Below are 144179 nucleotides of genomic sequence, written 5' to 3'. Positions count from 1 at the left end.
CCGGTGCTGCAGGTGGCAGCGGTGGAGTCAAGGTTTGGGTGCTCTTTCCCAGCAGCCAATAGGAGGGTTTGACCTCGCTGTGCATGCTGGGGAGGGGTATGGGGCAGACGCCATTGGCTTTGGGTCTTCTTCTTCGAGTGTGGCACCCACCTTTAGGTGACCACATCACAGTGCCCCGGCGATATGGCCTATCTGGCCGGGGTGTGCGTGCCACGTGGTGTTCCTGGTCCAGGGACCATGTTGGCCTGGAGCATCTGAACAGCGATGGCGACCCAGTGTGCGACTGGGTTGCTACCTTTGGGGATCCCAAGCTGTACTGCTGTTCAGTGGGGAGTCCATCTGAGGAGCGCCATTGAGAGGCTGGCGGTCCAAAAGGGCCTCGACAAACCACCGGGGATCAAGGTAGCCGGACACTGAAGGATTGATCACCTGTCAGTCGGTACCTGGGCGACAAGTTGAAGGAGATTCTTAGTACGCCGTCGGATCTAAGATGCAATTTTTCGGCGGCCGCTAGGTGGCGTTTCCGTCGAATTCCGCGTCGAGTATGCAAATTAGCTAGTTACGGCGATCCACGAAGGTATGTCCGGCCGGCGCATTTTTTTACGTTGTTTGCTTTCGGCTTTTTCCGGCGTATAGTTAAAGCTACTGTTTTGAGGCGTACTCAATGTTAAGTATGGCCGTCGTTCCCGCGTAGAAATTTGAAATTTTTACGTCATTTGCGTAAGTCGTTCGCGAATTGGGATTTGCGTAGAATGACGTCACCGTCGGAAGCATTGGCTTGTTCCGGGTTAATTTCGAGCATGCGCACTGGGATACCCCCACGGACGGCGCATGCACAGTTAAAAAAAAAACGTTGTTTACGTCGGGTCACGACGTATTTACATAAAACATGCCCCCATCACAGAGATTTGAATGCCGCGCCATTACGCCGCCAAAGATACACTACGCCACCGTAACTTACGGCGTGAATTCTTTGAGGATTTGAAAAAAAAAAAGTAAGTTACGGGGGCGTAGTGTATCTTAGATACGCTACGCCCGACGCAAACTTACGACAATGTATGTGGATCTGCCCCACTGTCTTCAAGAGATCAGACAGAACAGAGTTCTGCAATGAAAAGAATGGACACCAGACCCATTTTCTACCCCCTAATAATAAATGCATTTCAGTGCTTGGCTTAGTTGCTGCCTCTGGAAGCCAAGTCCTCTCGTTACGTCCACCCCTAACTACAGTGCATGGACAAAGCACAAAAATCCATCACGTTTTCAACCAGAAGTCTAACCAGCCCCTGAGAATATCGGGAGTAAAACCCTCAAACATTAGAAGGGTTCGCGATGTTCCAGCAAACGTGACATAAAATAACAGAAATAGCTGAAGACTATAATTACACCGTCATTTTAGTTTTGATTAATGGGAACTCACTTGATGAGTTCTAGGAAGTAAACAAAGCAGATTATAATTAGAAATTCCCAGATTAAAAAAAGAAACAAACATCTGCCAGACAGGATGCAAAATTGTGAAATCCTATATTTTAAACCAGATCAATAGTTCTCAGGAAATCCTTTGTGATTAAATGAGAAGTGCAGGTTTACAAAAAACAGACATGCTCACCTAGATGACTGCAGCATCGATGTGATGATGATGATGCAGCTGTCCCTCCTTGGCTCTACTCTGAGAATTTAGCTATCAAAGACCCCTGATCACTCAGTTCTCAGTCTTCACTGAGTAGAGAGCGGTGACTGTCAGTCACTGTTCTCTGCTCTGCCCCTCCAGCGCTAACTGGAGCACTGGGCTGTGGAGGGAGCGGGAGGTTGGGCCAGCTGCCAGTCAGAAATCTGGATGGGTTCTGACATTATTGTCGGGATACCTGTAGAGCCTGGACCGGCACAGGAGTGCACACCTATTTTATAGTCTTATGTAGAGACCATTTTCTTTTAAAAGTGTAAAGTCTTATGTATAGAGTATACTGTGATGTTCTCACACGGTCATGTCATGTTGTCTTAAAATTATATACTTGAGTATAAGCCAAGTTTTTCAGTCCATTTTTTTTGTGCTGAAAAAGCCCCCCTCAGCTTATATTCAAGCTTCTCCGATCTGCATACTTGATCTCCCGCTGTTTCACATGGTCAGTCGTTGGCCGTCCAGTGTAACAAAGCCCCGCCTCGTCCTCGTCCGTGATAGGCGGAACACTGAACACTGACTCACTGCTGAGAAACTGAGTGTTCCGCCTATCACGGATGAGGAGGAGGCGGGACTTTGTTACACTGGACGGCCACCGACTGACCATGTGAAACAGCGGGTGATCAGGTATGCAGATCGGCACAGTGAAACGTGCAATGGGCCCAGTTAGGCATGCAATGGGCCCGGTGAGACATGCAATGGGCACAGTGAGACATGCAATGGGCACAGTGAGACATGCAATGGGCACAGTGAGACATGCAATGGGCACAGTGAGACATGCAATGGGCACAGTGTGACATGCAATGGGCACAGTGAGGCCTTGTACACAGGACCGAGTTTCTCGGCAAAAACCAGCAAGAAACTTGCTGGGAGATATTTTTTTGCAGAGGAAACCGGTCGTGTGTACGTTTTTGTTGAGGAAACTGTCGAGAAACTCGACGAGCCAAAAAGAGAAATGTTCTCTATTTCCTTGACGGGAATGGAGAAAATTGGCTTGTCGAGTTTCTCGACGGCTTCACAAGGAACTCGATAAGCAAAACGATGTGTTTCGCCCGTCGAGTTTCTCGGTCATGTGTACGAGGCCTGAGGCATACAATAGGCACAGTGAGGCTGCAAATGAGCACAGTGAGGCTGCAAATAGGCACAGTGAGGCTGCAAATGAGCACAGTGAGGCTGCAAATGAGCACAGTGAGGCTGCAAATGAGCACAGTGAGGCTGCAAATGGGCATTGTTGACCCTCTTTTCCATTTACAGTAGCTGCTGCCTTTCCCACCCTAGGCTTATACTCAAGTTAATACCTTTTCCCAATTGTTTGTGGTAAAATCGGCTTATATTTGGGTCGGCTTATACTCGAGTATATACGGTATAAATAAAGGGGGGGAAAATGGTTTTAAGTAGAATGGAGAGGGAAAGAAACACCCACTAGTTTTTTTTTTTCGTTGCCTGTGACCCCCGTTAGGGGTATTCTCTCCCCCTATTTGTTCGGTTTACTATTATCCCCAAGAGTGAAAGTGAAATAAAACTCCAAATTTGGGGTTTTCACCAAAGCAAAAATAAAGGGAAAATCTTCCAATGGGGACAACCAGGAATCACCTCACTTTAGTGGGACTTCCTCTCGCTTCCCATTTTGACTGTGAGACTGGAAGTGAAGGCAAATCTCCCCAATGGCAATAGTCATGTAGGGGGTGTATTATTCTATGGATAGTGTGTAAAAGAGTTGTATTATGAGTATCTGCAGTGATCAGTCATGTAGGGGCTGTAATGTTCTATGAGTAGAGTGTAATATAATTGTATTAGGAGAATTCCCAATGATCAGATCAGGTTGGTGGTGTGCAGAATGTAATAGAGTTGAATTATGATCATGTCCAGTGGTCAGGTAATGTAGGGAGTATATTATTTTATGCAGAGTGTGTGATAGAACTTTATTGTGATCATGCTCAGTGGCCGGCCATGTAGGAGATAAATTATTGTATGTACAGAGTGTATTATGGTAATGCCCAGTGGTTGGTCATATGGGAGGTGTATTATTCTAGAGCAGTGGTCTCCAAACGGCAGCCCAAATCTGTGTTCTGTCAAAAATGCCAACTTGTCAAAATCTCCAATTATGTCACAGATTTTGACGACTTGGCTGTTTTCAAAGAACCTCAGCAGCGTATACACTACGTTACACGATGACTTGGCTGTTTTCACGGATCCTCGGCAGCGTATACACTACATTACACGACGACTTGGCTGTTTTCACAGAACACCAGCTAAGGAGTAACAAAGTTGTCACTGCCTTGGAGGCGGCCATGTTGTTGGTTACTAGCGGGTGGGCTAACAATGTACACTCATTATATCGTGTAACGTAGTGAATACTCTGCCGGTGTTCTGTGAAAACAGCCAAGTCATTGAAATCTGCAATTACTGTTGCTGGAGAGTTACCGGAAGTGACGTGGTTAGATATTTTGACAAGTTGGCTCTTTTGACAGTACACCAAATGTGGCCCCTTGCTTGCCTTTGTCTGGCCCTTGAGGCACTATTCCTTCTACTGACACCAACGATGAGGCACTAATGCTTTCACTGACACCAATAGTGGGGCACTATTCCTCCCATTGATACCAATGATGGGGCATCATGCCTCCCACTGACACCAAAGATAGTACACTGTTCCTGTCACTAATACCAATGATGGGACATTATTTCCCCTCCTACTGACCACATATTTTAAATCCCAACGACCACCAAGCTTGAGACATTGTGGACTCCCATCCATGCTGGGGCATTGACCACCTAAAGTCTGAAAGGCCAGAAACTGCCCCTTTATTTAGGAAGTTTGGAGACCCTGTTCTAAAGTGTATTAGAGTTAAATCATGATAATACAGAGTGGATAGTCATGTAGGAGGTATATTATTCTATTTACAGAGTGTTATAGAGTCGTGTTATGATAATGTACAATGGCTGGGTCTTGTAGGATATGTATTGCTCGAGATCTGCCTTTCTCAACATTTTCAGCACAGAGGAACCCTTAAAGTAACTTTCCAGGCTCAGGGAACAATGACAATAGTTAATATATCTCCAGGTTATGGTAAATGGAAAAATGCTCCTTATGCCGCGTACACACGATCGGATTTTTCGTCGGAAAAACCTTGGATGTTTTTTTCCGACGGAATTCCGCTCAAGCTTGGCGGTCACACGAAAGTTCTCTGAACTTTCGACCGTCAAGAATGCGGTGACGTACAACACTACGGTGAGCAGAGAAAATTAAGTTCAATGCTTTTGAGAATGCGTCGAATTGTGTCCAAGCATGCGTCGAAATTTTGCGTTTCAGAATTGCTACAGACGATCGGAATTTCCGATTGGAATTTTTTTCTGTCGGAAAATTTGAGAACCAGCTCTCAGATTTTTGTTGGCGGAAAATTCCAACAGGAAAAGTCCGATGGAGCCTACACACAGTCGGAATTTCCGACCAAAAGCTCACATCGGACTTTTCTTGTGGGAAATTCCGACCGTGTGTACGGGGCATAACAGTTTTGGTTATTGGTAAGAATCCTAAACTTATAGAGAGCAAAAAGATCATTGGTGTCAAGGTGTTTACTCACCTGAGAGGCAGAGGTTGCTCATTGCTCAAGGAAACCATGGCAATGTCTGTAGAAACCAAAGGGTTCCATGGAACCCAGGTTGATAAAGGCTGCTCTAGAGGGCAATACAGTTATATCATGATAATACCGAGTGGTTGGTTTATAGGAGGTGTATTATTCTATATACAGAGTGTAATAGAGTTGTGTTATGGTAATGCACAGTTGGGTCATACAGGAGTTGTAATATTCTATGTATAGAGTGTAATGGAGTTGTATCATGATAATATCCAGTGGTTGGCCATGTAGTAGGTGGATTATTCTATGTACAGAGTGTAATAGAGTTGTGTTCTGATAATGCACATTGGTCAGGTCATATAGGAAGATGTATTTTTTTTTTTTTGTAAAAGACAATGTAATAGAGTTTTATGATGCTAATACCAAGTAGTTGGCCATGTACGAGGTGTATTATTCAATATACAGAGTGTGGTAGAGTTGTATTGTCATTATATTCAGAAGTCGGTCATGTAGGAGGTGTATTATTCTATGTATAAAGTGGAATAGAGGTATATCATGATAATAACAAGTACCGTATTTATCGGCGTATATCGCGCACTATTTTCCCCTTAAAATAAGGGGAAAATCGTGGGTGTGCGATATACGCCGATAGCCGCTTCCCGCGCTTAGTTTGAAATCCTGCGCCGACATATACCGAGTGCAGTACACTCGGGTACATTCGGCCAGGCTCGGCTTCGCTCGTGCTCACGCATAAACGTCACAGAGCGTGAGCGCGAGCGACGCAGAGCATTGCCGAATGTACCCGAGTGTACTGCACTCGGTATATGTCGGCGGAGGCATTCGAACTGAGCGCGGGAAGCGGGGACTCGACGTGAGGCGCGCGCTGGAGAAGCTGGGAGAACACCATCGAGGCCGCAGACGGACGCCGGACCGGACGATGGACGCTAGGAAGACACCAAAACTGTAAGTAATAAAATCATATAACTTTTTTTTTTACAGGAATTTCGGGGCAACATTAGGGGTGCGCGGTATACGCGGGAGCGCGTTATACCGCGATAAATACGGTAATTGGTCAACTAGGAGGTGTATTATTCTATATATAGAGTGTGAAAGAGTTATATTATAACATACCTCCCAACTGTCCCTGATTTCGAGGGACTGTCCCTGATTTCGAGGGACTGTCCCTGATTTCGAGCAATGTCCCGCTGTCCCTCATTCTCCTCATTTGTCCCTCGTTTTGGTCTGATCTATATAGATGAATATAAAATGCACTTTTTATCTATCAAAAAACGCTAAACCTTTCATCTGATTTCTAAATTGCTGCATTTGTAAATTCCAAAACCAATATTAAGGAATAGCATGTTTTTGTACAATTCTCCTTTAAGGAGGCGTGGCAAGGGGTGTGTGCTTTGCCTGTATACTTTTGCTGATAGGTGTCCCTCATTCCCATCTCAGAAAGTTGGGAGGTATTAGAGCTGCACGATTAATCGTGGAGAGAATCGCAATCTCGATTCTCCCCGCCCGCGATCTCCCCGCGGGATGACCCGCGATTCTTTTGTGTCACCGCCGGTTCAGCGTGGATCGCAAATGGCGCCGATATCAAAAAAACGACGTCAGCAGCCTGCGCCGCTGGATGGATGCCTGGGCTTCTCTCACAGTTCTGTACAACTGTAGTGTGTATCCATGCGCCACCCAGTGGTTGCCGGCGGTACTGCTTCTGATGTATTAATCTTTCTCACAGTTCTGTACAACTGTGTGTATCCATGCGCCACCCAATGGTTGCTGGCGGTACTGCTTCTGATGTATAAAAAAGAGACCAGTGATATGTCTATAATGTTAAAGACCATATAACTCTATGAAAAAAGCAGAATCTGATTTGATTCTGCTTTTTTCATAGGAGTTATATGGTCTTTAACATTTTAGACATATCACTGGTCTCTTTTTTATATATTCATATTTTCAGATAAATCACAGGTTTATTTATTTATTTGGGGGGGGGGGGGTTCTGGCATTCAGTTTTTGAGAATCGTGATCTTTAGTCTAAGCAAAAGAATCGTGATTCTCATTTGGTCATGTAGGAGGTATTGTTATGTACAGAGTGTAATAGAGTTATATAATAATACTCTGTGATCTGGCATGTAGAATTTGTATCATTCTATGTACAGAGTGTAATAGAGTTATATCATGTTCATACTCAGAGGTCGGTCATGTAGAATTTGTGTTATTCTTTGTACAGAGTGCAGTAAAATCGAATTATGATTATGTCCAGTGGTTGGGTCACGAAAGTGTTGTGGTATTCAATGTAGAGAGTAATAAAGTGATATTATGATAATGCCGGGAGATCAGATCATGGTAAGTGTACTGTACTATGTACAGAGTGTAATAGAGTAAGTTGCATTATGACAAGGCCCAGTGTTTGGTAATGTAGATGGTATACATAGAACAATTTCTGTTAAGGTGACAAATGTCATCAGGCAAGATGTTGGTGTGATTTTCTCCATTGGGATCCCAAACACTGGTTCTAACCCTTCCCCACTCTATTAAAAGTGAAAAAAAAAAATAGTCTGGAGTTCCACTTCGAGGAGAAGGGTGCTAAGGTAGATGCTTGCACCAGACCATTTTTGCTCTTGACGTCACTCATATTTAATATTTTAAAGCAGTTAGAAGGAAATCATAAAATACATTTTTTACTAGGGTGGAGACTAAAATTGTGTGCGGGTCATCACAGAACTGAAGGCAGGCCCCGAACCGCGCAAATCATATTGTCCCCAATAGGAGCACTTTGGGTCACATTTGGTGCTGAAAATGACATCAGGGCAGCTGTACAGCAGTAGTTAAGTGTAATTTATTTTGGGTGGGTAGATGCTTCTAAGTAGTCTATGTACCCTTCACAATGATTCATCACCAATAAAAGCTGCTTTCCATAACGTTAGCATATAATTACCTGTTGTTAATGAAAATACAGTATTTATGCCTACACCCATGTATACCATATTCAGCAAAAAATATATATTTTTCTTCTCTAGGAAACGTTAGTGTGTGTGTACTATATATATATATATATACACAGTGCCTTGTAGTATTCATTACCCTTGAAATTTTCCACATTTTCTCATGTTACAAACAAAAACATAAATGTATATTAATAGGATTTTATTTGATAGACCAACGCAAAGTGGCACATAATTGTGAAGTGGAAGGAAAATGATAAATGGTTTTCAAATCTTTTTACAAATAAATGTGAAAAGTGTGGCGTACATTCAGGGGCAGACTGACAACTCATGGGGCCCCCGGGCAATAGGAGATTATGGGGCCCTGAGCAATAGAAGATCATGGGGCCCTCCGGGCAATAGGAGATTATGGGCCCTGAGCAATAGAAGATCATGGGGCCCCCCGGGTAATAGGAGATTATGGGGCCCTGAGCAATAGAAGATCATGGGGCCCTCCGGGCAATAGGAGAAGATTATGGGGCCCCCGGGCAATAGAAGATCATGGGGCCCTCCGGGCAATAGGAGAAGATTATGGGGCCCCCGGGCAATAGATTATGGGGCCACACAGTATACACACACAGTATACATACACACAGAATACATATACACACACTGAAAAGGTACTGGAGAGGCGGGGTAGCTATAATCTTGTGATTTTTTTTAAAAAGCACAGATTTTTACATACTGTCCCTGGTTTTACTAAGGCTGGCTATCCTGATGGGGCCCCCTAGTGGCATGGAGCCCTCGAGCAGTGCCCAAGTCCCCGAAGGGTCAGTCCGCCCCTGCGTGCATTTGTATTCAGCCCCCCTGAGTCAATACTTTGTAGAACCACCTTTCACTGCAATTACAGCTGAATTTTTAAGGATGTCTCTAGCAGATTTGCACATCTAGAAAGTAAAACATTTTGCCCATTCAAAATAGCCCAAGCCCTGTCAGATTGGATGGAGAGCGTTTGTGAACAGCAATTTTCAAGTCTTGCCACAGATTCTCAATTGGATTTAGGTCTGGACTTTGACTGGGCCATTCTAACACATGAATATGCTTTTATATAAACCATTCCATTGTAGCTCTGGCTGTATGTTTAGGGTCATTATCCTGCTGGAAGTCTTTTGCAGAGTCTAACAGGTTTTCTTCTAAGATTGCCCTGTATTTGGCTCCATCCATCTTCCCATCAACTCTGACCAGCTTCCCTGTCTCCGCTGAAGAAAAGCATCCCCACAACATGATGCTGCCACCACCATGTTTCACAGTGGGGATGGTGTGTTCAGGGTGATGTGCAGAGTTAGTTTTCTGCCACACATAGCGTTTTGCATTGTTGCCAAAAAGTTCAATTTTGGTCTCATCTGACTAGAGCACCTTCTTTCACATGTTTGCTGCGTCCCCCACATGTCTTCTCGCAAACCGCAAACAGGACTTCTTATGGCTTTCTTTCAACAATGACTTTCTTCTTGCCACTTCCATAAAGGCCAGATTTGTGGAGAGGACCACTAATAGTTGTCCTGTGGACAGATTCTCCCACCTGAGCTGTGGTTCTCTTGCAGGATTACCATGGGCCTCTTGGCTGCTTATCTAGGTAATGCTCTCCTTTCCTGGTCTGTCAGTTTAGGTGGACGGCCATGTCTTGGTACGTTTGCAGTTGTGCCGTAGTCTTTCCATTTTCAGATGATGGATCTGTGAGACGTTCAAAGCTTGGGATATTTTGTAATAACCTTACCCTGCTTTAAAATTCTCCACAACTTTATTCCTGATCTGTCTGGTGTGTTCCTTGGCCTTCGTGATGCTGTTTGTTCACTAAGGTTCTCTAACAAAGCTCTGAGGGCTTCACAGAACAGCTGTATGTATACTGAGATTAAATTACACACAGGTTGATTCTATTTACTAATTAGGTGACCTCTGAAGGCAATTGGTTCCACTAGATTTTAGTTAGGGGTATCAGAGGGGGCTGAATACAAATGCACGCCACACTTTTCAGATATTTATTTGTAAAAAGTTTTGAAAATCATTTATCATTTTCCTTCCACTTCACAATTATGTATCACTTTGTGTTGGTCTATCACATAAAATCCCAATAAAATATATTTACATTTTTGGTTGTAACATAACAAAATGTGGAACATTTCAAGGGGTATGAATACTTTTTCAAGGCACTGTTAGCCGGATTCAGGTATACTTACGACGGCGTATCAGTAGATACGCCGTCGTAAGTCCGAATCCACGCCGTCGTATCTTTAAGCGTATTCTCAAACTGAGATACGCTTAACTGTTGCTAAGATACGACTGGCGTAAGTCTCCTACGCCGTCATATCTTAGCTGCATATTTACGCTGGCCGCTAGGGGCGTGTACGTGGATTTACGCAGAGAATATGTAAATGAGCTAGATACGCCTATTCACGAACGTACGTACGTACGTACGTACGTACGCCCATCGCAGTAAGATACGACGTTTACGTAAGGCGTTTTTCAGGCGTAAAGATAAACCACCTAAAAGATGGCGCAGCCAATGTTAAGTATGGACGTCGGATCAGCCGTCGAATTTCACGTCGTTTACGTCATTTGCGTAAGTCGTACGTGAATGGGGCTGGGCGTAGGTTCCGTTCACGACGAAAGCATTGACTATTTGCGCCGTGATTTTGAGCATGCGCACTGGGACACGTCCATGGACGGCGCATGCGCCGTTCGTTAGGTGCGTCATTTACGTGGGGTCACGATTCATTACCATACAACACGCCCACTACCAGCCTACTTTGAATTATGCGGGCTTACGCCGGCCCATTTACGCTACGCCGACGTAACTTAGGGAGCAAGTGCTTTGTGAATACAGTACTTGCCTAACTATGTTATGTCGGCGTAGTGCAAATGGGATGCGCTACGCCGAACTAAAGAAGCGCCGCTCTACCTGAATCCGGCTATGTATGTATATGTTGTATGTGTCTATATCTATCTATAGATATATAGATCTATATATCTTATCTTATACACACACACACACACACATAAACAGGTAAAACATAACTGTCATTTTTCAGCTTTGTAATAGCGCCACCTACTGGATGGTACTTGTGCTAACAGGCTATGAAAGCGGCTAGTACTGTCCTCTCCCACAAAAATGCTAGGTGCCAGATTGTAATGCTAATCCACCGGCTTCAGTACTTGATGAGCCACTGATCCTTGGCATGCCTGTTTATAATCAGAGAGAACTGAAACCTGTGACAGCCAGGCAAAATGTATTTCCACTAATAGCGAACCATCTTGCTTTGAACAGCCAGCTAGAAACAAATAGCAGATTTGGTGGTTCCATGAAGACTACTTTCTGAAGTACTACATAATTGTGCATCTAATTTGACTCCCACTTGCTCTCTAAACAGAAAATATTACTGCAGTTTCCAGGAAATTGATGATTTAATGTAAGGGTTGTTGGGCTCACCCACTAATTGCTTCTGCCTCCTGAGGACGTTAGGCTCCCTCTCCCTTCTGGATGTTTAATATATTTGGCTGGAGGAGGATAGACTGTGTGGGAGATCTCTCTCTCCTCTGAGGCCTCGTACACACGACAGAGGAACTTGACGTGCCAAACACATCGAGTTCCTCGTCGAGTTCAGGGATGAAGCCGCCGAGGAGCTCGGCGGGCCGCCTTCTCCCATAGAACAACGAGAAAATAGAGAACATGTTCTCTATTTTCTCGACGAGTTCCTCGGCGGCTCCATCGGGCCAAAAGTGTACAGACGACAGAGTTTCTCGGCAGAATCCGGCTCTGACCGAGTTTCTCGCTGAATTCTGCCGAGAAACTCTGTCGTGTGTACCAGGCCTGAGCCTGCGCTAGGAAAGCCAGAGAACCGTCCAGCCCACCACAAGCCACCTGTAGATGAAATAGCAGTACAAACAAACCGTATCAGACCAATTCTTAGATGTGGCGGCTGCCTTTGTTTTCTTTTTTATATATTTTTTTCCTTTATTTTCACCTAGTGATCCTGCCAGTAAATCTATTGGCCCAGATTCAAGAAGCTATTGCGCCCGCGCAACCATAGGTTGCGCGGCGCAATAGCTGTTTTGCTCCCGCGTAGCGAATGCCCCTGATTCAGGAACATCGCTACGCGGACTGCAGCCTAGGATATGACAGACATAAGCCTCCTTATGCCTTCATATCTCAGGCTGCATTCTTGCGTTGGCCGTTAGGGGGCGCGGCCATTGTGATCGGCGTATAGTATGCAAATTGCATACTACCACCGATTCACAAAAGTTGCGCAGGCCCTGCGCACGCAAGGTACGGAGTTTCCGTACGGCGACTTTAGCGTAAGGCTGCTCCTTCTCATAGTAGGAGCAGCCAATGCTAAAGTATAGCCGCCCTTCCCGCTCGTGAAATTTAAGTTTCACGTCGTTTACGTAAGTGATTCGTGAATGGCGCTGGACGCCATTCACGTTCACTTAGAAGCAAATGACGTCCTTGCGACGTCATTTGCCGCAATGCACGTCGGGAAAGTTTCCCGACGGAGCATGCGCTGTTCGCTCGGCGCGGGAGCGCGCCTAATTTAAATGATTCCCGCCCCCGGCGGGATCATTTACATTAGGCGCCCTTACGCAGGGCTAATTAGCATAGCGCCCGCGCAATTTACGGAGCTACTGCTCCGTGAATCGCGGGCAAATCGAAATATTTGCGTGGGCGCAGAGCAAAAATCGTTGCCCTTTGCCCACGCAAATATTTCAGGTTCTACCTGAATCTGGGCAATTATTTTTTTACTTCCACTACCAGACCAAGCTGTCCAGCAAAATTGTCAGGTAGAAGGGTTGAGATAAACTAGTTACCACTGACAGGGGTGCTTACAATCATCAGCTTTTACTTATTGGTAAAACCTATATCTTAGTAGGAAGGAAAAACTAGTGCTGTAACTGCTTAACTGAATATTCTGAATTTTCAAATTTTTGAATTTCTGAATTTTGAATTTTCGAAATTCCGATTTTTTAATTTACGATTTCCAAATTTACGAAATTTTGAATCTCCGAAATTCCGATTTTTGCAATTCCGAAATTTTTAATTTCCTAACTTCGAATTTCCGAAATTCCGATATTTCAGGAATTCAAAAACAAATCGCACACGTCTACTAAACCCACATCATAAAAAAACGGTCAATAAATGGTGTATTACTGTAGATCAGGGGTGGGGAACCTTTTTTCTGCCAAGGGCCATTTGGATTTTTGTAACATCATTCGGGGGCCGTACAAAATGTCAGTTAAAGCAACGCAGTGCCGAATCGCAAAAAGGGGCAAGGTCCTTAACCTGCATAATGGTCCGGGGCTTAAGTGGTTAATTCGCATACAGTTCATACTCCAATTTTATGCACTTTCACAGTGGGGGTGCCACTTTGGGAACACATGAACAGAGGGCAGCAACAATGCAAGTCAGATGGCAAGCATGGCTCATTTAAAATAACTCTAAACCATATTTTACCTGCTGTTTTTTTTTTTTATAATACACAGTAGTGGTCTTGCCTCAGCCAGCTTCTTCTGCCACCACCAGCTCTTGCCACCTTCTGCCACCATCACCTCCTGCCCCCACCAGCTCCTGCCACCTCCTGCCCCACCAGCTCCTGCCAACATCACCATCTCCAGCTCCTTCTGCCACTACCGTCACCTACTGACACCATCACCAGCTCCGGCCAGAAGCTCCTCCTGCCACCACCAGCTCCTGCCACCATCACCTCCTGCCCTCACCAGCTCCTGTCCTCCAAAGCTCCTCCTGCCATCATCACCAGCTCCTTCTGTCACCACCAGCTCATGTCCCTACCAGCTCCTTCTGCCACCACCAGCTCTTGCCACCTTCACCTCCTGCCCCACCAGCTCCTGCCACCATCACCATCTCCTGCCACCATCACCAGCTCATTCTGCCACCACCGTCCCCTACTGCTACCATCACCAGCTCCGGCCAGAAGCTCCTCCTGCCACCACCAGCTCCTGCCACCATCACCTCCTGCCCTCACCAGCTCCTGTCCTCCATAGCTCCTCTTGCCACCATCACCAGCTCCTGCCACCACCAGCTCATGTCCCTACCAGATCCTCCTGCCACCACCAGCTCTTGCCACCTCCTGCCACCATCACCTCCTGCCCCCACCAGCTCCTGCCACCTCCTGTCCCACCAGCTCCTGCCACCTCCTGCCCCAAGCTCCTCCTGCCACCATCACCAGCTCCTTCTGCCACCATCACCAGCTCCTGCCAAAAGCTCCTCCTGCCACCACCACCTCCTGCCACCAGCAGCTCCCTCCACCTTCTGCCACCACCAGCTCTTCCTGCCACCATCACCTCCTGCCCTCACCAGCTCCTGTCCTCCATAGCTCCTCCTGCCACCATCACCAGCTCCTGCCACCACCAGCTCATGTCCCTACCAGATCCTCCTGCCACCACCAGCTCTTGCCACCTCCTGCCACCATCACCCCCTGCTCCCAACAGCTCCTGCCACCTCCTGCCCCACCAGATTCTGCCACCTCCTGCCACCTCCTGCCCCACCAGCTCCTGCCACCTCCTGCCCCACCAGCTTCTGCCACCTCCTGTCCCACCAGCTCCTGCCACCTCCTGCCCCACCAGCTCCTGCCCCACCAGCTCCACCAGCTCCTGCCCCACCAGCTCCTGCCACCCCCTGCCCCACCAGCTCCTGACACCAGCTCCGGCCAGAAGCTCCTCCTGCCACCACCAGCTCCTGCCACCATCACCTCCTGCCCTCACCAGCTCCTGTCCTCCAAAGCTCCTCCTGCCATCATCACCAGCTCCTTCTGTCACCACCAGCTCATGTCCCTACCAGCTCCTTCTGCCACCACCAGCTCTTGCCACCTTCACCTCCTGCCCCACCAGCTCCTGCCACCATCACCATCTCCTGCCACCATCACCAGCTCATTCTGCCACCACCGTCCCCTACTGCTACCATCACCAGCTCCGGCCAGAAGCTCCTCCTGCCACCACCAGCTCCTGCCACCATCACCTCCTGCCCTCACCAGCTCCTGTCCTCCATAGCTCCTCTTGCCACCATCACCAGCTCCTGCCACCACCAGCTCATGTCCCTACCAGATCCTCCTGCCACCACCAGCTCTTGCCACCTCCTGCCACCATCACCTCCTGCCCCCACCAGCTCCTGCCACCTCCTGTCCCACCAGCTCCTGCCACCTCCTGCCCCAAGCTCCTCCTGCCACCATCACCAGCTCCTTCTGCCACCATCACCAGCTCCTGCCAAAAGCTCCTCCTGCCACCACCACCTCCTGCCACCAGCAGCTCCCTCCACCTTCTGCCACCACCAGCTCTTCCTGCCACCATCACCTCCTGCCCTCACCAGCTCCTGTCCTCCATAGCTCCTCCTGCCACCATCACCAGCTCCTGCCACCACCAGCTCATGTCCCTACCAGATCCTCCTGCCACCACCAGCTCTTGCCACCTCCTGCCACCATCACCCCCTGCCCCCAACAGCTCCTGCCACCTCCTGCCCCACCAGATTCTGCCACCTCCTGCCACCTCCTGCCCCACCAGCTCCTGCCACCTCCTGCCCCACCAGCTTCTGCCACCTCCTGTCCCACCAGCTCCTGCCCCACCAGCTCCTGCCCCACCAGCTCCACCAGCTCCTGCCCCACCAGCTCCTGCCACCCCCTGCCCCACCAGCTCCTGCCACCATCACCTGCCACAAGCTCCTCCTGCCACCATCACCAGCTCCTTCTGCCACCATCACCAGCTCCTGCCATCATCACCAGCTCCTTCTGCCACCACTGTCACCTACTGCCACCATCACCAGCTCCTGCCAAAAGCTCCTCCTGCCACCACCACCTCCTGCCACCAGCAGCTCCCTCCACCTCCTGCCACCACCAGCTCTTCCTGCCACCATCACCTCCTGCCCTCACCAGCTCCTGTCCTCCATAGCTCATGCCCTCACCAGCTCCTCCTGCCACTATAACCATATCCTTCTGCCACCACCGCCGTCACCTCCTGAGTCCTGCCACCACCACCAGCTCCTTTAGTACCTTGAGGCAAGGAAGTCTGAGAATGCAGGCTTGGCTTGCCATGAGCTGGCCTGGTCCGTTTCTGCTGTGGATGCCTGGGTAGCTGCTGGGCTGTCACGGGGCTGTCTGGAGTCTGGATAGACCACCGCCTGGAGCCGGCACCAAGAAGGCAAGACTGCTCCATTCATTCCCTCTCGTGACTATTTTTAAAGTTTGGCGCGCCTGGCGGGATGCGCGATGACATCACTCGCATCGCCACCTCTGTCGAATCCGCGGCCGCCCCCTGGGCCTGGGGGGGGGGGAACAGGATCGGAGGCTCAGCTCGGGACTCGGGCAGCGCCGGGAAACTGCGCATTCGCAGTTTAAAGCCCACGCGGTCACGGCTTTTTTTTCAGGGAATCTTGTCCTATAATGGACATTAACGGACACGGAACTTGCAGCTGCGGGAGGGGGCCGGATGGAATGCGGGCCGCAGGTTCCCCACCCCTGCTGTAGATGATGTTTATACTCACTCAGTCACTATGAGATTTGTTTTTCTGTATTCTGCAAAAATCCTGGTTGATCCTGCTGCTCTCTATCTCCCCCTTCTGTCCATGTCTTCAATTCAGCTAGGCGATTTTGCAGCTCTGATGGCAAAGCTGCACATGCTCAGTTTTCAGTGAGTTTCTATGCTGAGAATTTCCTCCCTATCACATCTGAGCAGACCATATGACTATAAAGTCACACGTGTGGGGATATACACAGTGGTAAATGACAGCCCACGCTCTCCCTCCTCCTCCATGCCCACTAACCAGCTAAACACAATGGTGGCAGAATATTACATGTAGATTAACCACTTGCCGACCAGCCGCTATCATTATACTGCGGCAGGTCAACTGATTCCCGCGGATCGCCGTAACTGTACGTCGGTTCCTTTAAGAGCCATAGCAGCTGTGCAATGGAACCCAATGGGCGTGGCCGGTGGCAGCGATGCCACCCCCGATCACGGTCACAAGAACCAAAACGGGGACTTGTGTGTGTAAATAGAAATAAAATCCTCGTTCTGACAGGAGAGGAGAGACAGATCGTCTGTTCCTAATTAATAGGAACAGCGATATGTCTCCTCCTCCAGTCAGTCCCATCCCCCCACAGAAACACACGAGGGAGCACATTTAACCCCTTGATCTTCTCTTAGTGTTAACCCCTTCCCTGTCAGTGACATTTGCACAGTAATCAGTGAATTTTTAATAGAACTGATTGCTTTATAATTCTCAATGGTCCCAAAAATGTGTCAAAAGTGTCTGATTTATCCACCGCAAAATCGCAGTCCCGATAAAAATCGCAGATCGACGCCTTACTAGTAAAAATAATAATAATAAAAATGTCATAAATCTATCCCCTATTTTGTAGACACTATAACATTTGCGCAAACCAATCAATATACTGTACGCTTATTGCGATTTTTTACCAGAAATATGTAGAAGAAATCATATTGGCCTAAACTGATGAAGAAATGTGTTTAAAAAAAAGAAAAAGAAATTGAGATATTTAATTATAGCATAAAGTAAAAAATATATATTTTTTCCAAAATTGTCATTCTTTATTTGTTTATAGCGCAAAAAAAAACAACAACGCAGAGTTGATCATAAAATACCACCAAAAGAAAGCTCTATTTGTGGAAAAAAAGGACGTCAATTTTGTTTGGGTACAGAATTTCATGACCTTACAATTTAAAGCGACGCAGTGCCATATCCCAAAAAATGGCCTGGTCATTGGGGGGGGGGAAACCTTCCGGTCCTTAAGTGCTTAATGAGAGGAATCACCTTAGGCCTTGTACACACGACCGGATCTATCCGCTGGGATTTATCCGCAGATCAGTTCCAGCGGATAGATCCGGTCGTGTGTACGACCTAGCGGACATTTATCGGCGGATAAAAATCCAGCCGATGGATTTCAAGCGGATACAAATTTCTTAGCATGCTAAGAAATCTATCCGCTTGAATCCTGTCCAGCGGATTGATCCGGTCGTCTGTACAGACTCACAGGATCAATCTGTCCGCTCCCCTCCCTCGCATGCGTCGTAATGATTCGACGCATGCGTGGAAGTCTTTACGTTCCAGCGTCGCGCACGTCGCTGCATCATCGTCGCGGCGACGGCTCGACACGTCACCGCGGATGGATTCCGCGCGGATTTCGATCTGATGGTTAGTACAGCCATCAGATCCAAATCCGCCAGAGGATTTATCCGCTGGAAACGGTCCGGCGGACCGTTCCAGCGGATATCCTCTCGTGTGTACGGGGCCTAATGCCGCGTACACACCATCACTTTATGTGATGAAAAAAAATGACGTTTTTAAAAACGTCACTTTAATTGACTGTGTGTGGGGGAAAACGTTGTTTTATGTCTTGTAAAAAACGACCAAAAAAAATTGAAGCATGCTTCAATTTTATGTGTCGTTTTTCAAAAGTGCACTTTTTACTTCACAGAAATTGACCGTGTGTAGCAAAAAACGTCGTTTTCTAAGACGTTTTTTCATCCACGCATGCCCAGAAGCTACTTATGAAGCAAGCTTCAATGGTAAAACGTGGTGGAACGTAACCTCACTTTGCAAGAACATTGTGAGAAAAACGATGGTGTGTAGGCAACTTCATCTTTGAAAAAACGTCATTTTTTACTTCACAGAAAGTGTCGTTTTTTTTCATCACATAAAGTGATGGTGTGTATGCGGCATAAGACACAGGCTGGAGGGGCGTGACACAGCCTGTGACTGTCAGAAATCCACCCACACTATGTTATTAAAATATAAATATTTAATTTTAAATATATATTATTTTGCATGACAATTTAAAAGTTTATTGATATTCATTTTTTTTTTTTTTACTCTAAATTCCAAAAGCTGTTTTATTTAGATGACAGTAGAGGCAAACACTAACTGGATGACACATAAAGTGTTACTAAACCCAGTAAAATCAGTCTGTATATGCAGTAAAGCATGCTTGATATACAGTGGAACCTAAGGGGTTAATCCTCTGCATTTTGTATAAAAACGGTTTGATCCTGTCTCCCTGATCCTCCCCTTCTTCCTCTGTCTCCAAAAAATAAACTGATATTTACAGAGCCAGGGGACAGGCTCACATACTCGCTTTGCGGAGGCGGTTAATGATGGGATGTGGGGTTCCAGCACCTTGCACCTCTGGACCCCTTTACATTACACAGCACCCTGCACCTCTGGACCCCTTTACATTACACAGCACCCTGCACCTCTGGACCCCTTTACATTACACAGCACCCTGCACCTCTGGACCCTTTTACATTACATGGCATCCTGCACCCCTTTACATTACACAGCACCCTGCACCTCTGGGCCCCTTTACATTACACAGCACCCTGCACCTCTGGACCCCTTTACATTACACAGCACCCTGCATCTCTGGACCCTTTTACATTACACAGCACCCTGCACCTATGGACCCCTTTACGTTACACAGCACCCTGCACCCCTTTACATTACAGAGCCCCCCACAGTTTGTTACACAGACACCCCCCTAACAGTTCTGGACCCCTGCATGTTACACTGGGGGGAGACGTGACTTGAGGCCCACTGGGCATTTGCCCCGTATGCCCTATGGCCAGTCCAGGCCTGGTTACAACCAAAAAACTTAAATGTATTTTATTGGGATTTTATGAGATAGACCAACACAAATTGGTACATAATTGTGAAGTGGAAAGAAAATGATAAATGGTTATCAGATTTTTTTTTTTACAGTATGTCAAAAGTGTGGTGTGCATTTGTATTCAGCCCCCCTGAGTCAATACTTTATAGAATCACCTTTCGCTGCAATCACAGCTGCAAATTGTTTTTGGGGATGTCTCTACCAGCTTTGTACATCTAGAGAGTAAAATTCTTTTCCATTCTTCTTCGCAAAATAGCTCAAACTCTCTCAGACGGAGAGCGTCTGTGAACAGCAATTTTCAAGTCTTGCCACAGATTCTCAATTGGATTTAGGTCTGGACTTTGACTGGGCCATTCTAACACATGGATTTGCTTTGCTTTAAACCATTCCATTGTAGCTCTGGCTGTATGTTTAGGGCCTGTAGCATTACCCCCATTGGAGCTGCTGGAAATTGGGTGGCGTGTTACCTTGTGGCTCTTCCGAATTCTCTAGGGGCGAGTGATGCGTATGTGATGCGTATGTGCATAAACAGAAGTAAAGGAATGTCCACGACAGGTGCTCTTTTGCTGTGCTCTCTATTACCCATCCGGGAAAAAAAATAAAACTTGTGGTGAGGAAAGTAAAGTTGAAAGGAGGAAGTATAGCAGATTCAGGCATAGTGATGGGAAACAGTTCTGCTCCCAAACGTAACACTTCTTAGTACCACTCCCGACGGAGTGGGTTCAGTGCACCCGGACAGGCCTCTCTCACTGACCTGGCAGCCGGAGTATCACTCGGATAATTATAGGGATAAGTCCAGGAACCAGGAACACTGCGCGGCACGCACGCCCTGGCCAGGTAGACCATAGCGCCGGTGCGCTGTGATGTGGCCACCCTAAAGGTGGGTGCCACAAAGGACGAAGAAGACCCAGAACCAATGGCGTCTGTCCCATAAATACCTCTCCCCAGCATGCACAGCGAGGACAGACCCTCGTGATTGGCTGCTGGGAAGAGCACCCAAACCTCGACTCCACTGCTGCCACCTGCAGTACTGGGGTTAGAAGAACACCCCAGCACAACAGAATAGGCCCACAGCACTACCAAGCTGAGACAGAGACCGCAATTTGCTACTAACAATCTGGATCAGAGTTTAACTATACTCTGATCTGCCCTTAAATTTCACTAGCACCAGTACATAAGGTACATAGGCGCTACAGGTCGTTGTCCTGTTGGAAGGTGAACTTCTGCGCCAGTCTCAAGTCTTTTGCAGACTCTAACATGGTGTACTCAGGGTGATGTACAGTGTTAGTTTTCCGCCACACATAGCATTTTGCTTTTAGGCCCAAAAGTACAATTTTGGTCTCATCTGACCAGAGCACCTTCTTCCACATGTTTGCTGTGTCCCCCACATGGCTTCTCACAAACTGAAAAATGGGAGTTCGTATGGCTCTCCTTCAACAATGGCTTTCTTCTTGCCACTCTTCCATACAGGTCAGATTTGTGGAGTGCACGACTAATAGTTGTCCTGTGGACAGATTCTCCCTCCTGAGTTGTGGATCTCTGTGGGTCTCTGCAGCTCCTCCAGGGTGATCAGTGCTAAAAATCTGCACTGTCACTGTACTAATGACACAAATGTGTGCCTAGCATGTGTTTGTGTGTGTACTATGTGATGCTTTCACTAAGGGATGTGCTGGATTTTATTCTTTGCTTTGCAGGAAAGCAAAATTTAACACATCCCCGCTGAAGGGGACAGAGCTCTCCCTTGCTTACATAGGAAGAGCTCTGTCCAATGTGTCTCCTCGCCAATTAGCAGGTGCCGGTGGTCATCCATTGGCTGGCACCCACTGATCGGCTTCTGCTGCAGATAATCATAGCAGAAGCGGCACATGCCTGCCCCCTACCCAGAAGAGCAGAATCACTTATATATACAGGATTCTGCACAGAGCAGCCATTTTGTATCAGTAAAGCCAGGGGAGAGCTGGCAGCATTAGGCCCGGGGGGCAAGTCCAGTCAAATGGCCCATAGAGCGTGGAAAAGTGATGGATTGAGGAAAACAGTGTAAGATTTTTCATGATCACAAGAGTCCGCGCAGAGGCCTCCCCTTACATCAGAGTCTGCACAGACCCCATATACATCAGATCTGATGTAAGGGGTGTTCTGGGAAACTTAATTTAAGGGTGCATGCTGTGGACTATTGTGTAATAAAAAGTCCACAGAGCACCCCTTTTTATACACTGGGAGGCAGGAGAGACTAGAGAGGGAGAGCTTTCCAGGATGGAGGCTGAGGCGCAGGCAGGCTGTCTGATGCTTTTTTGGGTTCAAACTTCCTGTCCAGTGCCCACACATGCCCGGGAAGTGTGGGCAGGGCAGACTCAGAAAGAGAAGGAGCAGATTAGCTCTATCTTTCCTCGTGTCTGTGCAGAGAGAGAAGGGGATGTCAGTGCTGGTGTGCGCTGAGGCTGAGCTATGTGTGAGACGAGACATAGCTCAGCTCTGCAGCCATCTACCTCGGAGCTGACACAGGAACGGCTGCACAGTGGGAGGTGAGCAGCAGCCGTGACCTGTGTTAACAGAAATCCAGCAGGCATATTCCTGCCCTACAAAAACAGGATTTGGTAGTGGTGGCCGGTGGCTGTGCATAGTGTCACCAGCCCGGGGGGGGAGATTTCCACCCTGCCCCCCCTGCCAGCCCTCCCCTGAGTAAAGCTACAATGGACTGGTTGCCAAGTAGAAGTGATGGCAGGATCACCCGAAGATTATTTTAAAGCCCAAACTCCATGCAAAAAAAAGACATTAACATGGTAAAGCTGATATAAAAACGTAATGAATGGCATTGCAGACACTTTACATTTGGTTAATCTATATTTAAATCAGTTTAGCATATGTACAGTGTCTTTCCCTGATTTCTTTTTAATGTAAAAATTTCCCTTGCAGTACTCTCTTTCTGCCACTAGATGTCCTCAGTCTGATAGCCAGCCTCAGTCAACCCATTCCTCTGAGCAGCATAGTGATGGGATCATTTCTATGTCACTCTGTTCTTTCCTCCTATCAGGATGCTTCTTATAAGCACATGAACTTATTGGGACCTTATGGGTCTGCTTCCTTTACCTCTCCAGCTTTGCACTTCAGGAACTGCAAGAGACAGATACAGGTACAATGCTTGCATTTCGAAAACACATTTAATGAACTATGATAAATACAGTGCTGCATTATTGTGTGTATTCTATATCTGCCTAGAGCTCAGCTCAGCTTCATCATTCTAAGTTGTAACCAGAACAAGAATAGAGGGTAAACTTGTTTTGGTGTAAGTTTTCTAATGCCTCGTACACACGGTCAGACTTTTAACCGTGCAAAAGTCCGCCGTGAGTTCGTCGGTAGTCCGACGGAAAGAAAGAGAACAGGTTCTCTATCCAAGGTCCGTCGGACTTCCGACAAAAAAAGTCAGAAGGAGGCTACACATTGCCGTAGAAAAAAAGTCAGACGGGCTTTTTTTTTTGGAAAGTCTGACCGTGTGTACGAGGCATTAGAGTAAGTTTCCTTCACTTTAGAATCACTGAGTAAAATATTCTAAAGGGCCACAATACTTACCTATATATATGGTCACATGACATGGCTGGTGCCCAGTCTCCTATATTGTTCCCTGCAGTTGCAGCCACTGTTCAATTCCAACATCCTATATTGATCGAACGTGATTGAAAAATCAGAGGAGCCAGGCAGAAAATTGTTAGACGAACAATGGCTGCATCCAACCAGTTGCTGAAGCTGTTGGAGGTATTTTGTAAAACTAAAGAGTGCACAATCTGATGCAGCTTCCAGGTTTTATTCTCAGTAATACCTTGGATTACGAGTATAATTCGTTCCCGAAGCATGCTTGTAATCCAAAGCACTCGTATATCAAAGCCAGTTTCCCCATAGGAATCAATGGAAACTGAGATGCATTTCAGTGCCAGTGTTGCTGTATGCAGTACCACATGTGGCCAGAGGTGCAGGGGCGCCAGAGACACTTGGGAAAGGAGTGTCTCCGAATGACTCAAAGTGGTCTCAGAGCGTCATGGGTGGCTCTGGCCACATGCGGTAACTGCACACCCCAGAGACAACGCTCGCAAATCGAGTCAGGATTTAAAAAAAAAAAAAAAAAAAAAAGCTTGTATTGCGAAACGCTTGTAAACCGCATTGCTCGCAGTCCAAAGTATTACTGTATAGGCAATACTGTTTTTGCCTATACAGTAATGGCGTTAGTACAGAGCTTTCAAGAGCCGATCACGACAATTCATTCGATATTATTCGATCGGACAAGCACAAAAATGTTCTTCGTACGATAGCAGATCGTACGATTTTCGTTTAGTCAGTACAGTTGTCGCCCGAAAATACATTACAAATACATTACAACTAGGGTTGTCCCGATACCGATACTAGTATCGGTATCGGGACCGATTCCGAGTATTTGCGGGAGTACTTGTACTTCCGCAAATACCCCCGATGCCAGATCCGATACCGGTGCCGCCGTCGTTACGCCGCATCCCGCCGCATCTCCGCTGCCGACTGCTTAATACGCGCAGGGAACATCACAGCTTTCATTTGAATAGCTGTAATAATTCGCGCCGCGCTGCATATAGACACTCCCCCTTGCTCGGGTGAACTGTCCAATCCCGAGCAAGGGGGAGTGTCTATACGCAGCGCGGCGCGAATCATTACAGCTATTCAAATGAAAGCTGTGATGTTCCCCGCTCGTATTAACCAGTCGGCGGCAGCGGGGATGCGGCGGGATGCAGGTAAGGGGGACATGGCTGCATATGGGGGACATGGCTGGATATGGGAGACATGGCTGGATATGGGGGGGAGACATGGCTGCATATGGGGGACATGGCTGGATATGGGAGACATGGCTGGATATGGGGGGGAGACATGGCTGCAAATGGGGGACATGGCTGGATATGGGGGGAGACATGGCTGGATATGGGGGGGAGACATGGCTGCAAATGGGGGACATGGCTGGATATGGGGGGAGACATGGCTGCATGGGGGGGGGCATGGCTGGATATGGGGGGAGACATGGCTGCATATGGGGGACATGGCTGGATATGGGGGGAGACATGGCTGGATATGGGGGGAAACATGGCTGAATATGGGGGGGGGGACATGGCTGCATATGGGGGGGGGACATGGCTGCATATGGGGGGACATGGCTGCATATGGGGGGACATGGCTGGATATGGGGGGGGACATGGCTGGATATGGGGGGGGACATGGCTGCATATGGGGGGGACATGGCTGCATTTGTGGGGGGACACATTTAAAAAAAAGTATCGGTATTCGGTATCGGCGAGTACTTGAAAAAAAGTATTGGTACTTGTACTCAGTCCTAAAAAAGTGGTATCGGATCTCATTTCTGTCGGATGAGAATTTTCGTGGCTTTAGTAACCTATTTAATTTCTACTTGTGACTATTAAGTGAAAAAGTCGTACGGTCTGTCGCATGATATTCGGATCATGTGTACGGGCCGTTAGAAACTGGCTACCATGTACAGCTGCACCAGATTCTGAATGTGTCAGTTTTAATAAATCTCCCTCTGTGTCACAATACAATAGCCGGCACTGCAGACTTGTTCATCCGTGCTGTATAGCGTGGATGGAGGAATCGGACTCATTCTTTTAATATGCAGCCTGAATGAAAAGAATCTATCAGTGTATGGCCAGCTTTAGTTGTGCAGGTTGGCTCCGGAAACACTGAGGGCCAGATCCACAAAGAACTTACGCCGGCGTATCGTTTGATACGCCGCGTAAGTTCTAAGATGCCCCGTCGTATCTTTGTTTTGTATCCACAAAACAAGATACGACTGAATGTGGGCTCGATCCGACTGACGTATGCCTTAGTACGCCGTCGGATCTTAGGTGCATATTTTCGCTGGCTGCTAGGTGGCGCTTCCGTCGATTTCCACGTAGAGTATGCAAATTAGCTAGATATGCCGATCCTCAAACGTACGTCCGCCCGGCGCATTTTTTTACGTTGTTTACGTAAGGCTTTTTTCGACGTAACGTTACCCCTGGGTCTATGAGGCGTACGCAATGTTAAGTATGGACGTCGGGACAGCGTCAAATTTTCCATCGTTTGTGTAAAACAGTCACGAATAGGGCTTTGCGTAAATTACGTTCACGTCGAAAGCATTGACTATTTGCGACGTGATTTCGAGCATGCGCACTGGGATACCCCCACGGACGGCGCAAAAAAACGTCATTTACGCGGGGTCAAGATGAATTACCATAAAACACGCCCACATCTTATCCATTTGAATTGCGCGCCCTTACGCCGACACAGTTGCACTACGCCGCCGTAACTTACGGCGCAAATTCTTTCAGGATACGGAAACTACACTCTAAGGGCCAGATTCACAGCAGAGATACGACGGAGTATCTCAGATACTCTGTCGTATCTCAGATACTCCATCGTATCTCTCAGAGTATCTATGCGACGGATTCATAGAATCAGTTACGCATAGATAGCCCTAAGATCCGACAGGTGTAATTGTTTTACACTGTCGGATCTTAGGATGCAGTACCGCGGCCGCCGCTGGGGGGAGTTCGCGTCGTAAACCAGCGTCGGGTATGCAAATTAGGAGTTACGGCGATCCACGACAGATTTTTGCGTTCGCTACGTCGCCGCTAGTCTAGTTTCCCGTCGCAAAGTTAGTTGTCGTTTTGGGTGCCTTAACTTTACACAGCAAACGTATTGCTGTATAAAGTATGGCCGTCGTTCCCGCGTCGAAATTTAAAAATTAACGTTGTTTGTGTAAGCCTTCCGGGAATACGGAATTACGCTACGCGCGTCGGCGTTCGAAAAAATGACGTCACTGCGCGCAAAGCACGGCGGGAATTCCGAAACGGAGCATGCGCAGTAGGTCCGGCGCGGGAGTGTGCCTAATTCAAATGGCACACGCCCATTTAAATTACGCGGGCTTATGCCGGAGGCCGCCGGCGTAGTTTTCATCGCAAGTGCTTTGTGAATCAGGCACTTGCGATGAAAACTTGCGGCGGTGTAATGTATCTACGATACGTTACGCCGCTAGTCTACGTGAATCTGGCCCTAAGTTACGGCGGCGTAGTGTATCTTAGATACGCTACGCCTGCCTAAAGTTAGGCAGATCTTTGTGGATCTGGCCCTGAGACTATTAGCTAGATTCACAAAGCGTTAGGTTGGCTTATCAGTAGATAAGCCGACCTAACTCTGAATCTACGCCGGCGCTTGTTTAAGTGTATTCTCAAACAGAGATACACTTAAACAAAGCTAAGATAGGCCGGCTTGCGCCGTTCTATCTTAGCTTGCAATGTTTCTGATGGCCGCTAGATGGCGCTTCCATTGCGGCCGGCATAGATTATGTAAATGAGGGGATACGCCGATTCACGAACGTACGCCAGGCCTACACCGTCGCATTACGTTGTTTCCATAAGGCCTTAGGCGGCCTAAAGTTATTCCACCTATGAGGTGGAATAACAATGTTAAAGTATGGCCGCCGTTCCCGCCGCGAGGTTCGAAATTTTTGCGTAAGTCGTCCACGATTCGGGAGTTACGTCGTTTACGTCCACGTCGAAATCAATAGGCCCGTACGGCGTACTTAGCCGCAATGCGCACTGGGAAATTTAGTCGCCCGGCGCATGCGCAGTGTCAAAAAACTTCAAAAAACGTCAAGCCTCATTTCCATACAACACGCCCCCCTCCAAGCAATTTGAATTAGGCGCCCTTACGCCCGCTCGTTTTAGGCTACACCGCCGTAGATTAGCAGGTAAGTAGATTGTGAATCACTACTAGCCTAACTAATTTACGGCGGTGTAGCCTAAACAGGCTAGGCTAGGCCGCCCTAAAGTTAGGCAAATGTGTGTGAATCTACCTATATATAATCAGTGTAAGAGGGGGCAGTCAGGGTATGCTGGTCCTCCAGTACATATTACCTGCTTTCCCTTTGCAAAGAGAATAATCTACACAGCTGCTCATTCTGGCACAATACTCTGCTTTCAGGATTTTTTTTTTTCTGTATTAGAAGCCCACATGATAAGCATTACAAGACATATGCAACTCTTACTAGTTTGCATCCTCTTTGATCTGCTGCCCCCTATTGGTGACTCTCCATTCACATTTTTGTATGAATGCCAAGCCCTATCATTCAGCACTTTCTAATCAAATGTCTGCAGCACGCCCTCTCATTCAACATTTCACAAGTCTTCTGTTTTCAAAGCCGCAGCTGAGCCACAGACACCAACATGGCAGACAAGACTTGTGCACCGTCCTCCGGTGCTTCCTGTCTATGGGAGTGAGGTCCTTGGAATAGCCGGCCTTGGCATTTCTCAGGTCCTGCTCTGGAGACTTTCCTGTCTTTTATGTGCAAATAGAATTGGCTGGAATAGCGGCCATGGTGACAAAAATGCATTTTATAATCTGTTTAGAGCAAGGATAGGCAACCTTGAAGAGGTGGAGATCTACCTGAATAACATGGGAGAAGTCAAAGGTCACCGGGCACAGTGGCAATCTCTAATTGCCATACAACCGGGTCACTAGGGTCACCACTTCATCCCTTTAGCCTAGGTTCACACTGCTGCGAATTCAAAATCGCGGTAAAATGCGCGATTTTACCGCGATTTTGCTGCGATTTGCCGCGATTTCGGCCGCAATTTAATGTAAATCGCGGCCCGAAATCGCAAAAAGTAGTACAGGAACTACTTTTTGAAATCGCAGATGCGGCGTCGCACTGATTAGGACAGTGCCATTGCCGACAATTGCCGCCGATTTGAGATGCGATTTGACATGTCAAATCGCATCTCAAATCGTTCCAAATCGTACCCAGTGTGAACCAGGGCTCAAACCTGAATACATATTAATTACACAGGTTCTGTGGCTGATTAAGGTGGTAATTAAACTCAGTTGGTGCCTTATCTGCATTAAATTAGCATTAGAACCTGTGTAATTCAGGTGCGTTCGGGTTTAAAGCGATGAGGTGCCAACCCTCATGTCGCGTACACACGATAATTTTTCAGATTGTAAAAAACAAAGTTTTTTAAAAATGTAATTTAAAACGATCGTGTGTGGGCTTCAGAGCATTTTTCGGGTTCTGAAAAACGTCCCAATTTTTTTTCGAACATGCTCTTTTTTTTCACGACGTTTTAAACGTTGTCGTTTTTCGGGTTGTAAAAAATGGTCGTGTGTGGGCTTTAACGACGTGAAAAACCCGCGCATGCTCAGAAGCAAGTTTTAAACGGGAGCGCTCATTCTGGTAAAACTACCGTTCGTAATGGAGTACGCTCATTCATAACGCTGTAACAGACAGAAAAGCGCGAATCGTCTTTTACTAACACGGAATCAGATAAAGCAGCCCCAAGGGTGGCGCCATCCGAATGGAACTTCCCCTTTATAGTGCCGTTGTACGTGTTGTACGTCACCGCGCTTTGCTAGAGCATTTTTTTTTCACGATCATGTGTAGGCAAGGCCGTTTTAATGATGAAGTTGGGAAAAAAAAAAACGTTGTTTTTTCTAGAGCCTGAAAAACGTTGTTTTTTACAACCGAAAAACGACGAGAAAAATTAGAGCATGTTCTTAATTTTTAATGGCCATTTTTCTCGTCGAGAAAAATGCTCTGGAGCCTACACACGATCGTTTTTAATGACCATTTTAAAAAATTGCATTTTTCACATCATGAAAAACGGTCGTGTGTACGTGGCATTGGGGCTTGTTCACACAAAGTTGGGGGGTGGAAAAACCCTGCAGTTGAGTTTACAGCCCCCAATCCCCACCACCTTTAGCTGTTGAGGCAGCAGCCCTAGGTGTACAGATGCCACAGCAGAAATGATCCCCCTCTTGCTTTTGGTTGGTGCTTCCGCCTGCCAATCACTACCTATTTAAGTACCGTATTTATCGGCGTATACCGCGCACTTTTTTGCCCGCTTCCCGCGCCGAGTTTGAACCACTGTGCCGGCATATACCGAGCGCAGTACACTCGAGTATAGTCGGGCAGACTCGGCTCCTCTCGCGGTCACGTCCTGGACGTACAGGACGCACAGGACATGATCGCGAGAGGAGCCGAGCCTGCCCGACTATACCCGAGTGTACTGCGCTCGGTATATGCCGGCGCAGTGGTTCAAACTCAGCGCGGGAAGCGGGGATCGAGCGGGAGGACACCGCAGAAGGACGCCGGACCCGACGAGGAGGACACCACCGAAGCTGCAGACGGACGCCGGACCCGACAAGGACGCCGCGCAAGACACCAAAACTGTAAGTACTAAAATTATTTTTTTTACAGGAATGCGGGTCCACATTAGGGGTGCGCGCTATACGCCGGAGCGCGCAATACCCCAATAAATACGGTAAATGGGGCCACTCTACAAGCGCTCCACAACTGCATGCTTCTGCGGGGTCCAAGGGGTTAAATCAGGTGGTGATAAAGCTACACAGCGCTGCCTGCTTTAACCCCTTGCTTGCTGTACTGCACAAGGTTGCAGAGCACTTGTAGAGCAGCGTCATTTACTTGAATGGGTCATACTTGGCAGGTGCTACACCCACCAACCATGACAGGGAGTATAACTCCTGCTGCGACTGCGACATGTGCACGCAGCACTACAGAGGAGGCATCGCTTATGCGGCTCTTGCTCCCTACTACAGCTCCAACTTTACAAGTAGTCCCTCTGCATTGCACTCTGTTTGACACTTTGGGATGGTGGGTCAGCAACCTTAATCTACCAGTCACCTATCCGCCATCTACAGGTTGCTGACCCCCAGTTTAGAGCTTATGTCACCCAATATTAAACTTATTGTTAAAATACCATATAAAATGTCAAGGTTTAGTTCCACCTGTTTCATAAATTTGATGCTGTAAAATGGGAGTTGTCACATTTTATAATTGCATTTTTTTCCCTTTGGATGGCTGTCTACCTGCTTTCATGCTTTGTGGGTAGCACAGTGACTAAGTGGTTAGCACTTCCACCGTGCAGCACTAGGGTTGTCGGTTTGAGTCCCAACCATGTCATTAGCTGCATGGAGTTTGCATATTCTCCCTGTGCTTACATGGGCTTCCTTTAGGTACTCCAGTTTCCTCCTTCACTCCAAAGACATGCTGGTAGTTTAATTGGCTCCTGTCTAAATTGGTCTTAGTATGTGTATGAATGTGAGATAAAATTGAAGTAAACCCTCCATTACAACTTTCACCTACAGGTAAGCCTAGATTAAGGCTTACCTGTAGGTGTTTGCAATATCTCCTAAGCCTACACAGTTTAGGACATATTTGCCAAAAAGTATGCACCGCTGTCTACGGCGCATGCGCATCGTAGACAATGGTGCAGGCGCACTGAGAATGCCGGTTTTCTGAATGAATAATGCCGGCTTTGCGCGGAGTGACGTCATCGCCGCTCCGGCCAATTACAGCGTCGGACCGGCGATACCCGTAAGGGGAACATTCTTCCCACTGACCACCACTGTAAGGTAGACATTTTTCCTGCTGATCACCACTGTAAGGTAGACATTCTTCCTGCTGATCACCACTGTAAGGATGGCTTTCTTCCCAAGGACCACCACTGTAAATGGAACATTCTTCCCACTGGCCACCACTATGAGGGTGGCATTCTTGCTTCTGACCACCACTGTAAGGGGGACATTATTCCCACCATCAATTAAAGGGTCATTATTTTCACTAGCCACCAATAATTTGAGCTTCCCCAAGACCTGAAAATTATCTCAGGGGTTCCTTTGGGTGACCTCACTGACCAATATTGAAGTGATGAATGGGGCGGGGCAGAGCTGTTTTATTCGGTCAGGGTATACAGAATAGAGCACCCCTAAGCTCCTATGCAAGGTGTATGAAACAAGTTACCTTTGTGTGTCAGTTATCCATTCAGTTGGTTCTTTGACCAGAATGTCTGATATACCTGAGTGGGCTTTGCAAAGAATATTCATGGTGAGTTTTTTTTTTATCAGGTCTTTCCTCATCCTCCCCCAGTTTACGCAGGCTTGGGATCAGCATGCAGAAAGTGTATAGCCAATTTATACACACATACTGGCGACAATTTAGACAACAGCCAATTGGCCTACCTTTGGAGTGTGGAGGAAACCCATGCCAGCACAGGCAGAATATGCAATCTCCATGCATGTCATAGGCGTGCGCACAGGGTGTGCCAGGTGTGCCCAGGCACACCGCAATCACCGCATGCACATTAGTATTATCGCTCTGTGTAGCAGCAGGAACATGGGAAAGATCTCCCTCTTACCGGCTCTGCCATAAGAGAAGTGTTTATGCTCTTCTCTTTCACTGTATCGGCAGGGAGATCAATGTGCCGGGGTCATATATATGTAGAAACTAGGGCTGTTACTGATCAAAATTTTTCTGTTCGATCAATCGTTTTTTTTTTTAATCGATTAACCGACTAATTTCGATTAATTATAACGCACATACAGATCCAACTACTTTTAGCTGATCTCCTTGCAGGCCGATTCCCAATGCAGCTACCAACCACTGGAAAAATGGATAGCAGGATACAAAAAACACACAAAGGCAGCGCTCGATGGGAATAGCATTAAAACTTTTATAGTCTTCAAGTAGGAAATCAAATAAATATTGCACCGGAGATAAAATTGATGTAGCTACATAAACTGTAAAAATGGTGCGAGTAATACCAAACGGTACCAAAAGCAGTCATAAAAACATGTACCTAAGTATGATACTGGTATAAAAATGTGTACAACGATACCACTGCTGAATCCAGATGAGGAGAGGTTAAAGGGTCACTAAAGGAATTTTTTTAGCTGAAATTACTGTTTACAGGGTATAGAGACATAAAAGTTAACTGATAAAATAATAAAAAATAGATAAAAAAACAATCATATAGCCCTGGTTCACACTGGGTACGATTTGGAACGATTTGAGATGCGATTTGACATGTCAAATCGCATCTCAAATCGGCGGCAATTGTCGGCAATGGCACTGTCCTAATCAGTGCGACGCCGCATCTGCGATTTCAAAAAGTAGTTCCTGTACTACTTTTTGCGATTTCGGGCCGCGATTTACATTAAATTGCGGCCGAAATCGCGGCAAAATCGCGGCCGCGAAATCGCGGTAAAATCGCGCATTTTACCGCGATTTTGAATTCGCAGCAGTGTGAACCTAGGCATAATGTACCTACAGTTTAGTTTCGGTTTTGCTGTTGTTTGCTGGTTCTCTGATGTACAGAGAGCCACTAGAGGGCAGTCAGCCAATAGAGGGCAGTGACACTTTGTCTAAAACTCCTCAGCACCAATCCAGTTTCGTTTTACACACAGTAATCACACCTCCTTGATTAGTGACCACAGTGAGAAATCTCCCAGTACTGTGGTGATCAGGAAACAGACAACCAGGAAGTGTCCAAATCAGAGAGGATTTACAGCAACATCAAAGCAAAAACGAACAATGAGGACATGAAACCAGGACTGTAGTAAGGTAAAGGAAGCTATTTAGCTAAAAAAAAAAATTCCTTTAACATCAGCCCGTTGGCATGTAGATGTCCCATGAAGGGAACTATCACAACTCCCAGTGGATGGCTGTAGAATCCCAGGTTGATAGAGGGAAGTTATGGAGGGAAGTGCAACAGCCCTTGCGTGTGGCAGATAGTAAGGTCCCGCCGGCATGCAGATATGAACGCACAACAAAGGTGCCCTTCAGATGGACACGGCAAGCCCCGCCGGTGTCTGTGACATCACCGGATCTCCAACGGAACTCCCTGAAGGCCCAGAAGCCACAGTAAATATGTGTCTGTTGATGCGACTATCTCTATCTATTTATCTAACTAACTATCTATCTATCTATCTATCTATCTATCTATCTATCTATTAATTCTATCTATAATCTATTGATCAATTTCTTATCTATCTGTCTGTCTATCTATCTATAATCCATCTATCTTATCTAGCTATCTATTTATTTATTCTATCTCTAATCTATCAATCAATTTCTTATCATCTATAATCCATCTATCAATCAATTTCTTATCTATCCATCTATCTATCTAATTATTTATTCTGGGCCAGATCCTCAAAAGGGAGCGCGCCTAATTTAAATGGGACTCGCCCATTTGAATAGGAACGCCTTGCGCCGGACGGATTTAAGTTACAGCGCCGCAAAGTTCCAGGTAAGTGCTTTGCGGATCGGCACCTAACTTGGGAATTTTGCGGCGGAGTAACTTAAATCCGAAAAGTTACGTTGCGCCGCGGCTTTGTGGATAACCCCCTCTATCTCTAATCTATCGGTCTGTCTGCCTATCTATCTATCTATCTATTTATTGAGTGAGTGAGAAACTTATATAGCGCAGCACATGCAAACTGAATCGCCTCTATGCGCTGTATCCATTTCATGGGCAAGGAACCCCTTGACCTCAGAAGAGATGGGTTTTAATCCTTCTCCTGAAGGCCAAGTGGTCCGACTCCAGTCAGATGTTAGTTGGTAGCGCATTCCACAGCCGAGGTCCCTGGACTGCAAATCTTCGATCTCCTTTGGACTTGTATCTGGCTTTGGGTATTTGGAGTAGGTTTTGATTGGTGGATCGCAAAATGCGATTGGGGTTATGGGCTTTTATTTTTTCGCATAGATATTGGGGGGCGTTTCCTTGAATGCACTTATGTATTAGGCAGAGCGCCTATTTATTCTATCTCTAATCTATTTATCAGTTCTTATCTATCTATCTATCTATCTATCTATCTATCTATCTATCTATCTATCTGTTAATTTATTCTATCTCTAACCTATCGATCAATTTCTTATTTTTCTATCTTAATCCATCTATGTTATCTAGCTATCTTTTCATTCTATCTATCGATCAATTTCTTTTCTAACTTATCTATCGATCGATTTCTTATCTATCTTATCTGTCGATCAATTTCTTATCTATTTATTTATTCTATCTCTAATCTATTGATCAATTTCTTATCTATGTATCTATCTGTTTATTTATGTATTCTATCTCTAATCTATTAATCAACTTCTTATCTATCTATCTATAATCCATCAATTTTATCTATCTATCTGGTTGGGTTCACATGTCGGGCTGTAGTTTGCAGTCCGGAGTCTGATGCGGTTTTGTTCACCTCTTCAGGTTGAGTTTCAGGTGCAATTTTTTTACTTGAATTTGCACCTAAACTGGATCCAAAAATGCACAGGACCTGTTTTAGAAATGTATTGCTGATTCCACAGACATGTGTGAACCGGATCCATCAAGAGCCGGTCCGATTTACATGTTATGCGAATCGGATGCATCTAAAAATGCATCCAAATCACATATCTATCATATATCAGATCAATATATCTGTCATCCTGCACAATTCATACAGGCCCGGATTCAGATACAATTGTGTATCTATCCGCGGGCGTAACGTATCTCAGATACGTTACGCCGCCGTAACTTCGGGCGCAAGTTCCGTATTCATAAAGAACTTGCGCCCTAAGTTACGGCAGCGTAACGTATGTGGTCCAGCGTAAGCCCGCCTAATTCAAATGTGGATGATGTGGGCGTGTTTTATTTAAATTTATTATGACCCCACGTATTTGACTTTTTTTACGAACGACGCATGCCGTTCCAAGTGCGCATGCTCCAAATTACGCCGCAAACTGTCAATGCTTTCGACGTGAACGTAACTTACGTACAGCCGTATTCGCGAACGACTTGCGTAAACGATGTAAAATACGACGCTGTTCGGACGTTTCCGACGTCCATACTTAACATGACTTACCCCTGCTTTATGAGGGGTAAATTAACGCTGGGAAAAGCGTTACGCAAACGATGTAAAAAAATGCGCCGGGCGGACGTACGTTTCTGAATCGGCATATCTACCTAATTTACATATTCCTCGCGTAATATCGACGGAAGCGCCACCTAGCGGCCAGCGTAAATATGCAACTAAGATATGACGGCGGAAGAGACTTACGCCAGTCGGATCTTAGCCAAATTCCAGCGTATATTGTTTTCTGAATACAGAAAAAAGATACGCCGGCGCAGATTAGAATTTACGCTGCGTATCAATAGATACGCCAACGTAAATTCTTTCTGAATCTACCCCACATTGTTTGTTAATTGAGTTACCTATCTGTATCTATCTATCTATAATATCTATCTATCTATCTATAATATCTATCTATCTATCTATCTATCTATCTATCTATCTATCATTATCTATCTATCTATCTATCTATCTATCATTATCTATCTATAATATCTATCTATCTATCTATCTATCTATCTATCTATCTATCTATCTATCTATAATATCTATCTATCTATCTATCTATCTATCTATCTATCTATCTATCTATCTATCATTATCTATCTATAATATCTATCTATCTATCTATCTATCTATCATTATCTATCTATCTATCTATCTATCTATCTATCTATCTATCTATCTATCTATCTATCTATCTATCATTATCTATCTATAATATCTATCTATCTATCTATCTATCTATCTATCTATCTATCTATCTATCTATCTATCTTATCTATCTATAATATCTATCTATCTATCTATCTATCATTATCTATCTATAATATCTATCTATCTATCTATCTATCTATCTATCTATCTTATCTATCTATAATATCTATCTATCATTATCTATCTATATTATCTATCTATCTATCTATCTATCTATCTATCTTATATATCTATATATAATATCTATCTATCTATTCTATCTATCATTATCTATCATTATCTATCTATCTATCTATCTATCTATCTATCTATCTATCTATCTATCTATCTATCTATCTATCTTATCTATCTATAATATCTATCTATCATTATCTATCTATATTATCTATCTATCTATCTATCTATCTATCTATCTATCTATCTATCTATCTATCTATCTATCTATCTTATATATCTATATATAATATCTATCTATCTATTCTATCTATCATTATCTATCATTATCTATCTTTCTATCTATCTATCTATCTATCTATCTATCTATCTATCTATCTATCTATCTATCTATCATTATCTATCTATCTATCTATCTATCTATCTATCTATCTATCTATCTATCTATCTATCTATCTATCTATCTATCTATCTATCTATCATTATCTATCATTATCTATCTATCTATCTATCTATCTATCTATCTATCTATCTATCTATCTATTTTCTTGCTCTTTTCTTCCTCTAGTACCCCTTAGTTATCTAAGTAGATCTATAAATGCCCCTGTGTATGGCAATGAAGTACAAGGCATACTTTTCCAGTATAGTGTACAGTAAGTAGTTGTAGGTGGTGTTCTTCTTCTCCTATGAGGACCACCTTCCCTCATTGTCAGTGGTGTGATTGGACAAAGGGTGCCTTCCCCGGCACAATAATATCATGTATCATTTTTTTTTCTTTTTCCAGGCATTGCTAAGTTTTAAAGGAAACAGCTTCGTGGAGACAGCAGAACAAAGGAGATTGGCAGGCCAGCTGCTTTTGGGGAGAGAGAGAGAAAAGGAGAAAGCCTGAGAGGGGGCGAAAAAAGGAAAAAAAAAGCTTCCTGCTCCTTTAAATCAGCTCATCTGTGTGGCTGGGGCAGGGAAGTCTTTTTGGCTGTGTGAGGCAGTCTGCTTGTAACAGGCGGCTCGCTGACTGATCTCACTAACAGGGCTTCTGTGTAAGCTGAGGCTAAACAAACACAGATGGAGCCCTGTGTGCCTTCCCTAAAAATGTTGGCAATGCGGCAGGGACATCAAATGACACTCTGACTTGCACGGCACACAGTCCTACCATGCCGGGAGAGGAGACCTGACTTTGGTCTCTGGGAAGCTTGCAATTTTTAATCTCTTCAAGTAAAGCCAATAAAAAAAGGTATCTCTTCAACTCCCCCGAGTGGCCACCGCAGGACGCTGTCCCTCATGAGGAACCTCCAGATCCTAGAGGATCCCCAGTGGAAGGGCCACTGCATCAAGGACATCTCTGGTCTCAAGAGGCTGAAGAGGAAGAGCAGGGAGGTCATCAAGCCAATGAATGGCTACCAAACTTTTAAAGTGGACTTGGACGTGGACTCCGGCTTAAAGGGGGGCGCTCTGCCGGGAGCCGGTGCCGAGCTGATGGACGGGGCAGCCGAAGAGGGAACGGAGGATGCTCTGGATTTGAGGAGCGTGGCCGCCCCGGGGAACAAGGGCTTGTTGGCGACCGACAGCCTGGAGACGAAGCCCTACGGGGATCAGAGGCTGCCGTCCAGGATTGTGGTGTGCCAACGACCCCCAGAGACCTCCTACCTGTCAGTCTCTCAAGTCACCTACAACAACGGAAGCCCAGACCCCTGCTCATCGCCTAGGAAACGGCTGGGGGAGCCAGCAGGCGCCTCTACAGAGATCAAAGCCATCCAGCAGACGAGGAGGCTGCTGGCTAATGCCAGGGAGAGAACCAGAGTGCACACCATCAGTGCAGCCTTTGAGGCTCTCAGGAAGCAGGTACAGAGCTCTCTGTGTCCCCCCTTCTAGCGCCTTGTCACAGTGAGCTGGGGGTGGGATGGCACATGTCACACCGCCAAGCCCGGGGCTTATTTAATAACACAAACCGCAATTAGAGAATGTAACGTACGCCACTGCTAATGACCAAGTGCAAAAAAAAAAAGTCCTAGAATACTGATGGCAGGTAAGGCAACGATGATGTGAAAAGTACAGAAAAACCAGAGCGACCAATCAGATTTGACCTTTTCTCTGCTTGGAGCAAGGATTTTTTATGATTGGTTGCCATGGGCAGTTACATCTTAGATTGTACTTTGTCTTATAAAAGGACCACTATCGGGAAATGTATTGCATTCTAATAACTGTATGTGGTTATTGCATATAATGAGAGTATGTTTAGTATATTGTTTATGTTTTATTATTAGTTATTTATTTGTTTATTCATTTTGTATTGTTCCACATATTCCTCTATTGATATCACAGGCGTATTGGACCATATAACATAAAATACATTTGACACCCAGATGTTGCACACCCCTGTTTGTACAAATTAATTATAGGATGCGACTGTACACAGGAATACGCAGCTCTGAGCATAGGTACACGTATGTGCACAGGCGTACAACACGCGAATGCCGATAGAGAGAGCGAAATACCAATAAAGGTTAATCCCACTGGCACTGCACTCTGATGGGTGCTGGCCCTCTACGTCACAGGAATGCCAATGTGAAGAAAGTCTGGCTGGCTGCACTTCCATAAAATCCACATTGACAATCCACAATGTCTAGATAAGGGATATTGCATACAGCTAACGCATTTCACGTCATTCTCTGCACTTAAAGTGATTGTAAAGAGCCTTTTCTCTAATAAAAATAACAAACATGTTATACTTACCTGCTCTGTGCAAGGGTTTTGCACAGAGTGGCCCCTGCTCCTCCTCTTCTGGGGTTCCCGTGCCGGCGCTCCTGGCACTTCCCCTTCATTGGATGCTTTCCATGGGGGCACCTGTGCGAACTCAATCCCGAGTCCCGCTGCTGCGTCCATTGACACAGACAGCGGGACTCGGCCCCGCCCCCCATTCCCGTTTCACTGGATTTGATTGGCCAATGGCTCCCACTGCTATCAATCTGTCCAATGAGGAGAGAGACAGCAGCTTGAGCCGCTGGGCTTGTGCACATTGCTGGATCGGATGGGCTCAAGTAAGAAAGAGGGGGGCTCTGGGGGCAGCTGCAGCAAATAAGGTTTTTCACCTTAATGCATAGAATACATTAAGGTGAAAAAACTTGAGACTTTACAATCACTTTAAACTCTGGAAGGATTTACCCCCTTATTGACCAGGCCATTTTTGCGATGTGGCATTTTAACTGACAATTGCGCAGTCGTGCGATACTGTACCCAAACAAAATTGAGGTCCATTTTTTTATATTTTTGACTTTCTGCTATAATAAATATCAAAAAAAAAAAAAAATGTCTTCATCAGTTTAGGCCAATACAGTATGTATTCTTCTACATATTTGTGGTAAAAAAAACTGCAATAAGCGTATATTGATTGGTTTGCTCCTACAAAATAGGGGATCGTTTTATAGAATTTTTATTATGAATTTTTTTATTTAATTGTAATGGCGGTGATCAGCGATTTTTGGCAGGACTGCGACATTGCAGCAGGCAGATCAGACACTTTTGACACTTTTTTGGGACCAGTGACGTTTATACAGCGATCAGAGCTAAAAGTAGCCATTGATTACTGTATAAATGACACTGGCAGGGAAGGGGTTAACACTAGGGGGGCGATTAAAGGGTTAAGTGTTCCCTAGGGAGGTGTTTCTAACTGTGGGGGGAGTGTACTTACTAGGAGTAGAGAGAGATCGCTGTTCATGATCACTAGGAACAGCAGATCTTTCTCTTCTTCCCTGTTAGAATGGGGATCTGTTTGTTTACATTGACAGATCCCCATTCTGGCTCTCTGTGGAGCGATCGCTGGGGGGGCGCTGGCCATGCGCATCAGCTATGTTAATGATATTATAGGGACTGCCGTACCGGTACAGTGATTTGCGCAGCCGAGCCATTCAGCTGCAGGTAATCGTAGGTGATATATATATGATCAAAGCAATATTAAAGTCTTGTTTTGTTTTTTTAAATAACAAACATGTTATACTTATTAGCTCTGTGTATTGGTTTTGCACAGAGCAGCCTTGACAGCAGTGGTTACCAATGGCTCCCGCTACTGCCAAAAGCCAATCAGGAGTGCGAGTCCCCAGAGAGACAAGGATCTTGTGGACATCGCTGGATCGAGAGGGGGCTCAGGGAAGTTTTGGGGGGCTGCTACACACAGAAGTTTTTTTTACCTTCATGAATAGAATGCATGAAGGTAAATAACAACTTGTGCCTTTACAACCACTTTAAGTACCAAGAACGGTGTGAAACGCGTTAGCTGTATGCTATATCCCTCATGTGTACATTGTGGATTGTCATTGTGAATTTTTTTATCAATAAGGCCTCGTACACACGATAGGTTAAACAGAGGACAACGGTCTGACGGACCGTTTTCATCGGTCAAAACCGATCGTGTGTGGGCCCCATAGGTTATTTAACCATCGGTTTAAAAAAAGCCAACTTGCTTTAAATTTAACCGATGGATTCCTAACCGATAGGTCAAAACCGATCGTTAGTAGGCACAACCATCGGTTAAAAATCCACGCATGCTCAGAATCAAGTCGACGCATGCTTGGAAGCATTGAACTTCGTTTTTTTCAGCACGTTGTTGTGTTTTACGTCACCGCGTACTGACACGATCGTTTTTTTAACCGATGGTGTGTAGGCGCGACGGACCATCAGTCAGCTTCATCGGTCAACCGATGAAAACGGTCCATCAGATCATTCTCATCGGAGGTCTACACACCCAAGTACCAGCTTATACATGGGCTCAGTGGTATCCTGTAATTCATTTGTACTGGTGGCTGTATGCAACACTTGTGGCTCCCAGGCATCAAAATACAGCCGTATTCAACGTTATATGGCTCAATGCGACTGTGTGTATGAGCCCAAAAAGTGACAGGGACTCTTTTTAAAGAAAATTTAATGCAGAACTAAAGCTGCTAGAAAGTAGAAAAGATTGCCAGCAGGCAGGCTTTTATTTCAGAACAGACATCTCTCTTTTTCAATAAACCAAACTTACCTGTAGAGCGTACACTAAGATGCCCCTGCGGATCTCAGTGTACATTCTTGGTAGGTCTGGGTGCCAACATGAATTCCTGTGTGCATGTGCAGGAGTTACATCACCTTGGGCTGGCCAATTAAAATCCCTGAAGATCCTGTACCTGGAAGAAGATTTTGGCACTGAAGAGAGAATTCTGAGATGTTCCATTGCTGGAGCAGGGGAACGAATTTGTAGAGTTCAGTTCTGCTTAAAACCATGGGAATGAAAGGTGAGTTTAGTAAGCACCCCTGACATTATAGTTGTTTCCCCACCTCCATCACTTTTGCTGGATAGCGGCATATGTGAAAGAATATAAAGACATATTAAACCCTTGGGGTCCCTCCCTCCAGCTCCCTATCATAAGCGGTGGCCAGGAGCTGTCGGTGACAGCTCGGTCATGGTGCGGTGACTGGGTTTTCAGCACAGAACAGTGGAACGGGCTGATGCATATATGCGAGTAAAGCCAGCATGAAGGCCCACTTGTAGTGGTAATGCATATGTGTTATGATGGGGGGAGGAAAAAATCTAAATATTATCAATATAAATGTGTAAAATATATATATATATATATATATTAGGGCTGTTACTGATCAAAATTTTTCGGTTCGATTAATCGTTTTTTTTTTTAATCGATTAATCGACTAATTTCAATTAATTTTAACGCACATACAGATCCAACTACTTTTAGCTCATCCCCTTGCAGGCTGATTCCCAGTGCAGCTACCAACCACTGGAAAAATGGATAGCAGGATACAAAAAACACACAAAGGCAGCGCTCGATGGGAATAGCATTAAAACTTTTATAGTCTTCAAGTAGGTAACAAAATAAATATTGCACTGGAGATAAAATCGATGTAGCTACATAAACTGTAAAAATGGTGCGAGTAATACCAAACGGTACCAAAAACGGTCATAAAAACATGTAGCTAAGTATGATACTGGTATAAAAATGTGTACAATGATACCACTGCTGAATCCAGATGAGGAGAGGTTAACATCAGTCCATCTGCATGTAGATGTCCCATTAAGTGAACTATCACAACTCCCAGTGGATGGCTGTAGAATCCCAGGTTGATAGAGGGAAGTGATAGAGGGAAGTGTAACAGCCCTTGCATGTGGCAGATAGTAAGGTCCCGCCGGCATGAAGATATGAAGGCACAGCAAAGGAGCCCTTCAGATGGACACGGCAAGCTCCGCCGGTGTCTGTGACATCACTGGATCTCCGACGGAACTCCCTGAAGACCCAGAAGCCGGCGGAGAGGTGAGTACCAATCAAAAGAATTTTAATCGATCAAAAAGATTTTGATCGATCAAAAAAATTAAAGATTAATCGATTAATTAAAAGTTAATTTGCACAGCCCTAATATATACATACATACATATATATATATATATATATATATATATATATATTTATTTATTTATATATATTAATGACTATCATTACATGAATACATTAATTACAGTTATAAGAATATCTTTTTCCCAATTGAGGTCTTTTAAATAAGCCCACATAAGGTTTATTTAGCAATGCAGTGCAGATAGCAATATGATATTTAACCAGCTTACGAATAAGCAATAACGAATCTAACTTCTGATTGGTTGCTCTGAAATACAGGACTCACCATTATTGGTTACAGAGGGATCTAATGTGATCTAATGGAAGTTGTCTTGTTGCCTACAGTAACCAGTAAGCTCCTGTCATTTACCGATGTTGGTTAAAAGAGGATGCTCTGAATCAAGTACGAGACGGAAGCGCTCGGTCTGGTAAAACTAGCGTTCGTAATGGAGATAGCACATTCGTCACGCTGTAACGGACTGAAAAGCACAAGGCTGAAAAGCGCGAATCGTCTCTCACCAAACTTCTACTAACGTGACTGGTATTGAACTTCCCTTTAATAGTGCCGTTGTACATGACCGCGTTCTTGGCGTTTGGAATTTTCGACAACATTTGTGCGACCGTGTGTATGCAAGACAAGTTTGAGCCAACATCTGTCTGAAAAAAATCCATGGTTTTGTTGTCGGAATTTCCAATTGTCTGTACATGGCATTAGGCTTAATATGGATGTGTGGTTGGGGGGGGGGGGGGGCAGCGGACGGCGATTTTTACATGGCACATGCGCAATACTTCGCTTTATGTCCACGGCAAAGTTTACCAGACATGTAGCGGGCGGCATGCCCATCGAATGCTACACATTAAGTAAACAGAGGAGCACCACAGATGCCCCGCAGCTGTATACAGTGCACATGGTTTCTGCGAATTTGTCTGCAAAAATAGAGTTAAAAGAGGCGGAGAAGAGGCGTTGCATCGCTTCCTCACCACCTGGCAGTAGCCTTTGAAGCGCAATGCAAAGGCTGATCAGGCTTCAGAGGAAATGCAGATTTAGATGCACGTCTCAATCTACCCTCACTGTCCACAAGCTGTATATTAAAGGACAAGTTCATATTTTAGGGAAAAATAATAAATGCACATAGTTTTGTAGGAAAAAAGATCCTTTATTATTATTTTTTTTTTTTACGTAGGAGCCTGAAAAACATTGCACCCACGATCATCAGATCTCGGGTACAGTGCCACTTTGGTTGCTATAGGCAACAAGTACACTTTTAATGCATTACTCAGGAGCACAGGTAAAGAGCAGTACCCCATAGCGATGGTTACTATATAGAATATACATTATATTGGTTTTGGTGCTATTTATCAATATATAAACACCCTTTTTTTTTTCGTGTGTGTTTTTATATATGATATATTTGGATAATATCTCATTGGCTCTCGCCGAACAGTGATTGGCATCTAGTCTTGGGTAGGGACACCTATCTGGGGTCACCTTACAATCGTTGTCTTATTGCCAATAAGGGACATTCCTAAAAACAAGTGTCAGGGATAAATAGTGCTGACCGTTATCCAATGAAAATTCATACGGGGGGCACCAAATGAAGAGGAGGGTTTACACTGTGGTGATTACTGCCCGCTTCTGGTTTTGGTAACAGGGGATCTTCCCCTTCCCCAGGAGGAGAGCTTCACTTTAAACTTTAACCTTCAGATTTTTCGGTAACTTTACTTAAAGGGGTTGTAAAGATTTGTTTTTTATTTTCTAAATAGGTTCCTTTAAGCTAGTGCATTGTTTGTTCACTTACCTTTTTCCTTCGATTTCCCTTCTAAATGTTTTTTTCTTTGTCTGAATGTCTCACTTCCTGTAAACTTGCCCCCATCACATCCTGGGGGTTAGTCAGCCAGAACAGTTTACTGAGGAGGAACAGGAAGTGAGAAATTCAGACAAAAAAACAAAGAAAAAAAACATTTAGAAGGGAAATCGAAGGAAAAGGTAAGTGCACTAGCTTAACCACTTCATTACTGGGCACTTAAACCCCCTTCGTGCCCAGACCAATTTTCAGCTTTCAGCGCTGGCGCATTTTGAATGACCATTGCGCGGTCATACAACACTGTACCCAAATTATATTGTTATCATTTTTTTCCCACACATAGAGCTTTCTTTTGGTGGTATTTGATCACCTCTGCGATTTTTATTTTTTGCGCTATTAACATAAAAAAACTGAAAATTTGGAAAAAAAACACAATATTTTTTACTTTTTGTTATAATAATATCCCAATTTTTTTAAAAAATTTCCTTGGTTTAGGCCGATACGTATTCTTTTACATATTTTTGTTAAAAAAATCGCAATAAGCGTATATTGATTGGTTTGCGCAAAAGTTATAGCGCCTACAAAATAGGGGATAGATTTATGATTTTTTTTTTTACTTGTAATGGCGGCGATTTGCGTTTTTTTTGTCAGACCTGCGATATTGCGGCGGACGTATCGGACACTTTTGACACAATTTTGGGACCATTCACATTTATACAGCGATCAGTGCTATAAAAATGCACTGATTACTGTATAAATGTGACTGGCAGTGAAGGGGTTAACACTAGGGGGTGAGGAAGGGGTTAAATGTATTCCCTCATTGTGTTCTTACTGTGTGGGGGGAGGGGACTGACTGGGGGGGGTGACCGATGCTGTGTCCCTATGTACAAGGGACACAGATCGGTCTCCTCTCTCCCTGACAGCACGTGGAGCTCTGTGTGGAGCTCCACGTCCCTGCTGTGTCACCGCCGATCGCGGGTGTCTGGCGGACATCACGGCCGCCAGGCACTCGCATCGGCACCCGAGCGATGCGCCGGGCACGTTGTTTCCCCGCTGCGCGCCCCCAGCAGCGCGCACAGGGAATCACAACAACAGGACGTCCAGGGACGTCCACCCGGCACTTGAGAGCCGCGCTGTGGACGTCTTTTGTCCATAGCGCGGATCCCAAGTGGTTAAAGGAAGCTATTTAGAAAATAAAAAACAAATCTTTACAACCCCTTTAAAAGTTTGCCTGCATAAATAACACATTTTTCTCAATATATAGCAACAGTATCGTGTTTCAGAAAACCTCTTCCTACCTAAAGCTATCCTTTAGCTCCAGTCCAGTCCAAGACGAGAGGCTGATGTGTGTATGGGCCATTTCACACCGGGGGGGGGGGGGGGGATCGCTCTGTTGATCCCCGCTGAGCCGGCGGATGCCAGGGAGGTCCCCACACACTGTGCAGGGGCCGCCCTGTTTTTTCTCCGCTCTCTTCAATGGGGGGATCGGATGAACATGGACCGTCTGTCCATGTTCATCCGATCCGATCCGATGACGGAAGGAAAAATAGGGTTTTTTTAGGGTCTGCAGAATCGAAGGAATGCGGAAGCGGGCGAGATCGGGTGTCAGCGGATGTTCATCCGCTGACACCCGCAATCTCATAGGGACCAATGTATGTCCCTTTTTCATCTGTACACGGATGGATGAAAAAGCGGACATACGGTCCGCCCCCGTGTGAAAGGGGCCTTAGACATTTGTGAACACAGCCAAGAAATGCACAAGCACCAGGATTTACATGATTACATCATTTCTGAGACAGCATTTTAGTCCAGAAAAGGAATGCTGACTAGGGTTGCCACCTGTCCGGGATTCACCCGGACAGTTTGGGTTTTGAATCATTTGTCAGGGTTTCAGACAGCCTAAAACCCGGACAAATTATTCAGACCAGACTATGGCTTCCTAGCAGGGTTGCTGGCTGCAGTTGTCTAAGCCGAGAATGTCTGTTACACTCTTTCTCACTGCCCAAAGCCAACACTAACAATCCCCCACTCATAGACAGGAGGGGCAAGCGGGCTCAATCCGCTCCTCTTTCTCCCACCCCTACCCTTCTGTGTCTGCCCACACTCCAATTCCCAGCATTGTGTCTCAGAAAAGGAAAGTGGGGGCCGGATATTTGAAGCCCAGCGGCCTCAGATACATCTGGATGAGAGGTGCTGACTGCCAAGGGGTGAGTGAGCTTACCATCCTCCCCTGTCTGTGACTGAAGTCTCCCCTCTTCTCTCTTCTGCCTCTTAGTAATTACAACAAAGTAAATCAGGGTTCTCAGAGCACCCCTTACATCAGAGTTCCCCTTTACACCAGAAGCTGTAGTGTTCCCCCTTACATCAGAGTCCTCTCCGTATATCAGAGTTCTCAGTGTTCCCCTTAAATCAGGGTTCCCAGATCATCCTTTATGTCGGAGTCTTCAGACCTCTCCCTTACATCAGAGTCTGCAGAGTCCCCCCTTACAGTGTGCGAGGGGGACTCTTTTGATTAACTTTATATGATTGGAAATGTTATTTAATCACATAATATATGTGTAATTGACAGGGCCGCCAATAGGGGGGTACAGGCATTACACCTGTAAAGGGCCCGATGGTCCCCAGGGGCCCGGCTGGCCCTCCTCCCGTTTGTTTTTGTGTTTTTTTTTTGCATTACTCCTGTAAGGGGCCCGATGTTCCCCAGGGCCCCTTTACAGGCCCGGCTGGACCCCCTCTTGTTTTTTTTATTTAATTTATTTACTTTTTATTTATTTTTTGCATTACACCTGTAAGGGGCCTGACGGTCCACAGAAACGACCTGATCTCTGTGAGAGGTAATAAATTCCTGAACTTGTTACTTTTATCAGAAATCTGCACTATAGTACCACAAGTATTGGAAAAGCCTTCCTTTACATGCACATGAACTTTAATGGCATCCCAGTCTTAGTCCATAGGGTTCAATATAAAGTTAGGCCTCCCATTGAGCCTCAATTTGAGCCCACAAACAATTGGAAAATCAAACGAATATGTCCTTAAAAAGAAACATATGAAATCAAATTCCACTAGTGTATGGCTAGATTAAAGCGGATCATCACCCTTTAAACCAGTGCTTCTCAAATAGTGGGGCGCGCCCCCCTGGGGGGCCTCGAGGCTCCGTAAAGGGGGGCTCGTGTGACCTGGCAATTATCCCCCGTTTCCAGCCAGTGGCGGAACTACCGCCATAGCGACCAGGGCCGGCCTGATCGTGAATGATGTGTGCGGGGATGCTGGGGATGCTGATCTGCACGGCACCCCGGTGCTGCAGAGGGGGGGGTGGCGCCGACGCGCCCGAAGTGTCTGACACTGTCTGGTCCCCTTGGCACGCACGCCCTCCCTTCCTCCCTCCTCCGCGTCTCAGGTCAGGTGGTAGCGCGGCGCCGTTGCGTGCATGCGTAAGGCATGCAGTTCAAATTCTAACGGCGGGACCAGGACGGGACTGACAGACTGCCGCCTTACACAGTACGCTGAAGAAAAGTAAAGGTAAGGCCGCCCGTCCCCTCCACCTTATCCAGCAGGCTGACAGGTGTCATCCCTCCACCCACCTAACCTGTACTCCAATGAGGAGGGCCAGTTTATAAAAAAAAAACGTTAAAAAAAAAAAAAATGTCAAAATTGATCTTTTGTTGAAAGAAAAAAAAAAGGAAAAAAATAAAACGCAGAGGTGATCAAAAACCAACGCGCAGTTGTCAGCTTAAAGTGGAGGTTCACCTAAAAACCGTATAGAGCAATAACAATTTTATAGACAAAAGATACTATTTACAGTCGCGCGGGGGGGCCCGAAATGTTTTCTTCTTCCTAGGGGGGGCATGACAGAAAATAATTGAGAAGCACTGCTTTAAACTGACTTGGCCCCCCCTCCGCTGCACATATATCGTGTTTTTTGGGGGGGTTCTGTATGGCCTACCCCTCACCATACATCAATCATCTAGGAGAATGATGTCAGGGCCCCCAGTGCCTCCTCGGATATGTAGTGTTCATACCCCATGAAAGGCATCAAAACCCTGCAGATCATCCCATTCACTACCGGTGGGGGAACTAAAGGCACATCATTAAAAGGTTGCACCAAAACCCGGAAGAGCTGGTGCAACCTCCTGATGACATCACAGAGGAACATTGCGGAGTGGGACTCGGTGGCTGCTGCTGCTGCTAAGAACAGGATCTCAGCAGGACAACGCTGGATCCACTGTGTGGGTGAGTATCAGAACTGTGGCCACCCCAGCATCAGGTAAGTGGGGGAGAAAAAAGAATATGAGGGGGAAGGATGAAATTCTTCTTTAAGATTCAGGCAATTTAGATCACCCCCTTATCAACCATGGTTCCTACAGAGATGGGGTTCCTGGAGCTTTGGCTGATTGACCTCCCATCCGATGGTGTCTTCATATTTTCAGAGCCAGTTCCAGAGATCCAAGGCTATAGGTCCAATTTACCAGAGCTAGATGCATGACAACCAATCATCTTTTTAGCTATCTGTAAGAATGCTTCCCACTGACCACCAATGTAAAGGTCATTTTTCCCCATTGACCCCCGATTTAATATGTTTTAGCAAGGGCTCCCCAGGACCAAAAAATATTTCAAGGGTTCCTTAAAGCGGTTCTCCACCCTAAAGTGGAGTCCCGCTGATCGGAACCCTCCCCCCCTCCGGTGTCACATTTGACACCTTTCAGGGGGGTGCAGATACCTGTCTAAAGACAGGTATTTGCACCCACTTCCGGCCCGGCATTCACGGGCAAAAGACGGGCATTCCGTCACATCCCATCGCCCCCCCGTTGTGTGCTGGGAACACTCGGCTCCCAGCACACAGCGGGAGCCAATCGGCGGGGCGCGGCACGACTCGCGCATGCGCCGTAGGGAACCGGGCAGTGAAGCCGCAGCGCTTCACTTCCTGGTTCCCTCAGCGTGGATGGCGGGGGGAGCAGCAGAGAGACGAGCGATCGCTCGTCCTCTGCTGCGATCGGCGCTGGACTCCAGGACAGGTAAGTGTCCTAATATTAAAAGTCAGCAGCTGCAGTATTTGTAGCTGCTGGCTTTTAATATTTTTTTCCCATGGCACATCCGCTTTAAAGTGTTTGTAAACTTCAGACATAGAATATAAACAAAGCAAAAGTATTTCCTTCTATAGTGTGTACCTGGCTCAATTAAAAGCACTAAGGGCCAGATTCACGTAGAATCGCGGCGGCGTAACGTATCGTAGATACATTACACCGCCGCAATTTTTCATCGCAAGTGGCTGATACACAAAGCACTTGCGATGAAAACTACGCCCCCAAGGCGGGCCAATTTAAATGGGCGTGTGCCATTTAAATTAGGCGCGCTCCCGCGCCGGACCGACTGCGCATGCTCCGTCGTGCTTTGCGCGCCGTGATGTCATTTTTTCGAACGGCGACGGCGCCGTCGTATCTCTTTTGTGAATCTGGCCCTAAGTGTAATTTCTGTCCGCTGCCTTGTTCCTCTGCTATCAGTATGAGTCACTTCTGACAAGTTTTCCTGACACCAAGAGAAAAATGGTGACAGGGGAGGGATCTCCAGCTGATTGACAGCCCCAGCTCTGTTCCCGTGTGCTATGTGAAGGGGAGGTGTGCTCTTTCTGAGCTCCACAGAGTGTACTTTTTGCTCTCCTCCCCCTTTTTTCTGAACTCTCAAGCCCTATACACATGACCGGGATTCCCGGCATAAAGTCCGCCGGGAATCCCGACGGGAAAACCATGAACCTTCTCGGTAAGTTTCCTTGTGCACACACGGCCTGGTTTCCCGTTGGGAAAACTGCGGGGAGAGCTTTGGCCGGGAATCCTGGTTGTGTGTGTATGCTCCCTCGCAGTGTTTCCCCATAGGAAAATAGCCCGGTTTAAAACTGCCAGGAATCCCTGCGGGAAAATAGAGAGCAGGTTCTCTATTTTGCCACCGGGATTCTGCCGTGTGCAGAAGATGATTACCAGTATAAAAACCAGAGTCACTCCGAATAGCGCTGTCACTTCTGAGTTTATTTGTAATATGTTTATGTATGAGTTGGGTGTCTCTTTACCATCTTTCTTTTATTTCCCTTTCCCCGATAAACTTTTACAAGCCAAGCTGCCAGATTGCCTGTAAGCGGCTTGGCTTTGGCGCAGAACAAAATGTACAACGCTAACATTTGGAAGGGACCTTTGATGACGTGTAAGAGGACAAGCTTTGATTTGCTAAATAGTAAGGGAATCCCATTCCTGACCACCAACATTCATAAGTGACCACCCCACTAAATACGGAGTAACCACATGCTTCCAGAGCAAATTTTACGCTCCCCCCCCCCCATTCCATGTAACTTGATGCTGTGCTTTGTGTAAGATTGGAAACGCAAATCAGACACCGTGCTTAGTCGTATATCTGCATGCCTATGAACTCAGCATACATACTTTTTCTTAAAGCGGAACTCCAGGAAAAAGGAGTTCACGGGGAAATTTATTTTATTTTTCTGCAGTAAACACTATGGCCCGGATTCACGTAGAGTGGCGTATCTTTGAGCGGGCATAGCGCATCTCATATGCGCTACACCAACATAACATAGAGAGGCAAGACCAGTATTCACAAAGCATTTGCTCCCTAAGTTACGGCGGCGTATCGTAAATGGGCCGGCGTAAGCCCGCCTAATTCAAAGTAGGAAGGTAGTGGGCGTGCTGCATTAAAATGAAGCGTGACCCCATGTAAATGAAGGGCCTAACGAACGGCGCATGCTCAGAATTATGTTGCATATACTCCCTAAGATACGATGGCTCAATTCGTTCGACGTGAACGTAACCTACGCTCAGCCCCATTCACGTATGACTTACGTATATGACGTAAAATACGACGGCTGTTCCGACGTCCATACCCTAACATGACTTACACCTGCTATTGAGGTGGTTTATCTTTACGCTGGACGTACGCCTTACGTAAATGGCGTAGATTACTGCGACGGGCGTAAGTACGTTCGTGAATCGGCGGAACTAGGTTATTTACATATTCAAAGCGTAAATCAATGGAAGCGCCCCTTGCGGCCCAAGATACGACGGCGTAGGAGACTTACGTCGGTCGGATGGAGCCGAAATTCAGGCGTATCTCCTTTGCAGAATCAAGCGCATAGATACGACGGCGCATCCGCGGACTTACACGGCGTATCAGTAGTCTTTGTGAATCCGGCGTAATCACGGCGTAAGTCTTTGTGAATCCGGCTATATAGGATTATAAAAGACCTGGGTGCCCCAAGGAGAGTAGTAATGTAGCGCACAGAGCGCGCAAGTGGGTGTAGCCAAATTGCTCTTGCTGACATCATCACCCCACCCTTCAGTGATGCCAAACCTGCCCCCAAACAGCCACCCACAGCGGCAAAAGATTTGTGTATAACTATCTTGGTTACTTGGGGAGCCACAGCCTGGTCTGAATAATGTGTCCGTGTTTCAGGTGGACTGAAACCCGGTCAAAAGCCGAAGTGTCCGGGTGTTTCCTGGACAGGTGGCAGCCCCACCAAAGAGCTGAACTGGTAAATGATATGTTGTTTTTAAAGTATAACCGAAGGCAAAACTCTTGTTAGTTTTGTATAGAGTGGCGATGGATTAGAACACTTGTCAATTTTTATTGCGGTCTGTGTCCCCGGTTAGGAGATTCACTCTCTCTATTTGTCCCGTTTACCGTTATCATTGAGTGTGAAAGTAAAAGGAAATCACACATTTTGGGTTGTCCCCAGAAAAGTAATAGAGGGACAATCTTCCAATAGGGACACCAATTTTGGTGATCTGGTGGTCCCCATGAAATTCCTTTTATTTGGAGGGATTTCATCCCACTTCCTGTTTGGCTATGGGACAGGAAGTAAAGACAAATCCTCGAAATGGGACACAGATGGCATTATAATCCTCCCTTGCTCTAGTCAAAATGCAAAAGAAATGTTTGCCTATAGTTCTACTTTAAAGTTGGATGCTGTTCCAATGGCATCAGTACTTTCTGAGTTACTGACCTGAAACAAGTATGCGGATCAGGAGTTCTGACTTAAAGGGGAGCTCCGCCCAAAAGAGGAAGCTCCGCTTGTTTGCTTCCTCTGCTGCCACATTTGGCACCTTTTAGGCGGGGGAGTGGGTAGCTGTTTTTGACATATACTATAACTGTCCCCACTTCCAGGTGGCGTTGCCGCTGCGAGATACCCCAGAAGTTTGGCCCCCTAATTCTTCCCCCACCGCCGGGCCATTCACAAAGCGCAGCGCAATAGTGAACCAGCTGTGGAGGCTTCCCTGCCAGTTTTCCCCACAAGGAATGGCAGCACCTGAGAGCCAATTGAAAAATCGGCTGGGGTGCCGACATCGCGGGTTCCCTGGACAGACAAGTGTCCTAATATTAAAAGTTAGCAGCTCCAGTATTTGTAGCTGCTGACTTTAAATTTTTGGGGGGGGGGGGGGGGGGGGGGCTGGAACTCTGCTTTAAAGTGGAACTGCAGCCTTACAGTACCTATAGACATGCACAGTTGTACAGGATCGTCTCCTGCACTGAAATAGCTTCCTCTGATTTTACAGCATATGGTAGAAGTACAATGTGTTCTTTGGGAAGTTCAGTTATTAAATGTTTACTTTTATCACAACGATGAGGAATTATTCGGGACTTCCTAAGCACAAAAAAATTTGGCCGATTCTTGATTTTACATTCTGAACATATAATGGCGGTGCTTCCCGAAACATCAGATTGCATATTAACTCTTTTTATTAATTTGCTGGAGATAAAGCTAAGCTCCCCCTTTTCCGTCTCTCAAGGTCCACTCCCCTTTCTCTCTTTCTCCTGGTCAGCTCCCCCTTTTCTTTATCTCCAAGTCAGCTCCCCCTTCTTTTCTCTCCAGGTCAGCTCCCATTTCTCTCTTTCTCCAGGTTAGCCCCCCTTCTCTTTCTCTCCAGGTCAGCTCCCCCTTCTCTTTCTCCAGGTCAGCTCCCCCTTCTCTTTCTCCAGGTCAGCTCCCCCTTCTCTTTATCCAGGTCAGCTCCCCCTTCTCTTTCTCCAGGTCAGCTCCCCCTTCTCTTTCTCCAGGTCAGCTCCCCCTTCTCTTTATCCAGGTCAGCTCCCCCTTCTCTTTCTCCAGGTCAGCTCCCCCTTCTCTTTATCCAGGTCAGCTCCCCCTTCTCTTTCTCCAGGTCAGCTCCCCCTTCTCTTTCTCCAGGTCAGCTCCCCCTTCTCTTTCTCCAGGTCAGCTCCCCCTTCTCTTTCTCCAGGTCAGCTCCCCCTTCTCTTTCTCCAGGTCAGCTCCCCCTTCTTTTTATCCAGGTCAGCTTTCCCTTCTCTTTATCCAGGTCAGCTTTCCCTTCTCTCTCTCTCCAAGTCAGCTCCCCCTTCCCAGAAGTGACAAATGACTTAAAGCACATCAGTGCTTTTACTATGAACTATAAGGAAAAACTGTCCCACAGTGCCTGCAGCTACAGATGTCAGTGAGAGTGTCACTTTCTCCCTTGAATAAGTCCTGATGTGATGTAATGCATTGGGAGGGGTAGCAAGGTACGTACTCGGAATAAATCCCCATAGCAGCAATAGACATGTTCTCAGTGAATGTAAAGTCTTCTCTGACTGGATAAGGTGGCGCCCACTATTCAGATGGCCTGGTGAGCGCCGGCCATCTGAATAATGGCAGCTGGTTGGCTTTGGAAGTACCTATCAGAGCCAGCGGCTCTGATAGGCTTTACGATTACAGCCTGAGGGCTGTAATCGGCTTCCAAATAGTTAAGCAGGGGACGCAGGGGGTGTGCGTTCCCTGGTTAACACTGACAGGCCTCTCAGCCAATCAGGTTCACCTTACCTGATTGGCTGAAGCGACATCGAGGGCATGACTACTTTGAGGGATCAATCCGAGGATGGCTGACCGAGAAAGGTAAGTAGCGGGGGGGGGGCAATCTGGTGGCATTTTAGGGGCAAACTGGTGGCAATTGATGGGCACAGTGGCAACACTGGCATGGCACAGTGGCTGCATTTGGCATGGCACAGTGGTGACAATTGATAGAACAGTGGCTGCGTTTGGCATGGTACAGTGGCGACAATGGCATGGCACAGTGGCGACAATTGATAAGCACAGTGGCGACAATTAATAAGCACAGTGGCGACAATGTCATGGCACAGTGGCTGCGTTTGGCATGGCACAGTGGCTGCATTTGGCATGTTACAGTGGCGGGGGGGCAATCTGGTGGCATTTTATGGGCAAACTGGTGGCAATTGATGGGCACAGTGGCAACACTGGCATGGCACAGTGGCTGCATTTGGCATGGCACAGTGGAGACAAATGATGGAACAGTGGCTGCGTTTGGCATGGCACAGTGGCGACAATGGCATGGCACAGTGGCGACAATTGATAAGCACAGTGGCGACAATGTCATGGCACAGTGGCTGCGTTTGGCATGGCACAGTGGCTGCATTTGGCATGTTACAGTGGCAACAATTGATGGGCACAGTGGTGACAATGGCACGGCACAGTGGAGACAATTGATGGGCACAGTGGCAACAATTGATGGCACAGTGGCTGCGTTTGATTGCATGGCACAGTGGCGACAATTGATAGGCACAGTGGCTGCGTTTGATGGCATGGCACAGTGGCTGTGTTTGATGGCATGGCACAGTGGCAACAATTTTATGGCACAGTGGCTGCGTTTGATGGGCACAGTGGCTGCGCTTGGGCACAGTGGCGGCAATTGATAGGCACAGTGAGGCTGCAATTGATTTTTTTTTGTTTGCGCCCCCCAAAAAATTTTGAGCACCAGCCGCCACTGATCCAAGCTGGACCAATTATACCTACACAAAAATTGCTATACCTGCAGTCCAGCTTTGAGAATACTTTTTTGTAATTGTATGTTCTGCACTTGTGAGAATATCATTTTAGTATGAAGGTTCCATAGTTGAGTAGATGAATGTCCGTCTGTGTTTGATATTAGAAAAATATCCTGAGAACAACAGTCAGCGCTCCTCTGAATGCTGAGTATCTGCAGCAAGAGGAATTCAATTATTTTGGCATAAAGATCATTCCGTAATGAGCTTCCAGGATCAAGCGGTGTGCCGGAGTCCGGTCCCACAGGTCCGTCTGCTGCCTTGGCTGCACATCGACTTGGATGGACTTCCCTTTCACTGTCCATAGCCATCCTGTCTTTTCTATTTTACTAAATGAAGTCAGCCCTGAGTTGGTTAAAAAAATGCTGTTTGATCAGTAGATGTTTTCCATTTATTTCTGTGTTCCATGTTCTTAAGATTAGCAGAGTAAATGCTGCTTCGACAATCTGTTTCCTGAATCCTATTCAAGAGGAAAGTGTGTTATTCACTAGCAGGCGTTACATTGCATTGGACCCAAACTCAAAAACCATTTGCTATGTTGTAAAAAAACATCTAGAAGGTTACTTTACACCTCTGCGCTTTTGGTTTCACTCCTTTTTTCATTTGCGTTGATGCCTGCTTTGCAAATACATTAACTGGCGTTTTAATGCATTTTCGCGCATCATGCATTTTTCTAGTTCATCAATTAAAAAAAACTATTTAAATGTGTTACCCAGGTCTAGAAACGCACGCAAAACACATCATCCATGCATTTTCATGCATTGACTATTGACTGCTATGGACCTCAAAATACATAAAAGCAAACCAAAAAAATCAACCTGAGCTTTTTTTTAAAACGCAGCACATACAAAAGTATTGGGATGCTTGCCTTTAAACGCACATGAATTTTATAAGCATCCCAGTCTAATGCCGCGTACAGACGGTCGTTTTTTTGTGATAGAAAAAAACGACGTTTTATGTGATGGAAAAAAAACTACGTTTTTGAAACTTCATTTTTAAAAACGACGTAGCCTACACACCATCGTTTTTTCAAAATGCTCTAGCAAAGCGCAGTTACGTTCAGCACGTACGACGGCACTCTGTTCCATTCAAGCTCGCTTCATAAATTGCTTCTGAGCATGCGCGGGTTTAAAAACGTTGTTTTAAACGTTGTTTTGCCCACACACTATCATTTTAAATGACACAAAAAACGACGTTTTAAAAAATGACACAAAAAATTGAAGCATGTTCGAATTTTTTTTTTGTCGTTTTTCAGAAGACATAAAACGACGTTTTCCCCCCACACGGTCATTTTAAATGACGTTTTTTAAAATGTCGTTTTTTTTCATCACAAAAAGTGAGTCTCAACTCTAATTCAAGCCAAGGGTTTTCTATCGGGTTGAGGTAAGCACTCAAGTCAAGTCCCTCCACTAACCAGTCAAGTCCCTCCACCCCAAACTCACTTATCCATGTGTTTATGGACCTTGCTTTGCATTGCAAATTGTTGGTATCAGTGGGAGGAAAAATGCGCCCTGGTGTCGGTGTAAGGAATAATGCCTTCTCATTGGTGTCGGTGGGGGAAAGGTGCCACATTTTTGGTATTGGTGAGAGTAATATTGCCAATTGTTGATGTCAGTGGGAGGAAAAATACTCCATCCCTGGTACCAGTGGAAGGAATAATGCTCCATCGTTAGTGTTGGTCGAAGAAAGACTGCCCCATCATTAGTATTAGAGAGAGGAATAGTTTTCTATCATTGGTATTGGTGGGAGTAATATTGCCAATTGTTGGAGAAATAGTACCCCATCCCTGGTGTCGATGGAAGAAATAATGCCCCATCCCTGGTGTCAGTGGAAGGAAAATTGTTGGCGTCAGTGGGAGTGCCTCCGTTGTGGATGCCCGTGGATGGAATAGTGCCCCTTTGTTGCTGTCAGTAGCAGGAAAAGTACCTTGTATCAGTGGGAGGAATAGTGCTTCGAGGGGCACGTAAAGGCAAACAAAGGGCCACATCTGACCTGTGGAGTTTGGAGACCACCAGCAGAAAGCCCACCCTAAGAAATTTTATGCAGCCATCACTTGAGTGCATGTAGAAAGGAAGTGTCTGAAACAGACTGTAATACTGAGTACACACGGTCGGAATCTCCGACAAGAAAAGTTCAATGTGAGCTTTTGGTTGGATATTCCGACCGTGTGTAGGCTCCATCGGACTTCTTCTGTCGGAATTTCCGACAGCAAAAGATTGAGAGCTGGTTCTCAAATTTTCAGACGGAAAAAATTCCTATCGTCTGTAGCAATTCCAACGAGCAAAATTTTCGACGCATGTTTGGAAACAATTCGACGCATGCTCTGAAGCATTGAACTTAATTTTCTCGGCTTGTCGTAGTGTTGTACTTCACTGTGTTCTTGACGGACGAAAGTTCAGAGAACTTTTGTGTGACCGTGTGTATGCAAGCCAAGCTTGAGTGGAATTCCGTCGGAAAAACCATCCAAGGTTTTTTAGACGAAATATCCGATTGTGTGTACGGGGCATTAGAGATCAGCAGCATTGGAATGCAGCAAATGAAGGAAAACGTGAAAATAAGAAATTGATTATTTAAACTGTCAATTTTTTCATGACTATAATTGCTTTATCAAATTAAATGTCATTCAGATCGAGTTTACATGTAACTAACCGTAATTTTTGGTTTCTTTGCCCCTCCCCCCTCCATAACCATAACTGGTTATCCCATTACAAAATATTTCAAAGTGAATTTCATAGATCCAGCTAAACCTTCTACAAACAGCAGCTGTTTCTGCTAAAAAAAACACACAGGGTTAAAAACTTGTGAAAGGGTGAATAAGTTATTCACTTTAACAAGTTTGAAAGTCACTCCCTGGGGAAAAATCACAATCTCTCCGCCTGAAATAAAACAACTCAAGTTCTATTTATAAGAAGAAAAAAAAAAATCTTTTGAGAAGCGAATGACGTAATGAGGCCAGAAGTCTCGGAGAAAGTGGACATTTATATGAACCTTCTGGAAGATTTGGTTGGCGTCACGCGCGGCACAGACAAAGAGACAGTTGAGTTACAAGGAGCGTTCCAAAAGTCTCATCCAGAGCGGGCCAGCTACCTCCCCGGTGGGACCTTAAAATGCTTCGACTCCCCGAATAAAAATAAACGGCGAGAATTAGAAGACTGGGGAGATTCAGCAGCTTGTTACGGAACAAAGTCGACTCAGCTCTGTGCTCTTTGTCCCTTGAGCGGTCTAACATAATGCCGTTATCTTTTTGCCGTCTGCTCGAAAAACAGATTTTTATTCTTGTACTTAATTTTTTATTTTTTTTTGGTATTTCTCCAACAAGCCATTTAATGGTGGGTTCATTATGGTTCTGTAAGCCTGTGGTGGACATAGCCTGTATTTAATGTTGGCAGTGCCAGTCTCAGTAGGGAAAACCCCACATGTCCTAACCACTAATCTAACTCTTAGGCTAAGTTCATGCATGCCCATTCTTTGAAATGCAATCCGCGGTGGATCACAGTTTAGAGTGCGGCTGAGCCGCTGTCAGGTGCTCAGGAGATGATCCTGCCACCTACTGAATGCCTGTTTTTCTTTAGCTAAACAGTAACCTTTAATGGGCATATTGCACCGCAACCATGTGCCAAGCATTAGGCTTATGGTTGTGACATAACCAGGGCCAGGACAAGGGGTGGGTCGGAGGGGTGGCTGCCCCAGGCACTGTGGTACCATGTGAGGTGGGGGTGCAACAGGGAGATTTGGAGGGGAGGGGATTTCTGTTAGAAGGTGGAATTTGGGGGGGGGGGGGGGCAGGGGGTTGTGTTGGGAAGGGGATGGGGGAAAGAAGATGTGTGCTAGATGGGGAGATTGGGGGGGTTTGTACTGGGAGGGGGGATTTGGAACGGGGAGGAGAACAGGGAAGGTGTACTAGGAGGGAAAATTTTAGGTGTAAAGGATCAGTAAACCGTTTTTGGGGAGAGGCATTTGAGATGGGGGGGGGGCAAAAATGTGTGCTGGAAGGGGGGATTTCAGCAGGGGGGCAGACTTGTACTGGGAGGAAGGGGAATTTATTCTTAGGGGGTAAGCATGCAATGTTTTTGTGGGGGGATTTTTTCTCATCTTGGGGGGGGGGGGGGGGAGCATGTTCATCCTGGGCTCTAGATGACCATACCTCAGGACTGCACACAACCCCCATTGATGTGCCTCCTGTCAACTCAACATAAGTTTGCAAGGCATCGTCGCCACGGCATTTGAAGAGCTGCCTCTGGCAGTACTTGCGGCTTTAGGTGGGCAGTGGTAAGCAGTAAAACCATGGCTCAACCACCTGTATTTATCATACCCCGGCCTCCCCTGTGAAAGAAGTCTTATGCCGCGTACACACGGTCGGAATTTCCGACCAAAAGCTCACATCGGACTTTTCTTGTCAGAATTTCCGATCGTGTGTATGCGGCATAAGGCCCCTTTTATACAGGTAGCAGAGGGCATTAAAAACTGGTAGTTGCTCCAGGAGGAGCATCTGCCAGTATGTACCACATACTTGCCCTCCAGCGGCGTGCCATCTTCACCCGGTTATCCTTCCAGGTTCGGGGACTCCAGCTGTCTGACTGGATCAGCCACAAAAAACAGTGCACGTTCAGAATATTCATTTAACTTACAGGTAAGCTTACCTGTAGGCAGGGCTTTTTTTCTCAAAAAATAGGTGCAGGAACTCCTCCTTTCCAAGTCACCCCTTTTCCCCCCCTACCCACCTCCCAGTACCGTCCCTTTTAGACAATATAGGACCAAGTATTGTTTTATGGTGCTAAGTAATTTGTATTGAATTTGGTAATGATATCAAGAAAAGCAGTAAAATAGATCCCCTGCAGCCAGCAACAATAGATCCCCTAACAACAATGGACCACCCACAACAAAATGTCCCCACCAGCAACAATAGACTCCCGGCAGCATCAACAGATCTCCGCACAGCCATCATTAATAGACTCTCTGGCTGCCATCAACAATAGACGCCTCCCCAACAGTAGGTCTCTTTCAGCAACACCTGACCCCCCCCCCCCCAGCAACAATAGGTCCCCCACCAGCAACAATAGACCTCCCCAGCAACATTAGACCCCCCTGCAAAAATAAATCCCCAGCAGTGAGCATCAATACCCTGCAGCACACCCCAGCACCCCTTGTCATTACATACAGTCAGTCCAGGAGGTGCCGGAACTGCGTTCCCCCGCGTTCCCGCTGAAAAAAGCCCTGCCTGTAGGTAAAAAAAAGAAGAGTTTACTACCACTTTAAGGCTGCATTCACACCTGAGCATCAAATTTTTGCTCATATTTTCGTATGTTCTGTTGTACATTGGTATACACATTTTTGAGCGTTTCCAAGCATTTTGGAGCTTTGGCTTTTTTTCTAATAGGAAACTATCAATTTGTTGCTGTGTTTCTGCCTTCAGCTACTTCAAAAACAAACCAATCTTCCCAAATCGAGCTACTAAAATATCTCCAAATCTTTTTGAGCTTCAAGCATTTTGAAGTGGAGACGTGAACCACCAGTCCACCACCATAGAGAATAATTGATTTTTTTCTTCCTGAGCATTGTGGAGCTTCGAGCTTTAAAACGCTCTAGGACGAAGTCTTCTGAGACGAAACGGCGTAGGGTGGTGGCGTGCTGACGTCTAGAACCGCATACTGTGTCCCGGAGTGAACGGGTTGTGCTAGCCGGCCGGCTATATATATTTTCACAAGTGAATTTTATCTACATTCTTGGAAGTGTGATTTTAATCTTTTTTAATAAATTGCTACACGGGTTCACACTATGTAGCTTTTTTTCTTCTCCATATTGGTTTCAATCAACATTAATTATCGGTCCACTGTGGGAGAAGTTTTGGCCCCTGGATATCCTGCCACGTAACCCCTTGGCTGGGGAGCAAGCCATCTGCTGTCAGAAGGTCTCTAGTTGGGATCTTCCCCTCTGGTAAGGGGCAGTGTGATTGAAAGGTGGAGGTGTTTTGTCTATCCGTGCACTATTCTGAGGTTCTCGCATTTGATGTCACTATTTGCTTGAAGGCGAAGGATTAATTTTTTATACTATCAAAATACCACCAGATGCATATTTGGTGTTTTTGTTTTTGAACAATAGACTCTTTACGTTTGATTCATATACCATCCGTAACAGGACATATTATCTCACTTAAAGGTTTTTTGTTCCGTTTAATTATAATTGTATTTCACATCAATATCATTAGTTGCGCAGCTTGTTTTTCCATTTTTACCAGTCTGTTTGTGGGTATCTCACATTTTAAGCTGCTTGCATTCTCATTTAAAATTCACCCAGACAGCGCAGTATTTCCACAATTTTTCGCTCAGATGAGAATGTTTATACGATTGTTGTTTTTAGCAGTCATCTGCCAGTGGGATTGTGTCGGCAGCCTTTGGGTGTCTCCAGGTGCCTTTTACCCAATTTTTCCATCTTCGGCATTTGCTGGGAGATTCTGAATATTTGTAAACCTTTTCCCAGTTACTGGTCTCTACCTAGAAACGGTCAGATCTAGCATGTAATGCCCTCTTACGTGAAATGACTTTGTGAAAATTGGTGTGCTCATGCTCAGTCATGGAAAACAGCAGAAGAGAAGACCAGCGTTGGACGCCCGTTCTCTTTGGAAACTCCAAATGACCTTCAACTGTTAATATTTGTTAGAATGTATTTTAGCCGTCTCCTTATTCTGCACAATTACTCTTTCTACACTTTCTAACATTACTGTATGTAAGCCTTGCTGAGTACTATTTATCAATTGTTATCATTAGAATAATGAAGATATAATTCACAGTGGCGCCAAAAGACGCGTCTTCCTGTAATGTTACACCTAGCATTTGTAAACAGGAGGTTCTTCATGATTGTCTTGATGGAAGCTTTCGCTATCTGCAAGGAATGTTTGGAGTACAATGAAAGGATAGAATGCTTTACATATTTCCCATAACTATTCCCAGTTCCTGGACCCCTAACAGTCGCAGTACATTCGCCTAATAAAAGGACACATGCGTCCAATCAGCAACATGTTGCATCTTTGTATTTTTAGGAAGCTGGAGGCTGTGGAAGTAAAAAGATTAACATGTGCGAGTATAGAGGCATTGTAAATAATCATTAAAGTGGTTAAACGGCAGGTGTCCTGTACCTGGTCAGAGGCCGAAGTGATAAGAGGGCTTACCTTGCAGCTGAGTGCAGGGCACCCCTAAAGGTGACAGTAGGGAGTGCTATGACCAAAGAAGCAGGGGTTGCCAGCTGCACCAGGCTGAAGTGTCCAGGGGTAAGGCAGCAAGCAGAGTCAGGAGCAAGCCGGGGTCATACACTAGTAATCAGGCAGCTGCGGAGTCAAAGAGCAAGACAAAGATCATACACTGATCAGCAGGCAGAGTCAATGGAGTAAACTGAGGGTCAAAGCCAGGAATGGAGACAAGACAGGTCAAAGTCAAGCCAGATCGGTAACAGGAAATCCAAAAATATCAGGAACACACGGGAAGCTAAAGATCATCCAATAACTAGTGGATCAAGCTGCTGGCTGTAAATAGGCCACTGAGCGTCGCAATCTGTCATTTTTGGTGCGTTTTTTCTTTAACCACTTGCCGACCATGTAACGCACATTTACGTCAGCAGAATGGCTCCTATGTGCATAGCAATGTACCAGTACGTTGCTTTAAAAAAAAAACACAGTGCAGATGCGCGCGCGCCTGCCGCAAGCTCTGTGACCGTGCCCGTGGGACCTGCGGACTCGATGTCCGCCGGTGTTTCCTGCGATCGTGTCACGGAGCAGCAGAACGGGGGGATGCCATTGTAAAGAAGGCATTTCCCTGTTCTGCCTTGTGACAGGACACTGACCTGTCATCGGGAGCAGCGATCAGTGTCGTGTCACAGGTAGCCCATCCCCCACACAGTTAGAATCACTCCCTTGGACACACTTAACCCCTTCCTCGCCCCCTACTGGTTAACCCCTTTACTGCCAGTGTTATTTACACAGTAATCAGTGCATTTTTATAGCACTGATCGCTGTATAAATAACAGTGGTTAAAATAGTGTCTGATGTGTCCGCCATCATGTCGCAGTCACGAGAAAAATCGCAGATCGCCGCCATTACTAATAAAAAAATGATAATAATCAAAATACCATAAAACTATCCCCTATTTTGTAGACGTTATAACTTTTACGCAAACCAATCAATATACGCTTATTGTAGAAGAATACGTATCGGCCTAAACTGAGAAATAAATTAATTTTGTTATATATTTTTTGGGGGGATATTTATTATAGCAAAAAGTAAAAAATATTGCTTTTTTTTTTTAAATTGTCGCTCTTTTTTTATTTATAGCGCAAAAAATAAAATATCACCACAAGAAAGCTCTATTTGTGTAAAAAAAAAATTGTTTGGGAGCCACGTCGCACGACCACGCAATTGTCAGTTAAAGCAACGCAGTGCCGAATCGCAAAAAATGGCCCGGTCATTGGGCAGCCAAATCCTCCGGGGCTAAAGTGGTTAACTGACCAAAAATGCGTCAAGCAAGATTTTTAGCACCACAACTGAAGTGCAACAAACCAATCTGAAGACATACAGAGAATTTAAAGGGATGCATTTTCCTTGAGCTTTTCTAGCGCTAAAGGTGCCAATAATGGCCGACAATCAATTCATATAAATAAATTATATTAATTAAAAAGTCAAATATAATACAATTATAAAATTAGATATATTTTTTTAAAACTGTAATTTTTGGTTTCGGCTTTTCGGCCAAGTGCATCCTGCATTTTCAGTTTGGGCACCAAAATTTACATTCGATGTACCTCTAGTTGTTGAATGTGCCATCTCTGCACCCATGAGATATATCCCTTAACTTCCTGTCCTTGTGACAGCTTGTCCCCGGGACAGGAAGTGGGAGTAAATCTTACCAACAGGGACACAGACAACGGGAAAAATTGTCAGGAATTTCCATACATCCCACCCTATTCAAGACTAAAAAAAGTAATGGCTTAACCACTTGCTTACCGGGCACATATACCCCCCTCCTGCCCAGGTGAAATTTCAGCTTCCGGCACTGCGTCGCTTTAACTGACAATTGCGCTGTCGTGCGACATGGCTCCCAAACAAAATTGGCGTCCTTTTTTCCCCACAAATAGAGCTTTCTTTTGGTGGTATTTGATCGCCTGTGCGGTTTTTATTTTTTGCGCTATAAACAAAAAAGAGCGACAATTTTGAAAAAAAATACAATATTTTTTACTTGTTGCTATAATAAATATCCCAGTTTTTTAAAAAAAAACACATTTTTTTTCTCAGTTTAGGGCGATACGTATTCTTCTACATATTTTTGGTAAAAAAAAAAAAAAAAAATCGCAATAAGCGACTGGTTTGCGCAAAAGTTATAGCGCCTACAATATAGGGGACAGAATTATTATTTTTTTATTTTATTTTTTTTACTAGAAATGGCGGTCGATCTGCGATTTTTATTGGGACTGCGACGTTATGGCGGACACATCGGACACTTTTGAAACATTTTTGGCGCCATTCACATTTATACTGCGATCAGTGCTATAAAAATGCACTAATTACTGTATAAATGTGACTGGCAGGGAAGGGGTTAACACTAGGGGGTGAGGAAGGGGTTAAATGTGTATACTGCTTAGTGTTCTAACTGTGGGGGAGGGGGGGTGACCGATCTATGTCCCTATGTACAAGGGACACAGATCGGTCTCCTCTCCAGAGACAGCACCGCTGTCTCTGTGTGAGCCGGCAATGAGAAATGATCTCATATGTTTACATATGAGATCATCTCTCATTGGCCGCACAGATCGCATCGCAAACAGCCACTCTGATTGGCCGTTCGCGGCGATCTGTGATTGGCTGTGTCCAAGTGACACGGCCAACACAGACTTTCCCCGCAGCGCGCTCTGGAGCGCGCGCGGGGAACGCCCAAAGGGGCGGCCGTCAATTGACGGCCTGTTGGATATTCAGATCCGCGCTGAAGCCGTCATTCGGCTATAGCGCGGGTCTGTAGTGGTTAAAGCGGAGTTCCGGCCACAATTTCACTTTCTAAATATAAATACCCCTGTAATACACAAGCTTAATGTATTCTAGTAAAGTTAGTCTGTAAACTAAGGTCCGTTTTGTTAGGTTGTTACAGCATTTAGACACTTTATAAAATAGAAATTGACTGGGGCCATCTTAAGTGTGGGCATCATGAAGCCAGACTGTATGACTTCCTGGATTTCAGCCTTGCAGATCTAGCACATGCTCAGTGCTGCACAAGCAGTGTAATAGCTTTCAGATCAGGTTTCAGCACCTGTGCTGTCCAAGTCACATGATTCTTCTAGACTGGGGAGTGCACAGACTCCTGGAAAGTTACACCCACTACATTCCCAGGAGTCTGTGCGGTGTAGGTTAGGAAGCTTAAGCACCTAGGTGCAGGAAGTGGGAAGATTAACTATTCTGCCTAGCAACAACACTTTGAAGGCATCTAAAAAAAAAAAACATTTTTCGTAAAGGACTAATGACATTTTTTTAAAACTACTGATGTAATGTTATATTTATGGGTGGAACTCCACTTTAAGTTTTTCTATTAAAAATTGTGATTATTTTTAAAAAAAAAATCAATTTTAGAGCACATAGAATAATGCAGAAGTAAGAAGTAATTTCATAGGATTACAAAATGGCTTATGTAGCCATTATATATATTTTCGTACTTTTTTCGTACTTTTTTTTTATGAAAATTGAGTTTTCCTTGAAATAAAATATATGAAAATAAACTAAAGAGTTCTAAAAAAAGTACTTACAAAAAACGCATTGAAAAGTAATGGCGTTTTATTTTAACGTTAAAAATCATGGAGAGAATAACAAGAGAAGGGAGCATTGTTATAGTGCCAAACGCAGGCTCATTAAGCTATTACATGGAAATCAAGTTTTGTTTAATACAAAGAAGAACAATACGGAGATGTGTTGATGTTGGCTTGGGAACGTGTTACTGATTTCTGTCCAGTGGCGAGTTAGGTCACTCTCTGATTACAAGAAGGAACGGGGTAATTACATCCAGCGCGGCGTAATGCAAGACACTAGTTAACCAATAGAATGCGGCTTAAAGGAACATTCCACTTTCAGACAGAATATATGAAAGCTGTCCACATGGCCCTACAGTCTGTTGATTGGTTGGGGCATAAAACAGGAGAAATGCGTTGCGCTGTCCCTTCAACTGCTTTAATTCCGGGCACTTTCACCCCCTTCCTGCCCAGGCCAATTTTTAGCTTTCAGCACTGTCAGGCCCCGTACACACGAGGAGACATGTCCGCTGAAACTGGTCCGCAGACCAGTTTCCGCGGACATGTCCGACCGTGTGTACGGCCTAGCGGACAGGTTTCCAGCGGACAAAAGTTTCTAAGCATGCTTAGAAACTTGTCTGCTGGAAACATGTCCGTCGGACATGTCCGATGGTTAGTACGCCTAATCGGACATGTCCGCTGGTTATTACGTCTAACCAGCGGACCGAAATCCCGCGCATGCGTCGAATTGATGGGAAGCATTGAACTTCCTGGTTTGCGCACGTCGCCGCGTCACCGTCACCGCCACATCACCACGCTCTCTGTCCGCGGGGATTTTGGTCTGATGGTGTGTACCAAAATATCCCAGGAGACATGTCCGATGAAAACGGTCCGCAGATCGATTTCATCGGACATGTCTCCTCGTGTGTACGGGGCCTTACACTTTGAATGACAATTGTGTGGTCATGTAACCAAAAGACAGACAGACAGAGCTTTATTTATTTTATTTTATTTTTGCTAAAAAAAATGAAAAAAGCTTCTGTTTTATATAATTTTGTAAATAAGTAATTTTTCTCCTTCACTGATGTGCACTGATGAGGCTGCACTGATGGGCCCTTATGAAGCAGCACTGATGAGGAGGCACTAATATGCAGCACTGATGGGCCCTGTGAGGCAGCACTGATGAGATGGCACGGAAGGGCACTGATGAGGAGGCACTAATATGCAGCACTAATAGGCACCTATAGGTGGCATGGATAGGTGGCACTGATTGGCATCACTGCTGGGCACTGTTGACGCTGCACTGATAGACAGGATACTGTCAATCAGTGCTTTGATTATCTTTGAAGATCTCTCTTGTTAGGAAATGCCACTGATCGGCTCTCCTTACACTTTGTCAGTGTGAGTAGAGGAATGCCAATAACCAGCATTTCCTTGTTTACATGTATTGAGCTGTGATTGGACACAGCTGATCACAAGTGTAAAAAACCTTGTCATAGGCTCTTTACCAAAATCGGTGGTTAAAAAAAAATATTACAAATAAAATATCAGTGCAAATAAACACAAAAAAATCGAAGCGCACGTGAAAAACTACAACAATTTGCAATAACGATATAAGATAAAACACACAAATAAATGTCCATCAAATGAATCTCATCATCATCTGTGTGCGTCTTCAGTGTCACGACCCCTGTGCTCCATCACCAATTGCACACAGTCATAGTTTAGCAGAGATTAAGATGATTGGAGGTCTTAAAAGCTTAATTGCACCAAGGATATCCAGGATTAGTACAACCAGAGTCTCTCCGAAGCTCCATACAAATTAAGCCAGAGGATAATTAACATGGAGAATAAAGTAGAAAGACTACATAGTGTTGTATGAATTGGCATTAAATGTATTAAAACAGAAAGATAAACGAAAAAAACAGAATATCAGTACAGCTGAATGCTACCACTCACTGAGCTGGGGTGATGACGTCAACTAGGGTTCCTCCAAAGGTTGCTAGGACTTCCTTGAGCAACTTCTGACTCTCAGATACGTTCCCCCTGACATAGGGTGACCACATTTCTAAACTATCATTCAGGGACACACCCCCTTCTCAAAAATCAGCTTGTGCTGTAACGAATTACAGCACAGTGATTGGACACAAGAGACAGGATTTATGATTTCCCCAATCACAAGCAGAGGGCGGGGACTGTGCTCCTCCAGGCATTCCCGGCCAGGACAAGTACTGTCAGTGAGTAAAGCGGTGATGTGGCGGGCTTTTTTGGGGGCATCAGATTGGCCCAGGGGGGGGGGGGGGGGGCTGTGTCAGTTTCATTCTGGGACACTGTATTGTCCTGGAATAAATGTGCCCGGGACAGACCTGCAAAATGCGGGACTGTCCCGGGCAATCTGGGACAAGTGGTCACCCTACTCTGACACCAATAATATTTTTATCTATCTTATGGATAAAGGGTGAACCCTTTCCAAAACCACCACTGTAAGGATCATTCTTCCCAGTGACCATCATACTAATGTACAGTGAGTTAAAGACAGAGTACCGTAATTGTCAACAGGGGTTTCCTGGGACTGGAAAGTTATTAAAGGTGTTTCTCCTGTTGAAATGGCTGGGTTGGGGGTAGGGTTGTCCCGATACCGATACCAGTATCGGTATCGGGACCGAAACCGAGTATTTGCGGGAGTACTTGTACTCGCGCAAATACCCCCGATACCTAAATAGAATACTTTCCCCCGCCGCTGCCGCCGCCGCATCGCACCGCCGCATGGGTTAAACGGCGTGCGGGAACATCACAGCTTTCATTTGAATAGCTGTAGTGTTCCCGCGCGTATAGACACTCTCCCTTGCTCGGGATTGGATGGGTGATCGTGATCTGTCCAATCCCGAGCAAGGGGGAGTGTCTATACGCGCGGGCAAAATGGCTATTCAAATGAATGCTGTGATTTTCTCCATGCGGCGGCGGCTTTCGGCGGCAAAGGTATGGGGGAAATGGCTGGAGGGACATGGCTGCATATGTGAGGGACATGGCTAGAGGGACATGGCTGCATATGTGAGGGACATGGCTAGAGGGACATGGCTGCATATGTGAGGGACATGGCTGCATATGTGAGGGACATGGCTGCATATGTGAGGGACATGGCTAGAGGGACATGGCTGCATATGTGAGGGACATGGCTAGAGGGACATGGCTGCATATGTGAGGGACATGGCTAGAGGGACATGGCTGCATATGTGAGGGACATGGCTAGAGGGACATGGCTGCATATGTGAGGGACATGGCTAGAGGGGCATGGCTGCATATGTGAGGGACATGGCTAGAGGGACATGGCTGCATATGTGAGGGACATGGCTAGAGGGGCATGGCTGCATATGTGAGGGACATGGCTAGAGGGGCATGGCTGCATATGTGAGGGACATGGCTAGAGGGACATGGCTGCATATGTGGGGGACATGGCTAGAGGGACATGGCTGCATATGTGAGGGACATGGCTGCATATGTGGGGGACATGGCTGCATATGTGGGGGACATGGCTGCATTTGGGGACACATTTAAAAAAAGTATCGGTATTCGGTATCGGCGACTACTTGAAAAAAAGTATCGGTACTTGTACTCGGTCCTAAAAAAGTGGTATCGGGACAACCCTAGTTGGGGGCTTCCCACTTGAAATTCCCACCAATTGCCTTTTCAAGCGGACTTTTTCTTATGTTATGTCATGTCATGGTGACCATGCAAGAATGCTCTACTAATAACGAGTTGAGAATCCCAGTATACCAAGTTACTGACGGCCTGAGTTTTTTTTCAAACTGGAAAGGCATATTATCCTCAAAAAATAAAAGTCAGCTTAAAGGGGTTGTAAAGTAACATTTTTTTTTCCATAAATAGCTTCCTTTACCTTAGTGCAGTCCTCCTTTACTTACCTCATCCTTCGATTTTGCTTTTAAATGTCCTTATTTCTTCTGAGAAATCCTCACTTCCTGTTCTTCTGTCTGTAACTCCACACAGTAATGTGAGGCTTTCTTCCTGGTGTGGAGAAGGCCTCTTGAGGGGGGAGGGGGCGAGCAGGAGTGTCAGGACGCCCACTAACACACAGCTATTTCTCTATCTGCAAAGTAGAGAGTGTCCTGACTTGCCTCCTCAAGAGGCTTTCTCCACACCAGGGAGAAAGCCTTGCATTACTGTGTGGAGTTACAGACAAAAGAACAGGAAGTGAGGATTTCTCAGAAGAAATAAGGACATTTAAAAGCAAAATGGAAGGATGAGGTAAGTGAAGGAGGACTGCACTAAGGTAAAGGAAGCTATTTAGGGAAAAAATATGTTTTCCTTTACAACCCCTTTAAAGAAAAATCAACAGGACCATGGCTGGTGTCCTCTATATGTATTCCAATGCTAAATATACTTTAGCATTGGATACTAAGGGCCAGATTCACAAAGGAGATACGATGGCGTATCTCCTGATACGCCGTCGTATCTCTGAGATACGACGGTCGTATCTATGCGCCTGATTCATAGAATCAGGTTACGGATAGATCTCCCTAAAATCCGACAGGTGTAAGTGACTTACACCGTCGGATTTTAGGCTGCAATTCTAGGCCGGCCACTAGGTGGCGATTCCATTGCGGTCGGCGTAGAATATGCAAATGACTAGTTACGCCGATTCACGAACGTACGCTTTGCCCGTCGCTGTAAATTTACGTTGTTTAAGTAGAGATACGCGGCGTAAAACTAAACCTGCCCTCTAGGTGGTCTAGCCAATGTTAAGTATGGCCGTCGTTCCTGCGTCGAAATTAGAAATTTCACGTCGTTTGCGTAAGTCGTCCGTGAATGGCGCTGAACGCCATTTACGTTAACGTCAAAACCAATGACGTCCTTGCGACGTCATTTAGCGCAATGCACGTCGGGAAATTTTAGGGACGGAGCATGCGCAGTACGTTCGGCGCGGGAACGCGCCTAATTTAAATGGTCCCCGCCCCATTTGAATTAGGCAGGCTTGCGCCGGGCGGATTTACGCTATGCCGCCACAACTTTACAGGCAAGTGCTTTGTGAATCAAGCACTTGCCCGTAAAACTTGCGGGGTGTAACGTAAATGTAATACGTTACGCCGCCGCAGAGTAAGGCGATTCTACGTGAATCTGCCCCTAAACGCCTGCCTGTTGCTGTCTTTTCTTTCACTTGACAATGGAGATCCTAATTCCAGCAGCTTCTTCCCTGAGGATCGGCTGCTAATATGATTGATCCATTCCCTTCCAAGAAATGTGCAAGCATTATCTTATTTTGTGCGAAGTGAGGGTAATTCCATCAGCCTCAGACGGGACGGAAGCAATAGATCAGGAGACGTGTTGAAAGCGGACCACTCGTGTCCCGGATTCTGGGCCTGGAAGGATAAGACTGACTTGGGAAGTGTCTTGTAGCTGATGTCAATGTGTGTGTGATACATGGAGCAGATGGAGAGCAGGCTAGAGGCTCAGCAAGGCTTTCCGCTATAGGCAACTGGCGCTAATAGGAGCAGAAGTGTTCTGGCAAGGCCCAACCCTTATCTAAATTCAAAGGTGTCAGCAGGTCCAGCTCCGACATGTCTAGGAGTCCGCAACAGAAATAAGGACTACTGGTAGCTTTGTTTTCATTCGTTTATTGTATTCTACATTTTCATTTTTACTATTTTATCTATATTATTATTATATATTTATATATATATATATATATATATATATATATATATATATATATATATATATATATATATATATAAAATAAAATAATAATATAGATAAAAAATTAAAACTATGTGTATATATATATATATATATATATATATATATATATATATATATATATATATATATAATCATTTTAATTTTTTTTATCTAAAACATTTTTTTTTTTATAAAATAAAATAATAATATAGATAAAAAAAAAAAAATTATATACATATATATATATATATATATACACATTTTTTTTTAATCTATATTATTATTTTATTTTATAAAAACAAAAAAATAATATGGATAAAAAAATTTTTTGTGTATATATATATATATATATATATATAATTTAAATTTTTTTTATCTATATTATTATTTTATTTTATAAAAAAAAAAATTTTTTAGATAAAAAAAATTTAAATTATTTATATATATATATATATATATATATATATATATATATATATATATATATATATATATATATATATATATATAATTTTAATTTTTTTATCTATATTATTATTTTATTTTATAAAAAAAATATTTTTATCCATATTATTTTATATATATAAAATGTTATATATATAAAACATATTTTTTTTTATCTATATTATTTTATAATTTTTTTTTTTATCTATATTATTTTTTATATATATATATATATATATATATATATATATATATATATATATATATATTTCTTTTTTATATTTTTTACTATTTTATTTAACATATTAATTTCTATGTATTTATTTATTTTATAATTATTTTACCAATGTATTGTGTATCATTTTATTTTACATATTTATTTTATTATTTTATTTATATTGTTATAAACGGAAGTTCAGTCGTTTTTTTTTCAACTTTCCATTTATTAAATCCTCTGCCCTTGTTGTTTTAACTTTGGATAGTAAAACATTTTTATTCTGCCAGTAAATACCTTTTACAGCTCGCTTCCTGTTTCTTGTCTAGAAAAAAGCCTTATGACATCATGCACAGCTCTCTGTCTCTGTCTCACTCTCTTGAGAGTTTGCCAGGAAGGGAGGGGGTGTGAGTTATAAGAGGGCCAATGAGAGCTGGAGGTGTGTGCCTGTGTAAATCCAGGAAGTGCCCACAGTAAGTGCCCACAGTAAAAATGGTTGCAGCCAGACTAAGTGGAGGGAGATTTCAGCAGCATATTTGGCAAGTACAGAATCACAGTATATAAAAAATAATATGCAAAGTGGTTGGAGGGAAGCTTCAGAATGGCAAATCTGTTTTCTTTTCTACAAATTATGTGAGTGCAGTTCCTCTTTAAAGTGTTCCTGCTGTAAAAAGACCCATGAATCTTTAGAGCAGTACTAGGACATGGTTCAAAATGTGCCACCCTGAGCTATTCAATTTGGCACTACAAATTTTTTTTTTACCCCAAACGCGTTTCGACCTCTAGGCCTTAATGATGGCTAGTGTGAGGGCTTCTCCTACTTCAGTCCATACCTGCGATAGAAAAAGTGGCATTGTTACCAAATAACATTATTTTTGGTAACCGGGTGTCTCTTTGAGTAGAGCTACACAGGCGATTCTTAGTGCCTTAATCGTTGCAAAAAAATAAATAAAATTGCAACAATGTCACTAAGAGGGTCTATTTATTTAAAAAAATCACTGTGTGAATATTTTTTGCACAGCCATTGCAAATAAACTAAATCATTTGTCTGTCTATTTCCTATGATCACCAGCTATATCAACCATAATGGGTTTTTTTTTTGTATTTTTTTTTTTTTTAGGTATTGCAGGAAAATACTGCAGTATCGCCACTAGGTGGAGCTGACACTCATAGGAAATAAACATATTAGAAACTTTACGGATGCATGTACTACTCTTTCGAACCGATGCGGCACTGCAAAAATTGGCATCGCATTAATTTGAATTGTGCCATCAATGGTGCCGGCAATAGGATGCGTCTTGTCAAATCGCATGATAAACTGCTCCAATGTGAACGGGGCTTAAAGGGGTTGTAAAGGTAAAACATTTTTTCCCTAAATAGCTTCCTTTACCTTAGTGCAGGCCTCCTTCACTTACCTCATCCTTCCATTTTGCTTTTTAATGTCCTTTTTTCTTCTGAGAAATCCTCACTTCCTGTTCTTCTGTCTGTAACTCCACACAGTAATGTGATGCTTTCTCCCTGGTGTGGAGTGTCGTGCTCGCCCCATCCCTTGAGGGGGCGAGCAGGAGAGTCAGGACACCCACTAACACACAGCTCCTATCTCTATCTGCAACGTAGAGAGCGTCCTGACTCTCCTGTAGTCCAAGGGAGGGGGTGAGCACGACACTCCACACCAGGGAGAAAGTCTTGCATTACTGTGTGGAGTTACAGACAGAAGAACAGGAAGTGAGGATTTCTCAGAAGAAATAAGGACATTTAAAAGCAAAATGGAAGGATGGGGTAAGTGAAGGAGGACTGCACTAAGGTAAAGGTAGCCATTTAGGGATTTTTTTTTTACCTTTACAACCCCTTTAAATCAACTATTTAAAAAAAAAAAAACAATACAAAGAGTGGAGAGTATCGGTTAATTGTAATTGATCTCATAGTACTCCACACGTGTGCAACTGATTGCCATCCCAGAAATAATCCCTGAAGTGTTTGCTTACTGAAAATACAATTGGCCAGATTCACGTACGGCGGCGTAAAGTTGTGCGGGCGTATCGTATGTAATTTCCGTTACGCCGCCGCAAGTTAGAGAGGCAAGTGCTGTATTCACAAAGCACTTGCGTCCTAAGTTACGGTGGTGTAGCGTAAATGTGCCGGCGTAAGCGCGCCAAATTCAAATTGTGAAGAGGTGGGCGTGTTTTATGTCAATAAAGCATGACCCCACGTAAATGACGTTTTGAACGAACGGCCCATGCGCCATCCGCGGTCGTATCCCAGTGCGCATGCTCCAAATCACGTTGCAAATAGTCAATGCTTTCGACATGAACGTAACCTATGCCCAGCCCTATTCTAAATTGACTTATGCAAACAACGCAAACGGCGTGAAATTCGACGGCGGATCCGACGTCCATACCTAACATTGGCTGCGCCATCTTTTTGGTGGTTTATCTTTACCCCTGAAAACGCCTTACCTAAACGGCGTATCTTTACTGCGACGGGCGAGCGTACGTTCCTGAATAGGCGTATCTCGCTGATTTACATATTCTAGGCGTAAATCAGCGTACACGCCCCTAGCGGCCAGCGTAAATAGACAGCTAAGATACGACGGCGTAGGAAGACTTACACCGCTCGTATCTTAGCAACATTTAAGCGTATCTCAGTTTGTGCATACGCTTAAATGTATCACGGCGCGGATTCAGAGTTACGACGGCGTATCTACTGATACAACGGCGTAACTATACCTGAATCTAGCTAAATATCACTTCATACCAGCATGGAAGAAAACGGTCTTCCGCTACCCTTGCAGGCACTGCTTCTCTCCTGGGGCTGCTGTGAGCTGCACTTTGCACAGCGGGCAGTTACAATTCGATTTTGGCAGCAATTTTTCCCTATGTGTACAGATTGCTTGTTTAAAAAAATTTCCAGGTAGTAGATGATGTAAAAAAAAAATGGAGCTTGGTCTGCGATGCGTTTTATTGCCAGACGTAATGTATCCTCTCCTTCCTTCATAGGTGCCTTGTTATTCCTATGGACAGAAGCTGTCTAAGTTGGCCATCTTGAGAATAGCGTGTAACTATATCCTGTCCCTGGCAAAACTGGCGGACCTGGACTACAGCGCCGATCACAGTAACCTGAGTTTTTCTGAATGTGTAGAGCAATGCACAAGGACATTACAGTCAGAGGGAAGGTCAAAGAAGAGGAAGGTAAGATCAATCTCCGTGTCCTTCCAGATCTTCTCCCAGACAAAGCAGGCGACAATTATGTATTAATAGTAGGGATCTGATTTCCTGCTCTGAATGTGACCGGACCTTTTTCTGTAGCAGAAATCGTAGAACTTGTTCAGGTTTATCCAGAGAAACAACGCAAATGGCAAGGTGGTAAGTGAAAAGTGTGCTGACCCTCCCTATGTGGTCTAGATATAAAAAAATCACATTATCCATTGAATCTGTATGCACATAAAATTTAGGCAAAAACTACGTCCTTTCATTATATGCAGTAGTAAAATACCACATTATGGCCATTAGATGGAGCTGAGGAGCATAGGAAATGCATACAATTCTAGGGAATGCTAGAGGGAATAAGCAAATAAATGAAACCAATTCACACACAACAAATGTACCTTCAGATTCACTGAACGAATGCACATTTTTTTATAACCTCTTGCTGATCAGCCGCCGTCGTTATACGGGGCAGGTGGGCACGGCTGCGCAAACCCGCCGTAGATGTACGTCGGCTGCTTTATCCACAGATAGAGTATGCCGGCGTATCTACTGATACGCCGGTGTACTTTCAAATTTCCCGCGTTGTATCGTTGTTTTGAATCCTCAAAACAAGATACGACGGCATCTGGGTTAGATCCGACAGGCGTACAGTTAAAGCTGCTATTTCGTGGCGTACTCAATGTTAAGTATGGCCGTCGTTCCCGCGTATAATTTAAAAAAAAAATTTGGTTTGCGTAAGACGTCCGTGAATCGGGCTGGACTTAATTTACGTCCACGTCACAAAAAATGACGATCATGCGAGGTCAGTTAGCGCAATACACGGCGGAAAATTTAGGGACGGCGCATGCGCAGTTCGTTCGGCGCGGGGACGCGCTTCATTTAAATGAAACGCGCCCCCCTACTCGCCGATTTGAATTAGGCGCCGTTACGCCGCGAGAGATACACTACGCCGCCGTAACTTACGGCGCGAATTCTTTGTGGATTCAAAGCTGCCAAAAGTAAGTTACAGCGGCGTAGCGTATCTCACATACGCTGCGCCCTTCTAATTTGTATGTGGATCTGCCCCTCAGTGTTTACAAGTTAAAAACATTTTTTTTTTGCTAGAAAATTACTTAGAACCCCCAAACATTATATATATATTTTTTTCTAACACCCTAGAAAATAAAATGGCGTTCATTGCAATACTTTTTGTCACACCGTATTTGCACAGCGGTCTTACAAGCGCACTTTTTTTGGAAATTAAAATGAAATAAGACAACAGTAAAGTTAGCCCAATTTATTTATTTTTTGTGAAAGATAATTTTCCGCGAGTAAATTGATACCCAACATGTCACGCTTCAAAATTGACGTTTTGAGGTTGCTTCCACCCTGCTATGGTATGGAGACCGGTGGGGGCCATCTTGCCCTCACTCGTATCCATACCACTGACGTAACATGCCCCGATCGCCTCCGCTGCTAACGACGGCTCCGGTAAGCGGCGGAGGGCGCAGGAGAGTGACAGGAGGGGCCCTCTCCCACCGCCAATAACAGTGATCTTGCGGCCAATCCGCCGCAGAGACCACCATTATAGTTAACCGAACCGCAGCCTAATGAGATGGATACCTTGGTTATGGCAGCAGCTGAGATATCCCTCTTCAAAGTGCCGACGTATAAGTCGGTAACTGGTTAACCACTTAAGACCCGGACCAAAATGCAGCTAAAGGACCCGGCCAGGTTTTGCGATTCGACACTGCGTCACTTTAACTGACAATTGTGCGATGTGGCTCCCAAACAAAATTGGCATCCTTTTTTTCCCACAAATAGAGCTTTCTTTTGGTGGTATTTGATCACCTCTGCGGTTTTTATTTTTTGCGCTATAAACAAAAATAGAGCGACAAATTGAAAAAAATTCAATATTTTTTACTTTTTTCTATAATAAATTTCCCCCAAAAATATATAAAAAAACTTTTTTTTCCCTCAGTTTATGCCGATACGTATTCTTCTACCTATTTTTGGTAAAAAAAAATCGCAATAAGCGTTTATCGGTTGGTTTGCGCAAAATTTATAGCGTTTAAAAAATAGGGGATAGTTTTATTGCAATTTTATATATTTTTTTCTTTTTTTTACTACTTATGGTGGCGATCAGCGATTTTTTTTTTTCATGACTGCGACATTATGGCGGACACTTCGGACAATTTTGACACATTTTTGGGACCATTGTCATTTTTACAGAAAAAAATGCATTTAAAATGCATTGTTTATTGTGAAAATGACAGTTGCAGTTTGGGAGTTAACCACAGGGGGCGCTGATGGCGTTATGTGTGACCTCATGTGTGTTTACAACTGTAGGGGGGTTTGGCAGTAGGTGTGATGTCATAGATTATGTATCCCTTTAAAAGGGATCACACGATCGATGACGCCGCCACAGTGAAGAACAGGGAAGCCGTGTTTACACACGGCTCTCCCCGTTCTTCAGCTCCAGGGACCGATCGCGGGACTCTAGCGGCAATCAGGTCCGCGGGTCCCGGTCACGAAGCTTCTGACCAGGGCGTGGGCCCGCGACCCACGGCTGGACAATAGCACAGCACGTACCTGTACGTGCATGTGCCCAGCCGTGCCATTCTGCCGACGTAAATGTGCAGGAGGCGGTCCTTAACCACTTGCTTACTGGGCACATATACCCCCCTCCTGCCCAGGTGAAATTTCAGCTTCCGGCACTGCGCCGCTTTAACTAACAATTGCGCGGTCGTGCGACGTGGCTCCCAAACAAAATTGACGTCCTTTTTTCCCCACAAATAGAGCTTTCTTTTGGTGGTATATGATCGCCTGTGCGGTTTTTATTTTTTGCGCAGTAAACAAAAATGAGCGACAATTTTGAAATAAATACAATATTTTTTACTTGTTGCTATAATAAATATCCCAATTTAAAAAAAACAAACACATTTTTTTTTCTCAGTTTAGGCCGATACGTATTCTTTTACATATTTTTGGTAAAAAAAAAAAAAAATCGCAATAAGCGACTGGTTTGCGCAAAAGTTATAGCGCCTACAAAATAGGGGACAGAATTATTATTTTTGATTATTTATTTTTTTTACTAGAAATGGCGGCAATCTGCGATATTTATTGGGACTGCGACATTATGGCGGACACATCGGACACTTTTGACACATTTTTGGCGCCATTCACATTTATACTGCGATCAGTGCTATAAATATGCACTAATTACAGTATAAATGTGACTGGCATTGAAGGGGTTAACACTAGGGGGTGAGGAAGGGGTTAAATGTATTCCCTGCATTGTGTTCTAACTGTAGGTGGAGGGGGGGTGACTGGGGGGGTGACCGATCTGTGTCTCTATGTACAAGGGACACAGATCGGTCTCCTCTCCAGAGACAGGACGCTGTCTCTGTGTAAAACGGCAATGAGAGATGATCTCATATGTTTACATATGAGATCATCTCTCATTGGCCGCACAAAGATCGCATCGCAAACGGCCACTCTGATTGGCCGTTCGCGGCGATCTGTAATTGGCTGTGTCCAAGGGACACGGCCAACACAGAGTTTCCCCGCTGCGCGCTCTGGAGCGTGCGCGGGGAACGCCCAAAGGGGCGGACGTCAATTGACGTCCTGTTGGATTTTGGGATCCGCGCTGTAGCCGTCATTTGACTATAGCGCGGGTCCCAGGAGGTTAAGTGGTTAAAAAAGTGGAGCTCCACTTTAAAAACCAATCATGGCCAATTTCTTCCTTCAAGTTGAAGCCAGTATAGTTATGGCAGATGTTTTCCTCAACTGTCCTGTGGAAACGCTGTGAATGACGCAGAGACGTTCTGCGGCCGTTTTGGATGGCGATCCAGCGGCTGTCTTGGAGTGACGTTCCCACCAGAAGCCTGTAATTGCAGGTTTATCTTCAGACATACAGCCAAGGCCGAGTATCTAAAGGAAACAGCACTGAGCCTAATTACTGCACGGCATTCCTTCAGGTTACTGAGCGCACAACCAATTACATGAAATCACCATCAAACCGTGTTAAAAAGGAAGCCGACTGCTCGGCCAGCCTTCCTCTCGGAAAAATAACAGGCCTGAATAAGAAGTGAGTGATTGATGTTTGTGCTCGGAGGATTATGACAAAAGGTGGTTTGTAAACTCTGACTGAACCTCCCCGAGGATTCTGGGATCTGTTGTCACTGCCATTAACAGGATGGCCATGCCGTTATCAGCGAGTATGCCGGGACTCAGGGGGGGGGGGGGGGGGCATCGTTTATGGTCATTTTTTTTTGTTTACTTTTTTACAATGTCGCACAGAGAGTGAGCCATCTGCGATGACTGGTATTAAAAACAGCAGCACGGAATTGGGGACATCTCACAAAATTAAGTATTTTTGTAAATATTTGATTCTATCTTTTCATGTGACAACACTGAAGAAATGACACTTTGCTGCAATGTAAAGTAGTGAGTGTACAGCTTGTATAACAGTGTACATTTGCCGTCCCCTCAAAATAACTCAACACACAGCCATTAATGTCTAAACCGCTGGCAACAAAAGTGAGTACACCGTAAGTGAAAATGTCCAAATTGGGCCCAAAGTGTAAATATTTTGTGTGGCCACCTTTATTTTCCAGCACTGCCTTCACCCTCTTGGGTATGGAGATCACCAGAGCTTCACAGGTTGCCACTGGAGTCCTCTTCCCCTCCTCCATGATGACATCACAGAGCTGGTGGATGTTAGAGATCTTGCGCTCCTCCACCTTCCTTTTGAGGATGCCCCACAGATGCTCAATAGGGTTTAAGTCTGGAGACATGCTTGGTCAGTCCATCACCTTTACCTTCAGCTTCATTAGCAAGGCAGTGGTCATCTTGGAGGTGTGTTTGGGGTCGTTATCATGTTGGAATACTGCCCTGCGGCCCAGTCTCGGAAGGGAGGGGATCATGCTCTGCTTCAGTATGTCACAGTACATGTTGGCATTCATGGTTCCCTCAATGAACTGTAGCTCCCCAGTGCCGGCAGCACTCATGCAGCCCCATACCATGACATTGCCACCACCGTGCTTGACTGTAGGCAAGACACACCTGTCTTTGTACTCCTCACCTGGTTGCCGCCACACACGCTTCACACCATCGGAACCAAATAAGTTTATCTTGGTCTCATCAGACCACAGGACATGGTTCCAGTAATCCATACTGTTTGTGGGCTTTCTTGTGCATCATCTTTAGAAGAGGCTTCCTTCTGGGATGACAGCAATGCAGACCAAATTGATGCAGTGTGCAGCGTATGGTCTGAGCACTGACAGGCTGATTCCCCACCCCTTCAACCTCTGCATCTGCAGCAATGCTGGCAGCACTCATGCATCTATTTCCCAAAGACAACCTCTACATATGATGCTGAGCATGTGCACTCAACTTCTTTGTTTGAACATAATGAGGCCTGTTCTGAGTGGAACCTGTTCTGTTATACCGCTGTATGGTCTTGGCCACCATGCTGCAGCTCAGTTTCAGGATCCTGGCAATCTTTTTATAGCCTAGGCCAGTGATGGTGAACCTTGGCACCCCAGATGTTTTGGAACTACATTTCCCATGATCATGCACTCTGCAGTGTAGTTGAACATCATGGGAAATGTAGTTTCTGGGGTGCCAAGGTTCACCATCACTGGCCTAGGCCATCTTTATGTAGAGCAACAATCTTTTTTTTCAGATCCTCAGAGAGTTCTCTGCCATGAAGTGCCATTTTGAACTTCCAGTGACCAGTATGAGAGTAAGAGCGATAACACCAAATTTAACACACCTGCTCCCCATTCACACCTGAGACTTTGTAACACTAACGAGTCACATGACACCGGGGAGGGAAATTGGCGAATTGGGACCAATTTGGACATTTTCACTTAGGGGTGTACTCACTTTTGTTGCCAGCGGTTTAGATATTAATGGCTGTGTGTTGAGTTATTTTGAGGGACATCAATATTTACACTTTTATACAAGATGTACACTCACTACTTTACATTGTAGTAAAGTGTAATTTCTTCAGTGTTGTCACATGAAAAGGTGATGGGTGTACTCACTTTTGTGAGATACTATATTTATTCCCATTCTTGGATTCATCCCAATTCACTGGCAGTAACCAGGCTTTTTGTTGCTATTTTTAACGTGACGTGAACGTCATTCTACGCAAAGCCCTATTCGCGAACGACTTACGCAAACGACGTAGAAAATTTAAAATTCGCCGCAGGAACGACGCCCATACTTAACATAGGATACGCCTCATATAGCAGGGGTAACTATACGCCGAAAAAAGCCTTACGGAAACAACGTAAAAAAATGCGCCGGACGTACGTTCGTGGATCGCCGTATCTAGCTAATTTGCATATTCGACGCGGAAATCGACGGAAACGCCACCTAGCGGCCAGCGTAAATATGCACTTTAGATCCGACGGCGTACTAAGACGTACGCCAGCCGGATCTAGCCCAGCTTCAGGTGTATCTTGTTTTGTGGATACAAAACAAAGATACGCCGGAGCAAACTAGAAGTTCTTGGCGTATCAATAGATACGCCAGCGTAACTTCTTTGTGGATCTGCCCCATGGACTTTAATGGCATCCCAGTCTTAGTCTCTAGGGCTCAATAATGAGGTGGTTCACCCTTTGCAGCTATAACAGCTTCAACTCTTCTGGGAAGGCTGTCCACAAAGTTTAGGAGTGTCTATGGGAATGTCTGACCATTCTTCTAGAAGCGCATTTGTGAGGTCAGGCACTGATGTTGGATGAGAAGGCCTGGCTCGCAGTTTCCGCTCGTATTTATCCCAAATGTGTTCTATCGGGTTGAGGTCAGGACTCTACAGGCCAGTCTAGTTCCTCCAATCCAAACTCGCTCCTCAATGTCTTTATGGACCTTGCTTTGTGCACTGGTCCAAATCATGTGGTGGAGGGGGGGTTATGGGGTGGTTTTTCAGGGGTTGGACTTGGCCCCCTTAGGGGGACACGCGCATGCACAAACCCCGGAGTAAGCCTATTACGGTGGCTGTACGAGCCACCCTGCCACAGTATATGTACTGCGGTGGGTCGGCAAGTGGATATACAGTAAAATTCAATCCTTGAGTTCATCTCTAAAGATTATCCCATATTGCTCATGGAGCATTGCCAGTTAGAAAAGTGGTGGGGCCGGTATAAAAAGAGATGTGTCTAACGCCATGATCTGTATCTCCAACTGTGTATATCAAAACATTATAGAGAAGACCTTAGAGAGCCATCTCCAGCCATCTAATAGTGACCCCAACACAGGAGTATGAATTACAGGCTCACATTTCACAGGCCGCTGCCCCTGGACTAGACTAAGGATCTAACCAGCTGAGCCTTCCCTCCTCTTAATGATTTTCATGCTGGGGACCACATGCAGGAGAAAGCTCACATCCAAAAAATAATAATACAGTTGCAAGTGCTGTGGTGCCAGAAGACCTAACATTAATTTGTTGGTCTGTAAGTTATGGAACAGCTGCCGGGTCTGGGAAATGTTGGCTTTTATCTGAAGGGACATCGTAAGATTACAAAAAAAAAAAAAGAAAATACATAAAATGTAAAATTTAGTTACAGCAGAGTTTGTTTTACCATATGTTTGTATCTGCTTTAATAACAGGCTAGACTTGCTGGTATATCAATCATATACTACATATATATATATATACACATACAATAATATACTGATTATAGTTTACTCCGTACCAATACACCGCTCATAATGGCTCACAAAGTGTATATAAAGCCTAACAATGAACTGCTCTTATTTACAGCCTTGCCATTTCTTATACTGGACTACAAAACAATCCCTCTGTAGTGTAATGGCACCGGGTTTATTTGTACATTAGGTCCTTTCTGATGGCTTTGGTGCTCTATAGGGCTCCTGCGGTTCATTAGCATGGGGCCTACCAAGGTTACTCCCAGTTACCGTATGGCAACCCTTTGAGCTATTCTGTGGGCAATCCAGCAATGGCTTGACCAGAACTTCATCCAGCTGGTCCCTTATCACTGGGCACAAGCCCATGTCCATGGGTTATCACCCATAGGGCAGAATCCACACTGAATCCACACTGAGCTCACTTCAGAAGTGTGTAATGCCGCGTACACACGATTGGATTTTCCGTCGGAAAAACCTAGGATGGATTTTCCGACGGAATTCCGCTCAAGCTTGGCTTGCATACACACGGTCGCACAAAAGTTCTCTGAACTTTCGAAAGGTAAAAGCTGTGTGGGTTGATCTGATGGAAGTGGCCGAAGTACAGTTTTTAGGTGGAGGTGGGGTAGGCTTCCCTGAATAAATAAGTTTCCAAGGATCACCTGAAGGCAGACAGGGTCGAAGCTAACCAGATATACTGGGGTAGGAAGTTCCAGAGGATGGGAGAGGTTCTAGAGAAGTCCTGCAGGTGAGCATTGTAGGAGGGAACAAGGGAGCTAGAGGGCAAGATGTCTTGGGAGTAGCAAAGTAGATGATTTGGGTGATATCTCAAGATGAAGTTGGTGATGGAGCTGAGGGCAGTGTCTCCCCTTACATCAAAGTCCCCATCAGAGTCCTTATCACAGTCCCCCAACATCAGGGTCCCCATCAGAGCCCTTATCACAATACCACAGCATCAGGGTCCCTATCAGTGTCCCCCGTACATCAGAGTCCTCATGACCGTACCTTCTTACATCAGGGTCCCCTTCAAAGTCCCATTACATCAGAGTCCTTATCACAGTCCCCCAACATCAGGGTCCACATCAGAGCCCTTATCACAATACCACAGCATCAGGGTCCCTATCAGAGTCCTCCGTACATCAGAGTCCTCATGACCGTACCTCCTTACATCAGGGTCCCTTTCAAAGTCCCATTACATCAGTGTCCTTATCAAAGTCTTCTCTTACCACTATACGGCTTGCAGTATTCTGAAGCCGCAGGGCAGTAGCTGGGAGGTGGAGCAGGTCTAGACAGAGGAAGCTTCACCCTCCTGTGAATGCTGGGGTAAGCACTTCATTGGTTGCTAAGATGCCAGCTGGAGGTTGCACTGGATATTACAGGAAAAGGGGAAGAGAAGCGGAGACCAAAGGCTACTTCTGCTGTCCTGAACATAGGTGTGCGCACAAGGTGTGCCGGGTGTGCCCAGGCACACCCTAATCACCCCATGCACATTAGTGTTATCACTCTGTGTAGCAGCAGGAACATGGGAAAGATCTCCCTCTTACCGGCTCTGCCATAAGAGAAGTGTTTATGCTCTTCTCTTTCACTGTATCGGCAGGGAGATCAATGTGCCGGGGTCATATATATGTAGACACATACACGCGTGTTTTTGAGCTTAAGGGTGCACACCCTAATGCAATAGGCTGCGCACACCTATGGTCCTGAATCATCGATCAATGCACATTCAGGATTCACCACTGACCCTGGCTGCAGGCCCAGAAAAAAAATCTTGTAGAGGGACAAATGTGGCCCATGGGCCATAATTTGGAAATTCCTGCTGTAGATTTAGGGACTCCCAAGGGTGAAACTCTTAGTTTAAAGGTGTCCTTGTATTAAAGAAGGTGAAGAGCAGGCATTTCAAACCCACAGACCAATACACGGACTACAGGTCAACCCCCATGAAGACAAGTACAACGGGGACAGAGGGATAGGGAGGGTGTACAGTGTTAGCGCACCTACCGTACTCATTTTTTCTGAAAAGGGTGAACTAACCCTTTCAAAGGGCCTGCATACTGTTGCACCTATCTATGTAAAAGGGAAGAGGACGGGGTGGGGATTCAGTAGTTTAGCAAAAAACAACAGGGTAGAGCTTACAGTATACCATTTCCTGTGATTTCAGTCCACAACAGTAACTGAGTGCATTTCTGGCACATCATCTGGTATTTTGCTGTACTTGTAGGGTCATTAAAAGGTATAGAACACGGAAACGTGCATGTATGTGCAAAATTCTTTTTTTTTGCCCCTACATACAGTAGGTGGGCAGAGTATATATCTCTAAATGGGACTAAAGGGGGCCATACGAAGATCAAATGTGCTTGTTTACTGCCGTCACCACTTGGCTTGACTAACTTTGATCTAAAGATTAGCCGGTTGGAAGATTGATGGCCTAACAGTGACTGCAGCCATTTGGCCTCAATCACTGTTCAGGTACTCTGACAGCCACGGTGCCAGCGGTGCCAGCTATCAGAATACAATAGCCACAGTGGGAGGTTGGTATATCCCTGCTGTTTAGCGTGAATAGACAAATCTGTTCGATTTTTTTTGTTCAGCCTTTCTCTACCTTGATTTGTATTTGCACAAATCAATATTGCTATTATATCCATATTGTTTCTGGGCTGCCACTTGCTGCTGCTGTTGATCAATAGAAAGCCCATCTATTAGGGATCGTTTACACTTGCTTTGATTTTATTAACACATAATAACCGCTACCGCTGCAACATACATTTTTGCTGTATTTTTCATGCTTCGGTGATGCTTTTCTGAAGTTTCAATGAAGCTTTTCAAATGCCCTGTGTGTTGATTTTTTATGTGTGTGAGCCTAGGTTCACAGTGATGCAATTTGACATGTCAAATCGCATGGCAAATCGGCGGCTATTGTCAGCAACTGACACCGCCGAATCGATGCGGCGCCGACTTTGCCGCGCCGCACCAATTCCCAAAAGTAGTTTCTGTACTACTTATGGCGACTTGCGATTTGTATAGACATCTCTGCAGCAATCCGCACAGATGTCTCTGAAATTGCACCCGAAGTCGGGCTGACATGCAGGTATGAAATCGTGCAAATTGAGCAGAACTCAAACAATTTCAATCCCGCTGTCAGCGTGAACCTAGGCTCAAAGGGACTTAGTAGAACCCCTGCTCATTAATTTGCCCACTCAGCAGATCCCCAGCTCATTAGCACCCCTCTTCAGCAGCTTCCCAGCTCCCAAGTTCCCCTGGTCAGTAGATCCCCCAACTCATTAGTACCCTTGTTCAGCAGAGATCCCTGCTCTGCAGTAACCCCAGCTCTGCTGATCCCCCACTCAGTAGTAATCCCTAACTCTGCTGATTCCCATCTCAGTAGTAACCCCTAACTCTGCTGATCCCCCACTCAGTAGTAACCCCAGCTCTGCTGATCCCCCACTCAGTAACCCCTAACTCTGCTGATCCCCTATTCAGTAGTAACCCCTAACTCTGCTGATCCCCCACTATGTAGTAACCCGTAACTCTGCTGATCCCCCACTCAGTAACCCCTAACTCTGTTGATCCCCCACTCAGTAGTAACCCCTAACTCTACCGATCCCCCACTCAGTAACCCCTAAATCTGCTGATCCCCCACTCAGTAACCCCTAACTCTGTTGATCCCCCACTCAGTAGTAACCCCTAACTCTACCGATCCCCCACTCAGTAACCCCTAAATCTGCTGATCCCCCACTCAGTAACCCCTAACTCTGTTGATCCCCCACTCAGTAGTAACCCCTAACTCTGCTGATCCTCCACTCAGTAGTAACCACCAGCACTGCTGATCCTCTGCACCACATGTGACATCTGCTAGTTTCCTCTGCTCCGATCCCCCAGCTCTGCTGATTCTCCGCCACTCAGTCCACTCTCTCTCCAGTCCCCGCTCAGTTTCCCAGGTATAACCATAACCTTCCTGGGTATATATATATATATTTTTTATTAATTTATTCTTATCACAGGCAGCCAATTATAGTAGTCAGATTGGTAAAGATGAATTCTGATTGGTTGTTCTGGGCTGCTTTCCTTGCTATACGAAACAGTCCCCTGAGACCGAGCTTTGCACCTGGAGTTGTACGGCTGTACAGGCCGAGCCGGCAGCTGCTGCAGCCAGATTGCTGCTTCCTCCTGCTGTATTGTGTAAGGTGCCCTTTCTTCTGTACAAGGAATTCTTGTCGTACTTACATCATGATTGAGACATTTCCTTTCACAGACATCTTCAGGCATTTGTATTGAAAGTACTAATCAAGAGGCCGCCTGTGTGTGGAAATGTCAGTAAAATCATATCTGGAGAGTGGTAATCAGCCCCCACTAAGTTACTAGACCACCATGAGAGATTCACCAAACCTGGAGCTAATAAAAATCGCTTTAGCGTGGAGCCGTAGTCCATGGCAAATACACACTCCAATTATGCCAGTTGCTCGTTAAATCTAGGGGATGAGGATTAAACTGCAATATCTACCTTACTCCTTGGTTTAGCAGACTTCCTCCATCTGTGCAACCGCCCCCCCCCAAAGCCACTTTTATAAGACGCTCCGGATAGTGGTTGCATGATGACATCATCAGGTGCAATGCAAGGCTAGTAGACCAGTCCCTGCAGCGTCTTTTCCACCCATTGCTCCAATAGTCTTAGGCCCTGATGTCCTGACGGGTCCATAGCCTTGCATTGAACATGATGACGCTGAGAAGACCATGATGACGCTGAGCATTTTCAATACTTTAAAACCTGCGACCTTCGTTACACTGACACCTAATGATTCTGCCACGGAGGTATTTGTTCAGTCACTTCCTGATATAGGGTGACAACGTTTTGTCCCTATCTCACAATTATCCCCCTGTGGTGTCACCCTGTCATATGGTCCTCTGATGCATGTTTTCACATATGGATGCACACTGATCTGTTGCAAAAATGCATATGTGTTTTTGTTGTGTTTTTTACCACGTTTTTGGTTGTGTGGCATCAGCATGCATCTGCGGACATGTGACTCACAAAAATGCACCAAAAACACAACTGCGGGTGTGTTTTTGTTTCATTTTTCAATGCATTTCAATGGGAAGGTGCGTTTTTGGTGTGGCTTTAAAAAAACACTCAGCAAAAATGCAGCCAGCAGAACTTTTAAAACTGCAATTTTTTTGATACGTATTCAATGCGGAGGTGCGTTTTTGGTGCGGCTTAAAACACGTGTGAAAAGAAGCAGCAAGCAGGACTTTTAAAGAGGTAAACTTCCTTTACTGGCTTGTACCTATAGGCAAACCTTTATTAAGGCTTACCTATAGGCAGTGTAAATATCTCCTAAACGTTTAGGAGATATTTACATTACATGCAGCCAGTGACATCACCGGCGCATTCGCTCTGAAGGAGCAGCCCCCGTTGTTGTGCTGTTCCGTCCGAACCCATGCCGTGACTGGCGGCTGCCGCATGCATGCGCTGGAGTGACGTCGTCATAGCCCCGGAGCCCACGAGCCCGGAAGCAAGACAGGTGAGGTTGGGAGCCCCTGCAGCGCTGACATCGTGGCACTGGAACAGCTTTGTTTACTAGCACATTATGGCCCGGATTCTCGTACGAGTTACGCCGGCGTATCTCCAGATACGCCGTCGTAACTCTGAGTCCGAGCCGTCGTATCTATGCGCCTGATTCTTAGAATCAGTTACGCATTGATTTGTATTAGATCCGACCGGCGTAAGTCTCTTACGCCGTCGTATCTTAACTGCATATTTACGCTGGCCGCTAGGGGCGTGTACGCTGATTTATGCCTAGAAATATGTAAATCAGCTAGATACTCGAATTCACGAAAGTACGCCCGACCGTCGCAGTACAGATATACGCCGTTTACGTTAGATTTTTCCCGGCGTAAAGTTACCCCTGCTATATGAGGCGTACATGAGGCGTACCAATGTTAAGTATGGACGTCGTTCCTGTGTCGAATTTTGAAAAATTTACGTCGTTTGCGTAAGTTGTTCGCGAATAGGGCTGGGCGTCATTTACGTTCACGTCGAAAGCATTGGCTTCTTGCGGGCTAATTTGGAGCATGCGCACTGGGATACTTTCACGGACGGCACATGCGCCGTTCGTAAAAAGCGTCATTTACGTGGGGTCATATTAAATTTACATAACACACGCCCACATCTACCACATTTGAATTAGGCGGGCTTACGCCGGCCTATTTACGCTACGCCGCCGCAACTTTGTTTTGCGAATACGCCACTTGCCTGTCAAAGTTGCGGAGGCGTAACGTAAATAGGATACTTTACGCCCGCACAAAGATACGCGGTTCTACGTGAACCCGGGCCTATGACTTTACCTTGCAGAAATAAAAAAGGTCCAGTTTTACAACCGCTTTAAAACTGCAACTGCCGGTATGTTTTTGATGTGTTTTCAATGCGTTTTCGAAGGGGAGGTGCATTTTTGGTGCGGCTTTAAACATGCACCATAAAAGCGGCAAGCAGGACTTTTAAAACTGCAACTGCTAGTGTGTTTTTAATGCGTTTTCAATGCGTTTTCAATCGGGATGTGCGTTTTTGGAGCAGCTTTAAACACGCACCAAAAAAAGCATCAAGCAGGACCTTAAAACTGCAACCCCTGGTGTGTTTTTAATGCGTTTTCAATGGGGATGTGCATTTTTGGTGCGGCTTTAAACAAGCAGGACTTTTAAATCTGCAACTGCCGGTGTGAAAGGTTTCATAGGATTTTTTATTATTATAGAGGAGATACATATATATATATATATATATATATATATATATATATATATATATATATATATACTGTGTGTGTATGTGTGTGTGTATATGTATGTATGTATGTATATATATATATATATATATATATATATGTATATATACCGTCAGTTTACGCAGTGATACATTCTTCTGCTTTTTTTAACTGAAATCTGATCAAAAACTGACCGGTGTGAAAGATTTCATAGAATTTATTATTATTAAAGAGGATTTATTTAGCGTTGACAGTTTATGCAGCGCTTTACAACATAATTAAAGGGATGCGTTTTTCTTCCGCTGATCAAATTGATCGCTATAATAAAATGTAAAGAAAAATATAAAAATAAAGAATAAAAAATATCAAAATAAAAGGAAAGGAAACGTAATAACTGAAACTGTATCATTATTATGATTATTATTATAGAGAATTTATTTAGCGCCGATAGTTTAGCAGCGCTTTACAACAGATTTAAAGTAATGACTGAAACTGTATTATTATTATAGAGAATTTATTTAGCGGCTGATAGTTTATGCATCGCTTTACAACAGATTTAAAGGGATGCGTTTTTCTTCCGCTGATCAAAAACTGATCGGTATAATAAAATAGGAATAAAATGTAAAAAAATATATAAAATTAAAGAATAAAAAAATATCAAAATATCAAACTAAAAGGGAAGGAAAAGTAATGACTGAAACTGTATTATTATAATTATTATAGAGAATTTATTTAGCGCCGATAGTTTACGCAGCGCTTTACAACATATTTAAAGGGATGACTGAAACTGTTGTACCCATTTGTAAGAAAATGTGTTTTTTTGCTATTTTATATCTTATTTTATTTTACTTTATCATACTCTAAAATACTTGAAATTTCTCAGAATGGGTTTTTCGACAAGGAATCTAGAATTGTTAAAATGTTAAACTGTAAAATGGTCCAACTGTTCATCCATGCTTAACAATACATTTTACGTTAAGGGACGGTTCACACTGCTGCGATGCGGGAACCCTGCGAATCCACTGCGGGTTCCCGCATCGCAAGTTTCCCGACGGCAGTTCACACTGCCCTATGCAAACTGCTGGGTGTGTCAGTTAAAAGTTCATGACACCCCCAAATCAGTTTGCAGATCGCAGACCGGAGATTTCTGTCTGATGGTTGTACACACCATCAGACAGAAATCCCCACGTACACGATACGCGCTGTACGACGTGCGCGGCCCTGGAAGGTCAATGCTTCCACGCATGCGTCGAACTGGCCCTAAGAGTGCAAATGATTATTATCACATGAACCGCACATACTGGGCTAGATTCAGTAAAAATCGCCTATCTTTAGGCGGGCGTAGCGTATCTCATATACGCTACGCCGCCGTAACTTTGAGAGGCGAGTCCCGTATTCTGAAAGAATTTTCGCCCGAAGTTACGGCGGCGTAGCGTATATGGGCCGGCGTAAGCCCGCCTAATTCAAAATAGGCTGGTAGGGGGCGTGTTGTATGCTAATTAATCGTGACCCCACGTAATTGACGCTTTTAACGAACGGTGCATGCGCCGTCCGTGAAAGTATCCCAGTGCGCATGCTCGAAATCCCGCCGCAAATAGTCAATGCTTTCGACGTGAACATAATTTACGCACAGCCCTATTTGCGTACGACTTACGCAAACGAGGCAAAATTTGACGCTGTCCCGACGTCCATACTTAACATTGGCTACGCCTCATATAGCAGGGGTAACTTTACGCCAGAAAAAGCCTTACGTAAACGACGTAAAACAATGCGCCGGGCGCACGTACGTTTCTGAATCGGCGTATCTAGCTCATTTGCATATTCTATGCGGAAATCAATGGAAGCGCCACCTAGCGGCCAGCGTAAATATGCACCCTAAGATACGACGGCGCAGGAGACTTGCTCCGCTCGTATCTAGGCAACATTGAGGCGTATCTGATTCTATGAATCAGGCGCCGAGATGTGACGGCCCGCATTCGGAGTTACGATGGCGTATCTGGAGATACGCCGACGTAACTCCTTTATGAATCTAGCCCACTGAGTTTACCATTCTTCCAATATAAGCGTTATTTGACCCATTCTGTATGATAACCTCTACAAATTATCCAGAAAACAATATAAATTGTGAAAAAAAAAAAACTGATCGGTGTGAAAGTGCCTTATAGATATGGTCCCACGTTGTCAATATTTTCTACGTATGCACGCGCACGTCGCGCTTTTTTATAAATTACACTGCGGCGTCCCTCCTGATCGCCCCCGGGATGGGACGGCCCGGCCAAATCTATATCGCCGTATCTAAATAATGACCGGCACGCCTAAAAATGTGTCTATTTATCCGAATGTGTGATCTGTCTCCACGACGCTAACCTCAGATCCTGGAACAGCGGGTGTCTATGTATTCCGCGTTTGACCGCAGCTGTTAAATAAGCTTGCAAGGTTCCCATTCGTACTTTTTTTTTATTTTTTTCCCTCTTCCTTATGTTCTCCCAGGCAGTGTGCTGTTCAGCTGAAGCCTGTTTTTTTTTTTCCTCCCCTCTCTGTGTCTCTGGCAGTCCCAGACTCCAGATGTTCAGAGTGCTAGTTGGGAAGTCCTACTGGCGCCACTTAGGGCAGAGGGCAGGGGAAAGGCACGCGAGCTGGAACCCAAAGCACTCAGTCACTGCAGGATTTGGCACATTCCCCAGCATTTTGCTGGCAGCCTCCCCAGCTCTCTCCTGGCCATCTGTTCCAAAAACACACTTTCAGAGCCTCATCATCACTCAGGATACAACAGTAAGAGCAGCTGTTTCAGAGGCACCAGGAGAAGAAAAAAAAAGAAAGACTGTGTGCTAAAGGTCTCTTTATGAGAGAGGAAACTAGATTATGAATAATAGCACAACAGTTGGGGCTTCATAAAACCTAAAGGCTGCAGCACAGGAATTCAACAGCCGCATGCCGGAGATACTGGATCTCTCCAGCTTTATCAGACCTAAAATAGATAACGCACCACGGGGGGGTCGTTATAAAAATTCCGAATATCGCAGAATAAAAAGCTGATCCAAAGAAAGTAAACAAAAATTTGTGTAAGCCCCCGTTTACATCGGCGTGATTTTTTGACATGTCAAATCGCAGCCTATTGCCCGCAACAGCACTGTCCCAGTCGGTGCGACGCCGCACCGATTTCCAAAGTCGTTCCTGCACTACTTTTGCCAACTTCCGGAGCGATTTCAATAGACATCTGTGCATGAACCCGCAACAGATGTCTTTCAAATCGCCCTTAAAGTTGCACTGAAATGTGGGTTTAAAATCACGCGATTTCAAACCCGCGTTCCATGTGAACGTAACCTTAAAGGGGTTGTTAAGGTTTGTTTTTATTTTCTAAAAAGGTTTCCTTAAAGCGGGGGTTCACCCTAAAAAAATATAGACTGTTATATCCAGCATACTGCTGACATCAACAGTATGCTGGATTTTTTTCGGTCTGTACTTACCTTTTTCTGTCGTTTTCTAACCCGGGTTCTCGCTCCCCCGGGGAGTAGGCGTTCCTAAGCTCTGCGTAGATGATTGACATGCGCGTCATCACCTTCCGAAAATATTCGAGTGGGACTCGGCTCTTTACGGCGCCTGCGCAGTCAGCTCTACACGGCAGGCGCCGTATAGCGCCGTAAAGAGCCGAGTCCCCGTCGGATATTTTCGGAAGGCGATGGCGCGCACATCAATCATCTATGCGGAGCTCCCTGTCGGGGAAAAGGAGCGACACGCCCACTCCCCGCAAGGAAGAAGACCCGGAAGTGCGGCTGAAGACAGGTAAGTGTACACATAAAAAAAAATATGACAACGCTACAAGCCTTTATTAAGGCTAGAGATAGGTTAGGCAAAAAGTTAATTTTAGGGTGAACCCCCGCTTTAAGCTAGTGCATTGTTAGTTCACTTACCTTTTCCTTCGATTTCCCTTCTAAATGTTTTTTTTTCTTTGTCTGAATTTCTCACTTCCTGTTTCTCCTCAGTAAGCTTGCCCCCATCATCCGAGACGTTCTGGCTGGGGGTTAGTCAGGGACTACATTCCTGCGGGGAGACGCTGTAGGGATGTAGTCCCAAGGGAGGGGGCGAGCACGCTGACTAACCTCCAGCCAGAATGGCTCAGATGATAGTGGAAAGCTTACTGAGGAGAAACAGGAAGTGAGAAATACAGACAAAGAAAAAAAACAATTAGAAGGGAAATGGAAGGAAAAGGTAAGTGAACCAACAATGCACTAGCTTAAAGCGGAGGTTCACCCTAAATATAAGTAGAGATCATCCATAACATCTTCTTATGTAGATCGACATTTCGCTATCCAATTTTTTTTTAAAATCATTTAAATACCTTTTAAAGGGACACTAAAGGCAGAAATGTTTTTTTTTTTAAATAACAAACATGTTATACTTACCTCCGCTGTGCAGTTAGTTTTGCTCAGAGTGACCCGGATCCGTGTCTTCTGGGGTCCCTCGGCGGCTGTCTCGGCTCCTCCTCGCAAAAGCTTTCCACGTTCATGCAAGCTCCCTCGCATGGTGGAAAGCTTTTGCGAGCGCGCTCCCGTGATACATCGGCGGCCATAGCCGCCGACTGTATCACTCGGCCCGACCCCCGGCGCGCCGCGTCATCCGCTGTGATTGACAGCAGCGCCAGCCAATGGCTGCGCTGCTATCAATCCGCCCAGCCTAGCCAATCAACGGCCAGACTGGGAAACCAAGAACATCACGTGAACGCGCCTGGGAATTTCGAACAGTCAGGTAAGTAAAACGGGGGCTTTCACCTTAATGCATAGGATGCATTAAGGTGAAAAAACATTTACCTTTACAACCCCTTTAATGTCTTTTAGATACAGACACTTCCGGGTCTGTCTCCCGCGGGAGTGGGCGTGTCGCTTCTCTGTTCGCTCAGAGTCTTTCGCTATGTCTCCTGGGAGCACAGCGTCATGCTTTCCAGGAGACTAGTAATTGCCCATAATGACGAACTCTCGCTGGATTTTAAACGTCACGTGACTCTTGAAGCAGGTCACGTGACGAGGACGAGGCTATGAGCTTCACGATTCCCGGAAGTATTTGCTTGTGGGCTTCACAATGCCTACAAGCAAGATGGAACCTTGCTGCAGAAAATGTTATAAATCAATATTCTCGGCCGAATGTAATTGCGGATGCATGTGGATTTCATACATATATTGACTTGCAGAAAGAACGTTGGGGGCTGGCCTTCTCCCTCACGCCTCTCCTGCCTCATTATTGGTCAATAAATGTGAAAGCCAGACTCCGTGACCCACAGTATGGTCGGAGAGGCTGTAGGGGGTGGGGCAGTAATTGACTTTATTACTCCAAGTCGTAATTTGCATATCAGCGTGCACTGTTTTTCTGTAGTTCTAGGGGGCTCATCAGGAGATCACATGCAGGCAATTGGAGGTAATTGGTGTATTTGGCAATTATATGTCAATGGGCAGGCTATGACCTCTGAAGTAATACACCAGGCATATGCAATTAGCGGACCTCCAGCTGTTGCAGAACTACAACTCCCATGAGGCATAGCAAGACTCTGACAGCCACAAGCATGACACCCAGAGGCAGAGGCATGATGGGACTTGTAGTTTTGCAACAGCTGGAGGTCCGCTAATTGCATATCCCTGTAATACACTAACACTGCACAAGGTCGGCCCACTCAGTATATTTTAGCCCCAATCCATACCATAAGGTGCAGGTCCGGTTCGCAGTCATACGTGCTTGAATGTGTATAAGGAGGTGGACCAGACTCCAGCAGATTGAAAGTCCAATAAACTTTATCCAACACATCACAGCTCAAAATAGGCAGGGATCATGGATGTTAACGCGTTTCAGTAAGAGCATATTTAGAGCGAAACGCGTTAACATCCATATTCCCTGCCGGGTTTGAGCTGATGTATATGCAGCTTCTGGTAGACCAATCTTATGGGAAAACTGATTGTCTTCATTGGTCGTTCTCTATATATAGATAGCAAGTAAACAATGTTCGATATTCAACTTTAGATTTTTTTGATCTAGAAGTTTTTCCATTCTACAGTTATATATTTAACGAACGTATACCTTCCTATACTATATACTGCTGGCGGCACACACCCCGGGGTTGTGGTTTGCGCAGATTCCTCGTGTTTGGTACGCGTTTTTGTGTCAGTATCATGTTTTTGAGGGAGAGCTCATTCATTTCCCTTCACATGGCTTCTGGAGGAATGTTCATTGTTCTGTAGATCATACAGGAAGCTGACTTTGCTGCTTCATGCAGAGAGCAGCTGGGGTGTGAGCATGGATGGCAGACAAGGAACACGTATGAAGCAGACACCAGGCAGACCCAGGGGCATGTTCTGAGAACGGCTTTGGGGGAAGAACTGGGCTTTTATTCTTTAACCACTCCAGCCCCGGAAGGTTTTACCCCCATCATGACCAGGCCTATTTTTGCATTAATTAAACTGACCATTGCGCGGTCATGCGACGCTGTACCCAAATAACATTTTTTTTCTTTTTTTTCCCACAAATAGAGCTTTTTTATGGTGGTATTTGATTACTTCTGAGGTTATTTTTTGTGTTATAAACAAAAAAAGAAAAACAATTTTGAAAAAAAATATATAAATATATTTTTACGTTCTGCTATAAAACATATCCAATTAAAAAAAAAAAAATCAATTTTGCACTAAAGGGTTGCCCTACTGCAGTAAATGTACGGTTAAAGTGATTGTAAAGTCTTGTTTTTGTTCTCTGAAAATAGCAAATTTGTTATACTTACCTGTTTTGTGCAGTAGATTTGCACAGAGCCCCGATCCTCCTCTTCTCGGGTCCCTCTTTGGCTCTCCTGGCCTCTCCATCCTGTCGAGTGCCCCCACAGCAAGCAGATGGCTTTGGGGGTGACCATGTTTGGCCCCGCCCCCTCTCTATATTCTGATTGGCTAACTGACGTTGTCAGCAGCAGGAGCCAATGGCACCGCCGCTGTGTCTCAGCCATTCAGGAGGAGAGTCCCGGATGGCTGAGGCACTTGTGTGCATCACTGGTGAGAGGTGGGGCTCACGTAAGTTTTAGCGGGACTGTGGTGGCTTCTGCACACACAAGGCTTTTTATCTTAACCTCTTCCCTACCGAGTCATAGTAACATGTCGTCGGCGGGAACCTCTCGTCTTTCAGACTGGACATCATATGACGTCCTTGCTTTTCCGGCCGCTAGGAGGCGCGTCCCTGCCGCATTGCTCGGGACCTGGTGCGCGTGCCTGGTGGCCGCGATGTCCGCCTGGCACCTGCGTTTGCCCGTAATCACGGCAGGACCATAGATCTTTGTGTGTAAACACACAGAACCATGTCCTGTCAGCGGTGAGGAGACTGATGTGTGTTCCCAGTACAGAGGAACACACATCTCCTCCACCTTGTGAGTCCCCTCCCCCTACAGTTAGAACACACTTTAGGGAACATATTTAACCCCTTCAGCGTCCCCTAGTGTTAACCCCTTCCCTGCCAGTCACATTTACACCGTAATCAGTGCAGTTTTATAGCACTAATCGCTGTGTAAATGTGAATGGTCCCAAAAATTTGTCAAAAGTGTCCGATATGTCCGCCACAATGTCACGGTCACCATAAAAATCGCAGATCGCCGTCATTACTAGTAAAAAAAAAAAATGCCATAATTCTATTCCCTATTTTGTAGACGCTAGAACTTTTGCGCAAACCGATCAAATAGGCTCAATGCGAATTTTCTTTTTTTTACCAAAAATATGTAGAAGAATACGTATTGGTCTAAACCAGGGGTCTCAAACTCAAATTACCTGAGGGCCACAAGACAAGTTTTCATATGCCATGGGGGGCCGCATGCAAACTTTCAAACTTCAAAAACAACAGTACTGGTGTCAGCGAGCGCATTATTACCCCCAGCACTGGTGTCAGCGAGCGCATTATTACCACCAGCACTGGTGTAAGTCAGGGTTTGACAAATTTGCTTGGAATCTAGGAGCCAGCTAAAAAACTTAGGAGCCAGAAAATGCGCCCCGTCCCGACGAGCTTGCGCGCAGAAGCGAACACCTACGTGAGCAGCGCCCGCATATGTAAACGGTGTTCAAACCACACATGTGAGGTATCGCCGCGATTGGTAGAGCGAGAGCAATAATTCTAGCCCTAGTCCTCCTCTGTAACTCAAAACATGCAACCTGTAGATTTTTTTAAACGTCGCCTATGGAGATTTTAAAGGGTAAAAAAGTTTGTCGGCATTCCACAAGCGGGCGCAATTTTGAAGCGTGACATGTTGGGGATGAATTTACTCGGCGTAACATTATCTTTCATAATATTTAGAAAAATGGGGATAACTTTACTGTTGTCTTATTTTTTAATTAAAAAAAGTGTATTTTTTTCCAAAAAAAGTACGCTTGTAAGACCGCTGCGCAAATACGGCGTAACAGAAAGTATTGCAACGATCGCCATTTTATTCTCTAAGGTGTTAGGATAAAAAATATATATAATGTTTGGGGGTTCTAATTAGAGGGAAGAAGATGGCAGTGAAAATAGTGAAAAATGACATTAGAATTGCTGTTTAACTTGTAATGCTTAACTTGTAATACCAACGACCACCACCAGATGGCGCCACTTCTGCCCTGCCTGGGGGCCATTTATAACTGGTCTACGGGCCGCAAATGGCCCGCGGGCCGGTACTTTGAGACCACTGGTCTAAACTGAGGAAAAAAAAGTTTTTTTTTTTTTAAAAATATGATATTTACTAAATCAAGAAGTAAAAGATATTGTGTTTTTTAATTCAAAATTGTCGCTCTTCTTTTGTTTATAGCGCAAAAAATAAAAACCGCAGAGGTGATCAAATACCACCAAAAGAAAGCTCTATTTGCGAGGAAAAAGGGAGGTCAATTTTGTTTGGGAGCCACGTCGCACGACAGCGCAATTGTCATTCTTAGTGCGACAGGGCTGAAAGCTAAAAATTGGTCTGGGCAGGAAGGGGGTGAAAATGCCCGGTATGGAAGTGGTTAATGCATAGATGCATTAGGATAAAAAAAAAAACTTCTGACTTTACAACCACTTGGACCAAACTAATTTTTTTCATATTTTCTGCACAAATTTATTTATTTTTTATGAAAAAAAAAATGGAACCTAGATCTTGGATAGAATAGTATAGAAAATAATAAAATAGAATTTAAATGAACTCTAAGGATAATCTTTGTATGAGAACCTTGCAGCTGGCACCACCAGGAACACTGCACACCGCCGCTCTCTTGTCCTCCTCACCCCGGATGCATGCTGCATACACCAACACCTTATCCATACCTGTGGACGAATGAACAGAAATAAACAGGACATTTTTAAGGGGTCAAGAAGAAAAGTGCAGCACACATAGTATATCCCTCGCTAGACACTTATATTGTATGCAATAATAGCCCCCAGCATTGGCATCAGTGGATGCAAAGATAACCCCCAGCACTGGTGTCCGTGACCACAATAATAACCCCCAGCACTGGTGTCAGTGACCACAATAATAACCCCCAGCACCGGTGTCAGTGACCACCATAATAACCCCCAGCACTGGTGTCAGTGACCACTATAATAACCCCCAGCACTGGTGTCAGTGACCACAATAATAACCCCCAGCACTGGTGTCAGTGACCACCATAATAACCCCCAGCACTGGTGTCAGTGACCACAATAATAACCCCCAGCACTGGTGTCAGTGACCACAATAACAACCCCCAGCACTGGTGTCAGTGACCACTATAATAACCCCCAGCACTGGTGTCAGTGACCACAATAATAACCCCCAGCACTGGTGTCAGTGACCACCATAATAACCCCCAGCACTGGTGTCAGTGACCACCATAATAACCCCCAGCACTGGTGTCAGTGACCACAATAACAACCCCCAGCACTGGTGTCAGTGACCACTATAATAACCCCCAGCACTGGTGTCAGTGACCACAATAATAACCCCCAGCACTGGTGTCAGTGACCACCATAATAACCCCCAGCACTGGTGTCAGTGACCACCATAATAACCCCCAGCACTGGTGTCAGTGACCACCATAATAACCCCCAGCACTGGTGTCAGTGACCACCATAATAACCCCCAGCACTGGTGTCAGTGACCACAATAACAACCCCCAGCACTGGTGTCAGTGACCACTATAATAACCCCCAGCACTGGTGTCAGTGACCACAATAATAACCCCCAGCACTGGTGTCAGTGACCACCATAATAACCCCCAGCACTGGTGTCAGTGACCACCATAATAACCCCCAGCACTGGTGTCAGTGACCACAATAACAACCCCCAGCACTGGTGTCAGTGACCACTATAATAACCCCCAGCACTGGTGTCAGTGACCACAATAATAACCCCCAGCACTGGTGTCAGTGACCACCATAATAACCCCCAGCACTGGTGTCAGTGACCACCATAATAACCCCCAGCACTGGTGTCAGTGACCACCATAATAACCCCCAGCATTGGTGCCAGTGACCATAACAACCCCCAGCATTAGTGCCAGTGACCATAACAACCCCCAGCATTGTTGCCAGTATATGCTATCTGTTCTGATCCTCCAGTGCTTACTAGAGCACCGGACTGTGTAGGGGTTGAGAGTGGCTGGCTCAGGCTCTCATCAACGTGCAGAGAGCCTGAGCCAGCTGCCAGTCAGGCATCCGGGTGGATTGCGAAATTATTGTCGGGATGCTGACAGAGCCTGGACTGGCTTTAGCTCCCTATCTGCTGATTCTGGGTCAAAGGCGTGCACAAGTAAGTGGCCCACGAGAGAAGTATGACTAACAAAGCTTTAGCCTTACTTCTCTTTTAAAGTATAATTAAAGGCAAACCTTTTTTTGTCTTGCTTTGGATAGAGTGGAGAGGGATTAGAACCCCTTATCACCAAGAGTGAATGTGAAAGAAAATCCCCAAATTATGGGTTGTCACCAAAACAGGAATATAGGGGAAATCATCCAATGGGGACACTAGTTCTGAAGACAGAAACGGATTTTCACCTACTTCCTGTTCTATCTATGGGACAAGAAGTGAAGGGAAGTCTCCCCAATGGGATAAAATCCTAACAGGGGTTATAACCCTCCCTTGCACTATCAAAAAAAAAACTTTTGCCGTTAGTTCTACTTTTTTTTTATTGCTCTGACAGAGAAGGCATGACTGAATTTATTTCACTCTATATCGTCCCTCTGTTATGCCTTCCTCCACACATTTTCATCATTTTTAGTGCCTATGGTTGTAGATAGTCCTGTTCCTGTAACCGCTGTAAGGATGGTGAGATTTGGGTTTTATTACACCAAGGCAGAGCTGTATTTCTTCCAGTACTCGCCATAAAGTCTGATCCCAGGTCTTATATGTGTCCCAGTGCTATGTACCAGTTCCCTGAATATCCCAGTACAGAAGGCTGCTGGCTGTGTGTTCATACATACTGTATTGTACTGCCCTCTAGTGGCTGATAGTTATAGCCAATCTAGTCTCATGAAAGCTTTTAGGATAGCCAGGAGCATGTGATCAGTAAGCAACTCCACAAAAAAAATGTTTTAATTAAAATGATGTCACCCTGTAAAATAATTTTTAAATATGATAGGTGGCAACTCCAGTCTTTGCTCTCTTTAAAAACTACAGCGACGCCTTATATGTAAAGTTAACCATACACTATAAAATCTGATTGTACAATCTCTGCACATTCTACCATAGCTTAATAATAACTATGTAATATGAGGGCAAACCTAAAGAACCCATTCAATTAATTAGAATTCAGACTGGCCCTTGCACTCCATAACTGATGGTAGGTTTAACCACTTCAGATCAAGAAGGTTTAACCCCCCCCCCCCCCCCCTTTGTGACCAGGGCGATACGGCACTGCGTTAATTTAACTGGCAATTGTGCGGTTGTACGATGCTGTAAACAAATAAAATGTATGTCCTTTTTTTCCCGACAAATAGAGCTTTCTTTTGGTGCTATTTGATCACCTCTGCGGTTTTATTTTTTGAGCTATAAACGAAAAAAAAGAAACATTTTGAAAAAAAATCTATATTTTTTACTTTCTGCTATAAAACACATCCAATAATTAATCTAATTTGGGCCAATATGTATTCTGCTTCATATTTTTGGTAAAAAATAAATAATCAAATAAGCGTATATTGGTTTGCGCAAAAGTTATAGCGTCTACAAACTATGAGATATTTTTATTAATTTTTTTAATTATTATTATTTATTTTTTTACTAGAAATGGCGATCAGTGACTTATAGGGGGACTGCGATTTTGCAATGGGCAAATCAGACACCTGACACTTTTTGGGGACCAGTGACACTAATACAGTCATCAGTGTTAAAAATATGCACTGTCACTGTACTAATGACACTGTCAGGGAAGGGGTTATCAGGGGCAATCAAAAGTTTAGATATGTTCCTAAGAAGTGCTTACTCACTGTGTGGGAGGTGCTTCTACTAAGAGAAGGCAATGATCTGTGTTCCTGCTTTGCAGGAACACAGGATCAATGTCTTCCCTACTGACATAACGGCAATCTGCCTTGTTTACCTAGACAGATCGCTGTTCTGCCTGTGTAACAAACAATCGGCGGGTGCTGGTGGGGATCGAGTCTGCAGTACCCACTGCCAGGCTCCCGCTGTGTGTGATCAATGACACCACAATGCAGCGATGCATGTAACGCGCATTACCGCAGTGCAGCAGTGTAAATGGCCGCTTATGTATTTAAATAATACCTCAGTCTGATTTTTTACGCAATCTCTTGCCAAAAGGATTCAGATTGAGAGATAGGGAGCAGCACTGTAATGGTGGCCATACATGGTGTGATCAAACTGAACCATTCAAAATAAAAAAAATTGAAGTTCTGCCCCAGCCAGATGCCTGACCTCACCCTTCTCCTAATCAGTTAGAGTAGAGGTGTCAAACTAAATTTCATCATGGGCCGCCTCAGCGTTATGATTGCCCTCAAAAGGCACAGTTGTATCTGTAAGATTAGATGTCCAGCGCATCCCCTCCCCTTACATTAGATGTCAAGAGCCACCCCACCATCAGAAGCTGAGTCCCCCACTCTCCCTTACATCACAGTGCACCCCCCTTTCCTGGGAAGCAAAAAGTAAGGGTCTGTAGGAGGGCTGGAGCTCTCTGGCAGCAGTAGAAGAGGTGCGACGGCCACATGAAATGGCCTGGAGGGCCGGATTCGGCCCGCGGGCCTTGACACCTGTGAGTTAGAGGAACACAGTTTAGTCAAGGACCGCCCCCTGCCTATGAATGGATAATAAGGGAGCAGTAGCATACTGATGAGGTCACCTCCTTGTCTTTTCCTCTCCCCAAGCTCTCTGTATCAGATTGACAGCACTGTGCAACTTAGTAGAGCCTTATGGGCTTATGGTGGGCATACATGGGGCAAGAAAACTGAGCGACTGATGTCCAATTCAATAAAACTTTTGAACTGTAGATAAAAATGGCATGGTCGAGCAATGAGCATCGGGTAGTGATGGTTTCAGAACCCCTAAGGCTGGGTTCACACTATACTACACGACAGCAGTACAACTTTCATCCTACTTTGCTCTGCGACATCTGTCCTACATTGGTCCTACATCCATCCGACTTTCATGAACAGGATACTACTTTAACCACTTGCTTACTGGGCACATAAACCCCCTTCGTTCCCAGGCGAAATTTCAGCTTCCGGCACTGCGTCGCTTTAACTGACATTTGCACGGTCGTGCAACGTGGCTCCCAAACAAAATTGACGTCCTTTTTTCCCCACAAATAGAGCTTTATTTTGGTGGTATTTGATCACCTCTGCAGTTTTTATTTTTTGCGCTATAAATAAAAAAAGAGCGACAATTTAAAAAATATATATATTTTTTTTACTTGTTGCTATAATAAATATCCCATTTAAAAAAAAAAAAAAAATGTTCTCAGTCTAGGCCGATACGTATTTTTCCATGTATTTTTGTAAAAAAATAAATAAATTGCAATAAGCGACTGGTTTGCGCAAAAGTTATAGCGCCTACAAAATGGGGAACAGAATTATGATTTTTTTTTTATTATTTTTTTTTTGTTTACTAGTAATGGCGGCGATCTGCGATTTTTATTGGGACTGCGATATTGCGGCAGACGTATCGGACACTTTTGACACAAATTTGGGACCATTCACATTTATACAGCGATCAGTGCTATACAAATGCACTAATTACTGTATAAATGTGACTGGCAGTGAAGGGGTTAACACTAGGGGGTGGGGAAGGAAGTTAAATGTGTAGCCTGGGTGTGTTCTAACTGTGTGGGGGGAGGGGGGTGACTGGGGGAGGTGACCCATGCTGTGTCCCTATGTACAAGGGACACAGATCGGTCTCCTCTCCTCTGACAGCACGTGGAGCTCTGTGTTTACACACAGAGCTCCACGTCCCTGCTCAGTTACCAACCATCACGTGTACCCGGCGGACATCGCGGCCGCCAGGTACACACATCGGCTTCCCAGCGATGCGCCGGGACAGTGTTTACCCGCTGCGCGCCCCCCAGAGGCGCGCACGGGTAATGCACTTGAAATGACATCCAAAAACGTCCAGTTGGCACCTGAGAGCCGCGCTGTTGACGTCTTTTGTCAATTGCGCGGGTCTCAAGTGGTTAATCCAACTTTGTGATAGTCTGACGTGTTCTTTGACCAATCAAAACAATCCCAGACTGAGATAAATTATTTTTACTGCTGCTGTAATCACATGTCGGGATAGTTAGGACAAGGATCCTACTTTGGTCCGACTTCAATGATATTCAATGGGTTGAAGTAGGATCAATGTCGGACCAAAGTAGTACAGGGAGCATTTTCAAAGTCGGACCGACTTGTGTAGGACCAGTTAAGACGGCTCTCATAGGGAAACATTGATTTTCACACGTCATGTGACATGAGCTCCCAGTGTAGGACCGTTTGTCCAACAAGTGTGAATCTGGCCTAAAACAGTTACATTTCCGGCACGTCCTGGAAATTTAACACTCTCATTGGTTGTGCTCTCAACCAAACTGTGAAACCATCCAATGGCTGGTGTCATAACTGATCACATGTGCAGCACCATGGCAGTTGTAGATTAAACAGAGGCCAAGGTGGCAGCTTCCTTGGCTGGAACCGATAGAGGGGTTTACTTCCACTTTAAGCTACACCAGATTTTGCATGCTCCAGTTTTAGTAAACCCCCCTCCCCCCCTCTATCTGTTTCTAATCGCTCAGCCATGGCGTTTTCATCTTCAACTTGATGTTTTTTGTTGAATCAGACATCGGTCAATCAGTTTTCTCGCACCGTGTATGGCCACCATAAGCTAATTAGGCTCTACTGAGTTGCACAGTGCCGTCAATCTAATACAGAGAGCTTGGGGAGAGGAAGAGACATCAAGGAGATGACCTTATCAGTGTGCTACTGCTCCCTCATTATCCATTCACACGCAGGGGGCGGTCCCTGACCAAGCTGTGTTGCTCTAACTGCATGGGAGAGAAGTGAGGTCAGGGGTCTGGCTGGAGCATAACTTCTAAAACCCTTTGGTAGGTTAAGCAGTTTACAGATGTGTATTTAGTTCCTTGCCTATAGCTGCATGCTGGGAGACATCCCGTGTCCTGTAATTGGTCCATGACTATCCCTTCTCTTACCTGAATTTCCAAAGACACTCCAAATCCCCCCAAACACGATTGGAAATTCCGACAGCAAAAGTCCTATGTGAGCTTTTGAATGGAAATTCTGACCGTGTGTATGCTCCATCAGACTTTTGCTATCAGAATTTCCGCCAACAAAAGTTTAAGAGCTGGTTCACAAATTTTCCGACAGGGAAAAAATTCCTATCGGAAAATCCGTTCGTCTGTAGCAATTCCGACGTGCAAAATTCTGACGCATGCTCAGAAACAATTTGACGCATGCCCGGAAGCATTGCACTTAATTTTCTCAGCTCGTCGTAGTGTTGTACATCACTGCGTTCTTGACGGTCGAAAGTTCAGAGAACTTTTGTGTGACCGTGTGTATGCAAGCCAAGCTTGAGCGGAATTCCGTCAGAAAAACCATCCAAGGTTTTTCCGATGGAAAATCCGATCGTGTGTACGCGGCATAAGGGGTTGCTTTACTAAAGGCAAAGGGACTGTGCAAAATGTAGAAGTGCTGGAAGGATGTTCAGCCGCCCGTCCAAAAAAACCCTTAGGTTTTCTTTATTTAAAAAAACAGTGGATGGAAAAAGCACTACAAATAGCAGCAAAAGGTGGGATACAGCCTACGCGTTTCGCACTGCGATCAGTGCTTAGTCATGGCTAGACTGTGCACTTTGCAAATCTGCAAGTCCAGTTGCTCCAGAACGTAAATGAGCAGACTGACTTCCATTATCCAATAATGCTGTTTTTTGTTTTTTTTTCCTTGCACCTGATTGGGTACTCTTTGCAAAGTGAAGCTTTTACCTCATTTACTAAGCTCTGGATCCCTTGCAGAGCGCACAGTCTATTTGCCTTTAGTAAATCAACCCCTAAGGGTCTTGTGTATCTCCTCCCGTCCTTTCTCTTCTGGAGAGACCCGAACCTCCGGCACAAGGACTGCGGGGCAGTATAAACGGTTAAATGTCAGCGTGATACATTCTTTACCATGTCACATAAATATTTAGATCCGCACGGCACCACATCACTAGAGAATATCCATTTTTCTGAGATCTCCCAAAAAATAACAGAGTAAGCTTTTAATCCCCGTGCCTTTCAAGGAAAAACAAGCAGTGAACTTCCAACAAATCTACGGGGATTTATAAGACACCGGATCAAAGATGGAGTTATGTTAGACAGCTGTATGACGCAGCGGGGGAAGGGACCGGGCGCTTTATGGAGGAACTAGAGCGTACACATTCCCAGTCAGTTTTCATGTCATTTATCCCAAAACTTTTTCTTCATGACACTTTCACATTATTTTACTTTATGCCATATTTTCAGGATAGTATTCCTTATAGACCTTTTACCGCCATTGTAATGTAAATATGCGGCAGCACCATGGGTGGAACTTACACCAGCTGCCACATACTGTAGATGCACACAGGGCTCCTTTGTGCGCTCCCAGCACACTGAGTTGTCACCATGATGGGGGTGGGATCGCTTTGGATCATGTGATCACTGTGACAACCAATCACTGAGGTCACATGATCAGGGACTCCACCTCACAGCATTAAAGCAGAGTTCCACCCAAAAAGGGAAGCTTATTTGCCTCCTCCGTCGCTTCCATGCCACATTAGCCACCTTTTAGGGGGGAGCGGGTACCCGTCCCCACTTCTGAGAGATCTCACCGCGGCAAGATCACTTGGAAGATCAGCCCCCTCCTCCTTGCCCAGCCGTCTGGGCCATTCAGAAAGCGCTGAGCATGTGCAGTAGGGAACCGGCTGTGAAGCCGAAAGGCTTCACTCCCGCTTTCCCTTACCTTGCGGCAGTACTCAAGAGCCAATGGAAACATCAGATGGGGTGCCGACATTGCTGGATTCCAGGACAGGTAAGTGTCCTAATATTAATAGTCAGCAGCTAAAGTATGTGTAGCTGCTGGCTTTAATTTTTTTGCTGGGGGGGGGGGGGGGGGCAGAGCTCCGCTTTAAGATCCACCTCATGCAATCATCAGGCTTTAAAGGGGTTGTAAAGGTACAATTTGTTTTTCCTAAATAGCTTCCTTTAACTTAGTGCAGTCCTCCTTCACTTACCTCATCCTTCCATTTTACTTTTAACCCCTTCCATACAGGGCATTTTCACCCCCTTCCTGGCAAGACCAATTTTTAGTTTTCAGCGCTGTTGCACTTTGAATGACAATTGCGTGGTCATGCAACACTGTACCCAAACTAAATCTTTATGTTTTTTTCCTCCCACAAATAGAGCTTTCGTTTGGTGGTATTTGATCATCTCTGCGTTTTTTTTTTTTTTGCGCGCTATAAACAATAGAAGAGCGACAATTTTTAAAAAAAACACAATATTTTTTACTTTTTTATTTAATAAATATCACAATTTTTTTTTAAAAAAACTTTTTTTTTTCCTCAGTTTGTTCTTCTACATATTTTTGGTAAAAAAAATCGCAATAATCATATATTGATTGGTTTGCACAAAAGTTCTAGCGTCTACAAAATAGGTGATAGATTTATGGCATTTTTATTTTATAATTTTTTTTACTAGTAATGGCGACGATCTGCGATTTTTTTATTGTGACCGTGACATTGCGGCGAACACATCGGACACTTTTGACACGTTTTTGGGACCATTCACATTTACACAGCAATTAGTGCTATAAATATGCACTGATTACTGTGTAAATGTGACTGGCAGGGAAGGGGTTAACGCTAGGGGGCGCTGAAGGGGTTAAAATGTTCCCTAAAGTGTGTTCTAACTGTAGGGGGAGGGGACTCACAAGGGGAGGAGACCGATGTGTGTTCCTCTGTACTGGGAACACAGCATCGGTCTCCTCACCTCTGACAGAAGGTGGATCTGTGTGTTTACAGTACACACACAGATCCACGCTCCTGCTGTGATCACCGGCAATCGCGGGTGCCCGGCGGCAATTGCCGGGTCACGAGCGGTGCCGCGGGCAAGCGTGCCCTAGATCGCCGGGAACAAAGGACGTCATATCACGTCCACCCGGATCAAGGGAGGGTTCCTGCCGGCGTCATTTTACAATCGCCCGGTAAGGAAGGGGTTGAATATCCTTATTTCTTCTGAGAAATCCTCACTTCCTCTTCTTCAGTGCCATTATCGGCATCTTTTTCTTTAATGGCAAGATGCCAAAAACACAATTTTTTGCCCGATATGTTTCGGCCGCCAATATTTTGTTGCATCTCTATCGAGTTTAGAGTTGAATTTCAGGTAAATAAACAAAATACACAGGTGGGCTCTGCTTTACCTACCAAAGGTACTGTATTTCTGTTCTTTCATTCCTGAGATTTACACAGCTCTGTTATAAAGTACAGTCAGCCTAGAAACCTAACCTTTCGAGGTTCGCAAGTCGATCATTCATATGTTGGGGACTTCCTGTAGTAGATTTGCAAATGAAAATTTGTATGAAAATCTGGACAAAGATTTGGCACCAATCAGATGGCTGGAACCTGCAAGTCTGAACCTGATTGGTGCCTCTAATGCCGCGTACACACGACTGTTTTTCATGACGAGAAAAATCCAATTGTTCTAATTGGTCATTAAAAACGATCGTGTGTAGGCTCCAGAGCATTTTTCTCGACAAGAAAAATGGCCATTAAAAATTTAGAACCTGCTCTATTTTTTCTCGTTGTTTTTCACATTGTTGTTTTTCTCGGCGTGAAAAGCGGTCGTGTGTGGGCTTTAACGACGGGGGAAAAAACATGCATGCTCAGAAGCAAGTTATGAGAAGGGAAATCTACATAATCAGCCCAAAGGGTGGTGCCATTCGCATGGAACTTCCCCTTTATAGTGCCGTCGTACGCGTTGTACGTCACCGCGCTTTTTTTTTTCACGATCGTGCAGGCTTGACAAGGATCACGTCGAGATAAACGTTGTTTTTTTCCATGACATGAAAAACGGTTGTGTGTACACGGCATGAGAACACAAACCATTTTTAACTCACGTCTTTAAAAGTGGCTTTATATTTTGTTTAGTAAATTCCATTTTGAGAGCGAGAACTTCATTATTTTCCATCACCGTTTAGTAAATATGCCATGATGGGATTGCAGAGAGCTGCGTCCCTCTGAGACGGTAGAGCAAGCAGCTAGATTAAGTGCGCTGCTTCAGCAGCAAAGTTTCCCGGGGAAACATTTTATCATCTTGGCAACAATGTACACTTTCTTGAAAAAAAGTAAAGCTTTATCCGCAACATATGAAAATGTTTGTCTTTTAACCTTTCACTGGCAGAGCTCCCTGTTTGATCTTATATTCATTTTCCATCACTGATACTTCAGTGAGACACAAGGGCTCCACCTACAACAGCAGGAAGAGGGGGAGGGGGCCATGGGTGGCATGGTGGAGAGGATGAGGTCACACAGTACACTGAGCAGAGTTTGCACATTGGAACTCCAAAGATAAATAATTCAACCTACCAGCATCAATCCATGATTGAGATATTGGTTGTTGGTGGACTAGGCTGTAAACATCACATTGGCTTTGCAGAATACATAATACACTAGATTGTACACAGTGGGGGAGATTTTGTAAAACTGGAGCACTCAGAATCTGGTGTAGCTGTGCATAGTAACCAATCAGCTTCTTACTTCAGCTTTTTCAATTGAGCTTTGACAATAAAACCTGGAAGCTGATTGGTTTCTATGCAGAGCTGCACTAGATTTTACACTCTCCAGTTTTAGTAAATCTCAAACAGTGTGCTGTGTATTAAGCCCCCTCAAATGCAGCCAGTTTGCCCCCTCAAATGCAGCCAGTTTGCCCCCTCAAATGCAGCCAGTTTGCCCCCTCAAATGCAGCCAGTTTGCCCCCTCAAATGCAGCCAGTTTGCCCCCTCAAATGCAGCCAGTTTGCCCCCTCAAATGCAGCCAGTTTGCCCCCTCAAATGCAGCCAGTTTGCCCCCTCAAATGCAGCCAGTTTGCCCCCTCAAATGCAGCCAGTTTGCCCCCTCAAATACAGCCAGTTTTCCCCCTCAAATGCAGCCAGTTTGCCCCCTCAAATGCAGCCAGTTCCCCTCAAATGCCGCCAGTTTGTCCCCAAATGCAGCCAGTTTCCCCCCAGCCCGGCACTTACCTTCCTCAGGCCAGCGCCATCCTCCTTAATGCTCCCTCAATGTCTTTTCCCATCCTCAATGTCCCTTCAGACAATCAGGTGACCAGTAACCAGACCCGGTGCGCCTGATTGGCTGAGAGGCGTGTCAGTGTTGGGGAAGCGATTCCCTGCTGTTTAACCATTTGGAAGCCGATTAGAGCCCATAGGCTCTAATCGGGAAGCCTATCAGAGCCTCTGGCTCTAATCAGGCACTTCAAAAACACACCCACCGCTGTTATTCAGATGGCCGGCGCTCAACAGGGGGCTGGACACCTGAATAGTAGGCAGCAGCGGCGACAATAGATATATTCATGCAATGCATGAATATATCTAGTGTTGAGTGACGGGTGCGTGCAGGAGAGAGGGGGCGGCACTTCTGCGCCCACTATGGAAGCACCGCCACTGATACCAATAGATATCATCCTTGTGACTTCCTGGAGCAAATGTAACGACCGTAGAGCAGTATTTCTCAGCTCCAGTCCTAAAGTCGCCCCAGCAGGTCATGTTTTCAGGCTTTCCATTCTTTTGATCTGTTTCACTGCCTTAGTAATTACCACAGTAATTATCATCTGAGGGAAATCCTGAAACCGTGACCTGTTGGGGCGCCTTGAGGACTGAGGTTGAGAAACACTGCCATAGAGTAAAAAGTGATAACTTACCAGATAATTGGACTCCAAAGTTTTATAGGTCCATATGATTTTGGTGTAATAAAGAGGATGTGCAGGTCATCTCCAACCAGCATCTCACAGATTCTGGTACAATAAGCCTCTGGAATCCTCTATGATAGCACCAAACACTGTACATCCAGCGCAGCCTCCTGCTCCTTCCCTGCTGCTTGGAAGACATCTGGCCAGGAGCTAAAAGCATGCACTGGGTGGCTCTTTGACCGTGCAACAAGAGTATATTGACCTCTAAGGCCCCTTTCAGACGTCCGCTCCGCCTGTCCATTTTTACAAGTCCGTTAACGGACTTGTAATACATCCCTATGGGATCGCGTCCGTTAGCGGATGGAGCATCCGCTAGCGTCCGCGTCCGTCGGGATCCGGTTTTCGGACGGAAGAAAACCCTATTTTTTTTTTCGTCCGGCGGAACGGAACTGATGCAGACGGACAGACGGTCCGTCTGCATCCGGTTCCCCATAGGGCAGAGCGGAGCTGAGACAGGGCGGTCCCTGCAATGTGTGCGGGGACCGCCCTATCCGCCGACAGCTGAGCGGGGATCCCCGCTGAGCCGACGGAGACACACGGAGCGGACCCAGAAACGGTCCGCTCCGTGTGAAAGAGCCCTGAGGCCCGGTACACACTACCGGATCTGTCCGCTGGGATTTTTCCGCGGATCAGTTCCAGCGGACAGATCCGGTCGTGTGTAGTCCCGAGCGGACATTTTCCAGCGGATAAAAATCCAGCCGACGGATTTCCAGCGGATAAAAATTTCTTAGCATGCTAAGAAATCTATCCGCTGGAATCCTGTCCTTCGGACTTATCCGGTCGTCTGTACAGACTCACCGGATAAGTCCGCCCGATCCCCATCCCTCGCATGCGTCGAAGTGATTCGACGCATGCGTGGAAGTATTTACCTTCCAGGGTCGCGCACATCGCCGCGTCATCGCCACATCACCGCGGATGTTTTCTGCAGGGATTTTGATCTGATGGTGTGTACAGCCATCAGATCAAAATCCGCCAGCGGACATATCCGATGGAAACGGTCCGGCGGACCGTTTTCATCGGATATCCGCTTGTCTGTACGAGGCCTTAAAGTCTGGGGTCCACCAGATATCACCCTCTTGTCTTTCTGGAGCAAACCTGCTGATAACCATAGGTACAAAGTGATATCTCACCAATAATTTGGATCCAGACTTTGTAGGGCACTATGCTTTTGTTGCATGGTTAAAGTGCCGCACTGTGCACAGCCTCAACTGCTGTCCAAACATCTTCCAAGCTGCCAAGGAGGAGCAGGAGGGACCACACGTGATATAGAGTGTTTGGATCCGTTTTCATAGGTTTCCAGAGGTTGAAGATGACCTGGGAATCCTCTTTATTACAACAATGGCACACTGACCCATAAAACTTTTAGGTCCAACTATCTGAGTTACCACTTTTCACCCCATTGATTAAGCTAGCTCCAGAAAGTCACAAGGGTGATATCAAACAGTCTGGCTGCAATCTCTGGAAAATTACTTGAAGGACTGCATGCATCATTACTTTTGCATGTTGTTGTCTTATTGTGGGCAGTATTAGTATGGACCCTTTTTTGTACATTATAGTAAGCGTCAATGCTGTATTTTTATATTATGAGGAATGTAACAGAAGGGGAGCTGGAACATACAAAGGTGGACATGTTCCTGGGTCTGAACACACAAAACTCCCAGGAAGAACGTCAACATGAACATATTGGGGGTTATTTACTAAAGGCAAATCCACTTTGCACTACAAGTGCAAACTACAAGTGCAAAGTGCACTTGGAAGTGCAGTCGCTGTAGATCCGAGGGGGACATGCAAGGAAAATAAAAAAACAGCATTTTAGCTTGCACATGATTGGATGATAAAATCAAAAGAGATTCCCCTCATTTCAGATCTACCCCTCAGATTTACGACTGCACTTCCAAGTGCACTTTCGGTGCAATTTCAAGTACACTTTGCACTTGTAGTGCAAAGTGGATTTGCCTTTCGTAAATAACCCCCATTTTGTTGGCGTATCTAAGACAGCCTTTCTCAACATGTATAACACATGAAAACCCTTGAAAGAATCTTCAGGTCTTGGGAAAACCCTTCTAATAATCACCATATGTACAGTTCACAGTGTTATGTATTATATAAAAAAAAATTACCCGTGCTCTGCCAATCCTCTAATAGCATAAAAAAAACAAGTTTCCTATTTTATTTTAAACATCCACTTGCATAAAATAATAATCTGGTGCCACGCTGCTAAACTAATTATACCAACCAAAACTGAAACAAAAAGTGTACAAAACAATTCAAAACTTAATATGAAATATAGTAATAATGCACGTAGTTTAAGAGTCCTAATAGTCCTTTTACCATTAGAATGTGATGCCACAACTCCAGTGCTACACACTGCTACACACCAAGCATCTGAAACACTTGTGCCCTCACCATCAAGCTAAGACCCACATATTTTAGGTCACAGTGCGCTTAAATCATACTTTTCAGGGCTTTAGGTCACTCTCACATGTCCAAGCCATTATCCATCATGCCAACCACTGTAGGTGTGTTTCCTCTTTAAGGGATCCAGGTCCCGCTTAGCCATTAGTATATGCTCAGAACAAATACAGAACCACCATAGTCCAAAGCAGTATAGCATACATATTAATACTCGGTTTCAATGTACATTCCCTCGAGATGGAGATGGACAGCCGCACTCCAAAAAAAAACATAAGGTTGTCTTTATTGTAAAAAATGGATAAAAAATGCACTACAAAACAAGCAGAACACAGGGAAAACAGCCTACGCGTTTCACACTCCGATGGCAACCATGATTAAGCACTAATCGGAGTGTGAAACAGCTGTCCATCCCGTCTTTCCTTATATCAATTGCTTCTTGCATTGCCAGCACCCTTGATTTCCTGAACCGGTGCAGATTTTTACAACACACCCACCTGGAGCGGTTACTCCCTTCCCTTCACCTGGATCCAGGTGGTTTGTGTCATTGCACAAACTGTAACCGGAAGTGAAGTACCGACAAGGAATTTGCGGTATCCCGCGTATTGATGTGAATGCTATACTGCTTTGGGTAAATGGGTTCATTTTGAGTACTACACTATGGTGGTTCTGTATTTGTTCTGAGCATATACTAATGGCCAAGCGGGACCTGGATCCCTTAAAGGGGAACACACTTACAGTGGTTGGCATGATGAATAATGGCTTGGACCTGTGAGAGTGACCTAAAGCCTATTGAATACCCCTAAAAAAGAGGATTTAAGCGCACTGTGACCTAAATTATGTGGGTCTTGGGTTAAGGACACAATATTTAAAAACCCGGAATGTCCGGTTGAATCCCAGACAGGTGGCAACCCTAGTGGCACCATATTCTTTTTTTCACATTAGTGTGATGGTAAAAATGAAAACATTCTCCTTATCTTAATGGTCAATAGAAAAAATGCCTCATCACAGTTTACTGGTGTCAGTGGGAACTTCTCTAAGATGAAGAAATGGTTAATTTGTTCAAGGAGCCCCTAATAACCTCTAGAGCACAGGTGTCAAACACAAGGCCCATGGGCCAAATCCGGCCCTCCAGGCCATTTCATATGGCCCTCGCACCTCTCCTACAGCTGCAGGAGAGCTCCAGCCCTCATCTGGTTCTTCTCCAGACCCTTACTTATTGCTTTCAAGCAATACATCCATCTTCTTCCCAGAAGCAGCATAAGGAAAGGGGGGAGCACTGTGATGTAAGGGAGAGTGGGGGACTCAACTTCTGATGGTAGGGTGGCTCTTGACATCTAATGTAAGGGGAGGGGATGCGCTGGACATCTAATCTTACAGATACAACCGGCCCTTTTGAGGGCAATCATAATGCTGATGCGGCCCACAATGAAATTGAGTTTGACACCCCTGCTTTAGAGGAACGCTGGAGTTCCACAGAACCGAGGTTGAGAAAATCTGATCTAAGGCATAAAATACTCAGCCCACTGAGTTACAACTAGGATTAATATATTACTTTTGGCTGGACTGACTCTTTAGATGTATTTTCATCTTCTTGATCCACCTGGAAACTTGTGTAACCATCTGTTTTCTTCCTAGGAGTGATATGCGGTAACATCTGCTCCTCACATCCCTACCAGCGAGGGTTCTCCACGCGGCCAGCCATGGATGGTAAATTCTGAAGACGGCTTTTGGCAGAGACTCCTTACAAAGACATCTGGATAGAGAACTCAAGCACCGAGATGCTGAAAGGCCAACCGGGCTGCTCAGTTTTATCTCGCTGTACCTCCTCCGTTAGGCCGGATATCTTCATGTCACCTCATCGCACACTTAGTTTGATGTTCTGCTGTCTTGCCAAAGATTTACTGAAGCTTTGTGTTGATTGTCCTAATTTGCTGGACTTGTTCTCCTGAGAAAGCCAAGCCTTATGTAAGACTGATTCACAGAATATCATATTTATTGCATCCTTATTTCCCCAGAACACAGCTCTGCTAACCAGCGAAAAAGGGCGTTATTTAAACCTGCTTCTGCCGTTATGAGAAAAGCAGACGTCTCTCTATGCATTTGCAAACATATGGGGAAGCCACATGCTGTTTTCAAGCTGTCTCTGGGTTTGTGATCCGGCTATCATTGAGACTTGAATACTAATGCCGAAACTGAGAGGTTACTACAACCTTCCCTAAAGGTACTGTGAAAGCCAGAAGCCCAGGGTAGCCGATGGCCCTGTGTATGTATACATAGCAAAATAAAGGCAGAAAAACGTCATGAAGTTTACTGATTTATAATAAGAGAAAATGAGCACATGGGAGGGACAGCTCATTGCAAGTGCATACATTAAATTCTACAGAACGCAGATCTCCTGTCCAACAACAGGGACCGAACCAAAGTGGACCTAGCATCAGATATATTTTTTCCTCGCATTTAAAGTGAAGGCACGCTAAGTAAGGTTTAAAGATTGGCCATATGCGACTTGAATATCGACTGATTCCTGCTGAATCTGCTAGAAGTCATGCTAAGTATGAGCCACATATTTAAAATGAGCCACATGCTGTATGTTTTTGTAAGACACACACATGCAACCAGAACTGATAATCTTTGCCTGTCCAAGGTGCAATAGCATGAAGCGGAACTCCGGGAAAGAATCATTTTTCAGAGGGTGGGCCAGCGTTGTTACCTCTAATGCCGTGTATAGACGATCGGACAAATTTGGCTCAAACTTGTCTTGCATACACATGGTCACACAAATGTTGTCGGAAATTCCGAACGTCAAGAACGCGGTGACGGACAACACGTACGACGGCACTAGAAAAGGGAAGTTCAATACCAGACATGTCAGTAGAAGTTTGGTGAGAGAAGATTTGCGCTTTTCAGCCTCATGCTTTTCAGTCCGTTACAGCACAATGAATGTGCTATCTCCATTACGAACGCTAATTTTACCAGACCGAGCACTTCCGTCTCGTACTTGATTCAGATCATGTTTGGAATTTTGTGCATCGGAATTGTCCACACACGACCGGAATTTACGAGAACGTATTTTGTTGTAGGAAAATTTGAGAACCAGCTGATGGGGCCTACACACGGTCGGAATTTCCGACCAAAAGCTCTCTTCGAATATTTGTTGTCGGAAATTCCGGGCGTGTGTACACAGCATTATGATTGCTATGGGCTTGAAGAAGGTTCAGGGGGCGGCATTTTCAATATGAAGCTCAGATAAAGAACACAGGGACATGACTTCTACTAGCAGGAGGAAAGTTCAAAACTAATCTTAGAAAGTATTATTTTATCGAAAGAGTGGTTGATGCTTAGAATAAACTTCCAGCCGAGGCAGTGAGTCAGTCAACAGTAAGTGGATTCAAACATGCTTTCGATATACAGTGTGTATATATATATATATATATATATATATATATAGGTAGATTTGATGGCCCACTTGGTCTTTTTATACCATGACTCTTCTATGTTTCTATGTAACATCTGGAGAGGTGCTGGGAAAGCTGAAATCATCAGTGGTGGTCCATGTCACGTACATTCTGAGCTGTGGTCTTCTGGGCAGTGTTGCAGCAATTTTCGATCCGATACAGTGAGTATAACAGGTTGCTCACTCACCATCACCTCTATTTTAAAAACGCCTTGTATTATTTTCAATACATACAAGCCATTCTGTGATTGGACAAGGAGTAGCAGATGAAGTTCACACACTACACTTGTCCAATCACAGTACATCTTGTATCCATTGAAAAGAAGCGACCTGCTACACTCACTGCAGGAAGTTGCTGAGGCACTGCCCAGAAGATTACAGCTCAGACTATATGTGGAACAGACATAGGTGTGCGCAGCCTATTGCATTTGGGTGTGCACGCCAAAGATCAAACACATAGCACCAATCACTCACGATGAAAGGGAAGGGGCCAGTAAGTTACATATTTACCAGCCCCCTCCCCCACTCATCCTAAAACACCCCTGCAGCAACAGCTGGAGGGAGAGGAGACTAGGGAAGCTGGAAGCGCTGCAGGGGGAAGGAGGGGGGAACCAGGGCATTAGGGGGAATCTGTGTTGCACAGGGTGATTAGGGTGTGCCTGGGCACACCTGGCACACCCTGTGCGCACGCCTATGGGAACAGACATATGCCTAGTACACACGATGAGAAAGTTGGACGAAAAATATAGTTTTCGATGCGATCGTATGATATTCTGATCGTTAGTACACAGCTTTCGAGAGCCGATCACGACAGTTTATGTGAAATTATCTAAAGGAACAAACATATTTTTGTCCTACAATACCAGATCCTACGATTTTCAATTAATTATTACAGTATTAAACTGAAAAAAAATCAGAAGACCAAGACCACGCATGCTCTGAAATTAAAGAACACATTACAATAAAATACAACACATTGCATAACTTCCAAAGTTACATTCTGAATTTTAATAACTTTAGTAACCCATTGGTTTTTTCGATAGACTAGCATGTAAAAAAAAAAAATCGTCTGATATTCTTATCGTCTGTACTCGGCATAACACTTAGGCCCCGTACACACGACCGAGTTTCTCGGCAGAATTCAGCCAGAAACTCTATCGGAGCTGGATTCTGCCGAGAAACTCGGTCGTGTGTACACTCTTCATCGAGGAAGCCGACGAGGAACTCGTCGGGCCAAATAGAGAACATGTATTTCCTCGTTGTTCAATGAGGAAAGTTGGCCCGCCGAGATCCTCGGCGGCTTCAACACAGAACTCGACGAGGAACTCGATGTGTTTGGCACGTCAAGTTCCTCGGACGTGTGTACGGGGCCTGACACTTTGGTTATCCCCAGCAGCCATCTGGATGTTGAATTGCAATCATTAGAAGTAGCTATGTTGGCCCCATCTAACTAAAAAAAACAGTTTTCCTTGAGTTTATCTTTAAATTCCCCTTTAAAGGAACACTAAAGGTTCGTTTCTTTTAGATCAATTGATTGCTGTAAGCTAGAGCATTTAAATATCACTTACCTCGTTTTTCCTTTTGACCTCCAAAATACAGTAATCCAGGTTTGAAAATGCCATTTCCTGTCACTCCTCTTCTTGCTTTCCACCAGCATCTGAGCCGTTTTGCATGGTGGAAAGCAGAATGTGCCCTATGACTACAGCCCTGCATGAAGATGCTCTCTTATCCCTCACAGGCATGGAGGCTAAGCCTAATGGGAACTGTAGTTCCCATTAGGCCGTGATGTAGCAAGAATGAATGCGCACCGCAAACCAGAAAGTCAGTGAGAATAACGATTCAGGAGTGCTGGAGGTGAATAAAACGGCTCGATTTCAACAGGTATCAAACTACTTATAATAAAAAACATTACTTTTTACTTTATCAGCTACTGTCAGACTTTAATTTAAGAGGAAAATATTTTTGTCTTTACAACCCCTTTAAGTTTAGGGAAAACATGCTGAATTGATGCTAAGTTCAAAAGGACTCATGTGTATGTACCCTGAACTCAATCTGTGGCCTTCTCTATGGGACATACCATTCAGACACATTACCCTCTGCCTCGCACCCAGTGGACTTTCTGACCCTTGCCTCCCTCAAGACCTAAACATTGGACTTTTTAAATGCTCTGGATCTGGAAACACAATATATCTGGCTATAGACTGTTCTGCCCAAAACTCTTCCAAACTGAGATGGGATGGAATTAAAAAAAAAATGGACAATTGTCAAGGCCAAACTGAAGCGTTGGCGAATAGGATGGACAGCTAAGCTTGCCTCTTATGAAACTTGCAAGGTGCACAGAAATTCTGTTTCATATTTTATTTTTGAAAATCTGGTGCCAGTCACTCATATTATCTTTTGATGATTTTAAGCCTTCTTTAATATGAAATGGCCACTAAAAGAGATCACACGGCCAAGTTACATGAATGTTATTAAAGATCTAAAGCTAAATCTAGGCATGGGTGTGTTCAAAGTGAAACTTCAGTTTTGTTAAGAAAAATAGTAATTCCCTTTGGGTAAATTATATGGTATGTGTGCATTTTGGAACTTTACTCATCCCCTATTTTTTCCCCCCACCTTACTGTTTAAACTAGGCTATGTACAAAATCATACTAGCATGCTCAGCAATCCAATGGTGTAGTTATCCGCTGTTTCACCACTGTAGATCCAACTTCCTTTCTGATATCATCAGGGGAGCAGCTGTTTCGCTTGGGTTCTTGCAGTCGGCTCCCATGCACCGACACTGTGGCATGTCAACAGGGGGTTGGCTGCAAGAACCAGTTAAGAGACAGCTAGCTCTCCGATGACGCACTGCCGTGTAATGTACCCCAAGGTCTCCTGAGATGTGTGATGAAGGCAGCGGACAAATAAATCCATTAGTGTGGCAAATGTTTCTGAAAAAAAGGTAATTCAAATAAAAAGTATCCAATTGTTCGAGAGGAGGGCAATAGGAGTAGAATGAAAGAGAGAGTGGTGGGAGGGTGAAGGTCGGGTGGAGATATTGAAACAGGCCATTTTGGTATATTTGAATTGGGAGTCTGCCCAATTTGTTTACAGAATTAGAGGTAGTATTGTAATTAGACATACTGCACTCCTATTGGGCATACAGCATTATTAACAAATGTGTACCCAAGAAAAAGGCCCATGGTGCAGAACATTGAAGGGGTATCTGTAAATTTACCTAAATCATAGTAGCTTAGCCATTCTCTTTGCAGCAATGAGGTTCTTGGTTCAAATACTGGCCAGGATACACTCTGTATGAAGTATGCATGTTCTCACTGTGTTAGCATGGGTTTCCTCCAGGTACTTTGGTTTCCTTCCACACTCAAAAGACATGCTGGTAGGTTTATGGGCTCCTGTCTAAATTGGCTCTAGTATGTGTATGTATGAATGTAAGATATAAACCTCAAACTGTAAGCTCCTTGAGGGCAGGGACTGATATTACAGTATGTAAAGTGATGTGTAAATTGTCAGCACTATATAAACACCTGCAATTAATAAATTAATGACTGTAAAGGTTTGTGGGAAAAGGGGTGAGCCAACTGCAAAAAGCACAGGGATGAGAAGTACAGTATAGAAAATGTCAACTACAACTAGTACTGTTGCCATGGGGGTAAGAAATTGCATTTGGAGAAGTAAAGTGTTTATTTTTGTAGTAGTTATATATATATATATATTTTTTTTAACAAATCTGAAGTTTCTCTTTAAAAACATATCTGGGAATGTTAGAAGTAGATCCTTTAAAAGTTACTCGTATGTTAGTTTAATGGGATCCATCAAATTGTTATAAAAGAGGTAGATTAACACGGCTGAAACCATGACAAGTATTACTGTGCTGTTATAACCTGACAAACACTACAGGGGCAAAAAATAAAATTTATTCTTTATGTTTTAGCTTCCTGTTCAGTCATTTGTGTTGGTTTTTATAATGCAGTTTAATCAGTTTTGAAGAAGATGTTACTGTTAAAATTTCTTTAGACCTGTGGTCTCCAAATTGTGAGTTGGATGCAGCCCTTTGTTAGCCTTTCTCTGGCCATTGAAGACATTTTCTATTTTTTTTGGAAAGCCTGTAGACCCCTGCGTTAGACCAGCCTTTCTCAACTTTTTTCCCTTACAGGAACCCTCTCAGGGAACCCCTGCTAAAACCAATTAATTGCAGGTGAGTGGGAAAAGCACCCCTTACATTGGTGGCCAGTGGAAAGAAAACTCCTGTTACAGTGGTGGCCAGACTTCAATCCTTACAGGCAGCTAAAAAGATCATTGGTTAAAAAAAAAAGATCATTGGTTAAAAAAAAAAAAAGATCATTGGTATCCTGTAACTGGCTCTGCCATGTGGCTTTGACCTCCATGCACTATCAAATTGGAGGTCAATTAGCCACATCCAAAAAGGAGGGAAGGGGAACAAAAAAGCACTCACATTTGCCAACATGTGTAATATTGAATAGGGGAAAAGGTTACTGCTGAGGGGCAGTGACAGGGCGGACTTTTAAGGCAAGACGGGAACAAAGGATTTTGAAAAAATATAATTTTAATTACAAAAGATACAGTAAGATATCTTACTGTATCTTTTGTAATTAAAATTATATTTTTTCTAAATCCTTTGTTCCCGTCTTGCCTTAAAAGTCCGCCCTGTCACTGCCCCTCAGCAGTAACCTTTTCCCCTAGTCAATTAGCCACAGTATCAGGAAAGGTGCATTCCACAGAAGACTGGTTCATGGCCAACTCAGAGGCGCACGTGCACGAACAGATTGGCGAATGCGCAAAAACGTCAGGCGGGCTATTTAACGGGCTATTTAAATTGCACTAGTGCCTGGAGTCAGTGCCGTTTGGTCTATTGTGTTTCTGAAGTATTTGAGTATCTGTTCCTGTATTGCTTATCTGTTTCCAACCTTGTCCTTCTGCTGACTCCTGATCCTGCTCCTGACCACTGACCCCTGACTTGCCTGTGGACTTCACCTCTGCCTTATCCCTCTCCTCATCTGCCTTAATGTTACCGACTTTTTGCCTGATTCCTGACTACTCTCCTGCCTGCCGCCTGAACCTTATCTCTTTGCTAGTTGATGACCCAGACTGCCTGACCCTGTCTTGTGACTGATACATATCTACTGCACCTGCTGTCCGTGCTCTTCCCTGCCTGTGATCCCTGTGTTCCAGTCATACACCAGCGCCAGCCAGTGAGAGACTTACCAGGCACTTGTGTCACCTTATGCCTTGGCATTCCCTGTCACCTTATCAGGAACTCTGGAGCCAGGGCTGTAAGCAAGACCTTCCTTGATGCTTCAGGCTCCACCATCAGGTACGTTACACACAGCTTAAGTAACCCCTAGCAACTTCTGAAGGAACCCTAGGGTTCCACTGAACCCTGATTGAGAATGGCTGCTTTAAACCAATGTACCATAAATACAATAGGGTTTCTGTGAAAGCCTTTGGATGGTGTTTCGAGAATTTGGGTGCTCGGGTGTTCAAAACACACTCCTGGCAAAGATGTGCAAAACAGGTCCCATGACATCTCACATAAACTGTTGTCATGGGTCTCAAACGCTTTTTTAATTCTTTCTGAAAGCAGCTAAATGAGTGCAGGATTTCTACACTTGACATGTTTTCCACAATGTGTAATTGGATAGCCCTATTGTCAACTTATTAGAATTATTGGGCTAATTCCAACCAAAGACATGATAAGCATAGTTAGCGTGGGCTTCTTTATGGCAACCTATTGCTAGGTTTTTGCTATTGGTTTTTATTCAGATTGGCCTTCTTTTGTGGGTGTCTGGGGTAAGGGCATTAGACCGTTTGCTCCATGAGAGCAGGAAGGAACATATTTAGACATCCTGCTGCCCTATTGATGTCTCTAAAATGGAGCTTTCTTTTTAACTCTTCTCAGCATCCCTTACCATCCAATGCTCTTGTTGAATTTTTAGGAGGAAAATAATGAAGAAAACGTTATCGCAGTGTATTTTGATACTTACTAACTCTAACCCTGCTTCCCTAGGCACTGGCCCATGACCCATGATTGCCATTATGGTAAATACGGTCCTGAGGACAGGACATGATGTGTTCAGTAATCTCTGTGGTTCACTGCGCCAGTGTTATATAAGACCATAATGAATAGTGAATTATGGCTTTCAACTGCAAATTGATTTCCTTTAGCACCTGTGTGGTTTTAGATCCATTGACTCTTACCTGCCTAACTGAAAGTGAAACTAAATTGTGAATGTCTTGGAAGAACAGGAGAGTGAGATGGGGGAGAGAAGGGATGGAGATAATGCAGTTCAGTGATTACAGTGTACTGCAGTCTGCAGTGCACACACTTACCCACGGTCCAGGCTAGAATCTCAGGCATCATTCAGACACAGCCAGGAATGCTGCTGATTTTCATATTTCCCGCCCACACATCCCCTCTCTTCAGATACAGCACACTGGGATAGTGTGGGCGGGACTGGAAGGAGGAGGAGGAGCTGTATTCCTCCCTGCTCGTATATGAGAAGAGTGAGGGGGGTGGCTGGACTTGCTGGGCTGTGAAAGAGTGTCATAGACTGACACTCAGCTCAGCTTGCAGTCACCACTCTCGGAATTTACAGACTGGTTCTCCTGTCCTAAGGATGGGAGAAATCAGTCAGTTTTTTCAGTAACTGAGATGAAGGCTTGGGCCCCCCTCTCCCCCCCCCCCCACAGTGCTCGTGGAGTCCTTCCTGCAACTCGCTCCTCTCCGTGCCAATGAGGATGCAGGGGAAGGAGCAGATCGGGCGGCTGTGGTTGTGTGAGCGCTCGCATTATGCAGTGTCAGCGAGCAGAGGGAGGGGGAGGAATATCCCGCAGAAGCTGCTGGGGACACTCTCCCTCTGTGTTACTCCAGCGGCGGCCCAAACAAAATACAAAAACATTTTTAAAAAAATTGGGGGGGGGGGGGGGCAGGGCCCACCCTAGGGACGCCATTACATCAAAGATGCAATAAACAGGGTTTATTTCTACCCACCACACCTTAAATTCACGGGTGCGAACAGGGCCAGAGGGGATTCAAAAAATGATAAAGACCATGTACATCATTTAACTTCCTTTGTCATTCTGCTAGCCCCATGTTCACACTTGAGAGTCTTGGCCAACAGTTCCTGACGCACAACGCTAAAGATGAATAATCCATGTATTCTCTTTGTGCCTGTTCACGCCTGAACATTGTGGTTCCTGTCACATGAAGCTCAAAAAAGTACATGAGCGTCTTTGAGGCAGAATAAGGACATTTTGGCTCCATCAAGGCTATAAAAATGTTTATTTTAATCTTATTATAGCCCTGATGAAGGAATATTTCCTGATCATCAAAATGTGTCGGCGACCATTGTTCTTCCTCTTGTCACTTTGCTATCAACAATAAAGAATTAAGGACTTTTGAGACAATTGTTTGGCACTCTTTTTTTATTTAATGTCATGTGACCGCTATAAAACACACCAAAATAGGTATTGCAGTATCTTATTTACACATAGGCTAACACAGAGGGACATTTGAGAGCAGAAAAAAAGTCAAACGCCGGTAAAATGGGAGTTTGACAGCTGCAGTGTGCATGAAACCACTTCAGTACTGCTGGACTTCCTTAGATTTAAGTTGTTATACTGGGATACTGCCTGCATCTGGTATCAACCCGATATCAAAATCTGCAGCCGGCAATTCCATGTTCAGTTGCTCGATCACTTCTGTGGGTAGTGGAAGGGGTCCCCCTCCCGCCGCCTTTCCCAAGCTCTGCCGTCCAATCGTGGAGCAAGGTGACTGCGTCTTTACACAGAGAGAGGGGAACTGACATTGTTCCAACATCTCTGTGACCCTGGACTTGTGGTTCAGGATTTTTGTTTACCAGTCCATTAGTGGCCAGGAAAGCCAATCAGACTGACCTGAGTCTCATCGGCCGCATTGGAGACCAGAGAAGAGATTTGGGGTCTAATAGACCCCAGATCTCTCCATAAAGAGGACCTGTCTCAGCCCATACTGTGAAGCCTCGTACACACGACTTGACGGGCGAAACACATCGTTTTCCTCGTCGAGTTCCTTCTTAGGCTGTCGAGGAACTCGACAAGGCAAGTTTCTCCATTCCCATCGAGGAAAAAGAAGACATGCTCTCTTTTTGGCTCGACAGGATCCTCAACAGTTTCCTCATCAAAAAATGTACACACGACCGGTTTCCTCGGCAAGAAAAAAATCCCAGCAAGTTGGTGGTTTTTGCCGGGAAACTCGGTCATGTGTACGAGGCCTTACAAAAGATGTTTTTCATCCTCATGTCATAGCAATAACGTTAAAGTGATTGTAAACGATCACCTTGTAAAACAACCATTTCAGAAATTGAAACGAAAGGAAAAACATTTGTGTATAGATATAAAAAAAACGTAAATACCTTTCCCTTCCCCCCCCCCCCCTTTTTTTTTTAAAAGGGATCACATTCCCTCTGTTCTTAGATGCATAGGAGCTGGGGGAGACACACTCCTAAACCTTGTGGACAGCCTTCCCAGAAGAGTTGAAGCTGTTATAGCTCCAAAGGGTGGGCCAACTCAATATTGAATGCTTCAAACTAAAACTGGGATGCCATTAAAGTTCATGTGCGTGTAAAGGCAGGCGTCCCAATACTTTTGGTAATATAGTGTATTTATAATTCCATAAATATTTGAAAATGTAAATAAAAAGGTGGTACAATGAGCAATATAAGGACATGGGCCCGGATTCACAGAGAGCGGCGCAACTGTAGACCGGCGTATTGCATCTCATATGCGCTACGCCGACGTAAATTAGTGAGGCAAGAACAGTATTCACAAAGCACTCGCTCCCAACGTTGCGCCGGCGTAACGTAAATTGGCCGGCGTAAGCCCGCCTAATTCAAAGTAGGAAGGAAGTGGGCGTGATCCATTTAAATGACCCGTGACCCCATGCGCCGTCCCGTGGGCGCTTCCCAGTGCGCATGCTCAGAATCACGTCGCACCTAACGCCTAAGATACGTTGAATCACTGAACGTAACCTACGCCCAGCCCTATTCACGTAGTCCTACGTAAACTACGTAAAATACGACGGCTGTTCCGTTGTCCATACCTTTGCATGGGATGCGCCTCCTCTAGGTGGAATAACTTTACGCCAGACCTACAATTACGTAAACGGCGTATACTACTGCGACGGGCGCAAGTACGTTCGTGAATCGGCGTATCTCGGTCATTTGCATGCGCCTAGGCTCCGACGGCGTAGGAAACTTACGTCGGTCGGATGAAGCCACATTTCAGGCGTATCTTGCATTAGGAATAAGGCGCATAGGTACGACGGCGCATCAGTGCACTTACGCGGCGTATATAAAGATACTTTGGCGTAAGTGCTTTAAGAATCCGGGCCATTATGTCAAAAAAAAAATCAAAGGGAAATGTCACTAAAAACCGTGGACTAAAAAAAGCATCTTGTAAATAAATGACGTTTGCAGTAGAAGTGTCCTTGGAGTTTTACATCCAGCGTTATCTTTATTGCTTTCACTTTGTGAATATCTGTTGGAAAATAAAAGTGATACACACAGAAATATAACTGCATGCTGTAAATATACAATGAAAAGTCCTGGCCCCTCGCCCATCGCCCGGTATACATCATTGCACCCCAATGGATTTACAGTCAGACACCCAACCAAAATATAGGAATGCTCTGGACACACAATAAACTTTTCTGACTTTCACTAAATCATTTCCACTCCAATGACTTAACAGCCTTTTTTTTTCCTCCTCCTGCTGGCTGTGGTCGGAAAAAAATGCAATATATCTATGTTTTTGCTCCATTTGTCAGAAATAAAACAAAAAAACAGATGTGAGAGGTTTTATGACTAGAGATAACTGGGGTTCTCTCAAGGATCATTTAAATCAAAGTTACTGCTTAAGGAAAAGTGCTGGATTTCTGGCAGGCTGCTTGTCCGGGAGGAAAAAGGCTACTTGAGGCCTCTGCTGTGCAAGAACTTGGACAAAACAAACTCATCCACCAAACTTGGCAAAATACACTTCATCTAAATATAGTGTTGTCCCGATACCATTTTTCTAAGACAAAGTACAAGTACTGATACTTGTTTCAAGTACTCGCCGATACCGATTACCGATACTTTATTAATGTCATGTGACAGCGGCACTAATATGCAGCACTGATGACGTGCGGACTGTGTCAGTATTTTTTTTTTTTATTTATGTAGCGCCTGTGTACTTTCAGTACCGGTGCTATTTTAAATTTAAGGGGGATGAGAGAGTTAGTTAGCTCTCATCCAGTTTATTTGTCTAAATTGGGTCTCTGTTTCAGCTGGGCTGTACTGTGGGCTCATTCTGCTGTTGCCGGGGGGCTATACAGGTGGCACCAGTGGAGTCCAGACTGGGGTGCCTCTTGCCAGCAGCCAATCAGGAGGGTTTTTTCCTCGCGGGGCATGCTGGGGGAGGGTACTTCTGGAGCAGACGCCATGTGGCGGGGTTCTTTTTTCCGGGTGTGGCACCCACCTTCAGGGTGACCACACATCACGGCTCCCCGGCGAGATGGCCTACCAGGCCGGGGTGCGCGTTGCGTTGAGGTGCTCCTGGTTTCGGGACCATGTCGGCCCGGAACATTTAAAGTTGTGGCGGGGCCCCAGTGATCGACTGGGTCCCCAAATTCTGAGGAAAGGATCCCAAGCGAGTGTGCTGTTCGGTGGGGAGTGAGCCTGAGGAGAGCCAAGAGAGGCAGGCAATCCAATAGGGCCTCGAGAATCCATCGGGGATCGAGGTAACCGTACACTGAGAGGTTGGATGTCAGCAACCTGTCAGTCGGTGACCTAACTGAAAACTACCTGAGGAAAATTCAAGCGCAAATTCTACCAAGGAGGATTGTCTCCATGATCTAAGCGCTAGGGAGGGTCTGTGGCAGAGATATTTTCCCTCAAAGTTCCGAGTAATACTCTGGCTGCCAGGTCGGTGTGAGAGGCCTGTCCAGGTACACTATACCCACTCCGGCTGGAGTGGCCACGAAAATAAGGTATCGTTGGAAGCAGGACTGTTTCAGTAACTTTAAGCCTGAATCTGCTATTTCTCCTTTGCTATCTACTTCAAGTTGTATTGTTTACCGTGTTTGGTGAAATAAAAGCACAAGACACCTGCTGTGTGAACAGTCCATTTGCTGAGGCTCTCATCGTCTACCCTAGACACTCACAGAGGTAACATGCCATCCCAATCTATAGCCCTGTTGGTGAGATTTCAGGGGTCTTAACAGACCACTGACATCTCCCTTTGGAGATAAAGAAAGGGACTGTGGACACAGATTCCCCAGTCCCTTTCTCTGCAGCCTTAGCTGCACTGAAGATGATTGGATAGGAGATAACGGCTCCTCTCCATTCATAAACTGAAGCATCGTAAACACAGTGATGCTCAGTGACAGTTATGAATGAACAGAGCCAGTGATCACTGTGCATTCGGAAAAAGAAGGAGCCGGTAAATTACATATTTACTGTCTCCTCCCTCCGTTCTTCATCCTGACGAATCGAGGACAGAGGGGGACCGAGGAGTACAGAGGGGGACTGGAGGAGCATGGAGGGGGACTGGAGGAGGATATGGGGCACAGTCAGGGGTGATCGTTGCGGCGCTGGGGAGGAGTTACAATCACCAATCTCCCTGCATACATTTCAATAAAGCATCTGGAAGCCGCGGGAGGGAGAGGTGGAGAAGCGTCTGTCAGCTGCTTTATTGAAATGTATACAGGGAGATCTGTGATTGTAACTCCTTCCCAGTGCCGCACTGATCACCCCTGACTGTGCAGGTATCGGATTAAGCATCGGAGCATTTGCCCGAGTACAAGTAGTATCGATATTGGGACAACCCATTATGCTACTTGTAAGCTGCACGGATGGAAAAAGAAACTTAAAGTGATATTAAAGGATTTTTTTTTTTTTTTTAAATAACAAACATGTCATACTTACCTGCCCCGATAGTCCTCTTCTCGGGTTCCCCACCTCTTGGCCCCTCCTTCCTGCCAAGTGCCCCCAGAGAAAGCAGCCTGTAAGGGAGTCACCCAAGCAGGCTCATTCACAAGTGTCCATTCACACACAGCCGTGGCTCGACCCCGCCAACTCTCTCACCTTATTGACTCACTGGCTGAGATTGACAGTCTCAGCCAATGAGGAGGGAGCATCCTGGATAAACAATTTGAAAAAAATAAAAATGTTTCCCGCAAATCTCCTAAAAGTAAAGGGGTTCATGAGAAATGGGGATTTAAAGTGCCCAGATAATGAAAATTGTTCAAACAAGAAAATTGATGTAAAATGAATATGATTTATTTATACACTTTAAAACAATAAAGGTACAAAAGCTCTAAAAAGCATAGCATCTTATGCATATTCACATACAGTATATAAATTTAATTTGGTGAATCCTGTATGTATCGATGAGTTTCACCCAAATTGAGGGCTTCTTCAGATCCGATTTTCAAATGTATTATTTATATGTAGCACTACCCCCGAAGGAGCTGCTGGTTTAGATTTTGGGTTTTGCACGTTACCTCTAAGTTCGTTGTTTAGGGAAGAAAGTCCACACAAGATGTAAAACCTTCAACTGTTCGGTTTTATTTTTGCTGCAAAAAAATTGTGAAGGAAGTAGAGAGTATAGAGAGAAGGGGAAAGTTCAGGTACGTGGTAAAGAATGCACAAAAGTATTCAAAGTTCCAATATTCGTCACTCACTCCTGAGTGGGTATAGTTCACCCGGATAGACCCCTCTCACATGGCCTAGCAGCCGGAAAGATGCATAGTATAGACAGTATAGAAACAGTCTCTGCCACAGACCGTCTGAGAACACAGAATGGATAGTCAGGAATCCTCTGCCACAGGATTTGAAGTCCCGAACTTCCTGCCTTACAGCAAAAGAGCCTTTAAAACAATTTGCGTAGTGGATCCCTTTTCCTTAAAGGGTCACTAAAGGAAAAAAATTTTTTTGCTGAAATGACTGTTTACAGGGTATAGAGACATAAAAGTTAACTGATTCCTTTTAAAAATGATTAAAAGTAGATACAAATCAATCATATAATGTGCCTCTAGTTTCACTTTCACTTTTAAACTGGTTTCATGTTTATGTGAAGTAAAGAGACACACAGAACAAAAACAAACAAATCCAGGGCAGTGTTTTGTTTTTAAAATGAATCTGATTGGTTCTGAGGAGTTTTAGACACACAGTAATGACAGTTTAGACCACCGTGAGAAAGCTCCCAGTATGATGGTTATAAGGAGCCAGACAACCAGGAAGTGTGGAGATCACAGCAGAATTACAGCTACTTCAAAGCAAAAACTAACAATAAGGACATGAAACCAGTACTGCAGTAAGGTAAAGGAAGCTATTTAGATAAAAAAAAATTCCTTTAGTGACTCTTTAACCTCCCTGGCGGTATGATTCTTTCAGAAAAAACATGCTGAAAGCGGTACCATTATTTGCAAGGAAATTTGGCGTTTTATATTGTAGGTCTGTAATTTTTAGAAATAACTCACTTAAATCTGACCAAACAAGATTCTAATAGGCATCCCGGGTATTACATTTTTTAAAAAACAAAATTATAAATTATAATATAATAAATAATTATAAATAATTATAACAAATAATAATATAATTATAATAAAAAATATTCAATAATGTAATCAAATTAAAATCACTGAAATTTGCTCAGTTGCAGAATTGTTGCTGTCATTATTTTTTTTTTTTATGACGAATTTCCCCACAAATCGCTATCGCACAATTCTGCAAGTGATTATAATTTATTATCGCTGTTTTTTAGCTGGTCTAAAACTATTTTTGACATAAAGGGACACTTTTGGTTGCTATGGACAATCTACAGTTTGCAGGGAGAAAAAAAGGTTTTTTATTATATAAAATGACATGCAGGACACTGGGCAGACCACTAGGGACAGGGGGGGTGTGTTTTTTTTACATACAGTACTGTAATCTATAAGATTACAGTATACTGTATGTAATGTGTTTGTTTACGTTTTTGAATTTGGCGCCGTTCTCCGTCCCCGTGCGTCGTAACGTCGCAGGGAACGGAGATCGGCGTCACACGGAGGCACTATGTGAATCGAGCGAGGTCCCGCTCGCTCACACAGTGCGGTGGCATCGCTGGATCCAGGGACAAGGTAAGTAAAAAGTGCCTGTGGATTCAGCGAGGCGAGCCGAGACTGACTCGGGGTTACCGATAGTAGCAGGAAAATCTAACCCCGAGTCAGTCTCGGGAAGACCGCCAGGGAGGTTAATGAAGGTCACCAGGCCTATCCCGAGACATCAGCTTGCATTGCTTGTCTCCTCCAGGGCAGGTCCTCCCCCGGTTTCCTTCGCTAAGAAGCTTCCTCCACTTGGATGGACAGCTTGGGATCTCTTGTAGAACCATAGGCCCCAGCCAGCATAGCGGGGCCTACTTGACAGGAACACAGCCTCAGACCAACGTGGTCCCGAGACTGAAATCACTCACACTCACCTCACGCCAGGAGGGCCACGAGGCGAAGTTAGAATTTAAAAAATGTGTAGTTTTGATTTTGGGATATACTCGCTGTATAAGACTACCCCCTTCTTACTGTCTTTCTGGAAGCTGAGGGGGAGCCAGAACCGCTGACAGAAACAGGCTTTTTCAAATCTCACTGTGCCATTACATTACATTCCTCACTGTGCCATTACATTACATGCCCAGACTGTGCCATTACATTACTCACTGTGCCATTACATTACATGCCCAGACTGTGCCATTACATTCCTCACTGTGCCATTACATTACATGCCCAGACTGTGCCATTACATTCCTCACTGTGCCATTACATTACATGCCCAGACTGTGCCATTACATTACATGCCCAGACTGTGCCACTGTGCCATTACATGCCCCCACATTGCCACTGTGCCATTACATGCCCCCACATTGCCATTGTGCCATTACATGCCCCCACATTGCCATTGTGCCATTACATGCCCCCACATTGCCATCACTTGCCCCTCACATTGCCATTGTGCCATTACATGCCCCCACATTGCCATCACTTGCCCCCACTGTGCCTGAACTTGTTGCCCCCCCCCCCCCCCAGTGCAATAACACTCACTTTTTTTCCCCAGCGCTGACAGTCTCCCATGCTGCGATCGCAATCGTGAATGATTTCAAAGCCGCGCCTTCACTGCAGAGTGTTCTGTGATAGGAGGAACAAAAATCTTCCCAGCAGCGCCTCTGTTATGTTTTCCGCCTATCACGGACGTCTTCTCATCTCGTCCGAGGATGAGAAGGCATCTGTGATAGGAGGAACAAAGAACAGAGGCGCTGCTGGGAAGATTTTTGTTCCTCCTATCACAGAACACTCTGCAGTGAAGGCGCGGCTTTGAAATCATTCACGATCGCGATCGCAGCATGTTAGACTGTCAGCGCTGGGGAAAAAAAGTGAGTACTGAGACTGTACCCGGCGTATAAGACGACCCCCGACTTTGGATGCATGTTTTTGCATCCAGAAAGTCGTCTTATACGCCGGAAAATACGGTAAACACATGAGGATAAGGGATAATGAGATAAATGTTTAAAGTGGGTGTCAAGCCACTCTAACATCTTTATACTATAAGCGCTTATTTGTCTCTTAATCCTGTGTCCCCCTGTGTGAGTGATTTATTAAAAAAATGCAGCATATACATCATTCCAGAGTGGCGCTCACGTGGCTGTCCGGATCTCTCCTCTGCCCGTCTGACAGCTGCATCGGGCGGGGCCGAGATTCCCCCGCTGACAGCAGTCGGGAGGAGAGAGTCGGCCGGTCACGTGAGCGCTGAGCAGTGCTTTGAAATTAGGTATATGCTGATTTTTTTTTTTAAATCACACACACAGGGGGACACGAGATTAAGAGTTGTGAAATCATACCACCATACTGTCCTATGTTTCCTTTACATTATATGAAGGTGGGCAGATAGGACATCTTCCTTCTCCAGCCAACCTTTCTGGAATGCCCTTCCAGCCAACATTATCATTCCAAACCCATGTGGCTCCGCCCCAACTCCATTGCCAATCAGATATTGGTTATATATTTTTGTCTAAAAGAGTGGTGGTGGGTTAGAACCTCCATCAGGTATTTATTGATGTCTATGAACCCATCCGTAGCCTTCTCTATTTGTCCTGGTGAACAGTGTCACTGGGTCTGAAAGGGAAGGAACAACAAAAATTGTGAGTTGATACCAGAAATAAAAAAGAGAGAAAATCTTCCAGTGGCAACACTTGTTACAATGATACCGACAGTATCTAAACAGGCATTTCCCTCACTTTAGAGATATTTCTTATCCTTTCCTACAGAGGACAGGAATTTAAGGGAAATATCACTTATGGTAAACAGATGGCAAGGAGTTTTAGTCTTGTCTCATCTTTAGCAATTTTTTAAATACAGGAAAATATTTGTGATTTTCAGTTGAATGAATCAGATTTATTTTTTGGAACAAAAATGGAGAGAAACTTGCATTTCTCTTCAACTGACCAACAGTGACATCTGCTGGCCGGTCTGGTATATCACAGATCTTTAAAGGAACAAACCATAATGATATTGTATAGGCCGATATACCTCCCAACTTTTTGAGATGGGATCGAGGGACACCTATTAGCAAATTAAGTATGTGGACATAGGACACACACCCCTGCTAGGCCCCATTAGAGGAGAATTATTAAAAAATAATAAAAAAATTGATTTTTTTTTACCACTTTTCCTTTATACTGGCTTTTAAAATGTATAAATGCAGCAATTTAGAACTGGTAAACCCTTTTTAGCCACTTCCATACAGGCCAATTTTGGCATTCCTCTCCTACATGTAAAAATCATCATTATTTTGCAATTACTCAGAATCCCCAAACATTATAAATATATTTTTAGCAGCGACCCTAGGAAATAAAATGGCAGTCGTGGCAATATTTTGTCACACGGTATTTGTGCACTAATTTTTAAAACACATATGTTTTAGGGGAAAAAAAAACACTTTCATGAATTACAAAAAAAACAAAACACTAAAGTTAGCCCAATTTTTTTATATAATGTGAAAAATTATGTTACGCCGAGTAAATAGATACCTAACATGTCACGATTTAAAATTGCGCACACTCGTGGAATGGCGCCAAACTTCGGTACTTAACCACTTCAATACTGGGTATTTATACCCCCTTCCTGCCCAGACCAATTTTCATCTTTCAGTGTTCTCAAACTTTGAATGTAACACTGTACCCAAAAAAAAATTTTTGCATTTTTTTCACACAAATAGAGCTTTCTTTTGGTGGTATTTAATCTCACTGCTGGGTTTTTTATTTTTTGTGACATTAGTGAAAAAAGAGCGAACATTTTGAAAAAAAATTATAACATTTTGCAAATAAGTCATTTTTGTTTATAAATTTGGGCCAACATTTATACTGCTTCATGTCATTGGTAAAAATAACCCAAATAAGTGCATATTATTTGGTCTGTGTGAAAGTTATAGCGTCTACAAGTTGTGTTGCCAATCATTTAAAACTGATCACACCTGATGTACTGACATTTCTTGAGGCCAGGATGTACAGGAAAGTACAAATTCCCCCCAAATGACCCATTTTTGAAAAGTAGATATTCCAGGGTGTTTAGTAAGAGGCACAGCAAGTTTTTTTTCCCATAATTCTTGGGAAAATTAAAAAAAAAAGTTTTTTTTTTTTACACACAAATGTCATATTAACAAGTTATTCCTCACACACAACATATGCATACTTTCAATTACACCCCAAAATACATTCTGCTACTCCTCACGAGTTTGGCGATACCACACGTGTGAGACTTTTTCACAGCCTGGCCACATAGAGAGGTCATAAATTACACATCTAATTTCCTAAGGACCTATTACACTTTTGAAGGCCCTGGAGCACCAGGACAGTGGAATTACCCACAAAATTAGCCCATTTTGTAAAGCAAACACCCCAACGTATATTCTATGAGGCATTATGAGTCTTTTGAATGGTTAATTTTTTTCCATAAGTCTTCGGAAAATGTGGAAAGAAAATGAAAACTTATTTTTTACACAAAGTTGTCAATTTATATGATATTTCTAACACGTAGCATGTACATAGCAAAAATACATTCTGCTACTCCTCCTGAGTTTGGCAATATTACATGTGTGAGACTTTTACACAGCCTGGCCACATACTGAGGCCCAATATTGAAGTAGTACCTTTAGGCGTTCTAGGAGCATAAATTACACATCTAATTTCATTCCTACCTATCACACTTTTAAAGGTCATGTAGCACCAGGACAGTGGAACCCACAAAATGACCCCATTTTGGAGAGCAAACACCCCAAGGTATATTCTATGAGGCACGGGCTGCAGTTAGGTACACGGGTACTCTGATGGGCTGGTGACAGGTACTCGGGTACTCCGATGGGCTGGTGACAGGTATTCAGGTACTCTGATGGGCAGGTGACAGGTACTCAGGTACTCTGAGATCTAGTGACAGGTACTCGGGTACTCAGATGGGCTGGTGACAGGTACTCGGGTACTCTGATGAGCTGGTGACAGGTACATCGATGGGCTGGTGACAGGTACTCAGATAGGCTGGTGACAGGTACTCGGTTATTCTGATAGGCTGGTGACAGGTACCCAGGTACTCTGAGATCTTGTGACAGGTACTCAAGTACTCAGATGGGCTGGTGTGGTGACAGGTACTCGGGTACTCTGATGAGCTGGCGACAGGTACATAGATGGGCTGGTGACAGGTACTTGGTTATTCTGATGGGCTGGTGACAGGTACTCTGGTCTTTGAGTTGGTGACAGGTTCTCGGGTACGCTGATGGGCTGATGACAGGTACTCGGGTTCTCAGATGGGCTGGTGACAGGTACTCGGGTACTCTGATGAGCTGGTGACAGGTACTTAGATGGGCTGGTGACAGGTACTCAGATGGGCTGGTGACAGGTACTTGAGTATTCTGATGGGCTGTGACAAGCACTCAGATGGGTTGTTGACAGGCACTCCGGTCTTTGAGTAGGTGACAGGTACTTGGGGACTCTGATGGGCTAGTGACAGGTACTCGGGTACTCTGATGGGTTGGTGACAGGTACTAGGGTACTCAGATGGGTTGGTGACAGGTACTAGGGTACTCAGATGGGCTGGTGATAAGTATTCAGATCTTGAGATGGGCTGGTGACAGGTACTCAGATGGGCTGGTGACAGGTACTCAGATGGGCTGGTGACAGGTACTCAGATGAGCTGGTGACAGGTACTCAGATGGGCTGGTGACAGGTACTCAGATGAGCTGGTGACAGGTACTCAGATGGGCTGGTGACAGGTACTCAGATGGGCTGGTGACAGGTACTCAGATGAGCTGGTGACAGGTACTCAGATGGGCTGGTGACAGGTACTCAGATGGGCTGGTGACAGGTACTCTTTATTACTGGGGGGCAATCAGTGTGATTGGTGTGCACTGTAAGCAGTAACGAGCTGTCACCACAATCTCCTCCTCATACACGATCGGTGTGTGAGGTGGAGTACCCAGTATTCCAAGTATTCAATATTTATCACCACCATAACATGCTTGTAATACAAAACACTTGTATATCACAGGGAATTTCCCCATAAGAAATAATGGAAACTCAAATGATTTGTTCCACCACCATTTATTCATAACTCCTTCAGTTTATAGTCCATATAAAAAGATTATAGCGATTTGATAAGTTGTGTAACCATAAAATGTCCATCCAGGCCTCCCCAAGGGGATTAGAAGCAAAATCCAGCAGGAGCTACAGAGTATAAAAGGGAAGAGAGGCGCCTCTAAGTGTAGCAATATAGTTACATTTAATGAAGGTACAACACATGGTTGATGATTAAAAGAGTAAAGTATGCAAGCATCCGGGGTAAAGCTGTCCACATAGACCATTCTCTGCACCACCGTCTCTCACCGCTGTCACAAAAAAAATGTTTTTCCTTTACTAACACTTTAATATTGATTGGACCCTGGGCAAACATCTTCTTGGGCCCTCCCAAATTCACGTATCAACTATTTGCGGGCTCAAAGGGGCAGCTGCTTTGGGTCCCACAACAATGACTGGGCCCGGAGCAGCTGCCCCTTTTGCCCTGTGCTAACGAAGGCCCTGGCTAAAACTAGTCTTTTCTTCTATAAGCTCTCCTCCCTGAGAGCTTCATACCTGCACTATATATAAAAGAGGATGAACACAATAAATGTATTTTAACCATTGAAAGATTTTTTGAGCATCTTGCACTATATCAGTGCACTCTGTGTTTCATTTATAACAGTTGTCGATCCCTATCCTGTCATATTCCTTAACAAGCAGAACTCCATACAAATATAAAAAAAACACCATTTATTATGCTCATGTATTTCCTTTTTTTTTTTTTAATGCTAGTGTAAGCACCTGAATGTATCTTCATATCAGCTCCTTAATGCAGGAACATCTTGAGTTCACAGTAAAAATCAAGAAGTTAACATTGATATACTTGACGTTTCATCAATTTTGTGTATAAACTCTACACATTATGCTGGGGTGAACAGTTTCTAATGCCTGGTACACGAAATGAAGAGCTTACTAAGTAATGAAAATGATCGTACAACAGAATAAAAATTTGGAAGTGATGTAATGTGTTGTGTACTTGTATCTTATTTTTCGAACGACAACTGTACTGATTAAACGAAAATTCAATAAAATGGACAGGCCAGGCAGACATGGAATGGAAGGACAACCAATCGCTCTTGTACCACTAGGGGGCACTGGTCTATCCTAGAGAAGAGAACAGAGCTGTGAAAACTAATGGTGCAAGTGGCCTACAGGTATGGGAAGAGCAAAAATGCATATACAGTTGAACCTTGGATTACGAGCATAATCCGTTCCAGGAGTATGCTCGTAATCCAAAGTACTCGCATATAATCGATTTTTCCCATTGAAGTCAAAACGAAACAAAAATAATTTGTTCCGCATTGACTTCAATGGGATGCAATACCGAATGCGGCCAGAGGTGGGGGGCACCAGAGAGCGCCGAAAAGGCACGAGGACACTTTGGCTCATTTCCTGCGCCCCCATACCTCATGGCCAAATAAGGTACTGCAGGCCAATGTTCGGCTTTTCTCGGCTCCTGCTCCCCCATACCTCACGCCAAATGAGGTACTGCAGGCCTATTTTCGGCTCTGCTCGGCTTCTGCGCCCCCGTACCTTAGGCCAAATGAGGTACTGCAGGCCTATTTAGTCAACACTTGCAAACCGAGTCAGAATTTTGAAGAAAAAAAAGTTGCTCGCAAATCAAAACACTCTCAAACCAAGTTACTCTTAAACCGAGGTTCCACTGTATTTAAAAGCAGATAGTTTATAATTATGGAATGGTGTTCATGGACTGCACAGGGTATTTTTAAACTAACACTTTACTGGAAACAGGTTAAAGGAAATATTCACTGTAGCCTAACATTGTTAAACCTCTTCTGGAAATGCCAGTTACCTGGCTGTCACAAACCTCTGTACCTTCTGGGAGTAAGGACACAGATCAAGAAAGTCAGAGTAAAGTTGATCTGTATAATTGTTGTGGATCATTTCCTCCTTCAATACTGAAGCAACTAAATGAGCGTGATAGCCAAGGGACTTGTACTGGATCAAGAATGTAAAGCTGGTAAACATTGTTTTTACATCATTTCAAAAAACACATATCTTCCTTCCTTTTTCACTCTCTCTCTCTCCCTCTCTTTTCTGTGTTTTTTTCTTCCTTCCCTTTCAATCTCTCTGCCTCCCCCTCCTTTTTTTTCCCTTTCTTTCTCCATTTCTATTTCTCTCTTCCTCTCTCCCTTTCTCTCTCCTATAGCGTTTGTCCACTAGATGGCAGTACAATCATAATGCGTGCACTGACCCATTCTAATAACCAGTAAAGTTATGATGAGATCAGTTTAAAGAAACCCAAACTGCACTCCACAAAAAAAAACTTTAATCTGCAGCATTCACTTTCTAAATGATAATCTATAAGTATCTACAGTGCCTTGAGAAAGTATTCATACCCATTGAAATTTTCCACATTTTGTCATGTAAAAAGCAATAATGTAAATGTATTTTATTGGGATTTTATGTGATAGACAAACACAAAGTGGAACATAATAGTGAAGTGGAAGGAAAATGATAAATGTTTTTAAAGATTTTTTACAAATAAATGTGTAGAAAGTGTGGGGTGCATTTGTATTTACCCCCTTTACTCTGATACCTCTAACTACAATCTAGTGGAACCAACTGCCCTCAGTAGTCACCGAATTAGTAAATACAGTCCACCTGTGTGTAATTTAATCTCAGTGCAAATACAGCTGTTTTGTGAAGCTCTAGAGAACCTTAGTGAACAAACCGCATCATAAATCCCAAGGAACACACCAAACAGGTCAGGGATAATGTTTTGGAGAAGATTAAAGCAGGGTTACTCCTACCTATTCATCTAAAAAAAAGGTGTCAAAAATAAAACGCAGTACACAGGTTTTTAAAGTAATTTATTAAGGCAGCTCCGGCATCTCTTCTGACTTATTTTCCCATCTTTGGCTCTTCTGCCTCCTCCACTGATGTCTTCTGCCTCTGCTGGTTCTTCTCCCCTCTTTGGGTCTGCTCCGCTCTCTGCTGATGTCTATTAGCTCTCTCCGGTTCTTCTCCGTCTATCTGCTGTCTTCTGCCTCTGCCGGATCTTGTCCTCTGTCTTCTCGCTCCTTTGCTGGGTCTTCTTGCTGTCTCCTCCCTCTGTTCTTTTTCCGATGTTGACTTGACACGCTCTCCTCTAATGCTTGGTGCGCGGTGTGCCACTACTTATATTGGCATGGGGCGGAGTCACCGGAGGACCACCCCTTATGATATCACCGACCATCAAAGTCGGATCCCTGTTCATTGAAGTCGGACACATGTCGGACTTCAAATCGCAGGGAAAAGTCAGATTCACAGTCGTATAACTGTCGTGTCATACCAGTATGAAAGGGGCCTAAATGAAATCAGCCTAAAGAAACCCAAACTGCACTCCACCAAAACCCTTTTATCTGCAGCACTCACTTTCTAAATCTATAGGTATCTATATCATCTCTGTCATCACAAATCCCAAAAATATATGATTTAGTCTATATTTAGGCCTTGTGCACAAAATAAGATTAAGATAAGACTTTATTGCCATTATAGGCAAGTCTAACATCCCCAGGTGACTACAACAGGGAACAGGATCAGACAGAGCAGACTCACCGTTCACCGGGCAGGATAGTTTTGCCTATGTACGGAGACCTGAGGGTGCCCACTGTCCTCCTATGCCTCTGAGTCCTCAGCTGTGCCTGCCTTGTCTGGCTTCCCACTTTTCTCCTCCGCCACGTCAGCTGTGCCCGCCTCGTCCAGGTCCCCACTGTCCACCTCCACCTCTGAGTCCTCAGCTGTGCCAACCTCATCTGGCTCCCCACTGTCCTTCTCTGCCTCCTCAGATGTGCCCACCTTGTCTGGCACCCCACTGTCCTCTGCCTCCTCAGCTGTGCCCGCCTCTTCTGGCTCCCTACTGTCTTCCTCCACATCCTCAGCTGTGCCCACCTCTTCTGGCTCCCCACTGTCCTTTTCCACCTCCTCAGCTGTGCCCACCTTGTCCGGCTCCCCACTGTCCTCAGACACCTCCTCAGCTGGGCCCGCCTCATCCAGCTCCCCACTGTCAACCCCCACCTCCTAGTCCTCAGCTGTGCCCACCTCATCCGGCTCCCTACTGTCCTCCTCCGCCTCCTCAGCTGTGCCCACCTCGTCCGGTTCCCCACTGTACTTCTCGCTTCCTCAGCTGTTCCCACCTCGTCTGGTTCCCCATTGTCCTTCTCCACCTCCTCAGCTGTGCCTGCCTCGTCCAGCTCCCCACTGTCCACCTCCACCTCCTCAGCTGTTCCCGCCTCATCTGGCTCCCCACTGTCCTTCTCCGCCTCTTCAGCTGTGCCCCCTGGACATTCTAGAGGGGAAGTCAGCGGCCATGGCTGCGCCCCCTAGGTAGCAGTGCGCTCTAAGGGGCTGCCTAGTTCGCCTTGCAGGAGCACCGGCCCTGACATGTGTGAATCGTTTTGTTACGAATCAAAATTCAAAGTTTTAATTATTCGGAGGTATCCCGAATACGGATAGTAAAAAAAATTACGAATCCAACATAAATGATAACAAAACAGGTTTTTTTCTGTATGGTTTATAGATGTAAACATTTCCAGACTTTTATTTAGTTTGCAATTTGGTCAGCTGTTGATACTGGATGATGTCCTTTGATTGTTTTATCTATATTGTATTTGTTTTTCATTATTTAAAAAAATGCACTACATATGAAATGGAAACATATTTCAATAAATAAAGTATAGTATGAAAGTAAAATAAAATGATGATTCCTACTTTTTGTGTTTGGATTGGATAGAGGTGGATCCATCAGAATCTCTAAATCATAACATAACCAATGGAACAAAAAAGCATTAGTAATCTCACCAAATAACGAATTAACATGTTAAAAAGACTATAGTCAAGCCCTAGTATGTGTATGTATGAATGTGAGTTAGGGGCCTTAAATTGTAAGTTCCTTGAGGGCAGGGACTGATGTGAATGTACAATGTATATGTAAAGTGCTGCCTAAAGTGACTGTGTTATATAAGTACCTATAATATTTATAATAGCCAATCAAAATAACTTCCGAAACAAGAATCGATTCGGAACAACAAATATACGAAACGAATTCCAAAAATAAATAATTTTAACATAACGAATATGACGAAACAAATGAATCTGAAACTAAACAAATGTTTCCGTCGTGCACATCTCTAGCGAACACACTGTAATCTGTATGGGTTGGATCACTATTAACCACTTGAGGACCGCCGCACGCCGATATACGTCCACAGAATGGCACGGTTGGGCATATGGACGTACAAAGCTCCGTGACCACGCCCGCGGGACCCGCGGACCCAATCGCCGCCGGTGATCGGGTCACAGAGCTGAAGAACGGGGAGAGATAAATGTAAACAAACCTTTCCCCGTTCTTCCTAGTGGCTTGTCAGTGATCATCTGTAGGGAACGACGATCAGCGACGTCACACACCCAGCCAGGCCCCCAACAGTAAGAGTCACACACTAGGGCACACTTAACCCCTACAGCGCCCCTAGAGGTTAACCCCTTCACTGCCATTGTCATTTTCACAGTAAGCACTGCATTTTTATAGCACTGATCGCTGTATCAATGACAATGGTCCCAAAAATGTGTCAAAAGTGTCCGATGTATCCGCCATAATGTCGCAGTCACAATAAATATCGCTGATCGTCGCCATTAGTAGAAAAAAAAATATTAATAAAAATGCCATAAAACTATCCCTTATTTTGTAGACACTATAACTTTTGCGCAAACCAATCAATAAACGCTTTTTTTTTAACCAAAGATATGCAGAAGAATATGTATCGGCCTAAACGGAGGAAAAAAATATGTTTTTTTATATATTTCTTGGGGATATTTATTATAGCAAAAAGTACAAAATATTTTTTTTTTCAAAATTGTCGCTCTATTTTTGTTTATAGCGCAAAAAGTAAAAACCGCAGAGGTGATCAAATACCACCAAAAGAAAGCTCTATTTGTGGGTAAATTTTGTTTGGGCGCCACGTCGCACGACCACGCAATTGTCAGTTAAAGTGACGCAGTGCCGAATCGCAAAAAGGGGCCTGGTCCTTTAGCTGCATATTTTTTTTACTTTTTAAATAACAAACATATTATACTTACCTCCACTGTGCAGCTCGTTTTGCACAGAGTGCCCTCGAACCTGGTCTTCTGGGGTCCCTTGGCGGCTGTCTCGGCTCCCCCCCCCCCCCCGCAAGGACTCAACACCTTCATGCGAGCGTGCTCGCATGGTGTTGAGTTCTTGCGGGTGCGCTCCCGTGATATCGCCGTCGGTCATAGCCACTCACTATATCACTCGGCCCCGCCCCCTGGCATGCCACGTCATTGGATGTGATTGACAGCAACGCGAGCCAATGGCTGCGCTGCTTTCAATCCACCCACTGTAACCAATCAACGGCCAGGCTGAGCGGCGAAGAGGATGTCGGGGGCAAGCGCGGGACTTTCGAGGGGTCAGGTAAGTATAACGGGGAGGCTGGTATTGTCGGATGTTTTTTCACCTTAACCTCCCTGGCGGTCTTCCCGAGACTGACTCGGGGTTAGATTTTCCTGCTACTATCGGTAACCCCGAGTCAGTCTCGGCTCGCCTCGCTGAATCCACAGGCACTTTTTACTTACCTTGTCCCTGGATCCAGCGATGCCACCGCGCTGTGTGAGCGAGCGGGACCTCGCTCGATTCACATAGTGCCTCCGTGTGACGCCGATCTCCGTTCCCTGCGACGTTACGACGCACGGGGACGGAGAACGGCGCCAAATTCAAAAACGTAAACAAACACATTACATACAGTATACTGTAATCTTATAGATTACAGTACTGTATGTAAAAAAAACACACCCCCCCTGTCCCTAGTGGTCTGCCCAGTGTCCTGCATGTCATTTTATATAATAAAAACCTTTTTTTCTCCCTGCAAACTGTAGATTGTCCATAGCAACCAAAAGTGTCCCTTTATGTCAAAAATAGTTTTAGATCAGCTAAAAAACAGCGATAATAAATTATAATCACTTGCAGAATTGTGCGATAGCGATTTGTGGGGAAATTCGTCATAAAAAAATAAAAGTAATGACAGCGACAATTCTGCAACTGAGCAAATTTCAGTGATTTTAATTTGATTACATTATTGAATAATTTTTATTATAA

At 44.8% G+C, this 144179-nt stretch overlaps 1 protein-coding gene across 1 annotated transcript; it reads left to right on the top strand.

The window, feature by feature from the left end:
- Nucleotides 1-22912: 22912 nt before the first annotated feature.
- ATOH8 (atonal bHLH transcription factor 8) lies at nt 22913-116250 on the top strand. The gene is made up of 4 exons (XM_040335247.1): nt 22913-22994; nt 37233-38287; nt 75549-75740; nt 115585-116250. The coding sequence occupies exons 2-4, from the start codon at nt 37727-37729 to the stop codon at nt 115588-115590; spliced, it is 759 nt and encodes a 252-aa protein (XP_040191181.1). The 5' UTR covers nt 22913-22994; nt 37233-37726; the 3' UTR covers nt 115591-116250.
- Nucleotides 116251-144179: the final 27929 nt, after the last annotated feature.

Source organism: Rana temporaria, chromosome 1 (assembly GCF_905171775.1).
Source record: "Rana temporaria chromosome 1, aRanTem1.1, whole genome shotgun sequence".
Lineage (NCBI taxonomy): Eukaryota > Metazoa > Chordata > Amphibia > Anura > Ranidae > Rana > Rana temporaria.
The sequence above is the reverse complement of the archived record's forward strand: the minus strand, read 5'-3'. Positions and strand labels throughout refer to the sequence as shown.

What these genes read in the sequence shown, in the direction of transcription:
- ATOH8 (XM_040335247.1), top strand. Translation starts at nt 37,727, where the DNA reads ATGAGGAACCTCCAGATCCTAGAGGATCCCCAGTGGAAGGGCCACTGC. An exon ending in TTGAGGCTCTCAGGAAGCAG is followed by an intron (nt 38,288 to 75,548) that starts GTACAGAGCTCT and finishes CTTCCTTCATAG; the next exon opens with GTGCCTTGTTATTCCTATGG.